General features: G+C 38.6%; 2 protein-coding genes across 15 annotated transcripts; both read right to left on the bottom strand.

Moving 5' to 3' along the window:
* Nucleotides 1-7,770: 7,770 nt before the first annotated feature.
* Nucleotides 7,771-80,852, bottom strand: NCK1 (NCK adaptor protein 1). Of its 10 annotated transcripts, XM_044754178.2 has the most exons (6): nucleotides 80,675-80,813; nucleotides 73,421-73,565; nucleotides 69,368-69,429; nucleotides 34,158-34,401; nucleotides 10,522-11,234; nucleotides 7,771-8,453 (listed from the first exon to the last, which is right to left on the bottom strand). In XM_044754178.2, exons 4-6 carry the CDS (start codon nucleotides 34,381-34,383, stop codon nucleotides 8,259-8,261), a joined length of 1,134 nt encoding a protein of 377 aa, XP_044610113.1. In that variant the 5' UTR covers nucleotides 34,384-34,401; nucleotides 69,368-69,429; nucleotides 73,421-73,565; nucleotides 80,675-80,813; the 3' UTR covers nucleotides 7,771-8,258. The 10 variants fall into 10 exon arrangements, with proteins under 10 accessions (XP_044610113.1, XP_044610114.1, XP_014707448.1 ...); XM_044754179.2 differs by lacking the exon at nucleotides 69,368-69,429; XM_014851962.3 differs by lacking the exon at nucleotides 73,421-73,565 and having other exon boundaries at nucleotides 80,675-80,782.
* Nucleotides 80,853-85,643: 4,791 nt separating this feature from the next.
* On the bottom strand, nucleotides 85,644-118,632 carry SLC35G2 (solute carrier family 35 member G2). Of its 5 annotated transcripts, none has more exons than XM_044754940.2 (2): nucleotides 118,160-118,632; nucleotides 85,644-87,247 (listed from the first exon to the last, which is right to left on the bottom strand). In XM_044754940.2, the coding sequence occupies exon 2, from the start codon at nucleotides 87,227-87,229 to the stop codon at nucleotides 85,991-85,993; it is 1,239 nt and encodes a 412-aa protein (XP_044610875.1). In that variant the 5' UTR covers nucleotides 87,230-87,247; nucleotides 118,160-118,632; the 3' UTR covers nucleotides 85,644-85,990. The 5 variants fall into 5 exon arrangements, with proteins under 5 accessions (XP_044610875.1, XP_014707446.1, XP_014707444.1 ...); XM_014851960.3 differs by having other exon boundaries at nucleotides 118,447-118,585; XM_014851958.3 differs by having other exon boundaries at nucleotides 118,365-118,500.
* Between the last annotated feature and the right edge of the window lie 4,984 nt (nucleotides 118,633-123,616).

Below are 123,616 nucleotides of genomic sequence, written 5' to 3'. Positions count from 1 at the left end.
TAAGAACCAGCACAAGAAAAAGAAATAGGGAGATACAGGGGGGAAAAATAGGTCAGAGAAGTGGTCCTGGAACAAACTACGGCCCTGGAAATGATGAAGGATGGAGTGATCGTTAAGAGGGAGTGCAAAAGAGAGAGTCATTGAAAAACGTCCCCAGGATTTAGCACCTGGAAGGTCACTTGTAATCTCAACAAGAGGAGTTTCAGTGGAGAGCTTGGATCAGAAGCTGGATAGTTGGAGGTTGTGGAGCAGATCAGGAAAATAGTGCTCCTTTGATGTGACGGGAGAGAGCAACTCCATGAGCCTTATTTTTTCATTTATAAAATAGATGCAATGATATATTGCATAATAATTGTGGGAATTAAAGAATGAAGACAAAGCACATTAGCACAGTGCCAGGAACACAGTAGGTCTTCACAAATGCCATATTAACCATTTGTTATGTTAACAATATTAACAATAAATACATAAGGGGTTATTTGCTCTGGCTGGCTGGCCCTTTGTGGGCTGTCCATCTTTCCATTTGGCCCCTGCATCAGCAAAGAAAGGCTTCCAGTTGGACACACCTACTAGAGGGTAGTAGCTAAAAGCATGGGCTCTGGAGCCAGACTCTCTTGGGTGGCATCCAGGCTCTGCCACTTATTGGTTCTGTTATTTTAGGCAAGTCATTTAAACCACCTATTTTAGTGTCCTCATGTGTAAATTGGAGACAATTATAATAGTAACTACTTCATAGGGCTGTTCTGAGGACTAAATGAGATGGTACACTTAGAACAAGATCTGGCAAGGTAAGCATACAGTAAACACTAGCTATGTATCTTTTTGCTACACGATGATTAATAACATTTGGTGCATGCTCTCCTTGATCCCAGCGCTGTGAGTCAATGGCCACATTTGTGCCCTGATCTCTGGTCACTAGCTGCTTGTATAGTCTCTCACTGCTCCCCTGCCATCTCATCCTGGCTCCCCTTGCTTTTATGGTTGGACACACCCCAACTTGGAGTGCTTCAGACATGCTGGCCTCAACGTCTGTCCCCAATCTTACCTTTGTTCTTCTACTCCTGGCTGCCTGATTCCTCTTTACTAAATATACTTCTGCCCGGTTTCCACATGTTGAAAGCTAACAATAAAAGCCAATGTGTACTGGGTATCTACTATGTGCCAGGACTTGTCCTAAAGGCTTTCCATTATTATATACATTTCCACATATTATACAACAGACTTGCAAGGTAAGATTTGATGCCCAACTTTTCAGATGAAGACACAAGGCTCAGAGAAATTTACTATAGATTACAGAGCTAGTCAGCGATGGAGACAGAAATTCCAATTGAGGTCTACCTAACTTCAAGTTCTTTTCACTCATCTTATTGCCTCCCAATTAACACCAAAGGAGGGCTCACAGTGTGTCTGAGAGGCATAAAGAGTGATCCAGGAGATTAGCAAAAGCTTTAGAGAACAGACAGACCCCAATATGGAGTGCCAAGGACGTACCCATTTAGATTTGGGTAGGAGAGATGCATTCACAGTTGAGCATCCCAACTGGGAGAATGGCATGAGCAAGGCCCAAGGATAGACAGGTTGAGAGGAATACAGACTAAGTATGAAGAAGAAAAGGTAAGTAACCAGAAAATGAGAGACAGAAAGAACAAGACTCATTTAGCTATGCTGTTGGGAAGGAGAGTTGTTCACCAAACCCTGAGGGCTTAGGATGGTTAGTTCTATCTGGGCATGGATCCTTGTGAAGATGCCCCTGCCTGGCACTGCCATGCTGACAAGGCAGTACTGCCTGCCAATCTTCACAAGCCACTACAAGGAGAGTCTCTGTCCTGGGCTCAGCACACCTCAAGGGCCCTGAGGGATAATGCTACCTGCCTATCACAGCTTTTGAATGACAGTCCCTTTCAGGACTGGCTCATGACTCAACAGGAACTCAGACCATCCACCTCTGCAGGGCCCATGCCATCGGGTGAAGACTTCTGGAGGGCTGTGCTTCACCTGCTAGCTCTTACCCTTGCCTGGACATCCCCAACTCTGATCTTGCCTTTCTCTTTGGGCTTCGAAGTACTTCTCTTTCTATAACTTCTCATCAGCTGGCTGTGACTTTTTGTCTATGCAACATGCCAAAACCAAACTATCCTCTAACCTGGTGCCTGTACTTCTCAGGTTAATTTCCACTGCCTTCCCAAGTTGAAGGATCATCTATGTCTGAAGATGAACTGCTGGAAGACAGACCTATTTCCTATCATAATCAAGAAATAGGAATTTGTTCCCATTACACTATTTGCCACTTAAATATTTGATAACTATGGAAAGAAAAGCAAGAAGACACAGAGTTTTTATGGAAAAATAGAGGCAGTGCAGAAGGATAAGGAGGTTGATGGCTAAGGAAGAGATTCCCAAGCTCTCTGAGCCCTGTAGGGCCGGGACCAGAATGAAGCAAGGGAGGCATGTCCTCTTAGGTTGTGCAAGTAAAGGATAGGTTCTGGTGCCCTGGAACCGACTACATGGTCAAATTACTACATTCCAATACCCCTTCCTTGCCCTACCTTAGCACAGAATAGTTCCCTTCCCTCTACCAAGATTCCTAAATATCTACGTCCTGTGTTTTAGTACATCTGACACTTAGTTTTAACTTTTTTTTTTTTGAAGTAATATAGGGTATTTAAACAGTGGAATTCCTATTGTCTCAGATTTTTCTAACTCCTGCTTCCACTGAGTCTGCTCCAAACGTAATTCCCACACACTTTCAAGCTCTAGATTCCAGGGTTCTTGCAGCCCTTTTTCACCTCCTCTGAACATACTGTAGTTCTTCAATTTTCTCCCTAGTTAATTGTCTGGCCACCAGTGCAGAGCATCAGGAATTTATCCTCCCTTAAACTCAATTCTTTCCTTAGAGTGTGATCATTAAAACCCTTAAGGCTGTCAAACAGTCCTTTCTGTAGTTATAAACTGATTTTTTTCTATGTGACCTTCCCCAACAACTCCTCTTAATATGGAGAACCCAGCTTCATGCAGAATAGCCCTTTGTAGTTAAAAGTTACACATTTAAGTAAAACAAATACCATATTATTCATTTTTAAAATTTGAAAACCAGAAACAATGCTCTGTAATAGTGAAGACCTTAACATAATTTTCAAATGATTTTGGTTACTGTATTTTCAACCACTAGTTTAATCCTAATCATCAGTGATTCTGTTAAGTGGAGCACACAATATGCTCCAAGGTCAAGCTTATCAGAGGCCTCTTTTGATCCTTCTACATAAAGTAATACCCCTACTCGCACTCTTCAATTGCCTCAACCTGCTCTATTTTCTGTTCGGAGCACTTCTTCATTAAGCATTACATCACTAGAAATGTAAGTTTGATGACAGCTTTTGGACAACTTTGCCCATTTTCTTCACTATCATATAGCTGGGTTAGAATAGCTTGGCACCCGAGCAATCAAATATCTGAGGTGAGTTGGTTGGATGGTTGGATGATGGATAAATATCTCTAAAAGCTATTTAAACACAGACACTACCATCCGCATATAGATAACAGTTCGAAAATTTTTTTTTTCATCTTGACAGCAAGTGATTAGCATATGTCCTGATGAAGTCAGTATTTGTTTTCTATAACATCTCCTTTATCTATAGTCTAGAAAACATATCAAAACAACTAAAAGTTTGTCATTACTTGTTCCTGGAAAAGACATGCTTATTCAGGGATTACTAATTTCTTCCCCAAGGGTGCAAAAAATACCAAGTTAATAACCACTCCTGTGCGTGGCCTAAAATAGACAAGACTTGTCACATTCTGGGTCCCGTTTCCATAATTTCCCAAAGGCTATCTGCAAATTTTCTACATAGTCTAAGATATAAATTATCTGAGCCCAGAGATTTATTTAAAGCAAGTATCTTAACTATTTTAGATGTCTATTTTTAATTGTCTATTTATAATGTTTTCCTGTTTGAAAGTCATTATCATTCCATGAGGTACAAAAAAACATGTAAATAGGAAACTGAGTACTCTTTTTCTTTGTGTTCTGTAGCTGTAACTACAAATAAAATTTGCAACATTATTCCAAAAGGCTGACACCAGCTTTCCTGTGAGCTTTAAAAACAGTTTAAAAAGTAATTTGAGTGGAAATATTTAAAAATTAGTCAGTCCAGTAGGTAAAGTTTGTGCTAAGCCATTGTAGGCATCAGGTCAATTCTGAAATATTTGAGATAATGAACATGTTCTGGCCTGCAAACATAGTCTCAAAAAGACACTTTGGTTTAAAACATTTACCTCTGTGAACATGGCCGATAATAACTGCTCTTCAATAATAATTTTCCTGCCCTTCAAAACATCACCATGCTCAATTTAGGTTCTACTCATTAAACAAACAAGTCTCAGCAAACTGTTTCTTTCAGATGAAACGAACACCCAGTTAGTAAACTAGAAAGATATATTTCAGCTCCTGGGTCACTTTATTTAAGTCACCTAACAGCAAGAAATCAGGGTGTGGAAGTGGAGTACGCATAGCATGCTGATCAGTGTTTAGAAGATGAGAGTTGAGTCATATAAACTTGCTAAACCAATAGAACCAGCTTATCAGAAGAGCCTCCTACTTTGCCTTGCAACAGAATCAAATAGTTTTCCCCAGAAGCAGTAATGTGCCATTTTTTTAAAAAGTCCACTGGATGCTATTCAGAATATAAAAAGAGGGTGTCATCTATCCTGTATCAAATGTCCTTTAAAGGAAGAAGTGACTACAGCTGTGAAACCATTTGGAAATAGTTAAAAGATCCATATAAATATAAGACTACGAAGGACCCCCTTATCTTCTAGGAAAATATTAAAGTAGAGAAGTTAATTTGTATGCTGTAATGCTACATTCCTAATTTATTGATTTGGACATTGCATCTGAAGTGTTTCTGAAAAACGAAAGTTTTCAGATTCTGTATCGACAACTCTCCATGTTACAGGAAAAACAGGGAGTAACAGTAACTGCATTTGGAGATGTGAACTAGGGAGATAAGAGCTGTGAAGGAGACTTTTTTACATTGAAATTATTTTTTTTACCATGTGCATTGGTAAAAGTAAGGGGACAAAAATAATGTGATGGTTGCCTTGCAGGAATTCAACTCGAGTATTGTCCACTTCTCATTTTTGAGGGGAAACTAGAACTCTGAATTTTATGTGAAATCCTCCAATTTCTAAATGTTAACATTACTTTTTTAAGCACTGTATGAGTTGAACTGTATTCCTATTTGGTGGTATCCTGAAAAGGGCACCTGGCCAAGACAGGGGGTTGGGGGAGTGGTGGTGGTGACATTCGGACTTCTCAACAAAAGGGGCTGGGCTTCCTGGGGGGAAGAGGTGCCTTTTCCTAATTCTGACAGTTACTTACACAGTAATGGCCCTGCTTCTTTGCAATCTCTGGACTAGATGATAGAATTAGAACATTAAAGCTGGAGATAATTCATGTGCCATGTATCTCTGAGGATGACCTTATTTTAACAACCCAAGATGTTCACCCACTAGGCCTTTTTACTCTTCCAGCAATGGCAATGGATTGCACTTATCCTTCCTATTTTGTTTAGTGATGTATCGTGACACACTGTCTTTAACAGGGCCAGGTGTCTGTGTTACTGTGTATAGTGAAAGACGTGTAATATATATGTGTGAATATATGTTCAATTGAACACTAAGGATTTATGACCAAGTAACAGACCAGCAATAGCTTTCATTGCTGAGCTTATATAAAGTTCTGAAAAACTCTCTTCCAAGGTTTTGGAGAATCTTTGTAGCAGTGGATTGGGCAGCGTTATATGTGTTACGTGTATTTAAATTGACAGCTAAGCATCTCCTCACATGAGGAAGAAAATTTCTATAATACTGCTCTTGCCAGGACTCTCCTCCTAGTCTAAAAACAAGCACACAGAGGGCAACGTGTCATGATACAAAGTACACCAGGCTGGAAATAAATAAGGAAACCTGGTTTCTCATACAAATCCTGCTACTATATAGCTATGTAGATGTTTTGTAAGGTTGTTCTAGTTCTTAAGAAAATTGCTTCAAGTAAAATTCATGCTTATAAAAATAGCCATTGGTCTAAGGATTGGTTTAAGACTTTTAAAAAGCTGATAAAGTGTTGAAGTACAAACTTAAGTAGTTCCCAGTGAGGTTTTCATTCCCTAGTAAGAAGAGTACACAACAGATATAATTGGCACACATGGGCTATCTGGGGACTCTCTAGTTATTATAAATCTAATTACGGCAGAGAAATATGCCTTCTGCTTCCAGTGCTACTCCATTCCTAGCTACTTTCTCAAAATCCTTAACATTGCTGCTCAGTGGGGTTAGCTCATGTCTGAGATACAAGGCATTAATTGCTCCTTTTTTTAAAACAAACATCCATTTTTTAAAAATAAGGAATACTGGGGAAAAAACACGAGATGAAGAACAAAGAGAAAGTATCATCAAATGTTTGTTTAAAATCAAATGCAAAGATGTTTACTACCTAGTCATTTTACAACCACTTTAAAACTATTTTCTTCAATTTATACTCAAGTGATTTTACAGCAAAAAAGGTAAGCATACATGACTTTTCTTTCCATTAAACTTACCTATTAATAATCATCTTAATAAACAAAGGGGGACTGAGAAAGATAATGAATATGACCTAAACGGCTTTAAAAGCAGGTGTAATGAAGATGAAAAAACTGTGCATCAATATCTTAATCCTATTTGCTGACTTCTGTTGCTCAGTGGAAGAAGCCAGGGCTGCCACCCAGTGGCAACATAAGTCTTTAAATGATTTTAAGATTTAAAGAATAAAAAAAATTTATAATAAAACAAATTGTAAAAACACAAAAAACAAAAACCTCATGAATTAGATGACTTCAATTATAACATCAGTAATTCTGGCATACTAAATGTCTGTTTATAACATACTAAGGAAGGGGAACATTCATTTGCTCAAGCAGCATTGGAGAAATTTTTGAAAATATCATATGACTTTCTACCATTTACTAAGTTACGTGGTTTTAATTAGTATTTTCAATTAAAATATTGAAGGTTACTTTGCTTAAATTTAAACCTCCAGAATTAATAATGGAGGGGAAAGCTGTGACTATAAAACACACTTGTTTTTCTTCTGTGACCTATAGTAGTCTCTCATCCATACAACCAAACTTCTGTTTGGTAAACAAAAACACAATAGAAGCACCTGCAAAAATAAGATTTTAAAAACGATTGTCTCTAACCATGAGTACATCCCATCTTTTCCTCAGGTATACATGAATTTTAGTGTCCCAGTCAACAAAACTCAAAGCTGAAAGGGGGAAATGAAAATCATAGAAATACTATGCTCGATAATTATTCACATTTTGGGATAGCGAGAAACCAAGTATCTCATTGCCTCCTCTTTCCCCAAAACTTGGCCATAGCTTTTTTCACATTGGCACAGGTGTAACGTATCCTAATACAAGATGCTTTGGTAAAATAACACTACGGAAAAAAATAACACTAGAGCATCCATTTAGTTTGAAAAGCTACATATCTCAGAGACTGCTCTGTTCTCTTGAATAACTAGGTGAGAGAAGCACCAAAAGAAATTCTTAGAAATTTAGAGATTTTTGTTTCCAACAGTTGTAAATTAAAATTGTACAAGATATGTTTTTTAACCTATTCCCATTTGTTTTGCTTTACATCGAAGACAATGAATGCATTTTTTAAATAATGGCAGACACAACATACTCGATATTTACAATGGCTTGTGACAAATACAATACCTGAAAATAATTTCCAATTTTCCATTTATTATTGCTATTTAGTCACAGAAAAGATTAACACTCTCCAAGAAATTTATTTTAGCATATGTCATATATTGATATAATTTTATATGAAGAGAAACCATTGCAAAAGTGACTAACATGGTGCCCTTACAAGAAAATAAAGGCAATAAAGAAATTTTTCCATATAAAGACTTTTGATCTGCATCATTTTTTCAAAATATAAAACCATAACATTAGAAGCAAACAGAAAAACAGCAAAGAAAACAATAAAACTGAACACCAAGGATAAGGAATTGCTCTATGCAGATGCTTTGCATATGTAGTATATATGTATGGGCTGAGTTATAATAAAAATACTTATGTATTATAGTCAATCCTCACATAGAGTTAGAAACAGGAATTTCCAATCAAGTATGACTGGACTGGCATTTTGTCAGTCTTCAACTACATGACGAATCACAGCTGTGTAGCAGTCACTTCTGGTCAGCAGTATCATGATAAATGCTTGATAAGATATAATTTTTCCCCTTGTTCACTTGTAAAAATTGGTGCCTTTTTGTAATGTTCTACAAGTTCTTCCATGGTGCTGAATTTACGCTGCCCAATGCAGTAGACAGTCTCTTTTAGTTGGACTTTAAAATGCTTGTTCTTCCCTTGTGCTTTTAGTGATACTGAGAAATCATTTGGCTAAAAGAGAAAAAACATGTAAGGTTAACATTTTGAAAGACATCTATTAGCATTTTTATATTAAACACTAACAGCTAAAATTTGAGCACTTAGTAGTAGGCACTGTGCTAAATTATTTATAGAGATTATCTCCTTTATGCCTCAAAATAAACCCATTTTATGATAAAATCAAGGCTGAGAGAAGCTAAGGTATTGAGGATCATTCCATCTAGCTAACAACAGAGCCAGGATCCAAACCAAAGCAGCCAGACCCCAAAGTCTCTTGACTAATATGCTCTCCCTAACACCCACGGCAAATTCTCTGGTTTAACATCGGAAGCACAAGAGCTACCTTCTCTGCAGTCCGACTACTGGAGAGACTCATGAGAAAACCCAAGACATCCACCTCTTTTCATTTAGCAGCTAACAGTACTTATAGAGGAGCTGAGATAATACTCTGAATCCTCAAAGATGAAGGACACAAAAATGAGAATTAATGTAAGCACTAATGAAGGGTCGTAAACTCAAATGCCTACAAGAGGCCAAAAAAAAAAAAGAAGTAAACAAGTGACAGGGTGGACAGATAGAGGAAACAACAGTGCACGGCCAGTCTAAAGGAAGTGGCCACTTAGTTGTGACTGTTGCCTTGTGGGAATATGAGCTCAATGTTGACAGGCCTTCCAATTTTAAAAAGGAATCCTGACATCTGAATTCTTATAATAAATCTCCCAATATTTAAATACTGACATGAATTCAAATGTTTAAAAAACGTGCAGGTCAAACAAAATATGCCTGTTTGAGATCTCTACTTTAAAAATTCTACTGCTAAAAATGATGATATATTTTGGCTAATGTCTATGCTCAATTACACATAAGAAAATACACAGTATTCTGCAATCAAGTTACTTTCCTAGCATTTTTTTTTTTAACTTAAACTCTCTTTTGAATTGTCTATATCAACCCCAGAAGCCTCTTTTTATACAGTCACTGCCAAAATTTCAAACAGCAGGCTTCTTGGGAACATCCCATACTTATGGTTACTTTACCACCCACTCCAAGGTCACTCCCTTCCAAACCCACTGCCCACTGCTTGTCCTGGAAAGCAGGGCCAGGTCAGCATCTAACAGAAAACAACTCCCATCACTCTTCACTATCATCAACCACCTGCTCTTCCTGAGGGGTTTTGTACAGGCCCCATTTCCTGAACTTCACATTGGGCAGTCCAATTAGTCTTAGTCTCTCCTCTTCTTTCCTCTCTCCCTCTCTTATATATACACACATACCACTCACACTGACAGGTGTTCTTCCTTTTCAACCTTTTGTACAATCACACGTTCATTTTTGTACAACTACATACACACAAAGCCAATCACTAACCAAGATTTGAAAAGTAGTGGTATCCTTTATCAAGGAAAAATAAAGGCCATTTTTAAGAGAAAGGAGTATCATCAAATTCTAATATCCTAGATGGTACTCCAAAAGTGCTCACATAATTTTCTTATTCAATTTTTATGATTTTATAGTTTTATTGTTTTACTAGTATTAGAATAGAATTTATCTTTTCTTGCAAATGCATTTCAAATATAGTGAGTGTTAAAATAGATTTTTGAGGTACATAATGAAAGTATATTTCCAACTTCCAAACAACTAATTTATGAAGTAACTTAAATATCAATTTTTTAAATTTGGGATTTCCTTTATTATAAGGATGATGGTGCATCCAATATGCAACGTAAGAAATGTTTTCCCAGTTTAGGCTACTGCATTGCTCTACTCTCAATGAAGAAGCCCGTGCTCAATTTTCACAATTTTTCAGTTTAATGCAACAGAAAATTATTTCAGGAAGGCAAAACCAACCAAACCAGACAAGGCCAAATAATCCAGTGTAGTATCACTGCTAGGGCTATATTTTAGTGAAAATAAATATAGTTGGAAAGAACATTGACTTTAGCTTCAGAACATTTATACCCATGTTCCAGTTTACCACCTGGTTAATTTTAGGGAAGCCACTTAACCTCTCCAATCTTCTATTTACTGTTTTTAATAACCAGAGAGCTCTACTTCCATTTACCTTTGAAAATCAACTTACCGAAGATTCACTATCACGAATGAGGAAATCACCTTCATGCCCTCTTTCGTTTAATGCCATTTCTGCTTGATGCCTGGTGACTTTCCCATAATACCATGGATTGCCAGCAAACTTTCCAGTGAGTGAAGGCCTAATGTAATCACACTGCGGAGGTGATGGTTCCAAACCTGAGGTTAATGGATTATTCTGCATAATGGTAACGTAGTTTTTAGGCACCAGACCAACCGTTCCATTGATCTTCCTGCATTTCCACCACTCAGGGTCATTTTCAGGTTTTTCAATAACATCCATTACATCTCCTTTCTCAAAATTAAGTTCTTCATCATTGGATGAGCTGAATGGGTAAAGAGCCTGTACCACATGCAACACTTGCCCAGTGTTTAGGTTACTGACGACTGCTGCTAATTTCTCTGACAGAGAACCTACATGGTCACCCAAAGGGCTGTCACCTTCCTCAGTTACGTAGTTTGAAGGGAACCATCCAACTTGTCCATTGTAGCTACCCCGCCACCACCCATCACTGCATTTCTCCATGACGATCACCTTCGTTCCTTTTATCAACGACAATTCATCCTCTCGCTCTGCCATATAGTTAAATTTCACATAAGCAGGCATGTTGAGGTCATAGAGACGTTCCCCTGGGTCAACAAAGCTATCATCAGCAGGAGATGCAGAATCTGGCACACTAGGCTTTCTTTTCACTTTTCCAATGCCTGTTTAAATAAAAAGGGGTAAAGAAAAGAGCATATAGTCCAATGATAACCAAAAAAACCAATTTCTTCATTACTAAAAAAGGATCTTCAGCGGCTGGCCCCGTGGCCGAGTGGTTAAGTTCGCGCGCTCCGCTGCAGGCCGCCCAGTGTTTCGTTGGTTCGAATCCTGGGCGCGGACATGGCACTGCTCATCAGACCACACTGACGCAGCATCCCACATGCCACAACTAGAAGGACCCACAACAAAGAATATACAACTATGTACCGGGGGCTTTGGGGAGAAAAAGGAAAAAAAAAAATCTTTAAAAAAAAAAAAGGATCTTCAACTCTGTAGTTCTTTTAAGCCTTCAAACTTAGATAAATTTTTCTTTTTATATCCCCATGACCTATTACTTTATAACTAGAAGTCTGTACTTTTGACCCCCTTCACAAAATCTCTTTTCATAACTAAACACTTAACTGCAGTTATTATATAAAAGTTTACCTTCTCATCTTTTCTAAGGCCCTGAAATAACTGTATAACATAATTCAAAGGTTGTCCTAAATTAATGAATTTTCTCTTAAATGTAAATATAGATTATTTCTCTCATATCTACAAGAAAAGTACATAAAGGCTCCACCACACCCATATTCTTGTCTTACTTTATTAACCTAGAGTCTACAATTAGCTGTATAAAACAAACACTTAAATTACAACTTGAGATGCAAGATAAAACTGTAGTTAGGTCTGGGTAATCCTCCCATTTGCTTCCTTAGTTCCCAGACACAGGTTGCTCTATTTACCTCATGTTTATTTTAAAACAATATATTATCTACTTGTCTCCCCTCACCCCATTCACATGTCAGGTCCACAAGGGCAGGGATTCTTATTTCCTCTGTTCATGGATATAAGCCCAAGGCTCTCATATGGTACTCAGTACATACTAGATGCCTAAAATATATTTGTTGAAAGAAATGAGAAAATGACTAAATGGCAATATTATTATACATGTATGCTACATCAACTGCAATCAGGCATTTTCACTGCTTCTTATTTCTTAGCACATGATTTTTTGCTCTATTTGTACCAAGAAAACTGAGGTATTCCTAGGTAACATTTCTCAAATACCTTCTACCTCAAAACTCTTTCTCATTACCCTCATTCTTTTTCTTCACCCAGTTTTCCAACCTTTGATCCTCCTGTTTTCTTAACACTATTTTTCTGCCTCTTTTGGGACTCTTGGCCATCCTTGTTTTCCTCCTACCTATTGTCTAAAAACACACTCAGATCGCTTCTATTCCAAAATAAAATTACTTGATTCTGCTACCTCTTTTAAACTACACTATTCTTTAAAAAGTGGTCTTCTTTTTTTTCCTTCAACTTTTTCACCACTCACTTCTAACTCCTTATAAGGTGGTCCTGTCTCTCCACCATTCTACCAAAAGTACTCAAGCAAAACTTGTGAAAACTGTGTCATCTCTTTACTGCCAAATCGGTACCTTTTGGAGCCCTTAGTCTTTTCAAACTCTCTCTGCACCAACCAAGATCATAGATTACTGGCTCCATCATTTTCTCCTTCTTTAACGTCCCTAAGAGTCTCCTGTTTTCCCTACTGACCTGTTTAAATATTCTTGTGTGCTTCTGCCTGGGCTCCTCTAAACCTTGTTATAAAATTGCACTATATTTGTTCACTTCTCCATCATCCTTAATGAAAGAGTGAGCTTCCTGAGGGCAGAAAACTGGATCTTACTGCCTTGTATCTCCAGCACTTAGCAAGTATCCACACTAGTAGTGGGAACAAAGGAAGGTTTCCTGAACGGATAAGTGAATGATTCCTTAGTTGAAAGTGTTTCCCAAGATGCCATGCTTGGACTTCCCCTCTACTTCAAGGAAACCATAGGTTTTTATTTTCCATATCTTCTGTGTAGACAAGACAGTTGCAAGGTCTCTTCACAGCTCTAAGCTCTTTCTGGGATTCAAGCACTACAATTCCAATTGTCACCAGACATCTACAGACTGTACTATCAGCACCTCAAATACAATACCCATGTCTAAATAAAAATAACCTCTCCCATATCCGTAAATCAACTCCTTCCCTCCCAATTTCCTTACTTCTGGTTAATGGTATCATCATCCTGAAAAATCCCGACACCAGGATTTCTGGCAGAGTAGGGAACTCTAGGGTTTTATCCCTCCAAAAAAAGTAATTACTAAACTGGAGAATACTGTCAGAATCAACTTTTGCAGAACTCTGGAATCTAGTAAAAAATTTACAAAAACTAGAGCAAGGCTTAGTGAAGAAAGAAGCTGCTACTTTGTAGTAAGAGAACATTTTAAGTTGCCTGCCTACCATCTCTTACATCCCAAATCAGTGGTGGCTGTGAGGACAGCAACATGCACTCCTAACCCCAGAGGAAGCAATACAGATCTTATTCTTAAAGAACTGTGATTGTGAGTTTAAAGCTGTCTGGCAGCTACCTGAAGGACCAGCACAATGGCTTGCCTTGGTCTCAACCAACTTGGAGCATTCTCAGGGCTAGGGTGTCTCTTGCTAAAAGTATTTGACTGATGCAGAAGCCTGGGGCAAAGGACAATAATTGGGATGAGGAACAGACAGATTAAAAACTCTGGGAAGAAAAAATTGGGGAAAGGATATAAATGGGGAAATAAGGGCTTTTAAAAGCACCTGTGTATAACAGAGAATCAAGAAGGCCACACCCATAGCCAGGGCTGGACACATGCTCAGGAAAGGTCTTAGAAGACCCTATGCTTTTGCTTCTGGCTGACTTTCAGGCTCTGAAGAAGCAGTAAGTGAAGGCTAAGGCATAGTTGTAAATGGCCTGGCTAAGTGTTGAAAAAGTATTTTTTTCTTTTTCCTCTGCTTCCAGTTATTTAAGGAAACTCTGTCAAAACACCAGCTGACAGCTAAGCAAACAGAACACCGACTTCAGTGGCCACACGTGACAAAGAATATAGACTTTACAAAGATATTTTAGAAAGGTCACTAAACAAGCAAACAACCATCACCCACAATAAGAAGCAACAACGAACCCTATGGAGGGGTAGAATCTGATGCTGAAAGAAAAACTGTCAATCGAGAATTCTGTAATAGCAAAACTGTCCCTCAAACTGAAGGAGAAATTAAGACACTCCCAAACAAACAAAAACTGAAGGAGTGTGTCACACTAGACCCAAGTGCTCCAGGGAGTCCTCCAGGCTGAAAGGAAAGGTTACTAAACAGTAACTGGAAGTCCTAAGAGGAAATAAACAACAGTGGTAAAGGTAGCTACATTTGTAAATAGAAAACCAGTAGTGTTACATTTTTCACTTATAAGTCCTCTTTTTTCCCTGTATGATTGAAGATACAAGTGTATAAAACAACAATTTCAAATCTAGGTTAATGGGCACACAATGTATAAAGATGAAACTGTAAAGGAATAGAATTTTGTATACTATTGAAACTAAGTTTGTATTAATTAAAACTTGATTGCTAAAAAGTTATATTAGGGGCCGGCCCCACAGCCGAGTGGTTAAGTTCGCGCACTCCGCTTCGGTGGCCCAGGGTTTTGCCAGTTTGGATCCTGGGCACAGACATGGCACCACTTGTCAGGCCATGCTGAGGTGGCATCCCACATGCCACAAGCAGAAGGACCCACAACTAAAAGCATACAACTGTGTACCAGAGGGCTTTGGGGAGAAAAAGGAAAAATAAAATCTTTAAAAAAAATTAAAAAAAAAAAGTTCTGTTAATCTCTCACAATTTCCAGCGCACGGGTCGGTGCAGGGGGCACCCGGACTTCCTGTAGACATGCTTGGGGACACGGTTGGAGCTCCAGCACATGGCTCTGCGGCACGGGGGTAGGCTCCGGGGTCCCGCACCTCCCCAGCAGGGAAAGCCTCTGCTTGCCATTAGCAGGGAGGCCATGCCCAGAATCCAGGACACAGGGAAGCTCCCAGTGGGCGGATTCCCCAGCACGGCACCAGACCGCAAGCTGCTGCTGGGCTCATGGTCTCCGGCGCATGGGTTGGTGCAGGGGGCGCCCAGACTTCCCATAGACGTGCTTGGAGACACGGTTGGAGCTCCAGCGCCTGGCTCTGTGGCACGAGGGAGGGATCCGGGGTCCCGCACCTCCCCGGCAGGGAAAGCTTCTGCTCACCATTAGCAGGGAGGCCACGCTCAGAATCCAGGACAAAGGGAAGCTCCCAGTGGGTGGATTCCCCAGCACGGCACCAGACCGCAAGCTGCTGCTGGGCTCACAGTCTCCGGCGCAGGGGTCAGTGCAGGGGGTGCCCGGACTTCCCATGGACGAGCTTGGGGACTGGGTGGAGCTCCAACACCCGGCTCTGCGGCCCGGGGGGATGCTCCAGGGTCCCGCACCCCCCCCAGCAGGGAGGGCCTCTGCTCGCCATTGGCAGGGAGGCCCTGCCCAGCATTCGGAACACCAGGAAGCTCCCTAGAGCAGAATTCCCCACAAGGCAGCAGCTTACAAGCCACTGCCAAGCCCACGGACTCTGGCTGTGTCCCAGACGAGGCAAGGGTCTCCCAGAGATCCCGTGAGAGTGGAGTGGGGCAGAGTGGAGGTCTGGTGAAATGGCTACGTAGCCCAGGGGGGAACTCCAGGTTTCTACAGCAGCCTCAGCAACAGCCTCTGCACAGCACTAGTGGAGAGGTCCCAACTGGCAATCGCAAGGCGGGAAGGCCCTGGGGCAAAAGCAGCACAACTAGGTGAGCTAACGACAGACTGCAGAAGATACCCATAGCTCTGCTGGGACCTATAGTGGACAAGTGTGATCTTGTGGGCTCTGTTAGGGACAAAGCAGCGATTACAGGTGATCTTGCTCCTGGCTGCTGGGAAAGCCCACAACACTGCTGCAGACCACAAGGAGGGAGCGCGTCTAAGTGGGCTGCAGCAGTAGGCACCAGCAGCCTGAGGCCCCCTTGCGATTGCCCCCACAACCGATGAGGGACCTCACAGGACCACTGTGACTACGAGGAGGGGTCCAGGTCCAGTCAGTAACAGCTGACAGGGTTCCTGGTTGGTGCAGTCTAAACAGGTGCCCCCCCGCCCCCCCGACACACCAGTCGCAACAAGTGGAAGCAGCGACTAAACTCTATCTCTATGCGGAGGCACAAATCCATGCCATCAAGCAGTATGAAAAAATATATTAAATCTCCAGAACAGAAGGAAAATGATAAGCACCCAGAAAACAATCCCAAAGACAACGAAATCTATAACCTAAATGACGATGATTTCAAAACTGCCATTATTAAAAAACTCAACGACTTAAAAGAGAATTCAGATAGACAACTCAATGAGTTCAGGAGCTATGTCACAAAAGAGCTTGACACTATAAAGAAGAACCAATTAGAAATAGTGGAGATGAAGAACACAATGGAGGAGATTAAGAAAAATCTGGACTCTCTGAACAGTAGGGTCGATAATATGATGGACAGAATTAGCAATTTGGAGGATAGGAATATAGAAATGCTGCAGACAGAGGAGGAGAGAGAACTAAGACTAAAAAGAAAGGCATAAACTCTCCAAGAATTATCCGACTCAATTAGGAGATGCAACATAAGAATTATAGGTATACCAGAGGGATAAGAGAAGGAGAAGGGGGCGGAAGGCCTGTTCAAAGAAATAATAGCTGAGAACTTTCCAAACTTGGGAAGAGAGATGGAACTTCATGTGACAGAAGCCAACCTCCAAACTTTATTAACGTAAGAAGACCAACCCCAAGGCATATAGTAGTGAAACTAGCAAAGGTCAATGACAAAGAAAATCCTAAGGGCAGCCAGGCAGAAGAAAATAACTTACAAAGGAAACCCCATAAGGCTATCAGCTGATTTCTCAGGAGAGACCTTACAGGCTAGAAGAGATTGGAATGAAATATTCAAAACTCTGAAGGACAAAAACCTGCAGCCAAGAATACTCTACCAAGTGAAAATATCCTTCAAATAGGATGGAGAAATAAAAACTTTCCCAGATAAACAAAAGTTAAGGGAGTTCATTGCCACAAAACCTCCTCTTCAAGAAATGCTCAGGAAGAACCTTATTCCTGAAAAATCAAAAAAAGGAAAGGGGTTACAAAATCCAGAACAAAGGAGATAAGCAGAAGGACAATAACACAAAGTAACAGCTCTCCATCAGGACAAAATGCAAAAGAACTGGAAAACAAGTGATAAAATGGCAACAGTAGGCCCCCACGTTTCAATAATCACTCTAAACGTGAATGGATTGAACTCTCCAATCAAAAGGCACAGAGTGGCAGGATGGATCAAAGAACAAGATCCAACAATATGCTGCCTCCAGGAAACACGCCTCAGCCCCAAAGACAAACACAGACTCAAAGTGAAGGGATGGAAGACAATACTCCAAGCTAATAATGAACAAAAGAAAGCAGGTGTTGCCACGCTTATATCAGACAAAGTAGACTTCAAAGCAAAACAGATAAAGAAAGACAAAGAGGGGCAGTATATAATGATAAAAGGGACGCTCCACCAAGATGACATAACACTTATAAATATATACGCACCCAACACAGGAGCACCAAAAGTCGTAAAGAAACTATTAACAAAACTAAAAGGAGACATAAACAGCAATACAATAATAGTAGGGGACCTCAACACCCCATTAACACCATTGGACAGATTGTCCAGACAGAAAATCAACAAGGAAATTATAGAATTAAATGAAAAATTAGATCAGATGGACCTAATAGGTATATATAGGACACTTCATCCAAAAACAGCAGGTTACACATTCTTCTCAAGCGCGCATGGAACATTCTCAAGGATAGACCATATCTTGGGAAACAAAACAAGCATCAGTAAGTTCAAGAGGGTTGAAATAATATCAAGCATCTTTTCTGATCACAATGCTATGAAACTAGAAATCAACTACAAGAATAAAGCTGGGAAAGGGCCAAAAATGTGGAGACTAAACAACATGCTACTGAACAAACAATGGATTACTGAAGAAATTAAAGAAGAAATCAAATATTATCTGGAGACAAATGAAAATGAAAACACACCGTACCAAATTATTTGGGACACAGCAAAGGCAGTCCTAAGAGGGAAATTCATTGCAATACAGGCTCACCTCAATAAGCAAGAAAAATCTTACATAAACAACCTCAAACAACACCTAACGGAATTAGAAAAAGAAGAACAAACAAAGCCCAAAGTCAGTAAAAGGAGGGAAATAATAAAAATTGAGCGGAAATAAATGATAGTGAAACAAAAAAGACAGTAGAAAGGATCAATGAAACAAAGAGTTGGTTCTTCGAAAAAATTAACAAAATCGACAAACCCTTAGCCAGACTCACTAAAAAAAAAAAAAGAGACAAGTCTCAAATAAATAAAATTAGAAACGAGAAAGGAGAAATCACAACAGATACCGAAGAAATACAAAGGATCATAAGAGAATACTATGAAAAACTATATGCCAACAAATTGAACAACCTAGAAGAAATGGATAAATTTCTAGACTCATACAACCTACCCAAACTGAATCAGGAAGAAATAGAGAACCTGAATAGACCAATCACAAGAAATAGATACAGTAATCAAAAACCTCCCCAAAAATAAGTGTCCAGGACCAGACGGCTTCTCTGGAGAATTCTACCAAACATTCAAAGAAGATTTAATAACTATCCTTCTCAAACTATTCCAGAAAATAGAGGAAGATGGAGCACTCCCTAATACATTCTATGAAGCCAACATCACTCTGATCCCCAAACCTGACAAGGACAACACAAAGAAGGAAAACTACAGGCCAATATCACTGATCCTCAACAAAATTTTGGCAAACCGAATACAGCAATACATCAAAAAGATTATACACCATGATCAAGTGGGATTTATACCAGGGACACAGGGATGGTTCAACATCCTCAAGTCAATCAACGTGATTCACTACATTAACAAAACGATAAACAAAAACCACATGATCATCTCAATAGATGCAGAGAAAGCATTCGACAAGATCCAACATCCATTTATGATAAAAACCCTCAATAAAATAGATATAGAAGGGAAGTACCTCAACATAATAAAGGCCATATATGACAAACCCACAGCCAACATCATACTCAACAGACAAAAACTGAAACCCATCCCTCTCAGAACAGGAACAAGACAAGGGCGCCCACTTTCACCACTCTTATTCAACATAGTACTGGAGGTTTTGGCCAGAGCTATTCGGCAGGAAAAAGAAATAAAAGGAATCCAAACAGGCAACGAAGAAGTAAAACTCTCGCTGTTTGCAGACGACATGATCTTATATATAGAAAACCCCAAAGAATCCATAAAAAAACTATTAGAAACAATCAACAACTACAGCAAAGTTGCAGGGTATATAATCAACATACATAAATCAGTAGCATTTCTATATGCTAACAATGAACTAACAGAAAAAGATCTCAAGAACTCAATCCCATTCACAATTGCAACAAAATGAATAAAATACCTTGGGATAAATTTAACCAAGCAAGTGAAAGATCTATACAACAAAAACCACAAGACCTTCTTGAAAGAAATCGACGACGACATAAAGAGATGGAAAGACATTCCATGCACATGGATTGGAAGAATAAACATAGTTAAAACGTCCATACTACCTAAAGCAATCTACAGATTCAACGCTATCCCAATCAGAATTCCAATGTCATTCTTTACAGAAATTGAACAAAGAATCCTAAAATTCATATGGGGCAACAAAAGACCCAGAATTGCTAAAGCAATCCTGAGAAAGAAGAACACGGCTGGAGGCATCACAATCCCTGACTTCAAAACATACTACAAAGCTACAGTAATCAAAACAGCATGATACTGGTACAAAAACAGATGCACAGATCAATGGAACAGAATTGAAAGCCCAGAAATAAAACCACACATCTATGGACAGCTAATCTTTGACAAAGGAGCTGAGGGCCTACAATGGAGGAAAGAAAGTCTCCTCAACAAATGGTGCTGGGAAAAGTGGACAGCCACATGTAAAAGAATGAAAATCAACCATTCTTTTTCACCATTTACTAAAACAAACTCAAAATGGATCAAAGACCTAAAGATTAGGCCAGAAACAATAAGTCTTCTAGAAGAGAGTATCGGCAGTACACTCTTTGACATCAGCTTCAAAAGAATCTTTTTGGACACCATAACCCCTCACATGAGGGAAACAATAGAAAGAATAAACAAATGGGACTTCATCAGACTAAAGAGCTTCTTCAAGGCAAGGGAAAACAGGATTGAAACAAAAAACAGCCCACTAATTGGGAAAAAATATTCACAAGTTATTTATCTGACAAAGGGTTAATCTCTATAATATACAAAGAACTCACATAATTCAACACCAAGAAATCAAACAACCCAATTACAAAATGGGCAGGGGACATGAACAGACATTTCTCCAAAGAAGATATATGGATGGCCAATAGACACATGAAAAGATGCTCATCATCACTAATCATCAGGGAAATGCAAATCAAAACTACACAGGGAAAAGCAAATCAAAACTACACTAAGATATCACCTTACACCTGTTAGAATGGCAAAAACATCTAAAACCAAGAGTGACAAAGGTTGGAGAGGCTGTGGAGAAAAGGGAACCCTCATACACTGTTGCTGGGAATGCAAACTGGTGCAGCCACTATGGAAAACAGTATGGAGATTCCTCAAAAAGTTAAGAATAGAAATACCTATGACCCAGCCATCCCACTACTGGGTATCTATCCTAAGAACCTGAAATCAGCAATTCCAAAAGTTCCACGCACCCCTATGTTCATCGCAGCATTATTCACAATAGCCAAGTCATGGAACCAACCTAAGTGTCCAGCAACTGATGACTGGATAAAGAAGATGTGGTATATATATACGATGGAATACTACTCAGCCATAAAAAAGGACAAAGTCATCCCATTCACAACAACATGGACAGACCTTGAGAGTATTATGTTGAGTGAAATAAGCCAGAGAGAGAAAGACGAACTCTCTATGACTCCACTCATAGGTGGTAGTTAACACATGGACAAAGAGAACTGAACGGTGGTTGCCAGGGAAAAGGGGGGTGGGGGGAGGGCACTAGGGGTGAAGTGGTGTACCTACAACATGACTAATAATGATGTACAACTGTAATTTCACAAGGATGTTAACTTTCATAACCTTAATAAAAAAGAAATTTTTTTTAAAGTTATGTTAATTGTAACTTCCAGAGTAATCACTAAGGAAATACTAAACAATTTACAAAAAAGAAATGAAGGGAAACAAAATGGTATATCAGGAAAAAAATCAATTATAAAAGAAGGTACTATTAGAGGAACTAAGGGGACAAAAGGTATAAGACATATAAAAAACAAATAAAATAGCAGAATGCCTTCCTTACCAGTAATTACTTGAAATGTAAATGGATTAAAATATTAGATTAAAAGGCAGAGACTGGCAGAAAGGATTTAAAAACATGATCCAAATTCATGCTATCTACAAGATACTAAGTTTAGATCCAAAGATGCAAATAGGTTTGAAAGTGAAAAGCTAGTAAAACACATTCGGTGAAAATGGTAACCAAAAGAGAGCTGGGGTGGCTATATGAGTATCAGACAACATAGACTTCAAGACAAAAGTTGTTAACAAGAGACAAAGAAGGACATTATATACTGATAACAGTCAATTCATCAAGACAATACAACAATTATAAATATATACACACCTAAGAACAAAGCCCCAAGACATATAAAGCAAAAACTGACAGAATTAAAGGAGAAATTGACAGTTCTACAATATAGTTGGTGACTTCAATACCTCACTTTCAATAACGGAGAGAACTAGACAAAAGATCATTAAGGAAATAGAGGACTTGAAAAACACTATAAACCAGTTAGACCTACAGACACATACTGAACACTACAAAACAACAGCAGAAGACACATTCTTCTCCAGTGCACATGGAACACTCTCCAAGAGAGTGTTATGTTAGGCCACAAAGCAAGCTCAATAAATAGAAAGAAACTGAAATCATTTAAATATCTTTTTTTTAACACAATGGAATAAAACCAGAAATAACAGAAAGGAAAACTAGAAAATTCACAAATATATGGAAATTAATCAACACACAAACAACTGGTGGGTCAAAGAAGAAATTATAGGTGAGATTAGAAAATACTTTGAGACAAATGAAAATGAAAACACAACATACCAAAACCCACAGACTGCAGCAAAAACAATGCTCAGAGGGAAATTTAAAGCTCTAAAAGCAGTGACAGCCCTGGGGCCGAGTGCTTAAGTTCACACGCTCCGCTTTGGTGGCCCAGGGTTTGCAAGTTCAGATGCTGGGCGTGGACCTACACACTGCTCATTGAGCCATGCTGTGGCGGCATCCCACATAGAAGAACTAGAGTGACTTACAACTAGGTAATAAATACAACTATGTACTGGGGCTTTGGGGAGGAGAAAAAAAAAGAGGAGAGCTCTAAAAGCTTACACTAAAAAAGGAAATCAGAGGCTGGCCCCGTAATGTAGTGGTTAAGTTCAGTGTGCTCCACTTCAGTGGCCCACATTTGCAGATTCGGATCCCTGGCCTGGATAAATGTGGCAGTGACACACATACAAAACAGAGGAAGACTGTCACAAATGTTAGCTCAGGGCAAATCTTCCTCAGCAAAAAAACATATTATATATATCAATCTCAAATCAATAATCTAATTTACTCCTTAAGGAACTAGAAAAAGATCAAGATAAACCCAAACCCAGCAGAAAGAAAGAAACAATAAAGATTAGAGCAGAGATAAACACAAAGAAAATAGTAAAACAACAAAGAATCAATGAAACCAAAAGTTGGTTTTTGAAAATTATCAGCAAAATTGACAAATCTTTAGCTAGACTGACCAAGAAAAGAGAGAAAAGACTCAAATTACAAAAATCAGAAATGAAGTGGAGACATTACTAATGGAGACCACATACATTACTAGAGACCTTACAGAAATAAAAGAGTAAGAAAACACTACGAACAACTATGTCAATAAATTAGATAACCTAGACGAAAAGGACAAACTGCTAAAACACACAAATTCCCAAAGTCTTTGTTCACAACAGTTTTGTCAACCAATCAATACATAACCTTGTTTATGTGTGTTTCTCTTTAAAGACACTTTATTTAATATAAATTGATTCATTAACATTGAACTCACGGACATCAACACTATAATTCATGCCTGAATGAAGCTTATATCTAACACATATATTTTTTCCATAAGACAAATCACACCTTTCCTGAGCTTAGGAACACTAGACAACACTTCAGCACTATGCTTGGGGGCCATTTTAAACAGCAAAATTACCAAAAAAAGCACAAAAGTGCAAAAAAGTGGCACTAAAAGGTGACAAGGACACTTATTTACAAGGACACTTATTTACAGTATGAGAGCTGAAACAAAAAGGCAGAGCATCACCTTGTTTGACCTCAACCAGCAACATGTGCATCAAGCAACTCAAATTTTTTGCATTCTGCACATGTCTGCAAAAGCACTGTGAGTATCAATTTGGGGCTTACAAACAAATTTTAGCAAGTAAGGAAATTCACAAATGTGAAATCTGTAAAAAGTAAGAATCATCTATACTAGCAAACTGAATATATTAAGAGGACTGCATATCATGACCAAGTAGGACTTGTCCCCGGAATGTAAGGGTGGTTTAACGTGTGAAAATCAACATTATACACCACATTAATAGAATGAAGGGGAAAAAACCCACATGATTATTTCAATTGATGTAGAAAAAGCAATGGACAAAATCTAACACCTTTTCATAATAAAAACAGTCAGCAAACCAGGAAGAGAATTTCCTCAACATAATAAAGGGCACTTATGAAAAACCCACACTTAACTATCATACTCAATGGTGAAAGAGTGAAAAAGCTTTCCCCTAAGGTCAGGAACAAGACATGGATGCCCTCTTTCACCACTTCTATTCAACACTATACTGGAAGTGATAGCCAGAGCAATTAGGAAAGAAAAAGAAATAAAAGATATCCAAACTGGAAAGGAAGAAGCAAAATAATCCTTATTCACAGATGACATGATCTTATATACAGAAAACACTAAAGAATCCAAAAAAAAAAAGTTAGAACTAATAAATGAATTTAGCAAAGTTGCAAGATATAAAACCAACACACAAAAATCAGTTGTATTTCTATATGCTAGCAATGAACAATCTAAAGAGGAAATTAAGAAAACAATTCCATTTATAAATAGCATTAAGAATAAAATATGAATAAATTTAATCAAGGAGGTACAAGACTTGTATACTAACAAAATATTGCTGAAAGAAAGTAAAGATCTAAATAAATGGAAAGACAGTCTATGTTTATGGATTTGAAGACTTATTTTTAGATGGCAACACTATCCGAAGTGATTCACAAATTCAATGTAATCCTTATCAAAGTTCTAATACCCTTTTTTGGGAAGAAATGAAAAAGCTGATCCTAAAATTTATATGGAATTGCAAGGGACCCCAAACAGACAAAACAATTTTGAAAAAGGAAAACAAAGTTGGAAGACACACTTCCTAATTTCAAAACTTACTACAAAACCAGAGTAATCAAAACAGTGTGGTACTCACATAAAAGGACAGACATATAGACCTATCAATAGAACAGAACTGAGAGTCCTGAAATTAACCCACACAACTGTAGTCAATTGATTTTCAACAAGGGTGCCAAGACCATCTACTGAAAGAAAGAATAGTCTCTTCAACAAATGATGCTGAGACAACTAGAGATCCACATGCAAAAGAAGGAAGTTGGACTTCTACTTAACACCATATACAAAAATTAACTCAAAGTGGATCAATGACCCAACTATAATAGTTAAAACTTTAAAACTCTCAGAAGAAAACATAGAGGAAAGTCTTCATGACCTTGGATTTAGGAATGGATTGTTAGATTTAACACCAAAAACACAGGAAACCAAAAAAAAAAAAAAAGATAAATTGCACTTGATTAAAATAAAAAACATTTGTGCAAAGGATACTACCAAGAAAGTGAAAAGACAACCTACAGAACTAGGAAAGAATACTTGCAAATAATTCTGATAAGGGTCTATATCCATAACATATAAAGAACTCAGAACCCAACAACAAAAAGAAAAACAAAAATGGGCAAAGGATTTGAATAAACACTTATCCAATGAAGATATACAAATACCAAAAAAACACATCAAAAGATGCTCAATATCACTAGTCATTAGGGAAATGCAAATCAAAACCATAATGAAACACCACTTCACACCTACTAGGATGGCTGTAATAAAACCAAACCGAAAAAGGAAAATAACAAGTGCTGGTGAGGGAGAAACTGGTACCCCTCTTACAGTGCTGGTCAAAATTTAAAATGGAGCAACTGCTGTGGAAAACAGTTTGACGGTTCCTCAAAATTTTAAACAGAACTACCATATGATCCAATAATTCCACTCCTAGGTATACACCCCAAAGAACTGAAAACAGGTATTCAAACAAATACTTGTACACAAATGTTCATAGCTTCACTGTTCACAATACAGATGAAGGGATAAACAAAACGTAGTATACCCATATAATGCAATATTACGCAGCCATAAAAGGGATGAAGTAGTGATACATGCTACAACATGGATGAACCTCAAAAACAGTATGCTAAGTGAAAAAAACCAGACACAAAAGGTCACATGTTGTATGATTCCATTTATATGAAACAGCCAGAATATGTAAAACCACACAGAAAGCAGATCAATGGTTGCCAGGGGCTGAAGGGAGGGAGGAAAGGGGAGTGACTGATTGATGGGAACAGGGTTTCCTTTTGGAGTGATAAAAATGGTTTGGAATTAGATGTGATGGTTGCACAACATTGTTAATGAACTAAATATCACTGAATTGTACACTTTAAAATGGTTAATTTTATATGAATTTTACCTCATAAAAAAACTTAAAAAAAAAAATATCCTTAGAGTCAAATCCTTAGAGTCATCATATGTCCTTTCTGCAAATGCTTTCTATTCCCACAATTCACAAGCTAGTTCGGGCCTCTTAATTGTACTTGAGCCTCCACTACTCTCTAAACTAGTTTCCTCGCTAATCCAATCTGTCCCACTTCGACCTGTCACACATATCATCCAGTCTAACCTTCTTATGAATACAGCTGCAATCACATGACAATATTGCTCAAAAGACAACAGTGGCTCTTCATTGCCTATCAAATTAAGAGAAATACTCTGCCTACAATCTACAGCCCTATCCAGAATGTCCTTAGCCTTCCTTTTCAGTCTTATGGTACAGACTATCGAAAATACCATAGACCCTGAATCAGCCTTTGGGTTCAAATCCCAGCTACACCACTCTGGAATCTTGAGCAAGCTATTTCACTTTTCTGAGCTTAGAAACGGAGAAAACACAACTTACTATGAGAGCAGTATGAGAACTGAATAAAATAAAATAATAGCACTGTACATATATAGTAAATGTTAAATAAAAGCATCTTTCTATAATGCCCTGCACTAAAACTACCCCAAATCCTAATAAAAATGGGCTACTTAAACCCCCTTAACAGAAAATGTTCCCACCTTCATGACTTAATTTACCCTGTTTGCTAGTTTCTTCCCAAAACTTTATTAAAACTTCTGCCTCTCAAAAATCTACCCATTCAAGAAGCACCATTTCAAACAACTTTTTTACTCATCTTCCCAGTCTGTGTTTCTCAACATCCTTCACTTCCTACCCTCACCCCCAATGATATGTAAGCTCTCCTTTTTTAAGCACCATAGCACTTTGTACTTCTGAGGTGCTTGTATGATAGCGTTTCCTGTGTTTGTCTTTTAAGCTCATCTACTAGAGCATAAGCTTCCGGAGAGGAGCATTCGGTCTCACTGATCTTCTGCTTTTCTATACTATTTAGAACTGTGTACATAGCAGATGCTCAATAAATGTTTTTTAAGTTGATTAAAACCGAATACTGATATAAGCAAATACAAAGTTTTAAACCTGAAAACAAAAGCTAGTTCCAAAATGATTTAAGTTCTGAAAACGATAACATCTAAGACTAATTACACATTGTCAAAAAAAGAATGAAGAATTTTTGGGCAGACCCAACAATTAAAGTCCCCAGTGGGAAAACACCAAAAACAACCTATTTTAACCTTAGAGGCCACAAATATTTCAGGGAAAGAACATAAGCTTAGAATGTTTGTTTTCTATGCAACACAAAGCCCTCCATGACCTCTCTTGTGAGCATGTCTTCAACCTCGTACCTGTTCAACTAATACAACAGCCACAGAAACTTCTCAGTTACCAAAAAAACCACGCTCTTTCAAGGCTCTAAGCCGTTGCACATGATATTTTTCTGCCTAAAACACTTGCCATCCTCATTCTTCAAGACTCAGTCAAGCTATCTTCTCACTGAAGACGTCCCTCTCTCTCCCTAAAACAGAGTTGAGGTAGTCCTCCTTTGTGCCACTACCTTTCTTTGTAAATATTTTTACTGTAAACACTCAACACTCTCTAAACCAATATTTGCTTCCTTGAGATGAAACAATGTTTTTAATCACCTTTCTATCTATTCCCAGGTGCCTGGCCCATATTAAGTGTCCTGTTACTCTTTCTCATGTGAATGACTGACAAATGCAGGCATAATCAATAGCTTGTTTTTTTCCTTGCTTACAGTTCTTTGGGTAGGGCTTGTTTATTGTTCTTTGTTTCTATTGCTAAAAAATGGTCCTTCCAATCTCCTGTTATCGATGAGAGAGAACATGCAAAAGTACTTTACAAAATTATACAAATGTAAAGTATTAGTATCTCTCAATTTCTCAATTATGTATTATGAAGGTATAACAGCAACATTTACATCATTCCACAACAAGCAGGCTCCCTCAGATCAATGTACCATCTTTTCTAAATCCTTCCCAACTTCACAGTTGGTTCACCACAAGCCTCCTAATCTCAATTAGTCCCTTTTGCATCAAATCTTTCTAATCCATAGTGTATCTGACTCTCATTCTTTCCTTACTCTTTAGTCATAGTGCACTAGGAAAAGTCTAACAAAAGAGACTCCAAGGCTAAATTTTAGTCCTGCTACTTACTGGTTAATGTGGTCTTGGTGGAATTATTTAATCTTTAAACTCCAGTTTGTTTGTTTGTGAAATGGTGGTGTGTAATAAGTACCTACCTCATAAAATTTTTATAAAGAATTTTTAAAAGTTTAGATGCATAGCACTCAGCACAGTGCATAGCACAGAGCAGGCACTCGCTCAACGGTAGCTATTACTTTCCTTCCTCCTAGTGCTTCTACTATTTACTTTTTCAAAAATACTTCAACTTTTATTATAGCATTATACAGCTGGACCTGGCCAGGGCTGGGAGGGAAAGTTCTGAGCACTGAGGATGTACACAATTCTGAAGCAGTCATTTTTATTGTTAGCTTTGTTTAAAAAAACTGAAAGTGTTTGTATAGCTTCCAGTCTTCCCCTCACTCCTATCCACTGTCTTCTCTCTTCCTACAGCACTGTTTCTTGAGCAAAACAATGTATTAACTCCTCAAAAGTTTTTTTAGCATCTGGTTAAGCACTGTGAATATTCTATCTTCACATGATATCTGTCCCCTCCTAAGGCAAATCTATTCCTTATGCAACCATCCTTCATCTACTGGATGCTAGTATTTGGAAGCATGTGAGTTTCTCAGTACCACCGTTAAAGTACATCTATCCAAAGTGCACAAACTATGTTTTACTTGGCCATCTCACACATAAGGAAGCTATTGCATCCCTTCCTCTGAGCACCTCATGGATATGAATCAACACCATCATGAACTGTATTGAGTTCTTTTATCACCTACATTACCACAGCAGCTCTTACTAAGCCTTTTACTCATGTAAACTGCTGCCAGGGCAGATTCTCAGCAGTCTTCAATTTCTTTAAAAGACTTAATGTAGAATTTTACATTAACGTCTGTCCCTATTCCTCTTGTTCATTTCTATCTCAGCTTTTAGCTTTCAAACATATTTCTGAACTCAATGTACTAGTTATTCTTCCAGGATTAGGTCTTCTTTACATTAAGCATGTCATTTTCCCTCCATCTAAAACACTGGATAAACAAACATTGAAGAAAATGAGGCCAAAGAAAGTACTGCTGATTCCTCTAATTCTTTAGGGAACTATAATTCTGTTCTTAAGTTCCTATTTCTTCAAAACCAGTTTCTCCCCATCATGGATTTTCCCATGATTCCCTATGATACATGTAAGACTGATCAGTTGTTTACCAGGACTATAATTAGAATTAGAAGGTACTTTCCAGGATCATCTAGTCTTGCCCAACTCCCTCCTTTGCAAATAAGGAAAGGGAAATCAGGAAAGTTTAGTTATGAACCCTTGGCTGCACGGCTAATAAGTGGCATATTTGGGAGCAGAACTAATGAATTCTAAATACAAATATATGGCGTTTTTCCATGACAGGTTTTTATTCAAATTTTTGTATTTTTATCTGTTTATTTCATCTACATGAAATAACATAAACTATTGTTTTTGATGATTCTATTTCATCTAAAACATTGTGCCCTTTTTGTTTTCAAGGGTATTCCGGCTACCACACAAGGAGTACATATATTGCTGCTTCTACTTTTTAAGTCCATTCAGGGAACAGATGGGTGAATAGACTGTCTCTACTCTGACAAGCCACAAAGCAAAATGAACATAAATTTTGGCTTGCTGCAGATAGCGAGGAAAGGAATATTTTGGTTACAAATCTCAAATCCTGACCCTCAGTCTAGAAATGTATTTAAGCTTATCAACTTTCTAAGACTCAATAGAGAAAATGATAGTTTTATATTGTATTAATGGTATTTATTGAATCACTGTATCAATGATACAATATATTCTTTTTATATCATTTCTGGTTGATTTATGGTCAATATCACTTTTGACCAAACTTAGATATGAAATCCACTGTATTATTACTATTATTATTATTTTGCTTTTTCTCCCCAAATCTCCCCAGTACATAGTTGTGTATATATATTTTTTTGGGGGGGGGGGGAGAGATTAGCCCTGAGCTAACTACTACCAATCCTCCTCTTTTTTGCTGAGGAAGACTGGCCCTGAGCTAACATCTGTGCCCATCTTCCTCTACTTTATGTGTGAGACACCTACCACAGCATGGCTTTTGCCAAGCGGTGCCATGTCCGCACCTGGGATCCAAACTGGCAAACCCCGGGCCATCGAGAAGCGGAAGGTGTGAACTTAAGCGCTGCGCCACCAGGCCGGCCCCATAGTTGTATACTTTAGCTGTGGGTCCTTCTAATTGTGGCATGTGGGTCGCCACCTCAACATGGCCTGATGACCGGTGCCATGTCCTTGCCCAGAATCCGAACCAGCGAAACCCTGGACCGCCGAAGCAGAGCACGCGAACTTAATCACTGGGCCACAGGGCTGGCCCCACTGTGTTATTAATAATAAATAACAACCACCATCTACCTCTCCACCAGAATCTAAGTTCCATGAGAGTTAGTATTTGTTTTTCATTTTATGATTTTTGCCTGGCTTGCAGTAGGCTCTCAATAAAAATATGCTGATAAACAAATAAATGAATAAATAAATTAACAGGCTTTTTAAAAGGAAAACTAACCCAAAAAATAGATCCAAAAATTTAATAACTCCCCCAAAAGTAAACAAAAGAGATATTTTCCAGAAGGATTCACTTGGCTACCAAAGTTAACTAAAGACACAAAGGAGTCTTAATATCATGATTACATTTTTTTCCCATTAGACTCCTTATGCATAAGAGACTTCTTTAACAATTCCTCTGTTCATTTTTCCAGAAACACCAAGCAAATATCAAAGATGAAATCAAGTTCACTATCATAAGATCATAAAAAGGCCATCACCAGATACATAAATTAGGCTCTTGTAAGTTAGTATTAGTATTACTTTATGACCTGAACTCAAAAACAATCCCAAGAATTCACTATTTTCTTTCAATGTTTTCATCACTTTCTTTGTACACAGCTGCTCTCAGAACTCATTTCAAAACATCAAATCTCACATTTACCACAACAGCAACTTCTAGCCATCCTACACTGATTAAATCAAAACATACTCTTTACTGGTGCTTTTATTGAATGTTATCTTCTGCACAGTTCCTCTAAAATCTAAGTAAAAAGTACTAAAACAAGGTTAATTCAAATGTTGAGGCTGAAGGAACTTTCTCACCTAATCCTTTTTTTCCTCTTATTTTTAATATGTTTACAATTTATTTAATTCACTTCAAGTGTCTATGCTAAATTCAAAGTTACTGAATTAGAACTAACTGCACCAAACTCAAATCATTTACATCTCTTTCCTATTTATTTAAACATTTATACTAAAAAATTTAAAATTATTTTACTTATCAAGTCAAATCTAATATTATTTGATGTACTGCCAATCATTTAGCTTATGTTTCATAAACAACATAAAGCATCAGCTTATATAAACCCACCAGGCTCTCTCCGTACAGTTTGCCCTTAAATTCACAAAAGTGAAAAATCTAATTAAAAAACTAAACTAAACTATGGATTTAACAAACAGATTAACGTACTGAAAAAGTCTTTAAAGACGTTTAACCAATCCACTTTGAATAAAAGTCCTGTGTTCTCCTTTGTCAGTTTGTTAACACAGCTCAATTCTCAGTGAGCTCCTGGCCTGATCGGCAACACTCAAACTCCCCACACTCAGCCCACGTGACTTGGCCAACACCCAGGCAAGAGAAAGTTTTTGAGGGCTCTCTCTTTCCAAAACTTTCTCCCCCTGAACTATAAAAGAACCTATAAAACAAGTATATCACGATGGCTACAAATGTGACCAATTATTCAGACCTATTTTGGAAGAAACTTCAAGGTACATATATATTTCCAACAATATTCAACTACTGAATATTGTTGAAAATATATTCATGTCTTCATGCTTTCCTTTGTTTTCTCCTTTTCTTTCTTAACTTTCAAACAATGTCTCCACCAGCACAATCACTGTAAAACAGATTCATTAATTACATGGGACATTTAAGTTACTAAAAAGGGGTTCAGAAATTCTGAGAAAGGAGGGGAGGCTATCTGACGCAAAAGCTGGATTTCTATCATTATATAGGCTAACTTAAAATAGAATGTTTCCAAGTACCCTGGAATACAGGTAGCAGTAATTGTAATATAGTAATAAAGTTAACAGAGATATCCTAGGACTTAAATAGATACAAAATCTTGCTAAAATTGTCTCAATAGTATCAGAAAATAGTATGGAAGGGTTCCAGGAGTACGAAAAAAATAATAATTGCATCTAACTTTGGCTTTTTATACGCAATAATATCTGGAACTGGGATATTTTTCCTCTTTGCTCTGTAATAGTTTTTTTCACTATCTTTTGTTAATTACTGTCACATTTGCTCTAGTCTGAGGATACCAACATCCTTTTAAAAAAGAACAAAAAATTCTCTCTAGATGTGGCCCTAGTCTTTTCTGTGCCTTCATCACTATGAGGCATACTTTCTTTACAGAAATTACCTTAATTTTCCCCAATACCTCTAATCAACATGCTTTAAATAAATGTCCAGTATGTACAAAATCAGAAGTATTCCTGGATCTACCTCTGGTCTCTTCAGCTATTCAAGGAAAATCTCATCCTGATTTGTCTTCCATTTAAACACTAATATTAAAAACTAATAATAATGATCCTATTTGCAAAACCTTAAAATTTCATAAAAAGGTAACCTCAGATACAGCAGTTAAATGTCATGGTGAAAATTCTGACTAATAACTCCATTCATTAAATTACCTTTAGAATACTGGAAATGTTTTTAGCTCAGAAACTGATATTCCAATATTTTATATCTTACTTTAAATTGTACTGTATTTTAGTTTTTGCTGTCTTACAAATGGTTAACAACATAAAAGATTTGTCTTCTATTGCTGATAATTGAAAGAACATTCCAGTCTAGAATAACAATAATGTTGAATAGGAAACAAAAGCTAATATAAAGCAGTTTGTCAATAATATTTCATTATTTGTCAATCACGCCACATTATTCCCAAACTACCTGTGCAAAGAGAAATCTTACTTTCTCTTCTACATATATAAAAAGAACTATTAAGTAACAGCACGCTTGCCTGAATGCCAAAATTGAAATTCTGTCCCACCCAATTCCTTCCTGTCAGCCAAGGAGAGTTTAATTAAAAGGGGAAAAAGAGAGGCCAGTCCTCATCTGTACATACTTCCTTCCTCTCAGCTCAGCCAAGCCCCATCCGAGGCAGATTCTACTATCTCTGGCCCTAACAGAGGACCAGTAAAAACAAACAAACTTTACAGTTTAGAAGAAGAAAGAAAGGGAAAAAAGAGAAACAAAATAGAACAGCTTTGTAGATGCTAATCTACCTTGAAGATCCACAATTTAAAACTCATGTTTCAAATGTAAGAATAAAATGATGGTTTGTTTTTAAAAGTGAAGTTCAAAATATGAGCCATTAGATGTTAAAATACGGCAATGTGCCATACAAAATACGTTGTCTTAACGCCAAGGAGGCAATTCTGCATCTCACTCATTTATCTCTGTCTCAGTTAGATGCAGAATTTGCCTAAACTCCAACAGGCACCCGTGGTTCACGGAGCCCCTGCTGAAAGATCAGGTCAGTTCTGCCTGTTAGCACCACTGTAGCTTGACCCTTGAACTCTGGCCAGATCCACCAGGTAGATTTACAGAAACTGCCCACTAACACTTTTGACCTTCACTTGTCTCCTAACTTGAACACCTGCTATGAGCCAAACTTACCTTGCCTAGCTGAAATTCCACTCTTGACCTTTTCTAGTCAATTCCGCTGCCTGCCACCAAAATTCTGTACAAAGAACCAAGCTCTGACATCCATTTAAAAAAAAGTATCACTGTTGTTGTGTTAATACAAAAATAACTTACCTAAGGTATCCTTTAGGTTTTTTACAATAGATGCTTTCCGAGCGCTGTTTTTCCTTTCCACATAGTTAGAAGGCACAAAACCCATTTTATTCATGGAATTTCGAACTCGCCACCAGGACTTAGAATCATCCAGAAGCCACAATTTCTCATTCTTCTTAATGTCCAGCTCTTGTTCTTGTTGGGCCACATAATCGAATTTGGCTACTAGCACCACTTCTTCTGCCATCTTTCAGCAGCTTCAGCACTGTAACCACATAGAAAATATTTTTTATAAGGTTTAAGTAGTAGTAGTCTACTTTTCAAAAGAGACACACCTAAAAATCTAAGAGCACTGAAGGGTTGAAAGTAAAAATATGAAAAAAAATACACCAGGTAAATTCTAATCAAAACAAAACTGGTATAACTATATGAATAACACACAAAAGGACGTTAAGGCAAAATCAATAGTAGTTATAAAGTTGGCCATACAATGATAAAAAATTTTATTTAATATACATAACAGCTAAATTTCTATGTATCCATTAACATAGCTCCAAAATGGACTGATGGAACCACAAGGAAAAACTGACAAATCCATCGTCACAGAGGACAATTTTTGACATATTTATCTCAATAATAAATCACGGAGACAAAAAATTTAGTAAGGTAAGAGAAGAACTGACATCACGACCATTAAGTTTGATCTAACAAACATATCCAAATATTACTTCCAAACAGAAGAATACAAACAGAATATATACAAAAATTGATCAAATGCTACAGCATAAAGAAAGTCTCAACAACTTTCATGTACTTAGTATCCTACAACCATATTCTCTGACAACCACAACAAAAAGATAACTTTTTAAAAACTTCATGTTTGGAAACTTCTAAAAACTCATGAGACAAAGAAGAAGTCATAACAATTTTGAAAATACTCAGAAGTAAAATAATAAAAAGACTATACAGCCAACCTTGTGGGATGCAGTAAAAGGAGTATATAGAGGGAGATTCTTAGTTGTAAATAGTTCTTCAGAAAAATAAGAAAAGCTAACAATAAATTGATGAACTCAGCATCCGTCTTAAGCAATGAGAAAAGTAGATAGATGAATATAAGAAAAGTAGAAAAAGGAAACAATACAAATAAAAGTAGAATTTAATGAAACAGAAAACAGATATAAAGGCTCAACAAAACAAAAAGTTAGTTCTGTTATGACTAACAAAATGGACACAGTTCTGGCAAGACTGATAATGAAAAAAGGAAAAAGCACACCCAAATATCAGAAATGAAAAGGAACGGTTGGCCCCATGGCCAAGAGGTTAAATGCACACACTCCGCTCTGGCAGCCCAGGGTTCACCAGCTCAGATCCTGGACACGGACCTACATACTGCTCACCAGGCCATGCTGTGGTGGTACCACACATAGCAGAACCAGAATGACCTACAACCAGGATATACAACTATGTACAGGGGCTTTCAGGAGAAAAAAGAGGAAGATTGGCAACAGATGTTAGCTCAGGGCCAATCTTCCTCACCAAAAAAAGAAGGGGAAAAAAAGGATATATTAAAAAAAAATGAAAAGGGAGTAATAATTCTAGATGCTGCAAGCATTCAAAAGACATGGCAATATTATAAACAATTTTATCAATAACTCTGAAAACAAGTAAAATGTACAAATTTCTAGAAAAATAAAAATAACACAAGTAATAAAATCGAATCAGTCATTAAGATATCTTCCCATAACAAAAACACCAGGGCCAGATGGTTTTACAGGTAAGTCCTATTAAAATTAAAGGAACAAACATTCCAATTTATACAAACTTTCAGAACAAAGAAAGGAAAATTACAAACCTAACTCATTCCTGAACTGAGGTCAGCTCTCTGCTTTCTTCAGAGAGATTATTTTACATAAACAGCTTCCCTAGGCTTAGCAAACCAATATATTCAGCTTTTGATTTTGGATAATGAATAGCATTCTCTTTTCTCAACAATGAAGGAGTTCTTCAATGTTCTCAGGGAAGAGAATTCAACATCAACTAGCAATCAAGTGTAGACACTTTTGTAGCTACAAGATAGATACTTTTTGGGGGGCACTGCAAGGCCTCAAAACCTACCACACATTCTTCTGAAATAGACTCAAGTATGTACAGCAGCAAAATAACTAATAAGCTAAAAAAGAGGATGATGTCGTATTCAACAAACAATAATGAACCGAGAGAAACCAGAAAATTAACTTGTATTCTTGTAACTTATCTTTGTTTGAAATTATTTCCAAATAAAAACTTATAACTAAGTCTAAATAATTAACAGCACATGATGTAAAAGATTACAAGTGACAGATTTCTGAGACGCTGGAAAGCAAAGAGATTTTTCCAGGGATACTTGGGCACTGACTCTGATTCCTTCCCTGTGGGAACTTCCCCATAATTAATCTACAAATTTAATGAAATTTAATCCTAGATCTCAATGAAATCTATCTTGAAACTTGACAAAATGATTTTAAAATTTATCTAGAAAAGTAAACATATAAAACCGGCAAATAATATTTTGGAAAAAATAAGAGTTGGTATAATGACACTGTAGGTTGTACACCCAGCATTCATTTTCTCTTCCTAATAAGATCCCAATTATCCTTCTAGTTACCACTTCGCTATTCTTTTAGCCATGCAACTTGGGAGATTGACTCTAGCTTCAAAGGTGAATTTGGGTTAATCAAAAAGGCCTTTATGCATATGAGAATCACTATGGAACTTTAAAAAAAATACAGGAGCTTGGGCCCCTATTTCAGAGACTCTAATCAGTCTCGAGCGTCACGCAGGCATCAGTGTTTTTAAAAGCTATTGTACAGCTAGGATTGAGAACACTTATCTAAGCCAATCATGACAACCTCTCCCTTGCTAGGTTTGTCCACATCAACCCACTAAAGGCCAATAGGATGCAAGGAAAACTACGCTAGAAACTTCAGGGAAAAGCTGACTGGCTCTTCAGAAACACAGTAAAAGACTGTCTCTATATTTTGTCATGGACAGATGTGAGGCCTAGAGAACCACTGCAGCCTCTTGTCACCAGCTGGAGAATGATGCTGTCCGTCACTGACCAAAACGTCATTATGTGGCACAAGACTGTAGAGGCAAAAGTACCCTATCAGTACCAAAATGCAACATTAAGGCAATTTAAAGTAATATGATATTGGTGCAGAGTGAAAGAGACTAGTAGAATATAGATTGAGGTCTAAAAATAGATACACCCACATACAGGGGGCTTTAGAAACCTCTTCTCTAATGTACCAGCTGGGAGTTCTAGTTTTGGCTTTTTAAAGTAGATGGAGTACTTCAAAGCACTTAATAAAAAATGGATTTTCGTGTATCTTCCCCCTCAAACATTTACAGTGGTCTCACCCAGACCTACTTCAAAAGCAAGTAATTTTTTAAAGTGACCTCCTTTGATAAGTCTTTCCAAAACAATCAACTTAGTTTTCACAAAACAACTTGTTTAGCACTATTTTTGTTTGTTTTATATAATATATCAAATTATAGTATGAAGCACAACTGAAAGAAACAGTACGTCTAACTCTTGGTAAGCAGATTCAACTCAAATGTCAAGGGTATCATCAGGTTGTACTGTTTGATAACAGAAATGGAGGCATTTAGTTACTCAGACAAGTCAGTTAACTTCTACTCTGTGTGTATAAACATGCAAATATATGAGAATTCCATCTATAGCAGGGGTGATATTTCAAATCACTGGAGAAGAATGACTTATTCAATAACTGACACTAGGCCTAAAGCTGTCTATTTGGGAAAAACATAGTCAGTCCTACCTCACACTACATACAAAAGTAAATTAGAGGACTTTTACTTCCAGGAAGAGGGAGTAGTTGTACTTTTCCCTATTCATCCAAGTAAGTACTACTAAAAACCTGGACGTTATATATAAAACAAACATTAGAAAACTTTGAAAGGTAAAGAGAAGGCAGCAAATAAGCTAGGACCTCGGGACCCAAGGAATGACATACTGGTGAACCCCCTAAGTTTTATTTTTGCCTGACATATCCTGAAGTCTTATTTTTGTCTGATATATTCTAGACTTTGAGCTGAAGATTGGCAACCTAGACATACCAATAGGCACAGACAAAACAAAACAAAACAAACAAAACCCAGTGCTCTTCAGACAATGGATCAAAAAAGGCACAGCCTAGAAAGACAGGAAACTTTTAGACACTAAACACTCTACTCCAGTCAAACACTACAGAAAAAAATGACCCCATCCATTCCTGCAAAGACCAAGTAGGAAAGCTATACTTCCTACTCTCAAGAGGCTATAATAAGGCACCTCAACATCTCTACCTGGTGGTATAAGTAAGGGCCAATTAAGGATCTGGGACTTCTACCCATCAGCCAAACAGAAAATCAGCAAGGAGATAAAAGAAATCAGCAACACATTCAACCAAGAGGATCTAACCAACATTTACTGAACAATCCACTCAAACAACAGCAAAATACACATGCTGTTCAAGTGTCCATGGAACAAATACCAAGATAGACCATATCCTGGGCCATAAAACAAACCTCAACAAATTTAAAAGAACTGAAGTCATACAATATGTTCTCTGAATACAAAAGAATCAAACTAGAAGTCAATAATAGAAAGATAACAGGAAAATCTCCAAATATTTGGAACATACTTCTAATCCATGGGTCAAAGAGGAAGTCTCAAGGAAAATCAAATATTACACCAAAATGAAAATGAAAATATAACCTATCAAAATTTGTGGGACACAGCTAAGCAGCACTGAGAGAGAGTTACAGCACTAAAGGCATTTAATTAGAAGTCTTAAACCAGTAATCTAAGATCCTAACTCAAGAACCTAGAGGGGAAAAAAAGGAACATAACCCTACAGCAAAAGGAAAGAAATGATAAAGATAAAAGCAGAAATCAATGAAACTGAAAACAGAGAAAAATCATGAAAAAAACAGCTGGTTCTCTGAACAGATCAATAAAATTGACAAACCTCTAGCAAGAAAAAAAGAGAAAACACACAAATAAACAATATTAAAAATGAAATAGAAGATATGCTACAGTCCCTGCAGACATCAAAAGGATAATAAGAGAATGCTACTAACAACTCTACACACACAAATTCTGCAACTTGGAGGAAACAGATCAATTCTTCAAAAAATACAAATTACCACAACACACTCAACATGAAATAGATCATTTGAATAGCCCTATAACATTCAGGAAGTTATATTTGTAATTTAAAAACTCCACCCCAAAAAAGAAATCTCCAGGTCCAGAGAGCTTTGCTGAAGAATTCCACCAATTATTTAAAGAATTAACACCAATTCTACATAATCTCTTCAAGAAAATAGAGAGGGGGAAATACTTCCCAATTTATCTTTGAAGTTAGTATTATCCTGATGTCAAAACTAAACAAAGACAGTACAAAAAGAGAAAATTACTAACCAATATCCCTCATGAATATAGATGCAAAAATGCTTAACAAAATATCAGCAAATAGAATTCAGCAATATGTAAAAAGAATTAATACTCCATGACCAAGTGGGGTTTTTTCCCAGGGATGCAAAGCTGGTTCAATATTCAAAAATTAATCAGTATAATCCACCACATTAACAAGCTAAGAAAAATTGTATGAACATATTACTTGATGCAGAAAAAGCATTTGACAAAATTCAACACCCATGATAAACTCTCTCAGAAAAACAGGAATAGACAGGGGAACTTTCTCAACTTGATAAATAACATCTAAAAAAATACCTACAGGTAACATCATATTTTAACAGTAAGAGACAGATGCATTCCAATATCAAGGACAAGGCAAAGATATCCACTCTCACCACTCTTATTCAACACAATGTTACAAGTTTTAGTCAGTTCAGTAAGGCAAAAGAAAGATATAAACAGCATATAGATCAGAAAGGAATAAAACTCTCCTTATTTGCAGATGACATGACTGACTACATAGAAGATTCCAACGAAGCTACAAAAAAACCCGCCTAGTACTAGTAAGTGAATTCAGCAAGGCTGCAAGACACAAGCAACCTGCAAAAATCAACTGTATTTTTACATATTAGCAATGAACACATGGACGCCAAAATTAAAAATACAATGCCATTTATAATCACTCAAATAAAAAAGGATAAAAAAGGGGTAAATCTAACCAAATGTGAAGAAGACTATACGTTGAAAATTACAAAATGCAGATGAAAGAAATCAAAGAAGATCTAAATAAAAGTGTTTATGGAATCAAAGACAAAATAGTAAAGATATAAATTTTTCCCAAATAGATTATCAGCTTTACATAATTCCTATCAAAATCCCAGCAAAATGTTTTTGTCTATATATAGACATTATTCCATAATGTATATGGAAAGGTAAGATAACCAGAATAGCTAAAACAATTTTTAAAAGTTAGAATAAAGTGAGGGAAAACATTATGCAGCTACATTAGTCAACATTATATGGTATCGGCAAATGCACAATGACCTAATCTCACACCTTATACAGACACTAACTCAAAATGGATGAGAACCTTAAATGTAAAATTATGAAACTTTTAGAAAAATACATAGGAGAAAATCTTCAGGATGCAGAGCTAGGCAGTTCTTAGACTTGATGCCAAAACCAAGATCCATAAAAGGAAAAACTCAACAGTACAAAAACAAAACCAATTAGAAAACGAGTAAAAGACATGAAGAGACATTCACTAAAAAAAACACACACAGTTGGCAAACAAGCGAATTAAAAGAGGTTCAACATCAGTAGCTATTAAGAAAATGCAAATTAAAACCACATTGAGATATCACTACACACCCATCAGAATGGCTAAACAGTAACAATATCAAAAACTGATAAGGATATGTTGAAACTGGATCACTCACACGTTGCTGACAAGAATGTAAAATGGCGCAAATACTCTGGAAAATAGTTTAGCAGTTTCTCGTAAAACTAAACATGTGACACCCATACAACCCAGCAGTTGTACTCCTGGGCATTTATCCCAGAGAAATGAAGACTTATGTTCACACAAGAAATTTTACATGAATGTTTACAGCAAGTTTATCTGTAATAGTCAAAAACTGTAAACCACCCAATGTCCTTCAACAGCCGAATGGTTAAACAAACTGGTACATCCATACCATAGACTCCTATTCAGTAATAAAAAGGTAAAAAATGATTGATACATGCAATAACCTGGATATATCTCCAGGGAATTACGCAGAGTGGAAAAAAAAAAGCCAATCCCAGAGGTATAATTCGATTTATATGACATTCTTGAAATGATAAAATTACAGAAGTGGTAAACAGATTCATAGTTGCCTGGGGTTAAAGAGGGGGTGAGAGTGGGAGGGAAGTGGGTGTGGTTATAAAAGGGTAACATGAGGGATTCTTATGGTAATGGAAATGCTCTGTATCTGAACTGTATCAACATTAATATCCTGGTTGTTATACTACACTTTTGCCAGATGTTACCTCTGAGGGAAAAAGTAAAAGACACACTGGATCTCTCAGTAAGCTGTAAGATTTCTTATAACTGCATGTGGATCTACAATTATCTCAAAACTAAAAGTTTAATTAAAATAAAATAAAGAGAAAAAAGCAAAACAAAAAATAAAATATAAATAATATTTTCCTATTCTTTTTTTTTAAAGATTGGCACCTGAGCTAACATCTGTTGCCAATCTTTTTTTTTCCCCTTCTTCTCCCCGAAGCCCCCTAGTAAACAGTTGTATATTCTACGTGTAGGTCCTTTTGGTTGTGCTATGCGGGACACGCCTCAGCACGGCCTGAGGAGTGGTGCTAGGTCCATGCCCGGGATCCAAACTGGTGAAACCTTGGGCCGCTGAAGTGGAGTGCTCAAACTTAACCCTCAGCCATGGGGCTGGCCCAATATTTTCCTATTCTTGATGCAAGGCAGTCTTTTATTACCACAATCCCAGTGTTAGAAACTATAAAATGAAAAGTTTAAACTTCTGTACAGCAAATGACATCAGCACCTAATGCTGCTTTAACAAATTACCACAAACTTAGTGACTTAAAACAACACACATTTATTATCATACAGTTCTGGAGGTAAGAAGTGTGAAATACGTCTTAAAGGCCAAAATCAAAGTTTCAGCAGAACTGTGGAGGCGTAGGAGAAAATGTGATTGTTCTAGAAAGAAGAACACTGTTTCATTAACTAGTATTTAATTCTCCTAATATACAAGCCCTACAAGAAAGGCAGAATATATGCTTCTGTGTGGTTATGACAGCAACTAGCTATACAGCTAAATTCATTTGTCTCCATTTTTTGGAGATTACTCTATTTTTCCCTTTTTAAATTTAATTTTATTTCATAATTACATGAAACATTTAGACAGTTCTGAAAGTGAAACTATCAAACAAGGCACATTCAAAGATGCCTGCTTCCATATTCACCTTCTCTCTCTTTTCTCTCCCTCTCCATAGGATAACCATTTTTTATTTGTTTTAGTTTAGCTTTTTATTTCTTTTTGAATATATAAGGCATATGTAAATTGAAAAGGCTAATTTTCATGTCCCCTCACAACAAAACACATATACACACCCGGGGGGGGGGGGTACACTACGCATACTGTCTGAACCTTCCTTTTTTAGTATAACAACATATCCTGAAGATCATTCCATAGCAGTATTTGAGAGTTCTTTTCTAATATAACTGCTAGTTCTAACTACTGCACAGGATTTCATCGTTATCGAAGTATCACAGTTTCCTTGACGAGTTCTTACTGATGGACAACGAACTGTTTCCAGTCTTCTGCTATGAAACAGTGCTTCAGTGAAGAGTCTCGTAGATACGTCCCTTTGTTTCTCTGTTAGTCTACCTTTGGCTTAGAGTCACAGAAGTAAGAATGCTGAGTTGAAGCTTAAGGTTTAGAGAATTTTGGAAGATATTGCTAAATTTCCTATCTAAAGGCTTTTTATCCTTTTGTATTCTCAACAATATAAGAGAGTGATTATTTCCTCACAGCCTTGCCAATAAACTATGTTGTCAATCTTTTGGATTTCTGCCAGTTCAATAAGTAAGAAATGGATTTCAGAGCAGTTTGTATTTTATTTCTCTATTCAGTGAGATTGAGTACCTTTTCCCAAATTTAAGGGACTTTTGCATTTGTTTTTCTGTGTGGACTACTTGTTTGTATCTTTTGCCCATTTTCCTAAGGTGTGGCTTTCCTTTTTCAATTTCTAGAAGCTCTTCACACAGTAGGAATGTTTGTCCTTTGTCTTTGATATAAATTGCAAATTTTTCCATTTTGTCATTTGTCTTTTTAACTTGGTTATCGTATATTTCAGGTATAAAATTTTGGAAGAATAATTGGCAATAACTGTCAAAATTTTAAATGCACATTTCTTTTAACAAGCAATCTACATACTACAGTAAAAAATGATGCAACTACCCAAAGTCATGTGTATAAAAATGTTTCCTACAGCACTGCTAATAATTATGAAAAATTAGGAATGAAATGTATACCAAGAGTGTCTAAATTATGAGTATTGTCATGGTAAAATGTCCAAGAATTATTAAGAAAAAATGCAACTCCCAAAACAATATGTTTATTATGATTCTATTTTGGAAAAAGTTCCTATTACATACATTTGTATACACACTAAAAAGTTCTGGGAGAATATACATCAAACCGTAAACAGTGGTAGCTTCAGTAAGTGATAAAACTGGTAAGACTTTCAACTCCCTACTCCATAGATATATGTAGTGTGAATACTTTACAATAGGTGTGTATTACTTAACTTTTTTTTAATGTACTATAAAAAGAGAGAAAAACAACTGAAAGCTAGCTATAGGAAGTGGCATCCAGAATACAAAGTAAGGATGAGGAAACACAGGGAAGGTATGAGAGAAAAAGAAATATGAGAGAAGTAAGCAGGTAAAAACTAAATCTGCTTTATAGTAGGATCACAATTAGAATATAAACAATTAGAACATAAAAACAAAAAACATTTATAATTTAACTTTCCTTTGATGACCATTTCTTCAATTAAGTACCAGATGAAAGAGCTAACTTGCATTTAGGGTCCAGATAGTAAGGAAAACTATGTATCTTCAAACACAAGAAACACAGTGAAATGGCATGCTTATATTACAAGAGTGACAGCAATTGAGGCTAACTGAGAAAACAAGCAATGCTTCCCATCTCATGCTTACTCTAGAGCAGATGGTCAGATTAGAATGATGGGTAAAACATCTGCAGTATTTTAACAGCCATTTCTCTCTTGCTCTCCTTTAGCCAAGGCTAGTTCAAATTACATGAATTAAATATGAAGTGACTCCACTGTACTTTGATCCAGCCCAGAGGTCTGGTTGTAAAGACTGTCAATATTCTATATTCTCCAACAAAGGCTTCAGCTCTATGTTTCCAACTACACTCACAACATCTGCACTCGGATGCTCTTGGCCCCTACTTTTGCTTTCAGGAACTAGCTTCCTGTCCTTTTTTCTCTGTGTCCTTGTACCTGGCACACCTGAACCCCCAGGAGTCTTTCCAACCAGTGTCCAATTCCTGCCTTACATCAAGTGTTGGATTTCCTTTATAGCATCTGAACTGCCTATTTTGACCCCCAGTGATTTGATCTTCCCATGATGAAATTAAACTAGAAGTCAGTAACAGAAATACAACTGGAAAATCTCTAAGTATTTGAAAATTAAACAACATACTTCTAAACAATTCATGTGTTCAAGAGTCTTCTCAAGGGAAATTAGAAAATATTTTGAACTAAATGAAAATGAAAACACAATAAATAAAAATTTGTTGGGGGGCTGGCCCGGTGGTACAGTGGTTAAGCGTGCACTTTCCGCTTCAGCGGCCTGGGGTTCGCCGGTTCAGATCCCGGGTGTGGACATGGCACTGCTTGGCAAGCCATGCTCTGGCACGTGTCCCACACAGAAAGTAGAGGAAGATGGGCATGGATGGTAGCTCAGGGCCAGTCTTCCTTAGCAAAAAGAGGAGGATTGGCAGCAGACGTTAGCTCAGGGCTAATCTGCCTCAAAAAAAACAAAAAACAACAACAAAAAAATTTGTTGGATGCGACTAAAGCAGTGCTTAGATGGACATCTGTAGCATTAAAATGCTATTAATAAAATGTTAGAAAAGAAGAAAGGTGTCAAATCAATAATGAAAGCTTCCACCTTAAGAAACTAGACAAAGAGTGCATTAAACCCAATACAAGGCCATAATAAAGATAAGACCAGAAATCAGTAAGATCGAAATAGAACATAAGAAAATAACCATTAAAACCAAAAGATGTTCCTTGAAAAGATCAAGAAAATTTATAGTTCTCTAGCAAAAATGACCAAAACAAATTACCAATGTCTGAAATGAAAGAGATCATGATAGACCCAAAGACATTAAAAATATAATAAGAGAATACTATTGCAATAGTCTGAATGTTTGTGTCATTGTCTCTCTGCCCCCCATCATGCTAAGGTGATAATATTAGGAGGTACATGGCCTTTGGGAGGTGATTAGGTCATAAGGTTGAAGCTCTCATGAATGGGATTAGTGCTCTTATAAAAGAGATCCCACAGAACTCTCTAGCCCTTTCCACTACATGAGGATACAAGAAGCCTGCAACACAGAGGAGGGACTTCACCCAACCACGCTGGCACCCTAATCTCAGACTTCCAGCTTCCAGAACTGTAAGCAATAAATTCCTGCTATTTATAAGCACTCAGTCTGTGAAATTTTGTTATAGCAGCTCAAACATATACCAAGACAGAAAATTGGTATCAAGAATTAGGGGTGACTGGGGGCAGGCCTGGGGGCACAGCAGTTAAGTGCACATGTTGTGTTTCGGTGGCCCGGGGTTCGCCGGTTCGGATCCCAGGTGCAGACATGGCACTGCTTGGCCAGCCATGCTGTGATAGGCATCCCACATAGAAAGTAGAGGAAGGTGGGCACGGATGTTAGCTCAGGGCCAGTCTTCCTCAGCAAAAAGAGGAGGACTGGCGGCAGATGTTAGCTCAGGGTTAATTTTCCTCACACACACACACACAAAAAAGTAGAGATGACATTGTAACAAATACCTAAAAATTTTAGAAGCAGCTTTTGAACTGGAGAATGAGCAGAGGCTGGAAGTCTGGAGGTGCATGCTAGAAAAAGTCTACACTGCCGTGAAGGGACTATTTAGGGCAATTTCTCCTGAGGGCTCAGAAGGAGAAGAGGAGAGCTGTAGAGAAAGCTTCAATCTTGATAGAGAATACCTAAGTCGTCATGAACAGAATGTTGGTTGAAATACGGATGGTAAAAGCCATGCTGACGAAGTCTCAGACAGAAATGAGGAACATGTTATTGGAAACTGGAGGAAAGGTTTTCCTTGCTATAAAATGGCAAAGAATTTGGCAGAATTGTGTTCGTGTCCTAGTGTTTTGTTCAAGGTAGAATTTGTGAAGATGAAACTGGATATCTGGCTGAAGCTATTTCTAAGCAAAGTATTAAATGTGTGGTTTAGCTGTTTTTGAATGCTTACAGTAAAATATAAGAAGAGAAATAACTTAAAGATAGAACTGTTAATCAAAAGGGAAGCAGAAACTTAATTTAAATTTAAAAGTTGGGAAAATTCTCAGCCTATACATTTTGCAAAAGAGAAAGCATGTTCAGAACAGAAAACTAAGGGTACGGCCAAGGAACTCTTTGAGAAACAGATTAGTACGGCTTTGAACATCAGACTTAATAAGTCACCCCAGCAGGAAATAGTTTTAAGCAGAAGGAGACAGGAAGTAATGAAGGAAGATTGTCAGCCTTCTTAGATTTTACAGGTTGGGACCATAGAACTATTCAGTTGTGAACTTGACATATTCTTCAAGACAAGGGAGGAAGGACCCCAAAGGCAATTCAGAGATCATTAAGGCTGCCTCCTCCGTTTCAAAAGAGAAAAACATCACCTGGATTTCAAATGCCAGATGACTTCCAGTCCAAAGCCAGTGGGGCCACTGGCATGTGATTTCAGTCCAGGGAGAGCCATCTCAGGCTGCACCCAACAAAGTCATGGGACAAAAATATTTAAATATTTAACATTTAATATTTAAATATTTAATATTTTAAATGGACAGAATATTTGTACAGATATTTCACCAAAGAAGCTATATGGATGGCATATAAACACAAGAAAAGATCCTCAACATCATTAATCATTACAGAAATGCAAATTAAAACCTCAAAATAATATCACTACACAGCTATTGAAGATGGAGAAGAAAGGGGTAGGAGGAGACAGGGAGGGAGAAAAAGAGAGAGAGAGAGACAAAGAAGGAAACACACAAACTGACAGTACCAGGTGCCAAAGATGCAGAGCAACTGCAACTCATACTTTGCTTGTGGGAATGCAAATTACAGCCACTATAGGTAACAGTTTGGCAGCTTCTTATAAAGTTAAACATACACTTATCATATGACCCAGAAACCTACTGAGCAGATTCAAAAGGCTTTAAATGACATTCTGGAAAAGGCAAAACTATAGGGAGAGAGAACAGATCAGTGGTTTTCACAAGTTACTGGCAGGGGGAGAGTTTGATTACAAAGCATGAGGGAATCTTTTTTTCTTGAGAGGGGGTGAAGCAACTGTTCTGTATTTAGATTGTAATAGTTATTATATAACTGTGCCAAATCTCAAACTCCAAAAAGTGTGAACCTTACTGTATGTAAACTAAAATAAATAGACAGCAGAAAACATTCATTGGTTTTATACTTTAAATGGACCTATTTTCACTCACGTATGATTGTGTATCATCACGCAATAGAAATTCACTGAGTTTTACATATTTTGCAAATGCTGACATCTTATTATAAAGTATCACTGCATTTCGTGCAGCCTCTGGAAGCTCCAGAGTGAAAATGGAAATTTACATCCCAGTAGAATGAAAACCATTTTGGCCTTGAAGATTCCCTAAAAGGTCCACTTAAGAAACCTTTAGAGAATTGCTAATGTAAATATAGAATAACATCAGGCCAAACACCTAAAAACATGTTCTTCCCCAATCTATTTTCACAAATTCATTAGGTGTATCTATATATTAATGCCACTAAGTTTATCAAATCCTTTTGTCAACCACATTGTGTATGATACGTAAACTTGAGGAAGGGCACTGTTTGCTATGTATATAGGTCATGATAAACATGACCATTTTGGGCAAGCCATTGTCATATTCTGAGGATAAAGTAAGGAACCAGTTAGTGATAGAAAGAAATTCTAAAGGGAAATCTCTCATGTTAATACAAATGCAATTTTAGAATCTGCTGTAGTTTAACACATAACTTGACAATTTCCTGTTTCTGATAAAAATCAGCAGAGTGACAATACCCAAGTGACTAACTCCGGAAGTTTGGTTGGGCTACAGCTCTCTCAGTAAACAATGAAGGGGGAAAAAAATCCCCAAATAAGTACTTCAATATGCTATAAGTAACGCAAAAAGACAAGGCAATTTATAAGATGATCTTATTCCATTCAGTGTTTTAAACCCTACTATCCTGTCAAGTAATTTTAATTGTTAAACACTCTTACTAATGAAACAAGATGGGTAAGAATCCCATAATGAGAAAAATACAAGATTACAGGATAATCTGAAGTAAAGGCACTATATGACACTTTAAACCACGTTTACATATTACTTTGATAAATATGGATCTTGGAAGTGCAGAGTCTGCACCTGAGAGTGTGTGCCTCCTTCAATTTTGTACCCTAGGCAACTTGCTTGCCTCATCCTAGTCTAGTCCCAGCCCTGCTTCTATAAATAAAATATGCTTATGATACATTCAATTTCCTAACCACATACTTGAGTTCTAGACACTGGTCTGCCATGAGCTATGACTCAGGGAATGTCATATCAGCCTCCCTGAAACTCCATATTCTTATCTGCAAAATAAGACAACTGAATCAGATAATAACAAAAAGTCTCTTTTAAGCACCAAAACTATGATCTAAGTTTCCCCTTAAATTTTCTGGACTAAACAAAACAGATTTGTATTGTGTTTTCTAATTTTTTCATATTAACCCCTCACTATTCCAATCGTTACTCTTTAACATACTCTAATTATTGTCTCTCTTAGAAGTCCAATGCACTATTCATTGCACCGCAGAGCCATTGTCTCTCTTAAAAGTGTCACTCTGAGTTGTACATATTTCCAAAAGAATACACACAGCACAGGGGACAGTGAAACTATCATTTCCCCATGCTGTACAGTATACATAAGGTTTAGATTCTGTCACCACTTTTAGCAGACATATTCTCCTGACACAGACCAAACTGTGGTCACCCGAATCCCAGACGTATTTAACACACAACTAATCATAACATTTGAGTATTTTTCACAGTGCTGCACTTAATTCTAATTCCCCCTCATGCCCTCCATGTGCTTATGTAATTTTTATTCAAAAACCGTTCCAGCACTTTACCACCTAGATCTATTAAAGTTTATTGTGCCTCCCATTATCCTTTTGGCCTATGCATGCCATAGGACCTACTGGAGTTAACAGGGAACCAGTACACTATTACTTAAAATGCCGGTGGCACAGCAGTTAAGTGCACACATTCTGCTTCGGCAGCCCGGGGTTCGCCAGTTCAGATCCCGGGTGCAGACATGGCACCACTTGGCAAGCCATGCTGTGGTAGGCATCCCACATAGAAAGTAGAGGAAGATGGGCACGGATATTAGCTCAGGGCCAGTCTTCTTTAGCAAAAAGAGGAGGATTGGCAGCAGATGTTAGCTCAGGGTTAATCTTCCTCAAAAAAAAAAAAAAATCCTAGGTATGAAAATGGTTTGTAAATTCTAAATTGTTGTGTTTGTCTACTCCACAGGCATCTCACACTTAATTAACTTTCCCTACAAAGTTTTTGCTTCTGTGTTCTATAATTCAGTAAATATACCAACATCAATCCAGTTACCTTTAGTGAACCCTATTCTGTCAACCCCCACATCTCAAGACATCTCCTTTTTACCTCCTTCACAGACTCAAATGAATCCATGTATCTGCATTCTCACTACCAATACCTTAGTAGTAATGAAGGCATACGCCTCCTTAAGTGGTCTCTCTCTTTCCACTTCACCCTCTTCCAGTTGGAAGCATTTAGTTTTCTTCTTAGGAGGAAAAAAAAGGTATCAGAAACAAGAGTTCCTCCTTTAAGTGCTTGCTATCTAGAATTGAAAGCTAAATAAAAGGCCTCAAAGGTATTTGAGTTATGATGAACTTATTGTTCTGTAGTTCCTGAAAATCAAGGAGAGAAAGATAACAACTCTTCTAAACTATAATGAAACTCTTTTTGTAAAGTTATGAGAAGATTCTGGGAGCCGGCCCCATGGCCAAGTGGTCAAGTTCGCACGCTCCACTTCGGCAGCCCAGGGTTTCACCAGTTCGGATCCTCAGCACGGACATGGCACCACTCATCAGGCCATGCTGAGGCGGCATCCCACATAGCACAACCAGAGGTATTCACAACTAGAATACACAGCTATGTACCGGGGGCGGGGGGGGGCGGTTTGGGAAGAAGAAGAAAAAAAAGATCAGCAACAGATGTTAGCTCAGGTGCCAATCTTTAAAAAGAAAAAAGAAAAGATTCTGGGAAGATGGAGGCTACGTAAGATGCACCAAGAATCCGTCTCTCTACCTAGACAAGAAATGTACTAGCAGAATCTGTCTGATATAACTATTTTAGAACTCTGGAGAATTTCAAGGCTTGAAACTTCCAGTGGAAGGCTTGTACTGTAAATTTTGGTTAATTTCAGTCAATTTTAGCTCTTAGTTTAAAAAAATTCTACCCTCCTCCATCCCTCAGCCCTATGCCAGGGAGCTGTGCATTAGTTTGAGCAACAGCCTGCAGGAGCCAAGGTGGTATAAGGATCCTGTCATCCAAATATCAAGGATCTGTGTCTGACAGCTGACTGCTGATTCTGATCACCGAGGTGCTGACACAGAGGCAGGCAGCCAACTGCTGCACCCCACCCCCACCCTCAATGAGTAATTCCCTCTCCCTCACGCTGAAGGGGATCTAAAGGGCTAGTGCCTTTTTATTCTCTCCCTTTATTTTTCTCTTTTTCCCTTTTTGGGAGCCAGACATTAAATAACCAGGAACAGGGGAATTCAGAAAGCCACCACATATATTCAGGAAAGGGCGCAAGCTCAGAAAGGACCTGAGAGGAGCTTAAGTTTATACTTCAGGGTGATTCTTAGCACAGAGACAGCCCACAACCAAAGCACAAAACAAAACAAAACACCTACAGCAAACCCTGAGGAAGACAGAGAAGCTGATTTTCAGATTTACCACATTATTAGATTCAAGCATCCGATACTCAACAACAAAAATTAAAAGGGATACAAAGAAATAGGAAAGTATGGCCAATTCAAAGGAAAAAAATCAACCAAGAGTAACCATCCTGGAGAAAGACCAGAGGACAAACCCACTAAACAAAGACTAAATAAACATCTTGAAGATGCTCAAATAATTAAAGAAAGATATGGAAAAAGTAAAGAAAACAATGTTTGAACAAAATGGGGATACCTATAGAAATATAAAACCTAAAAAAACTGTGGAGCTGAAAAATACAGTAACAAAAATGAAAAATTCACCACAGGGATTCAAAGGCAGATATGAGCAAGCAGAAGAATAAGTTAGTGAGCATGAAGATAGGGCAACTGAAATTATAAAGACTGAGGGCCACAAAGAAAAAAACAGGAAAAGTAAACAGAGAAAAAGGGACCTACGGGACACCACCAAAAAAACCAACATATGCATTTGGGGAATGCCAGAAGGAGACTAAACAGGCAAAGAAATTATTTGAAGAAATAATGGCTGAAAATGTCTCAAATTTGATGAAGGACATGAATATAAACATCCAAGAAGGTCAAAGAACTCTAAGTAGGATGAACTCAAAGAGATTCATACTGAGATACATGATAATGAAAATATTTAAAGACAAAGAGAGAATCTTGAAAGCAGCAAAAGAGAAGTGAATCATCATATGCAAGGGATCCTCAATAAGATTATCAGCAGATTTCACATCAGAAACTTTGGAGGTTAGAAGACGGTAGGTTGATATATTCAAAATACCGAAAAAAATAACTGTCAACTAAAATCCAGCATTCAGTAAAAATGTCCTCTAAAAGTGAGAGAGAAATTAAGACATTCCCAGATAAACAAAAGATGAAGAAGTTCATTACCACCAGTCCTCCCCTACAAGAAATGTAGAAGTACTTTACAGGTTGAAATGAAAAGAATACTAGAAAACCGTATGAAGAAATGCAGATCTCAATAAAGGTAAACACATGGGCAATTATAAAGGATACTACTATTGACACTTCAGTTTGTAACTCCACTTTTTGCTTTCTATATGATTTAAGAGACTAATAAACAATCTGAAAAAAATTAGTCTAAAAGTTAGTATTACTGTAACTTTGGTTTCTAACTCCACATTTTGTTTTCCACAGAATTTAAGAGATTAATGTATTAAAGAAAACAATTATTAGTCTATGTTTTTGGACACACCTTTTAAGATGTATTTTTGTGACATCAATAACTGAAAGGCAGTGGAAAGGAAGCTATACAGGAGCAGAGTTTTTCTGTTATCAAAGTTAAGCTGGCATAAACTCAGCAAAAGTAGCAAGATATCAAATCAATACATAAAAATCAGTTGCATTTCTAACACTAACAATGAACAATCTGAAAAGGATATTAAGAAAACTATTCCATTTACAATAGCATCAAAAAGAATACAATACTTAAGAATAACTTAACCAAGGATGCAAAAGACTTGTACAATAAAAACTACAAAACGCTGCTGAAAGAAATTAAAGACCCAAGTATACAACACCAAGAGTGACCCTTAATGTAAACTATGGTCTTTGGCATTATGATGTGTCAATGTAGGTTCATCAATTGTAACAAATGCATCACTCTGGTGGGGGATGCTGATAATGGGAGAGGCTATGCGTGTGTGGGGTACGGAGTATATGGGAAATCTCTGTACCTTCCACTCAATCTTGCTGTGAACCTAAAACTGCTCTAAAAAATGTCTTAATAAAAATTTTTTAAAAAAAGAAGACACAAGTAAATGGAAAGTCATCTCATCAACCAGAAGACAATATTATTTAGATGTTAAGATGTCAGTATTACTCAAAGCAATCTACAGATTCAATGCAATCCCTATCAAAATCTCAACAATGTTTTTTGCAAAAATAGAAAAGCCCATCATAAAATTCATATGGAATATCAATCAAGGGACCCAAATAGCCAAAACTATCTTGAAATAGAAGAACAAAGTTGAAGGATTCACACTTCCTGACTTCAAAACTTACTACAAAGCTACAGTAATCAAAACAGTGTGGTAGTGGCATAAAGACAAACATACAGATCAATGGAACAGAATAGAGAGCCCAGGATAAACCCTCACATATATGGTAAAATGATTTTTTCAAGGGGCCAAGACCATGCAACAGGAAAAGGACAGCCTTTTCAACAAATGGCGCTGGGAAAACTGACTACCCACATGCAAAAGAATGAAGTTGAATCCTTACTTAACACCATATACAAAAAGTAACTCAAAGTAGATCAAAAACCTAAACGTAACAGCTAAAACTATTAAATTCTCAGAAGAAAACATAGGGCAAAGGCTTCATGACACTGGATTTGGCAATGATTTCTTGGATATGACACCAAAGGCACAGGTGATAAAAAAAAAATAGACAAAGTAGACTTCATGAAGATCTAAAACTTTTGTATATCAAAAGACAATAACAACAGAAGAAAAAGGCAATCTACAGAAGAGGGGAAAATATTTGTAAATTACATATCTAATAAATGGTTAACATCCCGAATATATAGAGAATTCCTAAAACTCAAAAACAAACAACCTGATTAAAAAATGGGTAAAGAACCTAAATAAACATTTCTCCAAAGAAGACATACAAATGGCCAACAAGCACATGAAAACATGCTCAATATCACTAGCCATTATGGAAATGCAAATCAAAACCACAATGAAGTATCACTTCACACCCATTAGAATAGCTACTATCAAAAAGACCAGAAAATAGTGAGCGTTGGTGAGGATATGAAGGAATTCTTAGGCACCATTGGTAAGAATGTAAAACAGTTTGGCAGTTCCTAAAAAAACTAAAAATAGAGTTACTGTGTATGAAGCAGCAATTCCACTTCTGGGTATATACCCCCCAAAATTGAAACAAGATGGCAAAGAGATATTTGTACACCCACGTTCATTGCAGCATTATTCACAATAGCTAAACCATGGAAGCAACCAAAGTGTCCGCTGATGGATGAAGGGACAAACAATGTGGATAAAAACTGTGGTATATACATACGATAGCAGATTATTCAGCCTTTAGAATGAAGGAAATTCTGACCCATGCTACATGAATGAACCACAAGGACATTATGCTAAGTGAAATAAGCTAGTCACAAAAAGACAGCTACTCTATGATTCCACTTATATAAAGTACTTAGAGTAGTCAAATTCATAGAAACAGAAAGTAGAATGGTTTTGCCAAAGGTTGGGAAGAGGGAGAAATGAGGAGTCATTGTTTAATGGGTATAGAGTTTCTGTTTTGCAAGATGCAAAGAGTCTGGAAATAGATGATAGTGACGGTTGCTCCTCAATATGAATGGATTTAATACCACTGAACTGTACATTTTAAAATGGTTAAGATGGGGGGCCAGCATGGTAGCATAGTGGCTAAGTTCACGTGCTTCACTTCAGCAGCCCGGGGTTCACGAGTTTGGGTCCTGGGTGCAGAACTACACACTGTTCATCAAACTATGCTGTGGCGGTGTCCCACATATAAAATAGAGGAAGACTGGCACAGATGTTAGATAAGGGATAATCCTCCTCAAGCAAAAAGGAACACTGGCAATGGGATGTTAGCTTAGGACCAATCTTCCTCACACACACAAAAAAGGTTAAGATGGTATATTTTATGTTACATGTATTTTATCACAATTAAACAAATTGGAAAAAGTTACATACATTTAAACTTCCCAGGTTTAATGTTTGTGTTTCATTTTTGATACTTTAGTCCTTTATACTTAAATCTGCTTCAAGTGTCAAAACCCTGTTTAGATAAATTTACATAAGCAATAAAACAATGGTCAGTGTATGAATTATATAATTTTTAAAATAAATCAACTGATGTAAATAATGCATAAGGAAACATGATGAGGTAAAGAAAACAATATCACGGTCTATTCTTTTCCCACAGTAGTAAAAAAAAGATTTTAATAAAGTGTCTTACGAGTTTTTCCTTAAAAAAAAAGTCTTTCCTGAATAATACCATGTTTTCTGTTTAACTATTAAATTCTTAACTACTGAGTCTCCACATACAATCAGAGTGATTTGAACTTGAAACGCCTCTACTCAAAATCTTACAGTGGTTCCCCCTAGCCCTCAGGATAAAAACTCCTTCACATAGTCACTTCAGTACTCTCCATCTAAGCTCTCCTCAGACATAAAGATCTATGTTCTGGTTCCCTAAATTTGGCATTCTTTAAGGATGTTTATCTCTATATTCCTCCTTCTTTGGAACCTAAATTCAAGGTCCATTTCTCTAGGAAACCTCATCAGATAAGACTGAATTAGATGCCTCTCCACTATGCTCTTTCAACACCTTCTATCTATTTTATTAAGGCACTTGGCATCCTGCCACTGAAATAGGCTGCTTAAATGATGTCTCCCTATTTAAAAACAACAAGTTCTTAGAGGAAACAGACAAAAAGTCTCATTTCATTTTGTATCCTTGGCACCTCAACAGAATATTATGCATGTGATAATTAACATTTACAGAACCAACATCATAACTTCCTGCTCCCTTTGCATGGTGCTTCAGTCCTCAATACAGCATGCCTCTCCTCCTTCAGCAAAATCCTGAAAGGCCGTTATGACCTAATTCACATTTGTTTTCTTTGCATCATTTTCCCAGACATTTCTGAGCAGCTGTCAATCCTTTCTCAATGCATCTACCTAACTTTTGCCCCTCTCTAACCAAACTTATCCCACTGAATCTGAAATTCTCTTGTACTTTCTTAGAATTTCTATACCATCATATGGCAGAAACCATTAGTTGTCTACCTCTTTATTTGTTCTCTTCTTCCTAAGTAACAGAACTATCCAATTTTGAGCTCAGCACATTAAGGTAACCACAATAATAAACTACATTTGCAGCCTCCTTTGGAGTCAGATGTGACCATATAAGCCTTACTCTCAAGTAGCAGTTGCAGCTTGCCTCCTTTAACAAGAGGGGCAACGCACCCTTGTCTCAGGTTTTGCATGGTGTCCCTGCTCTGGTCTCCAGTATCACATGCGACTCTTTCAGCCCCTATGACCTTACAGGACATGAGTTCAGGACTACCTCGACTATTCCCATATCCAAATATTGGCACCCCCATTTTACAAGCTGTACTTCTAGTCCACTACTTCTATGGATAAGTTTATCTCGTTTTTTAGCAAGGCTTTATCTTTTAAAATTCTTTCTAGTTTATCATCAATTTGTGTTTAGAGCAGGCAAGTATTACCCATTCTAATATTTTTAAAAATTAATTTTAAAAATATTTGGGAGCCACTCCGGTGGCACAGTGGTCAAAGTTCACACACTCTGCTTTTGCGGCCCAGGGTTCACTGGTTCAGATCCCAGGCATGGACCTATGCACAGCATATCAAGCCATGCTGTGGCAGGCATCACACATATAAAGTAGAGGAAGATGGGCACAGATGTTGGCTCAGGGCCAGTCTTCCTTAGCAAAAACCAGAGGGTTGGCAGTGGATGTTAGGACTAATCTTGCTCAAAAAAAAAAAAAAATTGTTGGTTCAACCAATTATTATTAAAACTATATGGGTCCCTGTAGATATTGTGAAGAAATGTTTGTGTGACAAAGGCATAAGGTTGTATAGGATATATGTACCTTTTGGCAAACAGACTATTTTGCTACTATAAAGAAACATATGTGCTTTCTTCTGAAAATAATATTTGCCATCAACTATTTCTTTATTACATGTATTTTTTTTTAGTACTTTTGAAGGGCAAAAAACTTTCAATTCTACCTACAAGTATTTTCAGGAACACCATCACTGCTAAGATAGAAACAATATACCAGAAGAAATAAAATTACAAAATCTTTGATCAAGGATGTTGTTGCTCTTGTTTATCACTGTATTACCCATTCCTAGCTTATGAGAGGATCTGGGAACTGAGGCTGATGCCACATAAGGATACGATACCTGCGGCAATGAGGTCAATAGGTAAGATTCTACATTCCCACTGTTACAGACTGAATTGTGTGCAGTATTCAATTAGCAATTCATCAAAAGACAGTAAAAGGAGAAGTAAAGAAAAATTGTGATAAAACACAATTGTTTAATTGTTTATATCTCACTAAGAATAAACAAGGCAAAAAGTAATAGAATTACAAGGAAGAAATGAATCAATATTCAACCACTGCATGACGTTCTAATTTACTTATATTAGAAACTGACAGATCAGAGGTCAAAACATAAGGATACATAATACTTGATCCACAAAACTAATGTTTAATCTAATAGTGATTTAGAGAACCCTCCACCAAACAAAACAATAAGGATATAATTATTTTCAAGTACAAATGGAACATTTTCAAAAAAGTGATCATGTATTAAGAGTCACAAAGGAAAACAAAAAAACTTCAAAGAACTTATATCTAAGATCACATTCTCTCGCCACAGTATAATGTTGAAATCACCAATAAAATATTCTTTAAATGTTTGGACACTTAAAAATGGACTACTAAACAAAAAATTAAAAAGAAAATCACAATAGAAATTTCAAAGTAAGAACTAAGCGACAATAAAAGTACTACATTATCAAAATGTGGAGCTCAGCTCAAATTACAGCCTTAATGGATTTGTAATAAAACAGTAAGACTGAATATGCTTAACTAATACATTTTCAATCAAGAAACTAGAAAAAGACAACAGAGTAAACCTAAAGAAAGCATAAGCATATTAATCACATTTTTTTATTTTCTATATTTTATGATGCTCTGACATGGCAGGGCCCTTCTGACCCAGGGAAGGACTGTCTCTTCCAGGGTTCCCTAATTCCTAGAGATAGCAACAACTTGCCTGAGAGCACATCTTTGATATACAACCAACCAATCCGTAGCCCATAACCCCAAACATCTCCTTTAAAAAACTCTCACACCAAGTAGATATTCCCCTGCCCAAAATCATCCCAGGGCCAGGTACTACACAACTGGAGACCATCCCTATCACCCAGAGCTATAAATTATTCAAACGATCCAATCCTAAACTTGCTCAAGCTTGCCTACCCTGCCACATCCATTCCTTCCCATAGAAACCACAATAAAGGCTCTGGCCCAGGCTTTCCCCCTACTCCTGCCTCCTGACCAACCTTGGTGCTTTCCCCATGTGGCCCTGCATGGCATGGCATGCTGTGCCTCCTGTTTCTAGGGAACTGTCAGTAAAACCTTCTTCCTTCACGACAGTCATTTTCTCCTTTATGTGTCTTATTCTACCTGATTAAAACAAATTCTGGGTACATTTCAAGACAATAAGGGAAATCAAGAGCAGAAATTAATAAAATGAAAAATCGGGAAAAAAATCCCAGAGAAGGGAAGAGTTTCTCAAACTCAAGACTCAAAAAGCATAAACAATAAAGGAAAAAATAAATAAACATGGAAAAGACTGACAAATGAATACATTAAATTCTCTTTAAAATCAGTTGAGATATAAAATTCATGGATTTTAAGCGTAGAATTTAACAAGTCTTGACAAACATATAAAATTGCATAACCTGCACCACAATCTAGATGTAGAACATTTTCATCACTCCAAAAAGTTCCCTTGTGCCCCTTACAGTCAATCCTCTCCCCGCTGGCAACTACTGGCTTTCTATCACTACAGTGCCGTATCTTGAATTCCTTATAAATGGAATCACAAAGTTGACTATGTTGAAATTTAAAACTTCTGTTCATAAGATCCTCTATTATCAAAAACATCATCAACTTACTTTTTTTTTAAGATTTTATTTTTCCTTTTTCTCCCCAAAGCATCCCTGGTACATAGGTGTGCATTTTTAGTTGTGGGTCCTTCTAGTTGTGGCATGTGGGATGCCGCCTCAGCATGGCTTGATGAGCAGTGCCATGTCTGCGCCCAAGATCCAAACAGCAAAACCCTGGGCCACCGCAGCGGTGCACACAAACTTAACCACTCAGCCACGGGACTAGCCCCAATCAATTTACTTTTGAAAAATATCATAATAAAAAAGCTTTCTTACTAAAATAGACAAAATCCTAGCAAGTCAGGATCCCTGCAGAATACAAATAGCAACTTATCAGACCCAGAGCTGAACAGGTGGCAAGATGGGGTTGGGATTCTTGCATTCTGGGAGGGAGCAGAATTTACACTTATACCAGAAACAGGATTGCCTTCCCTACCCAAACTGGCATCCCACATATAAAGTAGAGGAAGATGGGCACAGATGTTAGCTCAGGGCCAGTCTTCTTCAGCAAAATGAGGAGGATTGGCAGCAGATGCTAGCTCAGGGTTAATCTTCCTCAAAAAAAAAAAAAGAATGGTGTGACTTTCCTGATTCTCTACAGCTCCTTTCAGTTCTAAACTTTTATGACACAATGAACAACATTATGGATTGGTGAAAGGGGACAGCAGAGAGGCACAGTTGTGACATTATCACCAAGGAGGCCAGCCAAGGAAACTGCTGAAATAAGCCAGTTAGAAGGTAATGTAGCTTGAATTCGGAAAGCCATGAAGAAGCTGGAACCCTTATACACTGCTTGTGGGAACATAAAATGGTACAGTCACTTGGAAAAAGAGTTTGGCAGTTCCTCAAAAGGCCAAACATAGTTACCACATAACCCTTATCAGCCTTAAAAAGGAAGTAAATTTTGACACGTGTTACGACATGGATAAACTGTGAAGACATTATGCTAACTGAAATAAGTCAATCATAAAAGGACAAATATTGTATGATTCCACTTACATAAGGTTTCTATAGTCGTCAAATATGTAGAGGCTGAAAGTAGAATTGTGATGGCCAGGGGCTGGGGGCATGGGGGGATGGGAGAATGGGACAGCAGTGATCAATGAATACCAAGTTTCAGCCGAGAGAGATAAAAAAGTTCCGGAAATAGATGGTGGTGACGGCTGCACAACAATGTGAATGTACTTAAAGCCACAGAACTATACACTTAAAAACGGTTAAAACGGTAAATTTTATGTAACGTATATTTTACCACAATAAAAGAAATTTGTACATGAATGTTCATAGCAGTATTATTCATAATAGTCAAAAGTAGAAACAATCCAAATGTCCATCAACTGATGAATGGATAAAATGCGGTATATCCATACAATGGAATATTTCTCAGCAATAAAAAAGAATGAAGTACTGATACATGCTATAATACAGACGAACCTTAAAAACATTATGCTAAGTGAAAAAAGTCTGTCACAAACGACCACATATGACTGCATTTACATGAAATGCTCAGAATGAGCAGATCTTTAGAGACAGAAAGTAAACTAATGGTTGCCTAGGGGTAGGGGAGATCAGAGGGTGACGACTAACAGGAGTGGGGTTTCTTTTTGAGGTGTTGCAAATGTTCTAAATTGTGGTGACGACTGCAAAACACTGAGAAAATACTAAAAAGCCATTGAACTGCATACTTTAAATGGGTAAATTGTTTGGTATGTGAATTATATCTCAATAAAGCTTTTTCTTTTAAAGCCAACAAGATTCAGTGACTGAATGGAATTGTAAAACAAAGCAAGGGAATAAATAAAAAGTAATTACAAGAGAATAGAAACACCACAGTTTGAATTCTTGCTCTGCCATTTATTATGTGTGTGACACTAGCTAGATAACCTCTCTGCGCTTTGGTAACACCTACCTACAGGGTTGTCATGAAGAGTAAACAAAGTAATATGTAAAACACTTAGTACAGTGCCTGCAACATAGTTTTCCTTCCCTGCCCTATCCTCCTACCTAATGCTAAAAACTCCAACACCAATTGTATGGAGATATAAATTCAATCACAGTTTTATCTGAATTTTATAAGGAAGTTATGTTTTTTCCAGATAGCAAATAACCTAAAAGTCACCAATTATATGCTACTGGCAAAGCAATTTTCAACTGCTAATTCACTGCAAGTTGAAATGTGAGGCTAAGGGAAAGATAAACTTTAGATAGTTCTTTCCACCAATTATTTATCTCTCAATTTCTTTTTCTCCTACCCTCCTCCATTTTTAAACACTTCTTTCCTTACCTACCTGGCCTTTTTACCTTATCCTTTATTCCAAACTACTATTACTTATACTACTACTAAACATAAGACAGGCATCAATAATTTACTTTTTTCCATTCTAATACATGTTGAGAGAAAAAAAATGATTGATCATGCAAGCTATGAGACAATACCAAACTGTGCCCAGCTAACCCACCAAAGTCCCCTAAACAGAAAGATGAACAAACTTTAAAAGATGAGAATGAAAAGGAATGCAAGAAAGCTCCTACTTTCCCTTGTGTTCATGGCTCTTATTTTATCTGGAAACAGAATCCTGTGGCATCTATAGAAAGGAACTGGAATCTCTCCACACTATCCATTAGCAAGTTCCACTACCAAAAAAAGTCAGATGCTCTAAGAAGATGGTGTTAGCACAATTTGACATAATAATATTATGCTTCCATTTTAAACCTACTCTCATTTCATTTCGACGTTAAATAAGAATTTAATCCCAAACTACTTTAAAGAACAATGCCTTTCAAAGGGGCACCTGCATTATAAATGCTTCCGGAACAAGATTCAGTAAAAGGATGTGGTTAAGAAGCATAAACAGATGAACTGCCATTGTACTGCTATGATTTTGTATACTTTCACACCAAAATAAATTTATAAATGTCACCTCGATGTAGCCTTTTAGTATAATTCTAACTTACTCTAACATTTAGAATCTATCTCTAAAGAAAATTTGTGTGGGGGACTGGAATTGGCCACCCTAAGATATGTCTCTTCGGCATGAGGATTATTTTGGGCTGGTTACTTTTAAAAACTGCAGACGGGAAAGCAACTCTGAAAAGCAGAATTTACTTACCCTTTGTTAAGAGACATTTACATTGTAAGGCAAATCTCCATCTGTAAAGGTGTCTCCCTCTCTGTACCAGGAAGAAGGGGGGATGACCTTATCTCTAGAAACTCTTATCAGTGCAGAAGGCAAGGACTTAAATCTGCATCTTGTTTACTACACTTGTCTTATAACCTCCTGTAACTGACTCCCCCACCACCAACATCCTCCTTTGTCTTTAGCTGAGGAGGATATTTAAGGTGGTGACTTCAGCCATTTTGGCGAGTTGCTCAGGTTGCCTGAGCCTCTCCCATGTATACATGTTATAAAGCTTTGTTTAATTTTCTCCTGTTATTCTGTTATCCTGTTATTATTAAATGTGAATTTAATTTGTTCTCCGACCAGAAGAACCCACAGCAGGCAGAGCAAATGTCTTCCTCCCCTACAGTTGCTACAAGCCCCAAAGTCTTTTCTCCCTCTACAAAAACTTTTTAATGCTGAACTTAATGCCTCCTTGATGCCTAACTGTATTGTCTCACTGTATTTCACTTCAGAAATGTTTACTGGACACTTAGTAGAGAAAGTATACTAAGTGTTTTTAATACAATATGTTAATAATCCCCACAGCAACCTTATGAACCAGATATTATTATCACCATTTTATAGGCTTCATGGAAGGCAACATTTCAAATGCATATCACAAAGACTAGCCACATTAGAGGCAGCCAAGCTAACCATCCCTCTTTCCCGAAACTCTTTGCTGGTTTCCTTAACGTTTTATTAAATTGGTTCTCCTTCTCTCTCTCCACCTACTCCTGGTTCCCATTTCTGGCTCTGCTTTTTTCTCCCCTTGAGCCATTTGCTCTTCTCAATAGATCATCCATCTTTATGGCTTCATCTTATCACCTTTGGCCAGTTGACTCCCAAATCTGTAATTCCAATTGTGTTCTCTAATTCAAGCTACCATTCCCAAACATTTCTATTTGAATGTCTTGCTATCAGCTCAAACTCTGCAAGCACCAATGCCAACTCATCATCTCCAAAAAGCCAACTCTTCTATCCTCTTTACTAATCTCTGTTAATTATAACACACTATCATCCCATTCACCCAGACTCCCCAGTTAAGTCACACAGCAATTTGTGTTGGTTTCTCCCTTGAAATATCTTTCATTCATTCTTTTCTTTTCAATTGACACTGCCATTACTAAAACCCAAGCCCTCAGCAATTCATCTAAATTACCCTAAGAGATCTTGGTTATAACTCACTCCAGTCTCTCCACTTTAGTCTGTTCTGTTTAATAGTCATTCACTCAAACAAGACATTTATTGAATGACTAGTGTGTGCTAAGCAGAGATATAACAGTGAGAAAGACAGACATCTCTTTCTAGCAGAGCACATAGGTAAAGCAAACAAAATTTTTCAAAAAAATAATTATAGATGGTGATAAATGCTGTGACAGATATAAACACAGTGCTATCACAGAAGTCAGAGAATAGGAGGGCTACTTTAGTTAGGGATTTTAGAGATGGATTTTAAGCTGACACTTTAAAATGAAAAAGAGGCAGTCATGTAAATATTTAAAGTAGAGTGCTCTAAGCAAAGGAAACTGCAAAACACAAATGTTCTAGGAGGGAAAAAACTTGGCATGTTATGGCAAACAACCTAGTCTAATGTGGCCTGAGAACAATAAGGGGGAAAGTGGTAAGCAGGGGAGTTTTAATCCAATACACACTGTGACAGAGACTACTAGTGCTCATTAAGATCTGTGTCATCTCCTCCATTAGAACATTGATACACTACATTTCCCAGCCACCCCTGTAGTTAGGTGTGATCATGTGACTCAGTTCTGACCAATGGAATGTGGGTGAAAGTGATATGTGCCACTTCCAGCCTGGGCCCTAAAATCTTCCTCCATACTCTCTTCCCTTTTCAAGACAACCTCAGAAGTTACATGCTGATGATAGTGATGACTGAAAAAGACAGAGGAGCATGTGTCCCTGTGTGACTGCATGGAGCAGAGGTGTCTCCATTCCTACGTCTCCACTCCTACTCCATCACACATATACACTGGACTGTGATGTGAGAAAGTAATATAAACCTCCATTGTGTTAAGCCACTGAGATTTGTTGCTTATTAGAGCTGTTACTATACCATGACTAATACAGAAATCTTAAAAACATTTCTCTGACTGCTGTGTGAAGAATGAGTTAAAAGGAAACTGAAATATAATAATGTACACCTGAAACTGACACAGTTAAAAGCCAATATGCCCTCGATAAAATAAAAAATAAATAAATAATAATAAAAATTTTTAGACTTACAACTAGGACATACAACTATGTACTGGGGCTTTGGGGAGAGAAAAATAAAATAAAATAAAAAAATTTTTAAGGTCAAATAAAAGAAAGAATGAGTTAAAAGGAAAGAAAACAGTAGCAATAAAAAGACCAATAGGACTCAACAACAATAATAAAACTCAGTTAAAAAACAAAGGACTTAGACTTTTCTCCAAAGATACACAAATGGACAACAAGCATATGAAAGGATGATCAACATCATTAATCATTAGGAAAAAGCAAATTAAAACCACAGAGATATATCATGTCGTATCCACTAAGAAGTAGGGGGAGGAAGGAAGGGGAAGGGGCAGGGGGAGGGAGGGGGGAAGGAAGGAAGGAAGGAAATAACAAGAGTTGGTGAGGATGTGGAGAAATTGGAACCTCTGTGCACTACTGGTGGGAATGTAAAATGGTACAGCCACTATGGAAAACAATATGGCAGTTCCTTAAAAAATTAAACAGAGAATTACTATATGACCCAGCAATTCCTGAAAACAGAGACTTGAACAGATATTTGTACATGCCTGTTCATAGCAGTATCATTCATAATAGTTAAAAAGTGGAAGCAACCCAAGTGTCCATCAACAGATGAATGGATAAACAAAATGTAGTATATATATTCAATGGAATATTACCAGCCTTAAAAAGAAAGGAAAAAACTGTTTTTTTAAGATTGGCACCTGAGCTAACATATGTTGACAATTTTATTTTCTCCTCCTTCTCCCCAGAGCCCCCCAGTACACAGTTGTATGTTCTAGTTGCAGGTCCTTCTGGTTGTGCTATGTGGGACGCTGCTCCAGCATGGCTCAATGAGCAGTGCCATGTCCATGGTCAGCATCCGAACCAGCGAAACCTCAGGCGGCCGAAGAGGAGCGTGCAAACTCAACCACTCGGCCACGGGGCAGCCCCCCAAGAAAGGAAATTCTGACACGTGACAACATAGACGAACCCTCAGGACATTATGCTAAGTGAAATAAAGCATCACAAAAGACAAACACCATATGATTCCACTTACAAGAGTTACCTAGAGCAATCAAATTCATAGAAACAGAAAGAAGAATGGTGGTTGCCAGGGGTTGGGGGATGGAAAATGAAGACTTGTTTAATGGGTACAAAGTTTCAGTTTTGCAAGATGAAAAAATTTCAGAGACTGGTTACACAACAATGTGAATATATTTAACAATACTGAACTGTAGACTTAAAAATGGTTAGGATGGGGGCCGGCCCTGTGGCTGAGTGGTTAAGTACGTGCACTCCGCTGCAGTGGCCCAGGGTTAGGATCCTGGGCGTGGACATGGCACTGCTCATTGGGCCATACTGAGGCCGTTTCCCACATAGCACAATCAGAAAGACCTATAACTAGAATATACAATTATGTACTGGTGGGCTTTGGGGAGAAGAAGAAGAAAAGAAAAGAAAAAAAGATTGGCCACAGATGTTAGCTCAGGTGCCAATCTTTAAAAGAAAAAAAGCAGTTAGGACGGTAAATTTGATGTGTATTTAACACCCCCCCCAAAAAAGATCAGTTAATACAAACAGTGAATCATTATGTCGTACCCCTGAAACTAAATATAATGTGTCAACTATATGTTGATAAAATAAAAACAAATGACAAGAAACTATAATTCAGCAGTCCAAAAAAGGAGACCAGTTAAAAGGCCAAGAGTCCAAGCGAAGAGATGATGGTAGTCTGGACTTGAGTGGTTTGGTGACCATGTAGATAGAGAACAGAAGAATTCAAGATGTATTTGGAGGAAGAAGAGTCAGGACTTACTGATGGATTGGAAGTGTTTGGGGGCTGAAGTAAGGAATCAGGTATGACTTCTGGCTTTTAGCTACTGGGTGGATGGTAACACCATTAAATGAAATGGGAAAAGCTTGAAGAATGGACAGATGGGGGGGGCAGTTTAAAAGTAAAGGAATCAAGAATTTGTTTTGATTGTCCCAAGTTCAAAATATCCACGAGATATCGAAGTGGCAATATCAAGGAAATAGCTTGATACATGTGGCATACTGTATTTCCCAAAGATGGCTGAAAACAGTATCTCCCATCCTACATGCTTTTCTTACATGTGATTTAGACCCGACCTCTTAAGGAGGGGACAGTTAACGTCCCTTCTCTTGAATCCAGGTAGACTTATTACAATGCAGAAGTGAAGCCATGCAACTTCCAAGGCTGACATAAAAGGTGTTTCAGCTTTTGCCAGACACCTTAGAGATGCTTGATCTTGGAGCTATGATGAAGCCCAAGCAGCCTATGTAGAGATCCACAGGTCCCTAATCCACAGCCAGTCAAAGAGGTCCTAGCCAACTGTTAATACCAACTTGTCAACAATATGAGTAAACCATCTTAAAAATGAATACCTCCACCAGCCACCCTAGATCATACCACATGAAACAGAGACAAGCCATCTCCACCCAAGTCCTGCCCAAATGCAGATTCATGAGCAAAAAGAAATGATAATCATTTTAAACCACTCAGTTTTGGAGTGTTTTTTACACAGCAATAGATAAAGGATATAATATATGACTCTGGAGCTCAGAGCAGAGGTTTTGCCTAGAGACATAAATTTGTGAATCAGTCACATATCAATACTATTTAAAATCAGATGATTGAATGAGATCATCTAAGGGAGAGTACAAGAGAGAAATAATTCCAGAATGAAGCTCTGAAACTCCAATATAAAAACCCAGGCAAACAAAAGATATCACTAATTCAACTCCAAACTCTGCCTACTGCCCAAACTGAGATATAGGACATTGGATATTCAATTAATTTCACTGTCATAAAACTACCAGCGCCTTCTCACCTGCCCAAATCTGGGCTTACTGCTCTTTCATCTGATAATCAGTTACCCATCAGGGGATCCTCCTCACTATCACTTCAGGATCCCCTTTGTCTCTGTAGAATTTGATTTACCATTTCCTCTCTCTCTCACCTTCCTCTTTCACTGAGGTGTACTCCTCCCTTTTGGTAGGAGGAGCAAATCGCACCACAACTTTCTGACAAAGGAAGTGAGGAAGTGAAATTTTTGGAGACCTTGCATAATTTAAACGTCTTACACTCTACTTACGCTTAGTAATTTGACGAGGTAAAGAGTTCTAGCTTGGAAATCACTTTCCAATCAGATTTTGAGGACACTGCTCACTGCCTTCCTTCTTGTGAGGTTGCAGTTGAGAGTACTGAACCTCTGTAATATGACCCATTTCCTCCCCTCTGGAAGTTTACAGGATCTTTTTGTCCCATGTATTCCAAAATTTCACAATGACACACGTCAGTGTCTCAGAGTACTAGTTATTAAGTTATTGTCCTTGGCTTCAAACCTACTCTCTTCTTCTCTGCTTTGTAAAGCTGAGGGGCTGGAACCCTGCAAATCACACTTCTCCTTTGCTAGCTGGCTCCTGGATAGACTCTGCCTATTAAGGGGACTAGAAAAGACACTGAGGACTGAAGGAGAGAATAGGGAGAAAACTTCAAGTCAGCATGAACCAACAACCATCAACCAACAACCTTCACTCTAGCAATAGCAATGGTTCCAGTAGCAGCAGTTGGTTCCAGTTAGCAATTTTTTGCTTTTGCGTCTTTCCTGCCATTCCCAGACCAGCCTCATCAAGTCTCTTAAAATATCTCCACTTCCTGAGCAGGAAGTAAACTCCTCAGAAGTTTGAGTTTCAGCACCTCGGGGCCACTCTTCAAACTCCTAGTAAGCCTAAAATTCCCAACCTCTTCTCTTTGTTCTCTCAGCCTGAGGGGCTAGTAATTACTTTGTACAGTTACAATCTCTGTGACATCTCAGCAATCTCTTATTGCCTTTTTAATTCTCCAATTATTTAGCGTATTACTTTCTGAGGGCTGCTGTAACAAAGTAACAACAAAGAACAGAAATCCAACTCACAGCTCTGGAGACTGGAAGTCTGAAATCAAGGTATTGGCCATGCTCTCTCTGAAGGCACCAGGGAAGACCAATTCCAAGCCTCTCTCCTAGTTTCTGGTAACCTCAGGCATTCCTCAGCTTGTAGATGGCCATCTTCCCTCTGGGCATGCTGTGTCCAAATGTGTGTCTGAATATCCCCACCGTCTTTAAAGAATACCAGTCATATTGGACACTCTAATGATCTCACTTTAACTTGATGACCTCTGTAAAGACTCTCTCCAAATAAGGTCGCCTTATGAGGTACAAGGGGTAAGACTTCAACAAATCTTTTTAGGGGACACAATTCAACCCATAACAGTTGGCTAAACAATTCTTTAAATTCTGTTACAATAAGAGGTGTGGTCATCATTTTCCTGACTAGACTCTGATTGCAAGTATATGTCTATTTTCATCCATTTTCCTGAGAACCCAAAGGGCCTCAATCTACAAACTGACGTTCCTCAACTGTGAGGATTTTTCTTGAATATTTCAGATACATATTTCTTCCCTGCTCTTTTCTCTGTTCTCTCTCACCAGCACTTCTGTTATTTGGAAGGTGATCTCCTGAACAAAGCTTTTATCCTTTTTCATCTATTTTCCAACTTTCCCTGTACTTTATGAAAGGTCTTCTCTACTTTAACTTCCATTCTTCTAATGAAGATAGAGTGTTTTCTTCTTGCTATTATGCTGTAATTTTCAAGAGCTCTTTTTTTGTTCTAATTGTCCCAAATTCTTTTTTTATATTTGTTTTGGTGTCGTACTAAAAGCTTTCCTCCTGCACCTGGTGATCCTTGCTTTTCCACTCATATTTAACAGTAGGGCCCTAAAAGCTGATTGTGAATAACTTACAGTTTTCTTCTTGGGCTGGTTAAGAGAAGCATCCTCTAAGTTCTTACTTGATTGCCAGAATTCTGGGAGCCAAACAGGAGAAGAGGCCTCAATAAGGGTCCCAACATTGAGCACATTCACTTAAATCTAGGTGTTTTCTGTAGGACACCTGGCTTTCAATTATGTCTAGCGACCAAAGAGGGCAGTCACTTAGCTATACAAATTGACAAAGCGATCTAGGTTGAAGCTTTTTTTTTTTTGGTAATAGCTTACTGAGATATATAACTCACATACTACACAACAGACCCACTTAAAGCATACAATTCAATGGCTTTTAGTATATTCGGAGTTGTGCACCATTACGACAATTAATTTTAGAACATTTTCATCACACCAAAAAGAAATCCCATACCCTTGAGTAGTTATTTCCCTCTAATCTCCCCTATTCCCAGCCCTAGGCAACCATTAATTTACTGTCTACAGATTTGCATTTTCTGGACACAGCATACAAACAGATTCATTACACGTGGTCTTTTGTGACTAGTTCTTTCACTTAGCATGTTCTCAAGGTTTATTCATGTTGTAACATGTATCATTACTTCATAACTTTTTATTGCCAAATAATGTTCCACTGTGTGGATATGCATTTTATTTACCCAGCTGATGAACATTTGGGTTGTTTCTACTTTTTCCCTATTATGATTGATTGAGCTGCTTTTTAAACACTTTCAAGCAATCCTGCTTTTAGCACCACTCTCACCCCCCTTTGACAAAAATACCTGATGCTGCCAATTCCTAAGCCTGAAGACTCTTCCATTTTTTCTACTGCCAGTTTAGAACTGAACATTTTTAAGTCTACTAAGAAGTTTCCATCAGTCTGTTTGCTTTGCAGCTTCCAAATTTTATTGCTTCTTTCATTCTCCTTACCTGCATAGTTCAGATCTTTTAAAAAATATCCTTTACTATCACCCTGGTGGGCTTTGGAGGGGAGTAAATGTAAACACATCCTTCACTCACCCATCTTTACCCGGAAGTCCTTTCAACCATTTTTAGGCTTCATTCTTTCTAACAATCTATTTTAAGTTTATAAACTTTCATTTAAGCACGGCTTACCTGTATCGCTTGAGTTATGTCATTATTTTCATCATTCAGTTCAAAATAGTTTAATGGTATTTCTTCTTTAATCCCTGGGTTACTTAGGCGTATACTGTTTAGTTTCCATAGAGCTGACAATTTTCTAGTTATTTTTTATAATTGATTCCTGGCTTAACTCCAACATGTCAGAGCACACACTCTAGAATCGATTATTTCCATATTTTTTATGGTCCAGCATATGTCAATTTGGGGGAAATTTCCACAGGCACTTGAAAAAAATTTGTATTCTACAGGTGCTGGGTGAAATGTTCTGTGCATGTCAATTAGACTCATGTGTTAATTACATTGTTCAAATCTTTTCTTTTGACTTGTCTTATTGTTGTAATAATTACTCAGAGGTATGCTAAAACATCCCATATTATGCTTATAAATTTGTCTAATTCTTCTTTTAGTTTTGTCAGTTTTTTTGCCGACCAAATTGGCAAAATTAGAATGATAATGCAGAGTTAGGGAACACTGTTTGGTAAAGATGTAAATTGGTATTTTTTTTCTGAATAGCAGTTTGGCAACAGTTAGCAACATTTTAAACATCTATATCTTAGAACTCAGTCGTTTCACATCTAAAAATCAATTCTAAAGCTCTTAATGTGCACCAAACACTGCTTATCATTAAATGGATTTATGAATTCTCATTTAAACCTTATAATAATCCTTTGATTCAGTATCATCCCCATATTACAGATGAGAAAAATGAGGCTTATAGAGGCCTAAGCCCAAACAAATACTGATGAAGACCATACTGGGATTTAAGCTGTATGACTTCAGAATCTTTAAATACATATATACTGAAATGGAAGGATGTTTATAAAAGCCAAGTTAGAAAACAAGATGTAATATATGATTCTATTTTTTTAAAAGAGTGAGCAGAAGTTTGTATATTCATAGAAACGAGTTTAGAGTATACATATTAAAAAATAATGGGGGCTGGCCCAGTGGCACAGTGGTTAACTTCACACGTTTCGTTTCAGCGGCCCAGGGGTTCACCAGTTCAGATCTCAGGTGTGGATATGGCACAGCTCAGCAAGCCATGCTGTGGCATGCGTCCCATATATAAAAAGTAGAGGAAGATGGGCACAGATGTTAGCTCAGAGCCAGTCTTCCTCAACAAAAAGAGGAGGACTGGCAGCAGATGTTAGCTCAGCACTAATCTTCCTCAAAAAAAAAAAATAATAATAATGGTGACAAATACTAAAGACAAGATACCATTTAGAAGAAAGAAAGAATTATACAAAAAACCTGTAATGAGACTGCTCACACAATTAAGACTAAACATTACTGAGTTCTCTGGCAACCAGGACTTAAAGGAAAAGACATTTTATTTTATTTCCTATAACAATGTAATTCTCGTTTCTCCCACACTGATATGTGGCTCACATTAATTCTCCCTCTCATTTCTGACTGGTATCAGGTGGAAAAATACAACTACATATATATGTATATGTATATATACACACACTTACACATATGTATATATATTACTGCCTGGAGTGTATATATAAATATATATATATAATGTATTTAACAGCTTCTTGCCTAGAGCCAATTCATTCTGCCAGTTACAATTTACCAAGTACAGAGAGGGCCAATGAAAACGGCTCATTTAAAATATGACTTGGCCTGTTCTCATTATGACAACTGCCCCATGCCTCATTCTTCAAAGTTTATGTGTCTATGTTCTATACTTAGATGACAAGACAAAGAACAATGCATACATACACATACTATGTGTTCTGTGATTATTTCTTCAACATTTTGCTTTTCCTACTCTTTGGGATTTTACATTAAAAATACCTCATATCTATATGAGTATATCCTACCAATTCTTAGTCATAATTTACATAATATGCACTAGACTAAATTAAAACAAATAACTTCAGGAAGTTCCAAGATTGTAAACTGAAGCTTGAGTGGGAGAAAAGCGGTAGTCTAGAAACAGTTTTATTAAAGGTAATCAGAGGGGCCGGCCCAGTGGTTAAGTGCGCACGTTCCACTTCTCGGCAGCCCAGGGTTCGCTGGTTTGGATTCCAGGTATGGACATGGCATCTCTTGGCCAAAGCCATGCTGTGGTAGGCGTCCCACATAGAAAGTAGAGGAAGATGGGCATAGATGTTAGCTCAGGGCCAGTCTTCCTCAGCAAAAAGAGGAGAATTGGCAGTAGTTAGCTCAGGGCTAATCTTTCTCAAAAAAAAGAAAGTAATCAGAAACTTTATGAGAAGGACAAGATAGGTAAACTTTTTCTGTAAAGAATCAGATAGTAAATGTTTTAGGCCACACAGTCTCTGTCCAGAGTCATCATCATCTCCTTTTTCACAATCCTTTAAAAATGTAAAACCATTCTTAGCTGAGGGCAGTACAAACAGGGTTTTTCAGGGGTTCCAATTAAAATAGTGGATTTAATACATAAAGGTTTTTTTAAAAAAGAAATTAACATAATGTGCAAAACACAGAAACATGAACAATAGCAACAAAATTTCAGAAGCAAACAGACAGAGGGATAACTGGTAACTAACCCAAGTGAACTGCAGAAAGGTGAAGCCAGGAGTTGAGAAGCCCAATTTATACTCAGAATCCTCAAAAAGAGGGAGGAACTGACAGCACCTGGTACTGCTTAAACTGAGAAAAGAGGGAGTCAAATAAGGAAGACTGGGTGAAAGCTGTCTGAGAGGCAGTTAAATCCTTAGAAGTTTCCTCCCCAAATCTACCTGATGGTAGGCTACCCCACCCTGAAGTAGGGGTCACCAGATATAATTAAAAGGTCTATGTACCTACCAAAAGGCGAGGAATGAGAAAGCTAGTCCCTGACGCCAAAAAAACTGGTGGCCAAACCTTCAGCCCTCAAGCAGATTGAGTTTTCCCTCATGAACGTGACCCAAGAGGAAACACCTCCCAGATGTCAGGGTTTTCTCAGAAACCGCTCACCTGGACCACCACGCAGTAAAGTTCAAAGGCTTTTAAGTCTCCATCAATCCAGGCTTTTGATCACAAGATAACATCCAAAGATTACTGACACCAGAAGTAAGCCTCCAACATACAAATTAGGGACCAGGAAAAAATTTAGAAGAGTCTGCAAAAAGAAAAAGGGTTTTAACAAAAAGTCATTTATAGCCTCAGAGATGACAGTGCATCCACGAAAGCACAGGACACTCTCTGTAAGACACCATTTTTAAGAGAACAAAGAAGAAATCTTGGGAAATCAAAATCTTGACAGGAAAAATGAAAAATTTAACAGAAAGCTAGGAAATAAAGTTAAGGAAACCTCCCATAAAAAACAGAGCAAAAAGCCCAGGAGATGAAAAACAGGAGGAAAAATACTACTAAAGAACGAGTCTAAGAGATTCAAACAAATAACAGAAGTTTCAGAGAGAAACAAAAGGGAGGAGAGGAAACCTTTGTTATGGACTGAATTGTGTTGCATCCCCCCCTCCCCGCAACATTCATGAGGAAGCCTTAACCCCCAATGTGACTGTATCTGGAAATAAGGCCTTTAGGGGGTAATTAAGGTTAAATGAAGTTACAAGTGTCTAAATGTTGGGCCCTAATCCAACAGAAATGGTGCCCTCAGTTCTCAGTGGAGAGAGAAAGATAATGGCTCCTTCCACAAAAAGGCCTTGTACGGACACAGTGAAAGGAAGCTGTCTACAAGCCTAGAAGAAATCTCATCAGAAACCAACTCTGAGGGCACCTTAATCTTGAACTTCTGGCCTCCAGAACTATGAGAAAATAAATTCCTGTTGTTTAAACCACCCAGTCCGTGGTATTTTGTTATGACAGCCCTAGAAGACTAACAACCATCAATGAAATAATTCAAGAAAATTTCCCAGAACTGATGAACATAATTTTGCAGATTTGGAGGACACAATCACAGTGAATATCCAAGAAAACACACGAAAATAGATGTATGCCAAATCACACCCTCAAGAAATTTTGGAATACAAGAGATACAAAATCCCAGAAAGGTAAAAAATTAGGATCAGGAATCAGAATTTTTCTTTTTTTGGGGGGTTGAGGGGAGGAGATCAGCCCTGAGCTAACATCTGCTGCTAATCCTCCTCTTTTTTGCTGAGGAAGACCAGCCCTGAGCTAACATCTGTGCCCATCTTCCTCTACTCTATATGTGGAACACCTCCCACAGCATGGCCTGACATGTGGTGCGTAGGTCCACACGCGGGATCCAAACCGGCCAACCCCAGGCCACCAAAGCAGAACGTGTGAAGTTAACCACTGCACCACCGGGCCTGCCCCAGGAATCAGAATTTTGAAGAATCACAAGCTAGAAAACAATGGTGAGATACCTTCAGAATTCTGAAGGAAACTATTTCCAACCTAGAATTCGTTACCAACCAAATCAAGTGGGAAGACAAAAAAAAGGTTTTCATTAATGCAAGATCTCAACCGTTCACAAGAATCTACTGTGGGATATACTGCATCAAAAGGAGAGAGTCAAACCAAAAAAAGAACCACATAATACACAGAAAACAGATTTAACACAGAAGAAAGACAAAGGGAGTCGCTAGTTTTATGGTAAAGGGAGAAATCCCAGAAAACTACTATGGATCAGCCAGAGAGCTAGTTCAAGCAGGATCAAAAACTGATAGACAAAGACAGAGCAATTCTACTCCCAGATAATGTACCCAAAAGAAATAACTGTGCATGTCCACTAAAAGACTTGTAAGTAAATGTTTACAGCAGCTGTATTCACAGTAGCTAAAAAACTGGGAACTAATCAAATATCCATTAATGGTGAATTTTTAAAAAACTGTATATCCATCCAACAGAATACTACCATCAGTGAAAAAAGACCAACTACTGCTGTACCCAACATCATGGGTGAATCTCACAAACAAAATGTTAAGCAAAACTAGCCATCCACAAAGGGGTATATACTGTATGGTTCCATTTATATTAAGTTCAAGAACAGGCAAAAATAGCCTATGGTATGAAGGACAGAATAGTGATTACTTTTGGAGGTAAGAGATACTGACTGGGAGGAGGCATAAAAGAGCCTTCTGGAGCACTGGAAATATTCTATACCTCGATCTTGGGTGATGGGTACATGATGTCTACAAATGTAAAAATTCATTAAGCTATACACTGAAATTTGTGTACTTCGCAATTTAAAAAAGTTTAACAATACTTCTCTAAAGTTTTTAAAGAAATTAATGAGACTTTCAGTTGAATCCCACAACAGGAATTAATCAAAAGGAAAAAAATTAAGGCCTTATACATAAGGATCTTTATTTTGGAGTTACTTATAACAGGAAAAAAAAAACAAACCTGGAAATAACACTTAATAAATGAGTGTCATGCATATACCCGGGATTTCTCTGGTGTGAGAGAGAAGTTATTATTTGGTGTCTTACTGTTACTAGCAACCAAACTTAATACTAACTAACCTAAAGGAGCCACCTGCCCAGAGGAAGGGCATGTTCAAAGGCTGCAAGGCAAGAAGGAGCTGGGCTATTCAAGGCCCAAGAAGCAGCCTAAGGCAAAGGGAAAACGGCAACAGACACAGCTAGAAGGAGGCAAAAGCCAAATCACAGGAGGCCTGTAAGGGGGGAACCTGGCGAGGGGGACAGAAAAATTGAAGCAACTGACTTCCTCCGGCAGGAGAATTCTGGGGGCAGGGGTTGTAAATGAAGTATTCTAAATGTTTCCAAAAGTAAAAAAGGCATCATTCAAGAACACGGACCTAGAGTGATCAAGCATTTCCAAGGAAAATGTTCCAATGCCTTGATTAATTAATAAAACATTTTTGTAACATAGGTGGAATACTTAAAAAGTACAAGACATATGAAATTCTTTGTTATATCTACTTGAGTTGATCTAAATGCCACGTGATTTGGAAGTACGTGCTGAAATTTTTGGAAGGCTGATTCTTAAAAAAAAACCTTTTTAGATGCATCCATTTTTTCCCCCAAGCCATATTCTCACTGCTTTATTCAACTGGTCTGTTTGAACCAAAGTGGAAATTATTCATACCATACTTTTGTCCAATTCAGCAATACTTAAGTACAATTTCAGGAACAAAGAACAAGAGAATCAGTGTTTCAACAGGTTATCTTAGCAGATAACTTAAACAAATAAAAACAAGCTATCATAACAACAAAAAATAAAAGAAAAAGAGCTTCTAACCTGTTTCAGACCAAAAGAGTAAAGCATTCCCTCCAGGGATGCTTCCCCTGACAGTTTCCTGCTACCTTTCTTACACCAGTCAACTCTTGAGACCCAAATGTAAGAAAAGTACCAGGGCAACCCTATGCCACTGCTATTAACAGAACCTTTATAGTTAAGAGGGAAAATATGTGAAGAACAAATATATAAAAGCTCTCTAACTCCTCAAATGGAACATAGGATTTTCAGAATGTTTTGCTCAATAAGTAGATTGCTCAATAATCTGGTTCCTGACAAATGAACAAGATGACAAAGTAGCAAAATGTAAAATTGTTACTGTTCTAACAATCAAAAAGAGAAAAAGAACATTTAGCTAGGTCATTAAATTTAGTATGTGATAAGCCCTCAGGGGTTTCCTCCAAACCATTACATTGTTTGCACTTACTTTCAAGGCCCCCAAAGATTCAGTCTATCAAGAGATTCAGACAACTGAACTCCAGCAGTAAAACTTGTAAAAGATTCATTCACTTTTTAATGGGTCATAGGACTCAACGGTAGAGATGACAGTCTTATTTTTGTTAATGCCGTTAGTACTTCTAACAAGCATAAAAAAAAAACTGTATGTAGAGGCCGGCCCGGTGGCGAGCGGTTAAGTTCTCACGTTCCCCTTGGGCGGCCCGGGTTCACCAGTTCAGATCCCAGGTGTGGACACGGCATCTCTTGGCAAAAGCCATGCTGTGGTAGGCGTCCCACATAGAAAGTAGAGGAAGATGGGCATGGATGTTAGCTCAGGGCCCAGCTTCCTCAGCAAAAAGAAGAGGACAGGCAGTAGTTAGCTCAGGGCTAATCTTCCTCAAAAAAAAAAAAAAACAAACTGTAGGTAGACTTCAAATCATTGTTTCAATGATTTAAACAATGCAAGTCATGAAGGTTTCCCTGCCCTCATACAGAATTTTTGAATCTATATGAGAATGCATAAATATACAAAATGCAAAGTAATGTGAAGCAAACGATTCAAAAGGACATTACAAGAGATAAGTAGTAGTACAGCTTCATAAAGAATACACAGGAAACATTAAAAGAATACACAGAACTTGAGTTAGGAAATCAAGTAGAAAATCAAGGCCTGAATGTTAGGTCTGTCAGTATCACTAGATGTGTGAATTTTAGTGCAGTTACTCTGTATGGATTTCATTTTCCTTATCTATAAAACAGAAGGTTGATTCTGAGGTTCTCACAATATTGTTCCATGATATTATGATACAAGCCCACATAAGATGAAAAACCAAGGAATGATAAAACAATAGGGCTACGGGTTCAAAGGAAAGCAACTGCACAAGGAACAGAAAGATCTGGAAGACTGCACTGAAGGACCAAAAATGAAACTTCAACAAAACTTGACTTCATTTGCCACGTAAATAATTGAGGAGGGAAAATTTCTTTTAAAGAATAGACAGGCTATGCATAGGCATTCAAAGTCTCAACAGATATGAGGGCAGAAAAATACAAAATCTAACTAAAAGAGACTAGTTTGGTTAAAGTGGACAGCTCCCACAGAGAGAGAATGCTGTCATTAGAAAAAACAGATTTTCAACAGATTGTCAAAAGGCTAGGAATTCTGAACTATATACTCTGTAGACAACAGGGAGCAGTCCTTGGTTTAACAGTGAGGGACATGTTCGAAGCATTATTTTAAGATTAAGGCAGAAGGCAGGACACACCGAGCAGGGAGAAAAGTCAGGCAGAAAATTCAACTAAAAGCTACTGAAAAGAACAAATACCCGAAAGAAATTTCAAAAAATGGCTGACAAAAATTGACCGATGTTAAGTTATGTGGCTAGAGGAAGTAAAAGATAAAACCAAGGTTTGTGTCTGGGTAATTGAAAGCATGATAATATCACCAAAACAAAATCAGCATATGGAGGGCCAGCCCTGGTGGCCTAGTGGTTAAGCTCTGTGAGGTCTGCTTCAGCAGCCTGGGTTCAGTGCCCAGGCATGGACCTACACCGCTCTGTTACCTGCCATACTGTGCTGCCAGCCCACACAATAAAAATAGAGGAAGGTTGGCACAGATGTTAGTTCAGGGCGAATTTTCCTCAGCAAAAAAAAATTTAAATTTTAAAAATCAGCACATGGCAACAGTTTTTGAAGGGAAGACTAAAAATTCTACCTCTGAAGTAATTTAAGGTAAAGATCATCCAGATAAAATTGTTGCCTTAATTAAATAATCTTTAAATGTCATTTTTGGCCCTGTCAGTTGTCTTCTGAAAACAGCAAAGTATTTATGAAGAACTTGCCGACTTGCTTAGTGATTTCGAGAGTTTCCTCCAATTTTACTTACTAACTATACAAATAATCATTTAGTCTTCTGGTGCAGGTAGAGAATATTCGGTATTTTGCCATATGATAAAGGTGAACAAACTGTAAAAGTTATTAATAAATTATGACCAAAAAAGAGACTGCGTCTCTATTTAAGTCAAGTCTTTCTGACAAGTGCTTTATAACAATAATCACATCAAATCTAACTTGAGCTTTGGCAGGAAAGTTCTCAAAGGTCCAAAAGAAAAATAAATCCAGCAGCATAAAGTATCACTCAATATCTAACAAAACATTCTATGTACACTTCAAGTTCTATTTACACTGGCCTGAAAGCACTGGTAAAATCTGGACTAAAAGATAATGCTTAGAAAAATAAAGCAAACAATTCAAAATTTAATACGTGAACAAGCACAGCTGGAGTCTTGAACATTGCAAGTAGTGTTTACAAATATTATAGCTAATTCCTACGGATCACAATTTTCCCAAAGAAGATCCCAGAGGTTGTGATCAAGATGGAATGAAACCACCATTAATCAACCAATAAATATTTCTGGAGTTACTATCAAACTGTAAACGGGATGCCTATTTAAGAACTGAACATTATTGACAATTCCCAAACAAACAAAACCTCCTTCTTGGACTTTTTTCCCATTTACTTTGTGACCTCACTGCAGACGGAAACTTGAGGCACAGTGGTTTCCAGGTGCTTAATAAATTCTAGGGCTGCTTTTTCATAAATCTACCAAAGTAAGATTTTCAAAAATGAATACTTCTTGCAACACTTACCCCTTTTGACCGGACATTGAGTTTCTTTGCTCACCACCCAAGAAGTGGTTAGAAAATCCTCCTTAACGTCCTTCTTGCCTAACTCCAATGGTTTCTTATCAAATCTAACGGATAAAATTATTTTTAGGTGACCAGTTCATCAGTTCAACACGATTTGAGCACCTTTAATGTTACGGTTCTCAGCCCTGAACAGCTTCCCGAGCTTCTAACGGCAAATTTAACTTTTAGGGAAACACGTAAGGTTACAAAACCAGCCTACCGAGACAATTTTTTTTCCCGGATATACAACAATTCAAGCCAAAAGCTCACAGCCCAAGCAACTTGCGTACAAATCTACAGTAGGTCCAGACGATTCAAATAACCCAGATTTCCCGAGAACCGGGAACCGGCAGGGGGAGGGGGGTGGGGATGGGGGAGGGGCAGAGGCGCATCCCAGGCTGTCCACCCTCGGCGCCGGGCACGGCTCCCTCCCCTGCTCCCCGATGGAGCTGAGCGCGCCCCTTTCCTCCTCTCCCAAGTCCCTACCTTCCCCACCTCGGATTACGCCACGACAGGCAACAGGACTTCTTCGGGAGGAAAAGACACAGGGAACGCGCGCGCCGCACACTCGACCTCCCAGCCTCGCAGGGGCGGCCGCCGGGGCGCTCACCCCGACCCGGCGCTGCGGGGACGGCCAGGGAAGCCGCGGGGCCGCGCCGCCCGGGGCAGTAGCCGGAGGTCCCACAAAGCCGCGGGACAAACGCCCAGGCCCGGCCGAGCGGCCTCCCCGCCCCCTCCGGCTCAGCTCCGGGCCGGCAGACGGCGCCCCCAGGGCTAACTTCGCCGGGGAAGAGGAAGCGACGCAGCAAGTGAACAAGCTGTGTGGACGCACGGAGGAAGGAGAGGCTGTCTGCGCGTCTGCCGGCCAGCAGGGCCGGCTCGCCTTCACGCTGCCGGGCCCGGGCGGCGCCAGCTCACCTGAGGAGGGCACCGGGACGACGCCGCGGTCGCCGCGATGGCCGTTACGGCACGAGGCCTCCGCTCAGCCGCCGCGTAGCTCTCGGGAGAGGGGCGGGGTGCCCGCGGCGGGCGGGCGGGGCTGCAGCGCCGACTGGCCGCCAGGCGGCGGGCGGGTCCTCGCGGGCAGGAAACCCCCTTCTGGCCCAATCTGATAGGCTCTACCGCCCCCCTCCCGCCTACCCCTGACGCGAGAGCTGTCTGCGTCGCGCCGGGGTTGGGCGGGCCGGCTTGTCAATCAAGCGCTGGGCTGGGCCTGGAGCGAGCTGAGGCTGCGCGGCGGAGAGCGAGTAAGAGGCTGAGGAACGTCCGGCAGTAGTGACTCTCTTCGTTTTACCTCCCGGCTGAGTGCTTTGGGCCTTCCCTCTGGGCGCCGCGGGACAGGCTCCGCGGCCCAAATTACTGCTCCCCTGGTTCAGCCCCAGCCGCTCTGGGGTCTTCCTCCTGGTTTCTGCACCTGAAGAGGGTCTTGTCAGATGAAGGTTGTCAGGGGCAGAGAGTGAAAAAGCAAAAGGCCTGGAAATGGGGACCTGAGAGAAAAATGTAAGACGTGTGCCTCATTTGAGCCACAAACCGAAATAAACAGCCTGAGAGCCTTCGAAGTGGCCTGCTGCGTAGGGAGTTTCCAGTCTGGTCTGCGGTGGTCCTGCTGTGAGGAGGACACTGACCGTCGGTGCCAGCAGGTCTGCCCGCTCTTGGTGGCCCAGCCCCAGCCCCCTGCGGGGCTGCGGAAGTCGGTGGTCCCACGCCAGTGCCGCGGCCCCGCGCCTGCCTCATCCCTCCGTGGCTCAGCCGAGGCGTGGCCTCCTTAGGGAGCCTCTCAGGGAACACAGGTATTTTCCCCATCCAGGCTGTTGAAATAGTTGGTCCGTATCCCTGCCTGGACCGTGAACTCCACTAAGTCAGGAGCCATGTCATTCGACCTTTCCCCAGTGCCTCGCACAGGACAGATGGTCAGTAAGCATTGTCTCAGGCGTTCATACATTTTCCTTTCCCTCCTTTAATCCTGGCCCTGACTGTAAGTTCCAGGAGTTCACGCTTTTCTGCATTTAACTTCAGTTATTCATTTGAGGGCTGATAGATTATGTGGTTTGCTTGCCACATAGAGGATCATAAGGTCAAGCACAAATCACCTCTGGCCCCTTTCTGGCCTCAAGCTGGCTGGGGCAGGTAGACCGTGAAACTGAGCCACAGCATGGCTACATTCCATCATTAGCATCCAAAGTGAATAATGAGTTTTGAATTTATTCTAAGGGTCTAAATACCTTTGCATATTTTATCATGGTTGCTACGGACTGAATGGTGACCCCTCCCAAAATTCATGTTAAAGCCCTAAAGCCCAGTGTGACTGTATTTGGAGATGTCTCCCATGAGAGGACACACAGTGAGCAGGCCACCAGGTGCAAGCTAGGAAGAGAGCTCTCACCAGAAACTGACTGTGCTGGCACCCTGATGTGGGACTTCCAGCCTCCAGAACTGTGAGAAATTAAATTCCTGCTGTTTAAGCCGGTGGAATTTTGTTATGGCAGCCCGAGCTGACTAATACAATAGTTTTATTTGTTGACAGATCTTATAAAGTTTATGGATTGAGATATTATTATATTCATTTTTGAAGCTGGAGAAACCGTTGTACAGAGGTTAAAAGTATTTCTCCAAAAATCACACAGCAAACTGTTAGCAAAACCTGGCTCAATTCTAGTTACATATTTAACATGTGATGGGGACGGGGGTCTGAATATGAATACAACAGGTAAAGTAGTCCTTGCCATCAAGTAGCTTATACCACCATCTTCAGTGGGGAAAATAAACCCAGAAAAAAATATGCTGAAGTCATAAGTTTAGATTTTATTTTGCAAGGGAATATGTATTTGAATGGGTCAATGATCTAAACAGACTCTTCACAAGATTTTAATCCAGATCTTTTGACTACTGTGTACCACCTATTTAAGCAATAGAAGTAAGGAAGAGAGCTTTTTCATAAAAGGGTTTCAGTTGTCTGTAAACATGTAACTTCCTTTTAGTTTTCCTTCTTTAAGTTGCCTCATCACCCATTCTTAGCAGGAACTCTTTAAAAAAAGAAAAATTCAATATATGAAAAAGAGAAGGAGTTGAAGAAGAAAAATAAGGAAACAGCAATGAAAGAGGAAGCATTGGGTGGAAGGATAGACAGGCAGAAGGTCATGTATGAAATTGCAGTATAGTGTACTTAAAAGGAATGGAGACCATGTCCTTATGAGGTGGGAGTTTTCCCAGACACTTCCTTTCATACGCTCTGTCTCCCCAACTTTCGAACACAAACATCCACGAGGCTGCTTCTTCCTCTCTTTTTTGCGGAACCCAAACCAAAAACGGGAATCACCGCTCCTAATTAGTGCTGAGTGGACCAGGGACTAGCCAGAATCAGGCAACAACAAAATTTAGGTCAAAACTTATGACCTATGGACTGGAAATGGGGCTTCAGATATGGGTAGCTAATCTGTCTAGGATGAAAACATGCAGGTGGCTCACTTCATTAATCCCAAAGGAAAAGATTTAGGAAGACAAGGAAGGGAAAAATGAGCCTCCATGTCTAAAGGCCTTTCCCAGGAAACTACTGATAGCTTATGGTATCATTTCTAACTTATGTTAGTTAGAAACTTATGTTAGTTAGAAATGATTAGAGAGAATGATCTGGTTTAGCATCACTGTCAGACAGGACTGTTTAGGACAAAAAAAAAGCCCTACCTACTAAACAGCAAGAAGTAACTAATCACAGGCTTGACTATGATGTCTAGAAATTAGTGGACCCTGGTAACTAAATTTAATTTCTGGATTGAGTATTGTTATACTTTTCTGGGAATTAATTCAACAAAAATTTATTAAGAGTCTACTTTGTAATAAGCGCTACAATAGGTACTACAGATCTAAAGATCCATCTTAAAGGAGCTCAATCTAGTGTCAGAGAATGAGATTTAAACAGACACTTATTATTAATGTAGTAAATACAGCAATAGATACACACAGGGGAAGTTAAGCCACAGTGGGAGGGGAGTTGTGTGGTCAGGCTAGTCAGAGAATTGAATAGGCAAAGAAGAGAAGGGCTTTCCACATAGAGAGGCCTGCGTAAAAAAGGTATTAAGCAACGGTGGAGCATTGCCGGCACAGATGATTAGAAATGTGAGCAATAGTGGGTTGTGGAAGTTAAGGACCTTAGACTTTATCCTACAGGCAATGAGAAACCATCAAAGGGTTTTCTTGCAGCACTTTAAAATGTCATTCTGTTGTTTTCTGGCCTCCGTTGTTTCTGATGACAAGCCAGCTGTAATTCTTACCACTGTTTTCCTGTATGTCATATATATTTTTCTCTGGCTGCTTTTAAGATTTTGTTTCTTTGTCTTCATCAGCAGTTACACTGTTTCTAGGTGTAGTTTTCTGTGCATTTATCCTGCTTGGGTTCACTTATTTCCCTAGATTTTTGGATTGCTATTGTTTCCTCTTATCAAATTTGGAAAACTTTTAGCAGATATTTCTTCAAATACTCTTTTCTGCCCCATTCTCTCTCTCTTCTTTTGAAATGACACTTACACTTCAGCTACACTTCTTAGGCCTTAGTACAGGTCATTCCAGGGTGTGTTCATTTTTTTCAAACCTTTTTCTTTCTGTGCTTCAATCTGGATAATTTCTATCAAGAGCCAGTGTCCAGTAATTCCTGGGAAATCTGAAGGTTAATATTTTCACAAAAGCACAGACACCCTACTAATGACTGGGGGTTTCTTTGGGGAAGGTTTGGAGACATAATAGTCAAGAAAACAGAAATCACAAGATATTACAACAGGGAGCATTTAGTATTGGGTATTGATGGACTAAAAAAGCAAAAAGGGAACAGTGAAGTAGCCCAGAGGTGATAACTGTAGAGAGCAGCTGCCGCCCCTAGGGCTAGTGAAAAAGAAGAATCGAAGCTGGATTATCAGGTCTCAGAAGCTCAGCAGAATGACCCAGCTGAGCTGCAGCTCAGATGCCTAAGAGGCTGCTGTCCAACTGGTCCTACTACTACTGGGAGGGATATGATGAGGCTGGTTTGGGAGGTGGAGGAGTGCCAAAAGAAGCTCAAGGCTGAGATTGATTGCTGCTGCTGGAGCAAAGGGCTGTTGCGTATTGTTGGGGTAACAATGACAGAGACTGCGAGCAAACAGAAGGGAGAACGTCCTTTCTCCCCTTCTCCTGTCTTCATCTCCCTCTAACACCCTTTATTGGTGGAACCTAGTGAGACACCAGCTGGCATAGGAAAAATGTAGTTTGCAGGGTCTGAGCCATAGCATCACAGAGGAAAGTAAAGGGTGAATCTGGAGCTAAGATAGCTCAATAACAATAACAATTGTTTAATAACCAATACCATATCAACATTTGTTTATGCTAAATTAGTAAAAATTGCCCAAATGAATGCCACCTTATATGCTTTTACAGATTTTTAGGCCCTTTTGTAAAGAATCTCAGGACACCAAGTTGTTATCAGTTTTCTGCTATACTATGATTACTGCTGGTCTCTTTTTCAGGGGTAGGGAGTACCTTACTGCAGTTCACATTTGTACTTGCTACAAAATCATAAACAAGGGCAGTTTGGAAGAGATCTGTATCAATGAGGATAAGTAGACCCTGCCCCAACATTAGGTCTCCCACTGTCAGACACAAAATGGCATAGACTAAGTACAGCTGGCAAGAATCCGGTTTTCCTATTCCTATGCATTGTCTAACGTGGCCATAGAAAGGAGAAGACCAATTTCCTATTCTAAGGTAGAACCACCACCATTGTCACTGAAAAGCCATCTCCGTTCCTTTGTTCCCTTTTTCTTGCCTCAACTTAAGCTCCCTTATCCAACCCAATCATGTCTAGTTTTCTAACACAAGTAGACGACAAAACAGGGGTTGGTATTTAGCCTATAAACTTACAGTGAACTTTTCACAAATGAAGATTTTTTAATATTGAAGGGTTTTTGTTGAACATTTGTAGAACATTGGTCATGAACAAGTCTTATGTTCTTTAGTGATGAAAGTTAACATTCTCCTTCTACCATAATTACTTTTTGTTAATAACAGTAAAGACACCAGGTTCATAATATTTCACATATTTAATATTTGTCTTTGAATATATTAGACTAGAATAAATTTTTCTACATCTGCATATATTAATTATATATTATGTAGCACTCTGTCAATTATACAACACAAAAGACATTTATAGGTAAACATTAAAATGGCAGTGTACCTATTAATAATGTTAACAAGATAATAATCAGGTATTCATTTAATGGGAGAGTCTAGTATTTCCTGATAATCCTGCCTCCTTAAATTCCTCCAGTAAAGTTTATAGCCAGCAAGGACAAAAACACTAATCATAATGATTACCCCTCCAAAGACATCATAGACACTAGGAAATATGTGTAACACTAGAAGCTGCAAGACCATAGCTACCACAATCTCCAGATGTTGTACTGTGCTAACCAAAGCTGGATGGAATTTGTCCAAAGCATAATAAACTCCTAGGAATGCTGCAGTAGAACAGACACATATAGCAATGAGATAACTCCAGGTTTCTCCATCTAATGGAATGATGGGTTCCTGAAGAATGAACATAGTAGATACTCCCCAGACTGTCCCAGTCCAACCAAAGGTAAACAGTGCAGTCCACATGCTGATCTTCTCCTTAATGGATCTGTATACTATCATGGAAAGAGCAGTGGTCAGTCCAGCCATCACGGTCATAGTGTACCCAAAGGCTTCTTTCCAGGCATTTAACAAAGAATTGTCTTCATCAACAATGTTAGGGATCATGACAAGACAAACACCTAAGATGCTGCAAACAACTGTAGCCATGTCAACATAAGCCATTTTCTCATCTACAAGTAAAAAAGCCAAAATGGCACTAAAGACTGTGGTTGTGGCTCTCCACATAGTGGTCCCATTGCTTGGAGGAACTATTGAAAATGATGTATAAGCACAGGTGATAGAGATGACATTGCATACACCATAAAAGAAGAGTCGTAATCTGTATCCACTGGGTCCAAAAGGGGCCTCCTGGTAGTAACACACAACTAACACAGATAAGACCTGCAAGACAGAGCGGATAAAAATCAGTTCTAGAGATGGAACTTTAGAACGATCAGAAACAAGCCTCGTGATAAGAGCTACACATCCATGAGCCAAAGCAGACCCAAACAGCACTATCCACATTTTTCTGGATTGAAAAATATTTTTTTCTGCAAAACTCTGGAATTGCCCAATCTCACTGCTCATTGGGTCTTCTGTCGGTGGAGGTCGGGTATCCATGGTTCCAAAGAAAGTTCTTCCTTTTCTTTTCATTTCACTCAGCAGGCCTTTCTTTGGATTTTCTTCCATAAAATTTCCATAGTCTTCATTGATTTCCTCATATCCATCATCCCCAGGCTGAGGGTAATGAGAAGTATATTTCACCATCACTGTTTTGGGATGTATTTTCACCCGTTTTTTCACTGGATATTTTTTGGAGGGAGAAGTATCCATTTCTTCAGATAATCAATTCTATTTAAGAAGAGGAAAAAAAGACAAACATACATATTCATTCAGTTGAAATTTAATTTTAATTTCTATTATATGCACCAATTCAATAATATAAAGTAAGATTGGACCAAAAAAGTTTTAAAACAAGTAATAGGAAGAGAGGATCTGGCAATACACCTTATCTGGTGTATGAGGTCCAATGAAATTGTCTACCCTTTTTTCACTCTCATCTTAAGTCTGCTCCTATTCCTCACTCTACTTATTCTTTGTCTCACTCAGCTCTAATTCCTAACTTTACATCACAGCCTTCTGATATTTTTCCATCTCTTCATTCCTACCTGTCTCTCTGCCAATGCAATTAAAAAAACACAGAAAAATAAATAACAGCTTAAACCAAATCTTTCCTTCTCATTGTGTCCATTTGTCTATACTATAAATTATAAATGCATAAGTCCAAAGTCTTTTGCATAATCACTTCTGTATAATACCAGAATTAGCCTTATATTACAAATTATAGTGATTTTTAAACATTTATTCTGGGATGCCCATACGTTTTTCAGATATATAGATACACTGAAATTAGAAAATAAATAAAATGGATTTAGTGACATTCATGCATTGGTGTGTACAACCTTACTGATGAGCAATTGGGCAATATGTATTAAGATTTTAACTGAAGTTACTCTCTAATTCACCAATACTACTTCTAAGATTTTACCCTAAAGAGATGATCACAAGATGCTTTTTACCTTATGTGTAAAAAAAAAAAAAGGAAAAAATAAGAATATGTATTTATATTTGATTATATAACATAAAGAAATTATGGAAAAATACAAAGGAAACTAATAATTGTTGGGGTGAGACAGGGAACAAGAATCGAAGAAAGCCTTTTTATTGTATACTTATTTAGATTTTTATTTTTGAATCACGATATTGTTCAAAAAATTAAATTATAAACTAAAACAAAATGTTCATCTGTTAATTTAAGAGAGCATACAAAAAAGTGTGGAAAAAATGTATGAATAGGAGAGTTCATGGTAGCTTACTACAATTACCCTTCATACAATGAAATATTATGCTATGCATCCATTAAAAACAACAATGCAGAACTTTATTGACATGGAAAAATGTCCATGACATATTGTTGAGTGGGAAAAAACTTAAGCTTGTTGTAAGGATTAAATGAGATAATGCATATAAAGAATTTGCCACAGTGCTGGCATATAGTAAACCCTCACGAAATGTTAATAAATTCAGCTTCCTTTCACCTACAATTTACTCTTTTGAAATACTGAGTATCTTCCACAATGTTACTCTTTCTTTGAGACCTGTATTTATTCACTCAGTTCTCTTTTGTTCTTTCTCTCTCTCTTTCAATGAACAATTTCCTATTTCCTTCCTAATGATTCCTCTTCTTCCTCCTAAGAAAAAAAAAAGAAACCTTTTGATTTTTTTTGTCTTCATGACATACGCCCTGTTCCTTGCCAAAAACTCATCAGTTCCAGGATCTTAAACCATGGTCCAGAAATCAAATCCTATTTTGTTCTTTGACACCATCTGGGTAGCCAACTGTTCCATTCCTATTTACTCCTTTCTCTTCTAAACACCACCTTCAGTTGGAAGAAGTCATTTGAAAAAACACCACCTGTGCCTCCAAGCCCTTTAGTTTCTTAGCCTGGACCTCCCACTTGCAGTCCTTCCTGTATATTGCTATCAGGCTAGTTGGATGTTCTTTTTTTCCAATTTTTATCAGGACATTTCCACTTCAAGACTTCAGGTTCAATAATTCCAAACTGAGTTAATCACTTTGGTCTCCCAAATAGATTTTTCTTGCCTAACTTCCTCATTTATGTTTGCAATATCACCATTTTTCCAGTTCCCCAAGTTAGAAACCAAGGAATGCTCTGAATTATCCTTTCTGCTGTCACACTTCCATTTGGTCATCAATCTCATTGTTTTTGTCTTTTCCTTTCTCCTCCAATTCCTTTTTACCTTTGTGATTCTGGATCAGGTTATCATGAATTCCTACCTAGAATATTGCAACAGCATCCTAACCAGCCCCCTCGAATCCCAGTCCTTCTCCACTAAAACCCATCTATATTATACCACTGTCATATTAATCTTCTTTTAAAGATTCAAAACAAAAAATTTCCCTCAAGCTTTCCCCATTTAAGAACCTACAGTGATTTCCTACTGACTACCTCAGTGAATCTCAACTCCCCTGCCTGGCTCTCAAGACTGCTTTGTCCAGCCTCTATCAACACCTGGCTCCTTAATTCACATACTTTGCTCTGATCAGTTCAGTGTCCTCCCTGTCCTCACTCCCCACATGTACAAATCACTTCTCTAAGCCTTTATTCTCATTAGTTTCCCCTCTGCTCCAACTTTCTAAACACTGCTTATCTTTTAAGAAGGTCCAGTCCAAATTCTGCCTTTCGGAAACAAGCCTTCCCTGACCACTCTAGCAGCTTATTTTTTTCTTCCTCGTTTAACATCTGCAGTAGTTCTTCTAATACTTGTAATCCAACAATTTTTTTATTCAGTTGTCTCAATTCAGTGGAGCTTGTCTCCAGACATTGTACCCAAATTTGCTATGTTAAATCTCCTTTCCTTGCTAGTCAGCAAGTATCTTAATGACATCGCAGTTAGATCCCATAACTTCCCACTTGCTGTTCACTGTTAAAACTTCGTTGCATATCTATTCAAAGCTTTCCCCTCCTCCACTGCAGGCCATATTTGTAGCTCAAGGGGCATGAATAGAGACACAATGTGGTCTGCTATTTTACTACTTCTCCCATTCCCTCCCTTTGGAGTCCATAGAAGGGCGATATGGTCTGCCTCTGGGATGCTTCCTCCATCCTCCTCTTCGAGCTTCTAGCTCCCCTGGCTTATTGTCACAGGGAGGAAGGGAAAGGAAAGGGACATGTTTCATATATTGGCTGCTGTAATGTGATGGCTTTTTGATGTATAAAGTTGGCTAGGCTGAACTACATTCCCCAGTTATCTAACCAAACACTAATTTAGGTGCTGCTGTGAAGGTACTTTGCAGATGTGATCAAAGTCCCTAATCAATTGACTTTAATAAAAAGAAAAACTATCTGGGATGGGCCTGACCTAATCAGGTGAGCCCTTTAAAAGAGGGCTCACTGGGGCTGGCCAGGTGGCGCAGTGGTTAAGTTTGCACGTTCCGCTTCTTGGCAGCCCAGGGTTTGCCGGTTTGGATCCCAGGTGTGGACATGGCACCACTTGGCAAAAGCCATGCTGTGGTAGGCATCCCACGTATAAAGTAAAGGAAGATGGGCATTGATGTTAGCTCAGGGCCAGTCTCCCTCAGCAAAAAGAGGAGGATTGGCAATAGTTAGCTCAGGGCTAATCTTCCTCAAAAAAAAAGGGCTTAGGCTTTCCTTGAGCTCAGAGATTCCAAATAGTTCATGCACTTGGAGTTCCATCCTGATCTTCCTTTCCTTACTGCCTGTGAACAACAAGCTTCAACCGCTGCTCGTGGGGTTCCAGCATGCTCTTGATCTCTTCCTGATTGCCTGCCCTTCAGACTTCAGACTTGCTTATCCAGCCCCCATAATTGCATTAGCCAATTCCTTGTAATAAATCCTACTGATTCTTTGTCTCAGGCTGAACCCTGACTCTAATACATGTTAGAATTCTCTCTTTGATTGTTGTCTTTGTTTCTCTGTTAACTCTGATAGGCCATTGACACTGTCTAGGCTGCAGGCATCCGAATGCAGGCTATCTTGGGTAAATGCTGTAGGGCCTCCCCAGGGCACAAATCTCTGATATGGGAGAGCTTCCTGCCCTAGGGTTTATGCTCACAAATTTTTGCTACTTGGTCCTCTTGCCTGGTGGGCAGCTGTCTTGGGCAGGCACCAATAGTATTCACTTCACCCCAGGAAATTCACATATCCTTACCACTCCAACAAGTGTACAGGCCACTCACTGTGGCCTTATTCTCTCCAATTTTATTTCTCTTTGCTCAAACAAGCAAAGGACAAATTAAAATGTACTATCTAACCTGATTTCCAACAAGGGGATGAGAAGGCACACCTGTTGCAACTAATGATCTGGTAACCTTCACCCTCAATCAGCTTTAAAGGAGAACTTCCTCCTCTCCTCCCCCATTAGGAAAAAGCACAACATTCTGCTTAGACCAAAGGTCCATAACAGATAATATGAACCTGGTGACAAATTGTATTTTCCAAAGAGAGCCACTAATCTAGTATCTCCCATACTACATATTTGGTTTTTTTAATGTGAGTTTGACATTATTAAATAGAGAGTTAGGGTCTCTAATATTTAATAGAATCTCTCCTCTCATTAAAAGTAGGCAGGCTTTTGTGGCTGTTTCAGCCAACAGAGTATGGCAGAAGTGACATATTGTGACTTCTGATGCTAGGTCATAAAAGGTGATACAGCTATGCCTTCCTAGCTGCCACACTTGTGCTTGGAGCTCTGAGCCACCAGGTAAGCAGTTTGACTGCTCTGAGGCTGCCATGCTGTGAGGAAGCTCAAATCAGCCCAGGTAGAGAAACCAAACGGAGAGCCCTGAGACTACACGAAGAGAGAAAGATACCCGGGCAGCCCCTAACTGCTCCAGCCCCTGCTGTTCCAACTCCAGCCACCCATCCGACTTCAAGTATATAAGAGACCCTGAGTCAGCCCCAACAAGTCCTTTCCAAATTCCTGATCTACAGAAACCAGGACAGATAATAAAATGATTGTTTTTGTTTTAAGCCACTAAGGTTTGGAGTGATTTCTTATCTTTAATAGATAACTGGAACACCCACTGCCCTCCCTCGTATTCTAAGGAGTAGAAAAGAAGGATGGTTTTGGTGAGAGTTAAAGTAGAAGGCCGCTTATATCTGGCCCTAATTGATTGCCTTTGAAAGTAGGATATTTTGTCCTCCACTGTGGGATCCTGGATGCTAATTTTGAGGGAAGAGGAAAGTTTTATTCAGTATCCTGTCAGGCACACATTAGTGTATTTAATCTTAGTCCAACGGCATACTTTAAAGTGTTATTTGCACTGCGCAATTTTTATTCATTTCTGTCAATGGCTTAGTCTATAACAAATATATTCCAGGTATTTCTCAACACCATTAATATAATATCATGACCCACTGATACAAAAGCCAGCTTATACTAAACGGATACATAAAAATCTTCCTCAGTCTCTCTAGTTTTCATTTAATTTCAGGCTTCATGAATGCAGTTCTTGAAGGGAACCTGGAATCCTGACTAGTTCTTACATTTTTGCACATGAAGTCTTTTAACATGTGAGCATTTCAATAAATATTAATTGAGGTACCATATGCACAGCACCATGCTAGGCTCTATAAATAAGACAACAAATAAAACAGGCATGGTCCCTGAAACCACTGAGCTTACAGACAGGTGGAAGAGACAACAAATGAGTTCAACTTTAATATTTTATTGAGTTAATAATGCAGGCAACCACATGAAGTATGGGGAACTGTTGGAGACATATAAAAGGCATCTAGCCCAAATATAGGGAATCTTAGCAGGTTTCCAGGTGGAAAGGATGCCTGAATTGGGACTTGAGGCATATGTAGCAATTAGTCAAGTAAAGAGGAGAGGGGGAAAATATTTTTTTTCTAGAGATAAGAAATTTAAGAGTCAAAAATGTTGGTTTTGAGTTCTGGCTCTGCCACCAACTAGAGTAATAATTATGTCTATTTTAAGAGAACGAGTTTTAGATGATAATTGTTGGGGTCTTTTGACTCAACTTGCTTCAAAATCAGTTTGTCTCTTTAATGACTTCATGCTTCTAGTATTTTGATTTCTCTCCCATGCAAGATCACTGTGCAGTTCAGTGATCACAACTTTCTACGACCTGCTCAATGTTCTGACCAAGGTGCGAACTTGACTTCTCCTTCCTCACAGAGACAAGGGGCGTGAACTAATCTCGTGGCTCCAGGTCCTCTGACAGGATTTACATGGAGGCAGAGGCAGACAGGATTTACCTGTCCATTTCAGCTGTGTGAAGCAACTTGGCTGAGTAGAGGAATATGAAACAGTAGGACAGAAGACCAGCCTGCCCGGCTACCAGTATATCAACCTGAAATGCTGGACACAAATGGGTTAAAAGGATGCATAGTTTGATATCTGCTTGAACAATGGGCACAATTCAGTGTGGCAAGCCTGAAACCAATATTTTCGTCCAAAAGAGGCACTGTTTCCCAAGCTACAACCCACAACGCGAGGCCGAAGATCACTTCTCTGCTAAGGTTGAGAAAATTAATACTGACATCTCTACTGTCTTGGTAGAAATCCTTAGGATAATCCCCTTAAGGTACCTAAGAAATGCCACTTGGTAATAACAGTTTCTTTAGTTACCAAACTGATCCCTAAAATGGTAAAAAGTCTTAGATATAAAGCTGGCTTGTGCAACTTGATTTAGTGTAGTGGTTTAAATGTAGGCACAGATGTGATATCTGACACTTGTGAATGAGATTGGCTTTTAAATAAGTATTTACAAAGAACTGATAGGTTACTAGCTTATATCTGAGCAGCCTAGCCTGAGGTACCTTATTACCCCCAATGTGCTTGGATAGTCTTGTCCCTGAATGAAAATGAAAAGAGTATATCTAACTGGCCACCTGAAAGGGAGAACCCAAAAACCATCTTTCCAGGATATTGTGAAACATCAGGACATGCATAGGATCTCTGCTGTTAACTGTAACTCCTGAGACCTGCTGAGGGAAGCCATTCCTCCCTCCAAACTGATGAAAAGGGGCCCATATTCTGACGCCTCAAAGGCTGTCTGCATAGTGCTACTACCCATCCTCATGCTGAGCCATGGCCTAACCCTTAAGACCCCTGTGTGAATAGGGATTCTTCACTCTCTTGCCCACTGCAACTCATGAGGATCAGGAGGGCTAGAGGCAGCATTTAAGTTTGCTTGTACTTTATTAATATTTTTCGTCTGTATCTTTGTGTAAAGGTCCACTACTTTAGAGGAAAAAGAACCTGCTTCTAAGCTCCGACCTCTAGAACTAGAAAATTAGTTCTTAAATAAACTAATAAAGTAGAGTTTGAGAGACAAGAATAATGATAATAAGTGAGAAATAGAGTAGAAGGTAAAGGACACACCCTTTCTTACATTGGGCACACTGAGGAAGCAAGGAATTTATCATGAGGGATTAAATGTTTGCCCTTCTTAGAAGGTGCGATAATATTCATGTTGCTTGTAAGTGCCAAATGATCAAAATGAATCAAGTTTATAATCAAATCATGAAACTGAAGAGTTTTATGAAGATGTAAAAGAGAGGCTGCAGAAGTTAATTGTACAAGACTTCAGTCAAATACTCAGATTATATAAGAACCCACCATTGGCAAATTCAACAGCAGAAAAAAAATAAAAGAGGAGACATAGGCTACTAGTCTCCTATGGTAAACCAACTGAATGTTATCTCTATAAAAATATAAAAAATTTCAGAGCAATCTGGACAGAATCATTCTAAGTCAGCTGTATTACATAGGACAGATATACACACGTAATAGCAGAACTTGCAATAAAAACATCACTCATATGGCAGATTATTGCTTGACAAACAACAGTCCATCTACATCTTTCTTAGGAAGACAAAAAATAAGGCACATAATCATTTTCCCTTTTGTAACACTTAGATTAAAGCATCCTTGCAATGGGCTATCAGAAAGAGATTAAAAAGACAAAGACCTTGATTAAGCCAGAGGTCATGGCAACATTTTTTTAGCACTCTAATGGAAACAATAAGAATTAGGATAAAAGCAAGAAAGAGAAAACAAGTAGAATAAAGAAAGGCAAAATTAATGGTTCTAAAATCCAGTGAAAACAGAAGGAAAGATGGAAGAAGTCAATAATAACAATACCATCAATAGCCAGATGTATTGATATTTACATTTTTACAATATGCTAAGCACTAAACATGGGTTAACTCAGCTTTGAGAGGAAGTGAAACTTAGGAGATTTTGGAGTCGGGGAGCAGAGAGGAAGGGTGGAACACTAAAAATTTGGAGAAAGCTAATGGCCTACCTCACTCTGAACTGAAAGAATTTAAAGGAGGTAAAGGAAGGTACTCACTTTAGGAAAGTAATTTAGTAGATATTATTGAACACACTCTATGTGAAGAGCACGCTCTCTGTGGGGCAGCTCAGTAGGTTCTTTTGTTGAAGAGAATTTACTCCAGTCTTGCCTAGAACTTTGTCACACAGTACCCAAAATTAGTCTCTCCTCCCTACTCTTCTCTCACTCTTTCCTCTTCCCAATCTGCTCCTTCTTTCCCCACCTTCCCTTCTCCACTTTACTCCTGTCCCCCACAGACACAGCCCTGTCTGACATTCTAGCCCAGAAGTGGTTACCACTTACTCATGCAAATCATCTCAGGAAAAATATTAATTTCATTGCCTTAAACGATGAAGCATTATCACTGTCAGAATCACATTCTGCTTTCAAAATAGAAGAAACTATTTTCATTTTCTTGAAATTGTAAGTTCTTTGACAGAAAATAGTGGTGATGACAAAATATGTGTGTGGAAAGTAGGAGAAAAGCCTCAGTTGTGTGACTATTCCTACCACTGAGAATCCCACCCTAAAACCTGGCCTCCTGCCACCCAAACTCAACTGTACGCATTTTCACTCCTCTGGGCCTTTTCCCTGTGCCATTTGGTACTTAGCTTCTGCCTCCTTTTGTCATTTTATTCTCTTTGTATACGATACTGTTAAGTTTTAAAAAGTAGTGGTTCCTCCACTGTGTGTTTGTGGAGGAGGGGGACAACCTAAGTGCCCAAACAGATGAACGGATAAAGAAAATGTGGTATATCCATACAATCAAATATTCAGTCATAAAAAGAAATAAAGTTCCAATACATACTGCAAGATGGACGAACCTTGAAGATATTCTGCTAACTGAAATAACAAAGCTACAAATTTGTTCTTACAAAAGAACAAATATTGCATGATTCCACTTATCTGAGGTATTTAGAATAGGCAAATTCATAAAAACAGAAAATAGATTAGAGGGTACCAGGGCCTCTACCAGGGGGAATGGTAGTTATGTTTAACGATTACACAGTTTCTGTTTTGTGTAATGAAAAGGTTTTGGAAATAAATAGTGGTGATGGTTGCATAACATTGTGAACATAATTAATGCCATTAAATTGTATACTTAAAAATGGTTACAATGGGGGGCCAGCCCCGTGGCCGAGTGGTTAAGTTCGCACACTCCGCTGCAGCGGCCCAGGGCTCGGATCCTGGGCGCGGACATGGCACTGCTCGTCAGGTCACGTTGAGGCGGCGTCCCACATACCACAACTAGAAGGACCCACAACTAAGATATACAACTATGTATGGGGGAGTTTGGAGAGATAAAGCAGAAAAAAAAAAAGAGAGAAAGAAAGATTGGCAACAGTTGTTAGCTCAGGTGCCAATCTTTTAAAAAAAAAGTGGTTACAATGGTAAGTTTGTTTGACGTATACTTTACCACAATTTTTGAAAATACAAAGAAAACGGGGGTGGGGGGCAGGAGTAGTGGTTCCTCTAGTGTGTTTTGAGGGAGAGGAGGAAGCAATGCTAGGCATTGGTATTTTTTAAAACCTCCCCAGTAATCCTAATGTATGATTGTCTTGTGCGAGAACCGCTTGACCAGATCTAAGGGCCTTTCTGGCTTTAAGATTTAATAAATCTATGGGCTGCTACCTAACTAAGGAAGACAGAGTGCACAGGGCTGGAAATTTAAAATAAAAAAGTGGATACTGAAGCCAGACTCCCTGGATTTGAATCCTAGCTATAGAACTTATTAAATATGTGACCTTGGGCAACTTACTTAACCTCTTTGCCTATTTCCTCTTCTGTAAAATTGCAATAATAATAATATTATCTCATAGGGTAGAATAAGAATATTAAATCAGTTAATACACACAAAACACTTAGTATCTGGCACCTAGCAAGTGCTCAATAAATTTTAGTTCTTTTTTCACATTACAATCATGTGCCACATAATGATGTTTTGGTCAACAATGGACTGCATATATGACAGTGGTCCCATAAGATTAGTACCATATAGCCTAGGTATGTAGTAGGGTAGACCATCTAGGTTTGTGTAAGTACTTAAGCGAGGAAGCAATTATCGTCTCCTGTTCTAGGTTCTTCTGGCTGGTCTAAGAACTAAATTGACAGGAGACAAGTTAACAGGAGAAAAACGAACAAAAGTTTAATAACATGCATACATAGGACAAACCCAGGAAAACTGAGTAACCAAAATGACTGAAAACTTCACCTTAAATGCTATCCTCAGCTAAAGTCAAAAGAAGATGTTGGGGGTGGGGAGAGTCAGGGACTCCAATGGGAAGGAAGGTAATTCACAGGTAGGTGAAAAGGAGCAAACGTTTGGAAAACAAGTGTTTGGCCACACAGAAACAGAAGAACACAGATCAGAGCCCAACAAACAGGCTTTTCTAGATTCCTCTCTGTCCACCACCTAGTTCATGTGGTGCTAAGGTGATAACTCACTTCCTGATACTGGTTTTTAAATCTGAATTTTTTTAGGCTGTTAAGGGGGAGGTAACAAGAAAAACTTTCTGAGTCTTAAAAATAATCAGCCTAAAATAATCCTCATGTTAGAGAGACAGATTTTGGGGTGGCAAATTTTGTTACCTTTCAGTATGCTCTATCATGTTCACACAACTACAAAATCACCTAGCGATGCACTTCTCAGAATGTATCCCTGTTGTTACGTGATGCATGACTATATTCTATCTGCCTGGAATGACTGGTCCTCCCCCTGTCTGCCCTTGTCTACCTGTTGAGCTCACATCAGTGGTTTGCTCAAGTGTTACTTCTTCTGCAAAATCTTCCCTGGCCTCCCTCTTCTCTGTGCCCCACCATCCCTGCATTCATTTGTTTATATTCTTCCTTTCCCACCAGACTGTACACTTCTCGATAGCAGACTTTCTCACCATTATATCTTCAGCCCCTAACACAGTGCCTGGCACATACTGATGCTCAATAAATGTTGGATGGAATGGAATGGATTTGAAAACCAAGAAGAAGGAGACATGGAAAAGAATGGGGAATGATGTTAAGACTATTGACATCTCTATAGGATCTTAGAGGCCCAGATATCCATGTCTGCTCTCTTAGCATGAGTGCTCAATCAATGGTAATCTCAGGTAACTGAAAACCTGTAGTTTCCCTTGATAATCCAAACTACAAAAATGTTCAGAAGAATTCTCCCTATGCTCTGCCTTTAGCCTCTGTATTAGTCCAGGTTATCCAGAGAAGAAGAATCAATAGGATGTATATATACATATATAGAAAGAGATTTATTTTAAGGAATTGGCTCATGTGATTATGGAGGCTAGCAAGTCCAAAATCTGCAGACGGGGTGGTAGGCTGGATACCCAGAGAAGAGCTAATGTTTCAGTTCAAGTCCAAAGGCCGTCTACGGCAGAATTCCCTCTTGCTCAGGGGACGTCAGTGTTCTGTTCTGTTCAGGCCTTCAATTGATTGGAGGAGGCCCACCCACATTATGGAGGGCAATTTGCTTTACTGAAATCCACTGATTTAAATGTAAATCTCATCCAAAAACACCCTCACAGAAACATCCAGAATAATCTTTGACCAGCGAAGTTGATACATAAAATTAGCCATCACAGCCTCATCTTCTGCTTGTCCTTCACATGGACAAAAGTTCTGGCTATTCTAAACTACAGGAAGTTCTTTAAATATGTCACGCCCTTTCATGTCTCTGTGTTTTTACATATGCTATTTCTTCTTTATGGAATAGTATTTTCCTGCCTTTTCACCTGGTAAATTCCTGCTCATTCTTCAATTAAATATCCAGATTAAATATCACCTTCTCTGGAAAACTTTCCCAGGCCACCTCCCACTCCAATCTCAGATTCCCACTCAGTGCTTTCATTACACAATATCAATCATAGAATTTATTGCACTGAATTATAACTGTGCTTTTGTCTTTCTCCTCCACTAGAACTGTGAGGGTTTTAACCCCACAGGTTTTAAAATTAGGTATTACTAATTATTATATTTGCAGCACCTAGCATAGTACTTGGCATGAGATGAGCATTTAATAAGTGTTTGTTGAATGAATAAATGGACTATTGTTTTAAATGAAGCAAATTTTGTTAAGAACAAAATATAGGTAATGTAAATAAATGGATTTAAATGGCTAATAACTCAAATAGGGAGCCTTATCCATTAAAACACTTTAAAGTCTTTAATAATATTTCAAGAATAATAAAACATTTGGGTGTGCAGTCTGGCTATTAAGAGAATTTGTGTATTTAGCTTTTCTACCTGTGGCTCCATTTCTGCTGCTAGGTCTCCCATGTTTCCTCTAACATTAAATTCCTTAGTCGTAACTGGAGCTGTTCCTTAAGTAATGTGTATCTGCTTTTCTTTATTTTTTTTTCTAAAGATTGGCACCTGAGCTTATCATCTGCTGCCAATCTTCTCTTTTTTCCCTTCTTCTTCTCCCCAAAGCCCCCCAGTACATAGCTGTATATTCTAGTTGTGAGTGCCTCTGCTTGTGCTATGTGGGCCGCTGCCTCAGCATGGCCTGATGAGCGGTGCCATGTCTGCGCCCAGGATCCGAACTGGCAAAAGCCTGGGCCGCCACAGCAGAGCACACAAACTTAACCACTAAGCCAGGAGCCGGTCCCTGCTTTTCTTAATTAAACCATTCTCAGTCAATTAGGAAGAGTGCTGGAGATAAACATCTTTCAGCATCACTCAGCTGAACTTCAGTTGCTATTTCCCTGCTCCCAGCGTGCACCTCACAGTTTGGCCCAGTCAAATGAGTCCCACCACCACCAAGTCCAAGGAGGTCCTCACCCGCTCCCTTAGGCTTGCTCAAGACAAGCGCCTGACTCCGGAGCTACTCACTACCATCAGATTTCTAAATACAAAACAACTTTTTGTTTATTCCTATTACAAAAGCAATATATGTTTATTATAGAAAATTCAGATATGTGAGAAAGCAAAGAAAATAAAAACCACTCATAATCCTACCACCCAGAGATAACTACTGACCCTTCCAGGCCTTTTTCTATTTGTGAACTTTTTTTTTTTCCAAAAATGACATCAAGAACTCTATCTTATTTTATAACTTCCCCATTTTACTTATCAACACATTGTAAACATTTTTCCATGTCATTAATTATCCTCCAACATCATTTTTAATGGCTAGTTAATATGGTTCCAACAGTAAGCTTTGAACACACTACGTCAATCATTAACTTCAGCTTTCTCAGAGCTGAAAGGCAAATTGGATGACCAATGTCAGCAATCCTTTATGCAGGAATAGATCCATAACCATTGCAGGAAAAGCCACATATGTGAAAATGAACAGATGACAATTTTGAAGTTTGCCCACTGAATGTAAATGAAGAAATGGTTTTTGATGGCCAGGAGAAGGTTGTGAAAGAACAAAAAGGAGATAAATTAAGAGTATTCATGTTTACCTCTTGTTCTCCATTCAGATGTCATCTATGGAGAGAAACTAGCTGAGACTAAAAGTGAAATAAAGTGTGTCTTCACTTGTGTGTTTATTTAGGATCAATACACTGGCTTTGAAAGGATTTGAGGCAACCATTCAATTAGAGTTAAAGGAAAAATGAAACCACAGGAAATAGCAAGCACAGATGCTTCCAAGCACCTGGGATGTGCCCTTTGGATTGTTTGGTCCTGAATACGGCTCTAGATTCTCTAATTATAATGACAGCTATGTTTTTTTAGCCCCTTCTCTGTGCCAGGCACATACTAAGAACTTTATTTTCTCACGTAAGGCTCAAAACAACTCTATGAAGTAGGTATTATAATCTCCATTTTATGTGTGAGGAAATAGGCTCTGGGAAGTTGGGTAACTTGCCGGTTAGTGGGTGACATAACTAGTTAATGGTAGAGACAAGATTCAGATCCAGGTCTGCCTTCCCAAGCCCTTTCTTCTGTACTACACTGCAAAGTAACCACCCATAGTAGGCAGAAGAACGCCCCCCACACCCTACTGCGATGTCCACATCCTAATTCTCAGAACCTGTGAATACATTACCTTATACGACAAAGGGGAATTAAGGTTGCAGATGGAACTAAGGCAGCTAATCAACTGACCTGAAAATAGGGAGACTATTTTGGATTATGTTGTTGGACCCAATATAATTACAAGGGTCCTTAAAAGTGGAAGACAGAGACAGAAAAGTCAGAGGAGATATAACAACAGAAGCAAAGTCAGAGCGATGCAGTGTGAGGACTCAGCCTGCGGTTGCTGGCACTGAAGATAGAAGGGAGTCATGAGCCAAGGAATGTGGGCAGCCTCTAGATGCTGGAAAAGGCAAGGAAATGGATCCTTCCTAGAGCCTCCAGAAAGGACTACCCCCTGCCAACACCCTGATTTGAGCCCAGTGATACCTGTGCCGGACCTCTGACTTACAGAACTGCAAGACAATAAATTTATGTTGTTTTGAGCCACCAAGTTTGTGGTAATTTGTTACAACAGCAAACAGAAAACTCATACACCATCATCCTATGAACACCTAAAGACCATATTTGTTTTCTTAGACACAAAACCCACACACGTAGTACAAGTGGGACAAAAGAACTGCTTGCATGTAAAGAATTTCTGATCTTCTTATGATCTAGAAAAGTACTGATAAGACTGCAAAGTTCTGGGTCACGTGACACAGACAAGATTATTTTAGCCTGAGATAGAAACTACTTGCTGGCTTGCTTGCCTCCTGGGATACCGTTTGAAAGGTCTGATTTAAGAACCACACCCTCGTGATCATCTAGAAAAAAGTGCATTACAAAACATCTCAATGGCTGGCTCAACTGGCCTGCTGGATGTAGTTATTAAATATTGAAACAGAACTTTGGTTGGATGCCATCAAATACGACTTTGGATAAATAACCAATGCTGGACAACAGGTCTAACCAATTTGGAGGCAGCAGACCTGAATTTGAATTCTGCCTCTATCATTTACTACCTGTGCATGCATCATTTAACCTTCCTAAACCTCAGTTTCCTCTTCTGTAAGATGGACTGATATTACCAACTTAAAAAGTTATTAATAAGGATTTAATGAAAAGATAGATCAAAAGTGTCTAGAACAACAGCAGGCATATAACAGGTATTCAATAAATACTAGGTTGCTTCCTTCCTGTTAGTAAAAACTGTGGAGATTTTGTCATTAGCATAGAAGAAATGTTTATTTTCCCTCTCTGCTCTGTTTCTATACCAAGAAGGCCTATATACAGTTTATGAATTGCTAGATTAGGAATTTTCTAAAGGATAAAACCATGCATTCTAGGAAATATTCTTAGGCCCAGCTTGAAATCTGCTCCTCCAGCTCTTCCAATGATTTTAGAAACTTCTGATTCCTTGTATTATATCTCTGATTGACAGAGCTAGAGTGATTTTTGTTATCTGCAATTAAACCCTGTCAGATACACAGATACACTGGCATACCAAGTAAAATTTAAGAACAAAGCCCATCCATCAAGGAACCTCTCCTGTCTACTCTGCTTTTATCAATATTATTTTAACACAGATGCCAATAAAGCATTAATACTTTGAAATTTATGGAAGAGTATTCATTCACACATAATGCTGGTCTAATGAATCAAAGGTTGAAGATAATGATGGTGATCCCTTCTAATAGCCTTTAATTGCTACTAAATTTTCTTGATGAGATGGGATGGTGTATAATAGTAATTCATAGTAGACAATTTGCCTACATTTTGTTCCTCATGTAGTTACTGTTTTGGGAAAATAGCCTACAATTTTTCAACAAAGCTATAATAGATTTTTGAAAGAATCAACCAGGATTGGTTGGTAGTCTGGGGTAATAATAACATAAGATTCCTTAAGGATGAGTAGAAGCACTTTGAGCTCATACTGAAGAAATGCATGTCAGTTGTAGTAAATACGGATTTAGGACTGCTAACTAGGACAGAATGTGAGTGATTACTTCAAGCCATCTTCTACTAGGAACCTTTTAAATTTTATATGATTACTTAGATAGTTCTCTGGAAATGCAATTATCAAGGCAAATTTGTTTTCTCATAACTCCCTTGCACACTCTGTCCACTCTCCCACCACTTCTACTCAAATCTGCATCTGGGCCCAGTGAGCAAATTCCAGGCCACAGGGCAAGTACTAAAATTCCTTCAGATTTCTGATTTTTAAAGTGCTCTTTCTGAGAAGACTCACAACCACAGAGAAGTGGGAGCCATCATAGTACGACTCCATCTCCTTCCACATCCATACTAGGCAGGACTTGTCAGCACGTCTCAAGTTTTCTGGGTTGTGAACAACCCAGGGTGGCTCCTTTAATCTGCCATGTCCACTCCTTCAACAGATCCTGGCACCATCTAAAGGGAGCATGCCAAGTCACAATCTCTTTTGTGGCCTGTGAGTTCCATGAAGGCAAGAGCGTTTTCATTCATATTTGTGTTCCTTGCACACAGAGCACATAATAAATGTTGACTGAACAAAAATAAAGACTCAGCCCTGAACTGCATCCTACAACTGCTCTCTGAACTTTGTCTCCTCCTGCTATCAGCTATCACAGGCTCTGCTATTTATTCTCCTATTTCTGTCCTGGTTTCACCTTTGAGTTTGTCCTCACACTTGGCAGCAGTTCTGACTCTCTGTGCTGGGGAGACTAGTTCCAGATCCCTGAGGAACCCCTCTCCTGGTCTGGACTGCCCCTGGACCCTATGCTGGCCCCAGGCTGGACCAGGATTGTCAGAACAACCCATCCAGGATTCACCCGGGAGAGGGGTCAGCATCTCTGCAAAGTTCTGGGATTGAGAGAACTTTCATTTGAGCTATATCATTGAAGAACTTTCCATCTAAAAATAGGAAAGCCTTGGAACCTTGTTGGTGATACCTCTTTGTCATTTGAAACGGATCCTGAACCGCCTAGCAGGAAGAAATAAGGATAAATACCTAACAGTTACCACCATCAGTCATGTCTGCAAATCATGTGGGAAAAACTCCAGGGTACAGCCAGTTTAAAGGGGGGTAGTTAGGGATGAATTCTGATCTTTATATCTACATAATTGACCAGTAAGAAACTGATATTTGGCTCAAAAATCAGTTGGATATTAAATCTTTCACTCTATTCAAGAGCTTCTTGTTCTTGAGAAAAATAATTTGAGTCTGAGGGATGGCAAATGTGTTGCATTCTGGAATCTGGTTTTGGTGCTCTGACCCTGAGAGTCCAGCCCTTAGATAGGGCTCAGTTCTATATTACTGTAGCAATAGCTACTTTTGTTTCCAAAGCCATTGACTGCATCTCCTGACCCTGCCAACCATCTTGCAAATGCATCTTTTTGCTAGAAGGATCAGAGTAGGAATGTGGATGAATCAGTCCAAATCCATCATCATCACTGGACCTTGCTGATAACAGGTCAGTGCTGACATCCTCTGTAAGGATCACTCCCTGCAGTGCTAACAGATGCACTGCAGCACGAGAACCAGATGACAGCTTACTCATTCTAGGCTAGAAGAGATTCAGGGCACACCAGGCTGAATGATTAGCTCCTTGGCATGTCAGGTAACATCAGTTTAAAAGAAGGATACTCAGGTGAGAAAGAATCCTTATTCAGGGCTGAAAAGCAGAAGCTGCCCAAGAGGGTATGGGTCAAGGCTGCTTTGATGGGGCTGACCTAGCTGAAGGTGGGGTATGGCTGACTGAGTTGGGGATGAAGGCTGCTTAGTTGAACTAGCAAAGGCAGTGGATACTGGATCCCAGAGTGGGCCAGGCTGGGAGGAACAAGGTAGAATGTGGTCTGAGGGGGCTAAGAAGAGCTAGGCTAAGCTGGGCTATAGGAGAATGGGAGAGCGGCCTGGGGATTTTGCTGGGCTGTATCAGTCTGGGTTATAGGAAAGGAGAAAATTATAGCTAAGGGACTTGGAGATGAGGTGAGGTAAGAAGAAAAATCTGATAGGGTGGGTGTGGGGTGGTGGAAGAGGTGGGAAAGACAAGTGGGAGAGATGATCCAAACAGGAAGCCTAGCCCAAGTCTGAGCTGGAGATTCAGCTGACAGTTCCAAGGCAGAAAGCTAGGGAAGGGATAGCCAGGGGCTATCAGCTGTGTAGGAGTCGCCGGGAGTCAACAGTTGGCTCTGGGAGGGACAAAGACAGAAAAAGGAAAGAACTAAATAAGAGCAGAAGGTGGAAAGGGGAAAGGGCTGGAAAAGGGAAGGTAGGGATGGGAGTTTCCAGTCTGGTTAGAGCTGAGTTTAACATTCTCTCTTGCCATCAGCTTGGAAGCAACTGGGATTGTTAGTTGCTATGTACGCAAAATGCAGTGAGAAGCCTGGCTCCTCTATACTCCATGGTGGTTAATGTTAGTAGACTGTAATGAGCCATGTATAACAGGAAAGGAAAAGGTTAACTGAGCTTGGAAAAAAAGGCCTTATGTGGCAGTTTTCAAACAAGAAGGTTGATTTGGCTTGTGTGAAGGCGGTGATGCCTGATTTGGAGCTGAGCAATTTATGTTGTACCGTTTTAAAATCCATTCTGGCACACTGTGATGAATGTGTCGGCTGGCAGCTAAGAACTTGCTGGAATGCAAGTCTTTCACCATTTATAATCCACACTTCCCTTCCAGGAAAGAGTCTTTCTAATGTCTGAAGCAGTGGATTTACCAATTTGCATAAAATATGCCATTCTCAATGAACATATATTTATCATCTACCACTTACATTCCCACTGTCTTAAAAAAAAAAAAAGGCAGCATCAGTTTGCAGTGAATCAGCACCTTTAAATTCAGCTGTGCTGGGTGAATCTGTGAAGAGTGGCAGGGAGTCATCGCTAGAAGGGGGAGGAGCAGGAATAAAACGATCCTTTTCAATTTCCGTGATCTTGTTTGTATGTATCTAAGTGGTTAAACCACCAACTAGGTGAGATGCTAATTAAATGTAAAACAGATTACAGAGCTGTTCTGATATGCTTGTTAAAATTGTACTTATTTATTGGTTGCTTATCATTTACCTAACCCTCATGAGAGAGGATCAAACAGCCCAGCTGAGTTCAAAGAAGCCTGCCAACCTCCCAGGACTTGCATCAGTCCCTGAACAAAAAAGGGATGCCCAGAATCAACGGTCTCTCTCAAATCCCTCAAACACTACATATACCACCTGCTCACATTTGCCCTGTTCTTGCTACTGTTTATCCATGAGAAAGCCAAGCCTGAAATCCCTCTTGAGCCAAGAATTATGGAAATGCCAAATGAATTAGTTCAAAACTTTACAAATTTGGTTTCATTTCATCATAAGTGATTCTTCACACTATAGACATCACTCAATGAAATTACAACTCAGTCACATCTCCCCATATATCACATTTCAATAAACTCAAATAAGATAAAGCAATTAAAAAAACGGTGACCAGATGCCATCTTGTTTCAGACCAAACCAAAAGTCAAATTTTGAATAAAACTTAACAACATCTGGTTGGTTAACTGGCATACCTAGATTTGTTAAAATCACTCTACTCCTTTAACGTCTGTCTGAGAACATATATATAATGTTATATAATGTATAACAGCTATAGATATATATAATGCTCACATATATATAATGCTACTGTAAAGCTGAAAAGAGACTTTATAAAGTCCAGTCATTGGCAGGGACATTGTATAAGAAGGACAAGCATAGGATAATCCATCTCATTAAGAGTTAATTTTACCAGCAACATGTATCAAAATTTAAAATGTGTAAACTCTTTGACCACACAATTCCATTTCCAGGAAATTATTCTAAGGGGATCACTAGTAAACTACATAAAGATGGCATGCAAGGATATTCATCTTGGCTTTCTTTACACAATGAAAAATTGGAAATAATCTAATGTCCTTTAATGTGGGAGATTTAAATAAAAACATCAATGCATATTATGCAGTCATCCAAAAGATAATTTACATGTATATATTGACCAAAAAAAAATCTTCATGTCACATTGCTAAGTAAAAAAAAGGTATACAAAGGTATTCATAGTATGATTCTATTTATATAAAACAATTTACATCTATACTATGGATGGTGGAATTTCAATTATTCAGTACTTTCTTCTTTTTACATTTTTGTTTAATTTTCTACATAAGCATGTATTTACTTTAAATCGGGTTGGGGGAAATCAAGCTGTTTTCATCAGAGGAAAAAAAAATTGTCACTTTATATTTCAACCAGACCAGAATAGTCATCCAGAAAGCCAAATGTAGCTCTTGTATTTCTGCGCCTTCTGTTGGAAGCAAAACTGTGGATAAACAGACCATGTTACAGAGAGAATTTGAATGGATGGTGTCTAGAACCCAAACCAAAACAGAGGTGAAATACTACATCAACTAAGGAGGATGTCTTTATCACATACAGTGTTTGAAGGAATTAATTCATTGTGTGTGCGTGTATTACTATATTTTCATGACTAACAACAACAAAATAATGTGGATTCCAAATGGCAGCAAAGAATAAAATTACTATTGGTTTTTCTCACAGAAGTTACCACTCCATAAATCTTTGTATTAATGTGGAAAAATCTGACCTGAACAGATGGACCTCATGTTGTTTTCTAAAACATGAACAGATTTGTGATCTTCTGGACCAGGAAATGAAGTCAGCACTAAAACAACAAACACTATCATCCATCTCCTAGAATTTCAATTTAAGAAGTTAATAAAAGCAATATTTTCCTCTTTAGAAATACAGTGATACATTCCTGTCTTAATGGAATGTGCTCTTGATATAGTAACAAAATAGTGGGATATTTGTGGCACTGGAGGTGCTGGTTGACTGATCCCCAAACTGCACTAGTTTTGGAGAAACCCCTCACTGTGGTTCTTGGCAGGTGGCAGCATTTGGCTGCTTCCAACCTTCATTCTCCAAGTTTCTCATGGAAGGCACATCCCTGAGGCTTGCCAGTCCGCCTGGTTAAATCTTCATGTCATTAACCCAAGCACCCCTTTTCCTTGAGCATCTTCACAGGAGCAGTTTCACAAATAGATGCCCTTGGGTTGAAGACCCAGTATGGGCTCTCTGTCAAGCAATTGGCAGCTTTGCATTTTTTTTCCTGCTCCACCACTTTCTGGCTATATAACTTAAGGCTGTGAGGAGACCAGTGTCCCAGCAGGACTGGATCTGAAGAGATGGGGACAAGGAGGTGGCCCATGAAGTCAGGATATTGGTTATATAAAAGGAGAATGAGCAAACAGTTAAACGTATTGAGGATAAAGGGAGTCAGATTTATCATCATCAGAGAAGGAATTTACAAATAGGAAAAGGGTGAAGAATAGAATGAACCCTGTGGTGTTGGAGTGGAATTGATATTAGAGTTAACTCATGGATTTTAATATAAATAGATGAATAGATATAGAAATAGATATAGACATATGTATATATGTTTGTCAATTTCCTGGCCCTGTCTGCTAAGATGGCCTAAAAGCAAAAACACCCCAGTAGCAATGACCACATCTAGCACCCAGATCTTGCATTCTCTACTAGAAGGAACCAGGGCTCCTTGGAGAAATATCTTTTGAAATGACTGAAATGGTTGGGGCAGGAAAAGTACAAGATGAGCCTGAAACATCCTACACCAGAAAGTACTTTAAGAATAATATAGAGATGTCAAAAGAATACAAGAACAAGCTTGAACAGGATTCCAATAGCCAAATCTGTGACAATTTCATCATCAAAATCAATAATGATAGTAATGGGTTATAATCCATTGAATAAAACAGAAATCCACAAGTCCATACTAATGTAAATAAACAAATAAACAAATAAATAAAAAGAAAGAAAATTCTTTCTTACAATAGAATACCAACTAGTAAATGTAAAATAAATGTTGAAACTGGAAAAACTGCCATTTAGCAATCATCATAGTAATAATTTATTCAAGTAAGAATCATCATAAAATAAGTGACTGAAAATTTGTTGCAGAACAAGACGTTTACATAGTCTCAAAGCATCTCACCACAAAATGCTTATTAATTACAAAGGGAAAACTAATAACTTTACAATGGAGAAGTTATCATCTAACAAAGTCATCAAAGTTAACATTACCAGCAAAAAGACAAATCAATATTGTGTCTCTTAATAAGATACACTGAGAACACAATCTTGCTTCTGTCATATTCCTACTAAACATTCATAACTTGCATCTAATCACGAAGAAACATCAGACGAACCTGAACTTTCAAAAATGTCAAGGTTACTAAAGACAAGGAAGGAATGAGGAATTATCACAAATTAAAGATTAAAGAGACATGACAACTAAGTGCAATTCATAATCCTGGATTTGATTCTAGACCAGGAGTAAAAATATTTTTCCAAAGAGGAAATTATTGGGAAAAATGGCAAATTTTGAATGAGGTCTGTGGATTCAATGGTAGAATTATATGTGTTAGGTTCCTCATTTTGATGATAATATTGTGGTTGGTTATGGAGGAGAGTATCTCGTCTTTAAGGAAAATACTTTCTTTAGGGATAATTAGGCATCACATCTGTAACTTACTTTCAATTGGTTCAGAAAAAAACAGAAAGGATACAAATGAATGACAAACCAAACACTGTAAAATGGTTACAATTGAGAACTTGGGGTAAAGGATATATGGGAATTATCCTCACCCAGGAGTTCATTGGACTATATGTGCAACTTTCCTGCAAGTTTGAAATTATTTCCAATAAAATGTAAAAAAATATGCTGGGGATAACAGTATCTACCTCATAGAGTTATTGGAAAAAGTACGTGAGTTAATACATGTGAGGTGCTTAAAACAGAGCAAAAAGTACACAGTAAATGCTAAATAAATATTAGCAATGATGGTGGTGGTGATCAGGACAGTGGTAGTGGTAATGAAAATCCTGAACTGTAAACCACAACTCATCCCAATCAGGACAAGGTGACTCTGAGACACTTGTTTTCTCTTTTTAGATTCAATTTAGAAATTGAAATAATATTTATTTGCATTTGAGACGCTAACAACACTATTAAATTTCTTTGTTGCAGTTTAAGCACATAGTGTTCACATAGAATAATATTTTATAAACTGGTGTCCTCAAGCAAAAAATGTGTTAGTAATATTTTTTAAATAATCAAGATCAAGTTTTTGAAGTCATTTTCACCCTTCATTAATTTAGGCAAAATGGTGATAATGAGCAAATATAAATCATACATACATATATATATACATATACAATATATATTAGCATATATATTTAATATAGGATACCCATATACAATACCATAATAATATACATAGAACTAAAGACAATGACGTTGAAAAAGACTTTGGGTGTCATCTACTTCAATTCCTTTGCAAGTAACTGTATCTTCTATACCATCCCCCAAAACAGTCCAGTTTCTGTTTGAACACCTACGATGACAGGAAACTCACTCAAAGCAGCCAGCTGGAAATCATTTTGATTGTTAGAAAATTACATTTTAACATTGAGTCAAAATCTTTCTCCATATAATTTCCAGAGGCTGTTCCTATATATTTCTTCTGGGGTCCCTAAATAATTCCCTCTTCCACACAACGGCATTTCAATATCAGGAAGTACTGTTTCTACTCCCCCATCCCAGGTCTCCCATCATGAGTTTTCTCTTCTCCATTCCGAAAACCTCCTCTTTCTTCAATTATTCCATGTATAATCATGGATTTCAGTCTTCTCACCATCTTAACCACTCTCCCCTGAACATACACCAGTTTCTATAACTTCTTCTATTCAGGAGATTCCGTTTCTATGTGGGCAGCCTGAGACTGCATCAGCTATTCTGGCAGCCTCATGCATTCATGTTTATTCCTTTATTCAGTCAATATTTACTGAGTGTCTATGATGTGGAAGGCCCTATGCTAAGACACATTTAGAGATAAGACCAAGACATAAGCTTTCTCTTAAATAACTTACATGTTCATTTGGGAGAAAAGATATATGGTAACAAGTGCCATAAAACACACAACACATGCTATGCACATTAAAGGAAGGAAATTATACAATTAAATAGGTATTTACTCTAACACAACAGTATTAGAGAACCAAGCAAAAGTAATGACAGTTCCAGACTAGATCTATTTTGTTTTGGGATAGTGTGAAAATTGGTAAAATGCAGCAGGTTGAGATTCAAGCCACATTAAAAGAGAAACTTCCAGATTAGAATTATCACATGGAATCAGAAGACACAAAGGGTTTGTATCTTCTTGCCCTTGAGAGCTCTGACAACAGGATCAAAAATCATTTGTCCAGAGTGATTTACATGCAAATTTACAGACAGGCTAGAAAAAATAGATTAGACTACTGGGCACCAGGTTTATACCAAGTGCTTTACACATATTATTTCACTTAATCCCACAACCGAAACAAGGTAGGAACTAATATGAGTCCCTTTTTTTACAAAAAAAAAGTTAAGTGAAGCTCAGCAAGGTTCAGTGATTTGCCCAAGCTTACAAAGGTGCTTACTATGGCAGCCAGGGTTCAAATCCAGGCTGTTACCTTCCAGCCCAATTTGAGGCCATCAACTACTTGCTACCCAACAAAGCAATCTCAGGCAAATTCCCACCCACATCCCAACGACCTTCCTGGAGACTTACTTGGAGAAGCCTCTCACTGAACAATCTGTTCCTCCTCTGGGTTCAAGAACACTTTCTACAGGGCTCTGTCACAGTCCTTGACAGATGGCATCACTGTGAGCTGTGTATGTTACACTAGCCCCTGATAAAGTGTTACTGCTCCAAGAACAGAGATTATGTCCTTATCTTCTTCTTGGTATCCCAAGGTCCCAGGAAATGCCAGACTCAACAAGCGCTGGGAGAATTCATGAGTCCTCTGGCACAGCCAGCCTGCTTTGGAGAAAGCCGTCCTCTGAACCGGAGATCTCTAACCCTGGGTCTAATCAGCTGTAGTGCAGAGTTTTGGCTGCCACAGTTCTGCAACCTCACTCTATCTTCTACCTCCTAACTACTTCCCCCCTCCTACCTACCTCCTAAATTAACAGAATCCAAGAAGTAATGTGAGTCTCTGACTTTGGGCTACCACCACCCTCAGCAGCCTTACTCACTTTTGGGATCCTCACCCCCATTTAGAACAGAGGCTCAGCCAAAGTTAGAGAGACCAGAGGCAAAATAGATGGGAAATTAGGTCACCTAATATTTCTACTTTCCTTCATCAAGTTTTTAAAGTCAGAGTTTAGGAATGTTGTTGATACTCTGGGATCTTAAATAAAAGGAAAGGGATACAAAGCAAGCAATTCTGATACAGTCAGGAAATGATTAAACGAACTGCAGTAAAGATGACAGGCATACGGACTGAACTCATATATAATCATAACTATGAAATAGTGTTAAGTGCACAGAAAGTATTACACATGCCCAGTGAACACATACAATTCTACTACAGCAATGACTATAAGAGAAACTAGAGTGAATAAACAATTTAATGTGTAGAATGTTATTTAAGTGTGATGTTATATAAGCCAAAATTTTTAAATTATATATGTATATTAACATTTATAGGGCAAAATAAAATTTTGGTCCACAGGAAGAAAAAAAATCTCTGTGATCTCAGCTCATCTCTGACATTTCCCTACCACGTAGAAAGGTATTTCCTGTGTCCAGACGAGCAGGCAGACGGATGAAAAGTGAGAAAGGAGAGGCCCTGGAGCGATTATTGTTCTCCTTCCCACACCCAAACCAGTGGCCAGCAGACAGTGACAGTTGACGTAACACTTTGGTCACCTGGAGAATCTATTGCTAAGGGCAGAAGGGCAGAAAAAATATGTGTGGTGATAAGAAGGGTACTGTGCCTGATTTTATAATCAAAATAATGTAGGAGAAACATGAAATAAGAAGGAAGATACAGCAGTGGCCCATAACATCCTGGAACTGTGATTCATCAGAGTTTTTAATAATGCCACCCATGGTGCAAGGCAGCCTCCGCAAGACAAATGAAAGAAGATTCTCATCAACAGTGAAATGTTTCAAAGTGCTCAGAAAAAAAGAGGGCCTGGTTAGAATATGATTAATGTCATCATTTTTTTCCTTACCAACAAATTCCAATCCCCAACGGAAAATTATATTCCTACTCAGGTCACTAGGAGGCAAAGACTCCTCAAGCACCTAATAATTGGAGAGGGTCTAATCCCCATTATGGTAACCATAAACTATCAGATTGCCAGATAGGCCAGCTGGGAGATGTGAAGTGTGGAGAGCAATGCAAGTTCAAAGGTATTGGAGAGTTCAACTATCCATTTGAATTAAAACAATGTGAAAATTAACTTTATAAGCTCTAATCAAGCTTATATTTGATTATTGGATTATTTACATCTATACATATTCTCATTAAGTCTGTGTCTTTGAAAAGATTCTAAATTATATAAAAGTATTTTTTAAAGTGTAATTAATTAATCTGTCAATCTTCCTGCCAATCTCCCCAAATATGACTTTCTAATGTGACTGAATTCACTAACCCCCATTTCTAATAGCTAAAACAGAAGTGTCAGCCATGTTAATTAAATGAAACCAGTGTGATAATTTCCCCTCTTCATTTTGGGCCCCTCTGCTTGCAACTGGCCACCCCGACCGGAGCTGCCTGAGAGGTCTACCAACACAAAGGGACAAAGCCGATTAGATCTTGTTTAGAAACAGAACTGGTGACTATCTAAATATAATATGAATCCAAGTTCTAGTCCTTAGTAAATTTAATTGTGCTCTTTCTCTCAATATCTCTAGTGAGATATTTTTAGAATCTTTAGAATTTTAGAGATTATATTTTTATAATCTTGGGATGGGGATTGGGGTGGTGTTCTAAGTGTAACACCAAGATCAGACATCACAAAAGGAAAGATTGACAGATTTGACTCCAGGAAAATTTAAATCATCTGTACAAAAAAACGAACTATAAAAAAATTGTACATGACAAACTAAAAACAACCACAAAGGGTCAACATCTTTCATCCAAAATGGACTCTTAAATACTCAAGAAAATTGGGCAAAGCCATGAAAAGGTAATCATAGAAGAAGAAATACAAATGACTAATCGTCATATGGAGAGATTCACAATTTCTGTAAAAGACATGGAAACAAGAATTAAAAGTAGAGTGAGATATCTGTCTTGCCTCATAGGTGAGGAAAATGGAAAATGCTGACTACCTCTAGCACAAGTGAATGAAGAATCTAGAACATCATGTATTATTGGTTGCAGAGCAAATTGCTACAAGAATTTTGGAGGGCAGACAATATGCACCCAAATGCAAAGAGTGCATTCTCCCTAACACATCAATTTCATTTAGGAATTTATTCTAAGGAAACAACACAGAGGTATATTAAAAGAATGTTCAATACAGCATTGTTTTTATTATCCAAAAGTTGTAAATAATCTAAATGTACTTAAATGGGATACTGATTAATTCAATCCTTATATGTATCAGATGGGAAGATATCCATATCTTAGGCAAAAAAAACCAGAAAAATAGATAAAATATTATTCAATTTATGATACACGAAATTTAAAATGCTCACTTTTCACATTTCTAAAGTTAAAATCATCTTACAATTGACAATATCTTACATTCAATGAAATGTATGTTTATTTATGAATTTAATAATCTGGAAGTATTTATTCCAAACTAATATTCAAAGTTACCTTTGGAGAATGGCTTACTAGAGGCTTTCATTTTCTACTCTGGTGTTGTTTCCATTTTTATAATCAGCTATATTTTAAAATTTATTCTCTAAAACACAATAAAACTATTCCCATTTAGCACAGGAAGAAAATAATACGGAAAAACTTATCAGTGCCCCAATAACCATTCTTTTGTTATTTGGAAAAAGTTATTGTGATTCATAATGGATGCCAAAAAACAGTGTTTGGGTTTTGGGGGTTTTTTAAACGCATGTGACTAACCTTAAGTGTGTACATTCTTATGAACCTCAGTGACATGAATTCCTAATTTGGCTAAAAAGTGGACTTTGTCAAATTTTCTTTCATCTACAAAAAAACACACTAAAGAATAGCTTCTTTTAAAAAAGACTGCATACTATCAGGTAAAAAATTTCACAGACTAAATAGCATTTTAAGCGAAAACACTTTCATTAAGTATTTAGAAATTAAATACATCACATTAAAAGGTTCAAACTCAGTAAAATGTTACCCTTCATAAAGGACAAGCCCATGGATATGCGGATTGAAAATAAATAACTACTTCTTACACATCAATCTTCAGTAGAATTTCACATCTGGCAATGAAATGAATTTACTAAAAAGGAAAGTGGGGGCATAAATCTAGAGTTTAAAATGTAATCTCTTTTACAAAACCATAAATACGGTAGATTATCTTTTATTATAGAGGAAGGAAAGACTGATGCAAATGCCAGAAATTATAAAGGAAAAAAAGATATATTTGACTACATAAAAATTGAAACTTTCTATAAAGCATAAAAGATCATAAAGTTTAAAAATTAAAAAAATCAAGAAAAAATTGCAACATATTTAACAAAGTCCTTAGTTCTATGCAAAGAACTCTTATAAATAAGAAAAACTATAAGCATACCAATAGAAAAATAAGGAGAGAAACACACAAAACAAGAAATAAATTTGACCAGTAAATATATGAAAAGATGTTCTTTTTTGCCTATCCAATTGGAAAATACTTTTAAAAGACTGAGAAAACCTAAAAACCTAATTTTGGTAATAGTGTTGGGATACTGACATTCGAAGTCACTGTTTATAGTGGTATACATTGGTACACATTTTCTGTAGCACAATCTGGAAATAGTGTTCTTCCAAAAAATAATTCTTGAGTACCCATATATCGCACTGTTACAGATGTTGAGAACACAGTAAAGAATAAAACAAGACAAGAGAGGAGATAGGAAATAATTCAACAAATAAAGGAACAAGTTAATGTACCAAAAAATAAAATGTAGCTACCCATTGGACCATCAATTTCACTTCTAGGAATTTGTTCTAAGAATATAATCAAACAAGTGCACAAAAGTTTCGTCAAAGATGATAGTTGCAGAATTGTCTATGACAGCAAAAAATTGGAAATACACAAATGTTCATGATTATGAGATTGTTTAAATAAATTATGTTCTACCTACAAAGTGCAATATTATGCAACCCTTAATAATGATCACTTAGTTTTATATGTATTGGTTTGAAAGACATTAAAGATAAATTATATAGTGAAAATGCAACCAACAGAAGCTTGGTCCATTTAAAATGCATGTGTGTTCATCTAAAAGAAAATCTGTTTACAATGATTTTCTCTGGTTTTATGCATTTCTCTATCACCTAAATTTCTAACAATGAGCATACATTTTATGAGAGATAAACCATAAATACCAACATTTTGAAAAAATACATACGTAATCTTTAAGGAGATTCAAACATACCACCAGTATATTTGAAATTATGATTTCAGCATTATGCATCTTAGTCATATTTTCTTCAAATTATAACTTTCCATGGGACTATTATCCAGATATTGTTCTGTATTAAATTTTTCATCAATTCTTTTTCTTTAAACTTCCTTTAGGAACATATTTTTTGTATCAATATCAATCTTACATCTTTATAGACTACCTTTCTTCTGGAATTAAAATATGTATAAATAGCTAATTGCTCAGCAAAATACCAAACACTTTAATCCACAGGCTCTGTGATTTCGGAACAGATGATTATGAAAATTAATGGTTCCGCAGAATTCAGAAACACTATGTGTCAAAAAATAAAGATGGATTACAAATAAGCTCTAGAAAACTGTCACTTGTAGCGCTTGATGGCGTTGAAATGGTGAGTGTAGTTACATGTGCGTTACGTTTGTGTGCATATACACATACACGTATCCTACATATGTCTGTGTGAGAGTCCCTGTTTATTGTGCTCATCGTGTGTGCTTGCATAGGTAATCAAACCTGTTATGCACATGCTTTATCTGCAACCCCACGGCGGGCCACAATTGCCCTCATATCGTCAAGAAACTGGCATCAACCCATCTGCAAAGGGTTTCAGTGTCGGGCTGGCTCCACTCTGGCCACCTGCCTTGGAGATGGGCTATTTCTGGCAAATGCGCAGAGTAGAAGGGCAAGGCGGGCCGCGGCCCGGGAAGAAAGCCGACCAAGGCCCTTGCGGCACTTCAGCACCAAGGACACGGGCAACCCCAATCAAAGTCCTTTCGGGCGGATCTGCCTGCGGAGACTGCCCCTCCCCAGCCGCCCCCAGGCCTCTCCGCCCCGCGTGTCACTCATTCGGGGCCCTTAATCGTCTCTCGGACGCAGGCTTTCGTCCTGCTCCTCGCCAAGCCCCGAAAAGCCTAGACAGAGATGCAGGTCCGCGCAGCGCCCACACTCGCCCCAGTACGCGTCTCCTTCCTGATGACCCGCGCGACCCTTCCATCCTCTCCCCATCTCAAAAGAGGCCAAGCGAGCGCACATGGCGCAGTAATCCTACAGCGCCCAGAGACGGTCTGGGAGAGTTCGTGTTTTCCTGCCCGGGGCTGGGGAGGCTGGGGGACTTGCCCTGTGCCTCCAGCCGCCACACTCGGCCGTAGCCTGGCCCTCCCTCCACTACTCCTTGCCTTCGCCTTTCAATGGGGAAAGATTTCTACAAACCATTTATTCTGCATGAAAATCTCAACCCATACAGACTGGCGTTCAAGAGGCATAGACATGAGACAAGAGATTAAAGGAAAATACTAATTTTGGGCCATATTTCTAAAACCATCCAGTATTTTTTAAAGTTTGCATTTGAAATTGATCCCATGACGCCACAGGGACTCACCCTTGTTTGGGTGGGCTCGTGGGCTAGAGGAAAGCAATAGCCTGGCCTTTATCATGGGGGCTGGGGAAGAGCCCCGAGGTACGACAGTGGCAGGAAATGGGGGCGTAGATGCTGACCCTACCGACCCGGTGTCCGGGTCCTCCAGGAGAGCAGTGCAGGGAAGTGGAGGCCCCGCGGCCTTTCGGGCGTCGAACGGAGTTGCCCGCGAAGGTCTGAGAAGGGGGCGGGGCGCTTCGCCCTGGGACCGGCGCAGCCCCGAAAGAGGGGCTCTGCCCCTTCGATGCCTCGCTGAACGCGAGGGTATGCGGTCGGGGTACGCACCCGCTCCTGCGGGAGGGGCGGCCCGGCAGGCAGGGTCAAGGCTCGAGTCCGCTGCTGCCGACCGCTCCCGGGGCCCGGTTACCTGCGAGTCGCGGCGAGGAAGGCGCGCCCGGTGCTCGGGCCGGGGCTGCCCGCTGCCACGAGCCCGGCCGAGCCTCCGAGCCCGCTGAGCCCGCCGCGCGTTCCGCCTGGAAAACCACGGCGCCGGCAGCGGGGGCCGCCAGGCCGGGCGCGAGAGGGGCGCCGCGGGCACGGACACTGCGCCTGCGCCCTCCGCTGCCCCTCCCCCCGCCGGCCGGGGCCCGCCCGGGAGACCACGGAGGGCGCCCAGGGTTGGCGGCGGGATTGAGGCGCTTCTCCTCCCCGCGCGGTGGGAGGGTCTAAGGCGCCGGGAACCCGCCCGCTCCGGGCGCCTGTAGCGTGCGCCCTTGGAGAGAGCCGGTTGGAAGCTCGCCTGTGAGCCGGGGTGACGTGGTCTTCTAGAAGGGGGCAGCGAGGCAGCCTCAGTCCATTCCCACCCGTCTGCTTGCGTTTAAAAGTCTCAAGTCGATTCCCTGATATTTAAAGATATGTCTAGCATCGGTGAATCGTGGTCCGGAAAGGTCTTCAGGCTTCCCGGAGGCCACCTGGCATTTTACCGATGAGGTCTCCGAGAGAAGGGTCTTGACACTGCAGAGCTGGTTCCCGGACTCAGGTCTATAGTGTGCCCCAATCCCACGCTGAATAAATGTAGTCTCTTGGAAACAGACCTGGTCATCAAAGCAATGGACTAGTTGGGTCAAGAGGACAGAGGCCATTACCTAGGCCAGGCAAGAAAGGGTGAGACCTGAGCAAGGCCCTAGCTGTGGGGAAAGAGAGGACGTGACGCTGCTTTTCCTCTGTCCCTCCAGATCCACTCTCCACCCTGCTCTGTGACTCAGGACTGACCCTTATGGACTACATCGACTGTCCCCTGGCTTTTACTTGGTTTTGGCTAATGGATGTCACCTGCAGGAGATCACAGGACAGGATATTCTTCAGGACCTCCCTCTACCCTCCTAGAGGACCACTTTGTTAGCCGTGGCTATATTCTTTGTCTGAAGGCGATTCCTCCAATCCCGTGGCCCTCTCCTACAGTTCTCTCTTGATTCTGGTTACCACCAGCTGCCTTTGCCCCTTCAGGACTAGGGCTGGTGATGGCTCCTAGGGGTTTCCTTTAACCCTGCCCACATCTTTTTAAACAGTCCATTCCTTAAATTCTCCTCTACTATCCCCTGGGTGTGCTGTACCATCATTTTCCTACCATTCCAGGACACTACACTAGATTGTACTGGGGAGGATTCATGAGGAAAGAAAAAAAAATGTGTAATAGATAGAGGGGGCTTTTAAAAGGTGAGATGTCTCCCAGAGTCATATTGACAGTTCTCTGGGCTCCAGGGAGCCATCATGCTATGTGGGTCCCCACTGGATCCCCCAGCCTGAGTGTGCCAAAGATAGTTTGAGTAGACCCAAGAATGAGATTCAGACCACTCTTGACCAGTGTGTTCACAAAGGAGCTAGGGATCATCTGAGTGTCCAGCATAATAGAACTTTTGGATGCCTCTTGATACGAAGAGACAATCTAAATCTTTATGGAGCTGGTGCTGGTGCTCTCCCAACCACAGCTGGGCTGCTGTTGAATGAGCCTGTATTCTTAGGTCACTTGAAAGAGTCCTGGGCACAGTGTCTGGAAAATGTCTTTAAAAAGGAGCTGCTGAGTGAGGCAATTGTCAGTTAGAATCCGTTCCGTAGAAAACGCAAAGAACCTTCCCAAAAAGAGGGGAAATAAAAGGCAATAGAGTGAGTAAAGGCCATTAAATGGCCCCAAGCACTCCATATCAGTTTGGGCTGAATCCAGGACCCGAACATTTCTCTGGCTTGTAAAAACAATGAAACTGGTTTAACTAGTTTAATTCTTTCCCTACTCCCCTTCAAAAAACACACAGACGAAACAAAACAACCCTAAGGCACTATCTTGGCAAAATTTACCCAAAGGGAACCCCGGGAGTAGCTGTTTGCAAACAGAATTAATGTCCAAGCAAACACATTATTTGTACTGAATACAAATGAGACCAGAACAGAAAATTTAACAGGTATTTTCAGCCTTTCACCCTTTCGAAGAGGAAAGATCCTTTGTTGTTCAGAAAGCAGCTTGGGCATTAAATGCTCTGATCTAGGTAAGGAGTAAAGATACAGAAGCAAAAGGAGCCTCAGGAAGCTAGACTGATCTACAAAGCTCAGCTAGATTTTATGTTTCTCTTGGAGGGAGAAACATAGGGGAGGAGGAGAGCCAGAAAAAGTTTTGAAGCTGGGAGTGAAAAAAACAAAGATGCAGAGTGAGCTGAGTTTAGGAGAGAAGGTTTCTGGGAGATTTGAGAGTGGGACTAGGGATTTATCACAGCTGCTGTTCTGAATGACACTGAGAGATACTTAGAAACAAGAAAAAAGATTTTTAGATTTTTTTATGTGTAATAAGTGGAATTCCTCTTTTGTGCTATAATGCTGAGGGCTTTTTCTTGCAAGTGTCAAAAGTTCAAACTGATTTAAGAAAAGGAATATGTGTGTCTTAACTGAAAAATCCATGGATGGATAGCTTCAGGTATGGCTGAATCTGGGGTGCAAACAATGTCATCAGGATATGGTCTCTCCTCTCTTTGACTTCAAAGAGTTTATTCTCGTGTAGTGATTTCTTCCCACCTTCCCCAACTTTCTCCAGTAAGAAGAGAGCATTTATTTCCAAGTAGTTCTAATAAAATCTTGGGATTATGTCCCATTAGCAAATTCTGGACCATATACCCAACCACATGCCTTAGTCTGGGGACAAAGAATGATGGAGGGGTTATTCTCCAAAGGAAAATCAAGGTTTTGTTATCAAAAGAAACCATATAGTGATGGGCAGGTGAAAAAACGACATGTCCACCACAGGTACCTTTCAAAAAAACTTCAGTTAAGATTTATACTGCTTTCTTCTTTTTTTTTTTTTTACTAGACTAGTGTTCTTTTGGAAATGACACTGTGTTGACATGAGCAGCAAAGCAACTGAAATGTTCTTTCTGCCTAAAAAATAAAGCAAGATGTCTTGCTGTTCCTATGGAGCGAGGTATCAGATGTCGACGAAAATAATCCATAACCAATCTATAAATGAAAATTTGGGTGAGTTTATTCTGAGCTTAAATCTGAGGATTATAACCTGGGGCCGTTCTTCCGGAAGGAAGAAAGGGCACCGAAGAAGTGGGGTGCACAGAGTTGTTATATACCCCCAGAGAGGATGTTTCACAGAGGATTGAAATGTCCCTTTTACAATAGTTGTGAGACTGCTCTGTCGGCACAGCGATTGATGAAACAGCAGGTAGGTCTCCTGTCTCAGTGAACACAGCAGGGTGGCAGTCTGTTGTCTCCAGCTGAGTGGTCACAGGTGAGCTGGGTGGTCAAAGGTGAGTGCAGCAATCAGTTCCTAGCCTAAGGAAAGATGCTTATGCCTAAGAAAATGCCAATGTGGGGGGAAGTCGCACCTTTTATCTCGAGGGCCTTTGTTCTGGCCATAGGAAATGTCTAAGCAGATGTACAATGTGTGCTCAACAGCCACAGTCAGGCCCTTTTGGAAAAAACAAAGTCAGGCCGAATTAGGCTTATACCAAATGGCTTCCTCATATACTCCAATATATCTTAGTGCTTGCCATTTTTATTTGTCACAGAGAAGATTTTTGAAATATGTTTTGTTCTGACTTTCCATACATACACAGCCTTTATCTAAGTAAAGAGGCCCCTTTTCTGATCCCAGGAGACAATTGAGATCCCTCGAAACCTGAAGAAGTTACTAGAGTTCCTGATTACCATTGTGGAAACACTTGGTTTCCCCATCAGCACAACTATGACTTTGCTCTTGCAATCATACACAAAGCTCAGTACTTGCAGCAGTCTGGGCTAAGCCACTAAGAATTAGTTTGTACTCCTACACAGGAAGGCACACAGGAACACCCCATTTCAGGAGCAGTCACACTTTTATCAGCCTCAGGTACCTGGCACACAACCACAAATCTTGAAATAAGTGAGGAAAGTTGCTGTCACTTCAAGCACTTGCTTTAGTCATCAAATTGTGAATAAAATGAAGGCACTAGCAATAAGCACAGCTATCTGTTTTCCCCCAATCAATTCTTTCTTCTTCGCCATTCACTACTCTTGTTACCATATTTGCTCGCTTCAAAACTTACTAGGTCTGGCCTGTAGATTCCCTGTCAAGAAGGAGGAATAATAACCTACTACAGGGTTCTTATGAGGATTTAATTAATTAATACATGTAAAGGGTTTAAGACAGTGTCAGGCACCCAGTAAGCACTAAAATAATGTTTGCTAATATGATTACAGGAGCCAAAAAAGTAAATCCCTCCAGATACGTAAAATGAGTGAAAAAGTCTAGATGAAGATTATGTCTGGAGAGCAGGCTATATAAAGAGAATAGCTGGTAATTCAGCTTCAGAGACTATAAGGAAGTGTGAATCCAGTGTTGAAAGCTCTTCTATTTTTCAAATAGGGGATAGAAATCTTGATTTTTGTGAAAATTTCTGACCACTAAAAATGCAAATGCATTCATGACAAAAAACATTCAACAAACTGGGAACAGAAGGAAACTGTCTCAACATAATAAAGGCCATATACGAAAAACCCACAATTAACATTATACTCAATGGTGAAAGACTAAAACCTTTTCCTCAGGAATAGACAAGGATGCCCGCTCTCACAACTTTTATTCAACATAGTACTACAAATTCTAGCCAGAGCAATTAGACAAGAAAAAGAAATAAATAGCGTCCAAATTGGAAAGGAAGAAGTAAAATGATCTCTGTTCACAGACAACATGAGTTTTATGTAGAAAACCCTAAATACTCCACAAAAAAAGTGCTACAACTAATAAACGAATTCAGCAAAAATCGAAGGATACAAAACCAATGCTGAAAAATCAGTTGCATTTCTATACACTAACAATGAACAATCTAAAAAGGAAATTAAGAAAACAGTTCCATTTAAAATAGCATGAAGAAGAATAAAATACTAAGGAGTAAACTTAACCAAGGAGATGAAAGACTTGTACACCAAAAACTACAAAACATTGCTGAAAGAAATTAAGAACATAAATACATGGAAAGATATCCCATGTTCATGGACTGTAAGATTTAACATTATTTAAGATGTCAATACAACCAAAGTGATCTAGAAATTCAATGCAATCCCTATCA

Source organism: Equus asinus, chromosome 21, assembly GCF_041296235.1.
Source record: "Equus asinus isolate D_3611 breed Donkey chromosome 21, EquAss-T2T_v2, whole genome shotgun sequence".
Classification (NCBI taxonomy): domain Eukaryota; kingdom Metazoa; phylum Chordata; class Mammalia; order Perissodactyla; family Equidae; genus Equus; species Equus asinus.
Note: the sequence above shows the minus strand (reverse complement) of the source record. Positions and strands in the feature narration are given on the sequence as shown.

Bases quoted from the DNA above. Each gene is read 5' to 3' on its own strand.
- NCK1 (XM_014851961.3), bottom strand. From the start codon at position 34,383: ATGGCAGAAGAAGTGGTGCTAGTAGCCAAATTCGATTATGTGGCCCAA. The intron at 11,235-34,157 runs GTAAGTTATTTT...TTATTTAAACAG, and splicing joins AAACCTAAAGGATACCTTAG to GCATTGGAAAAGTGAAAAGA. The intron at 8,454-10,521 runs GTAAGTTGATTT...TTTCTCTTTTAG, and splicing joins TTCGTGATAGTGAATCTTCG to CCAAATGATTTCTCAGTATC.
- SLC35G2 (XM_044754940.2), bottom strand. From the start codon at position 87,229: ATGGATACTTCTCCCTCCAAAAAATATCCAGTGAAAAAACGGGTGAAA.